Raw genomic sequence first — 144,179 nt, 5'->3', positions numbered from 1 at the left:
ATTTTCTTACCTTGCAATACTTGTACTGAAGCACCTTGATAATCAGAGCCGGCCATAGGCATAGGCAAACTAGGCAATTGCCTATGGCATTTGATATGCCTAGGGGCATCAGCAGCTTCTGCTGATTAAAGTGATATGCGACATGCCTATATTCTGTGTGTAGCCTTTCATATGCAGATACAGCCACAGTCTCACACAGTATATAGGCATGCTGCATATCATTTTAATCAGCAGAAGCTGCTTGTGCATCCTAGCAACACAGCAATGTAAATAAGATGCATTTTCATTAAGAAAATGTGCCCAACGTTAGCACTGAGGCAAGATTTATGAGGACACATCTGTATCCAAGCAGAGGCAGAGGTCACAGTGTTAGTGGCAGTGTGAGTGCTGTGTGCATGTGAGTGGGTTGGTTGTGCAGTAGTGTTCGGAATATGTGTAAGGAGCATTATGTGTGTCATGTAAAAAATGCATTAATAATGTGCAGCAAATGTGTAGGGGGCACTATGTGTGTCATTATGTGTATAAGGGCATTAATAATGTGCAGCATATGTGTAAGGGACATGTGTAAAAGGGCATTAATAAAGGTTGTCATAATGTGTAAGGCACATTATGTTTATAAGGACATTAATAATGTGTCTCATATGTGAAAGGGGCATTACTGTGTGACATTATGTGTATAAGGTGCTCTACTGTGTGGCATTGCGTATAGAAAGGGCACTACTGTGTCGTCTAATGTGAATAAAGAGCAATAGGGTGTGGTGTAATGTGAACAATGAGCAATTCAGTGTGATGTAATGTGAATAAGGGGCTCTACTGTGAGGAGTAACGTAAAGTGATACTACTGTGGGATGTAATATGAATTATGGACACTATCGCATGATCAAATTTGAATAAAGTTGCAGTACTGTGTGGCGTAAGTGGAATTGGGGTTACTATTGTGTGGCCATGCCCCTTGCCAGCAAAAACACACCCCTTTTTGGGCAGTGTGTCAAATGTGCAAACTGTTCCTATTTAAAATATAGGGGGTACAAACACCAAAATAAGGACTGCTATGGATGAGGGGTGGTGGTGCTGGGAAAGAGGTGCAAGGTCAGAGGCAGAACCAGCGGTGGTGCTAGGGGGCAGCAGCCAAAATCTTGCCTAGGGCATCATATTGGTTAGGGCCGGCTCTGTTGATAATAGCCTTGCAGGTTTCAGGTATTGTGATACCCACGTTGGGGTACCCCTGCTGCATACTAATGCATCCCTAAATGGCAGCCAGCAAGACTATTTATCTGTCCCTGTAAGGGTTAATTCCTTTTCCCCCTGCGTTGCCTAGCAACGCCTGGCTGGGGGATCTGCGCGGGAAGCTGGGAAGCCTTTGGATTGGGAGAAAGAAGAGCAGGAGAACGGAGAGGAGGAGCTCACCGGGAGGAGAATAGAAAAGACCAGTTGGTTGGAGCTGGGCCGCCGTGTGTAGCATAGATAGGGAGAAGAGCCATGGCGCAGGTGGAGAAGGTGTGACCACCGCGTCTGGATGGAAGCCTCCAGCCTCCGTCGGGAATACCAGTGAGTAGAGCGGGGACGGTGCCCGGAGGAGGGATGTCACACTGACCGCCAGGTGACCAAGGACGAGCTGCAGCTGGCCGCACTGTGCAGAGGAGATGCGTGGCTGAGTGCGGAGTGTGAAGCGCTGGAGGGAGCCGCCGCATATACAGAGAGGGAACTGGGAACTGCCTGTCAGCTCCAGGAGAATATCGCCAGCCGCAGCGCTGAGGGGAGCCCTGAGCCACCTTACACCCGGAGCCTGGAGCCGTGGGCCGCTGCTTACCTGCCCAAGATTAGGGGTAAGCCTCAGGGGATATTCAACAGGACATGCAACGGGATAGTAAATCCATACCTCCCAACTTTGAAGGGGGAGGTAGAGGGTCCCTTGAAGGCGAAGCCACGCGCGGCCCGAAAAGGGGGCATGGCTTGCCGTGGAAGGGGCATGTCATCTGCAGAGTGGGCGTGGCCAAACACCACGTACCCGTTTTCGGCATTTTGGGGGCGTGCCCAGCGCTACCCGAGCAGCTTGGCAGCCCCCTGCTCCCCTCCCAGCATTGAATAGATGCCGTGCACATGCGCACGGCATCTATTCAGTGATCACCAGCTGCTTTGCAAAGCAGGGGTGATCAGAGCCTCCCCCAACTGCCCCAGTTATCACCGTTATTTATTGTTGCTGTGTTATATTGCAATTAGCCCACCCTGCACACCTTTCCATAGATATTTACCTGGTGTCTGCTGACACTTTCGCAGGAAAACACCATTACCGTGCAGGCGTTGTCAAATTCAAGAAACTGATAGTACATGAAGACCACCGTGCAGGGACTGAATATTGGGGCAGGTGTATTAACCTGGAGACGGGATAAGGAAGTGATAAACCAGTGATATGTGCAAGGTGATAAAGGCACCAGCCAATCAGCTCCAATATGTAAATTAACAGTTAGGATCTAATTGGCTGGTGCCTTTATCACCTTGCACCTATCACTGGTTTATCACTTCCTTATGCCGTCTCCAGGTTACTACACCTGCCCCATTATTACTTGGCACATAGCGCCACCCTATGGACAGTCTAAATATTGTACAAATTTAGTGCAGGAACAATTCTTGCCTTACATTCCTCAAAGTCGGTAGTTGTGCCGTAGTGGTTGATGTTGTTTGGGATAAATTTGCTGAACCATCTCTGTGCCTTTTTAAGTTCGCAAATTGTGACTGTCATGTGATGACAAATTGTGATGACGTCATCGCGCACCGCACAGCATAGTGGCACGGACACTAGGGGTCATAATTGACCTCTAGTGTCTATGCTGTTCTATGGGAGAGACGTAATAACGTCTCTCCCATAGATCGAGGAGAGCAGAAGAGCGGCGCCGGCGGAGGAGGTCTGCAGCGGTCTGGATCAGGAACGGGGATAGATTAGTAAGTAAACTTTATTTAATTTTATTTTTTCTTTCAGCGGCGCTACAGGGAGCACAAATGGGGGTGTAACTGACCACGCCCCCATCTGAAGCCACGGCCCTATACTTTGCCCGGGGCGCCACAAGGGCAAGAACCAGCCCTGTGCATAGGGTATGTGTTAAATTCTTACCACAATTGACCGTACAGCGGTGACTAATTGCCTCCTACCAAATAAAAGTGTTGTCACCAGCATTTTGTACTATTCTTTGTCTGCAGGCCCTCTTTGGGGTGTCCATTCTTCTGTCACAGGCTCCAACGGAAGAAGTCATGAGAGATCTGAAAGCAGCAAGCGTCGTCTGGAGAAAGCAGGTACTCCTCCACTCCCACACAGGGGTACTATTACAGTATGATGTGTCCCAAAGCTTGCGCAGAAATACGGGTCCGAAACTTTAGCTCCGCAAACGACTGTGCAGTAGCAAGGAACTGCAGGGTAGCCACGAGCCTCTCCTCAGCAGGGATAGGCACCCGCAATTTGGTATCCCACTTCTGTATGAGGGGGGTCACCAGACGCAGCAACTCCAGGAAGGTGTCATCATCCATGCGCAGGAAGTTTCTGTAATCATCCGGGTTGTTGTCCCTGATCTCATCCAGGAGGGGCATGTAGGAGCGAGTAGGCCGTTTAAGCAGCCACTCCTTTGTCCAGCAAGATCTCTCTTTCCGTCTTTGCTGGGCCCTCTCCCTGTCTCCCTTCACCTTCAGCACAGAGTAGCACATGAGAGCCTGATAGCGAGTAGAATCCATCTCTACACACATACAGCAGTATAGAAACACTTTGCAATGCAAGCAGAACAAAGCAGCGCACTGTAGCTAGCAATGTGGAACGAGCAGCAGGTTAAACCAAACTTCTCTAGTCACAGAGCAAACAGAAGCGCACAGAGTAATGGTGCCCATACACTTGTGCAATGCCCCGCGACGTGACATCGCGGGGCATCGCACCGGCAGTTCAGGTGCGATGAAATCGCACCTGAACTGCCAAAGTGATTACCATGCGATCATGCGATAGATTGCATGGTAATCACGTAATGGGCACGTCACTCCTGGCGGGTGCCCATCGCAGTGCGATATATAGCATGTGTTTTTAAAAACACATGCGATCGCACTGCGATTCAATAAATATTAAGTGCAGCACATAAAATCTTGAGATGCGAGATTCGACCGGCGTGCCCGCGCATTGCGTCAAAAGGTACCTAAAATGTGCATACAATCCCCCGATTTCTCTCACAGATCCAGTCAAATCGAAGGCTAGTACCGATAATCTCACAAGTGTATGGGCACCATTAGAATGGCTGCCTGTTTATATATCCCCCAGATAGCCCAGCCCTCTATTTACATTTTTAAAGATCTTACAGATAAATCTGGTGTGCTTTGGTCAGCATGCGATGCGCTCGCATTCGGTCATCTGATGCCACACGATTTCTGGTCGTAAGGGGCATGCGATAAATAGCAGGATTGTATACGCATCCAATGCACAAAAAAAGCACTTTCGATGTGATTTATCTCAAGGTGAGCTTCAAAGGAAATCGGGGCCGATATTGCGTCGAAAGCAATCGCACAAGTGTATGGGCACCATTAACCTTATTAGGAAGCTTTTATTGTCTGAGTATTCTTGTACTATATGTAGCTCGGGTGTAGTATGGTATGCCGGCGGCCGGGCTCCGGGCGACCAGCATACCGGTGCCAGGAGCCCGACCACCGGCATACCGACAGCGTGGCGAGCGCAAAGGAGCTTGCCACGCTGCGCTCGCCACGCTGCGGGCTACGCGCGCCACGCTATTTATTCTCTCTCCAGGGGGGTCGTGGACCCCCACGAGGGAGAATATCTGTCGGTATGCCGGGTGTCGGGATTCCGGCGCCAGTATACTGTGCGCCGGGATCCCGGCATTCGGCATACAGAAGACCACCCATGTAGCTCTCCAGCCACCCCACCCTGTGGACAATATGTAGCCCCACACACACTCCTCCTGCCTCCCTTGAATATTTAGGGTCTCAATTATCTTTAATTGAAAGTCAATTTAAATTATCTTAGCATTTTCCACAACAACTTACTTAAACAAAGAGTAATTGAAATGTATCACCAATCACCCTACTATGTATTAAGATAACAAACATTTATCAAACGGCAATTAACTTGCATAGATTCTTTACATTATTTTTATATTTGTTGTGTTCACCGATGTAAATTAGCCTTAGACTTTTGTTACTGACCCACTACCTCTCAGCTTTCAGTACAATCCTTAGTCAATTATGCAATGTGAACATGTGGTCCCAAGAGTACGAAAACATGGGAATGCTAGAAGGAAGATTGCCACAGTCTAGAGTAAAGATTTTCTTGGAATAACACGGACTGTGTCATTGACTGCGAATAGCTTTGCCTTGACATAATGTGGAGTTACACGTCCCCTGTGATAACTGTTGGCTCGGCATGAAAGGGGATAATACTACACATCTTGATGGAGAACAGAATTCATAGGTCTGTCTCTGTGTGCTGGGAAAATATATCAACTCAATGGTCGAACAACCTACAGTTATATGAACAACAGGTATAGAATAATTCTCAGTCATTAGTGCAGAAGCGAATGGGAATCTTATAGACTGCTTTCTGTAAGCTGTTAAGAAGATCGGCACTGATCTCTTACTGAGCTGCGCGAAACGTTGACAACATATATATTACGAGTTGACTTTTAGAAGCTGGCTCATATCTGTATGTAGGATCGAGTGATTATTCAAATTTTCCGGAGCAGCAAAAATGTGTATCAAGCTGCAAATCTCATTTTGTGACTGTGTTTGAGATATTACTTACTGAATATAGGGAAAGCACAGAAAAGTGCCTCCCTGTGCACTGATATGCAAAAGTGAGGTCATTTGCTGTTCATTTAAATATTCTTCAATGTGAGGTACAGTACTATGTGTTCAGGTTGTGTGTGGTACTGCGCCCCCGCCAATAAAATTTTTTATTACTCTCTGTCTTCAGTGCTGTAGAAGACCACCCAAAATTTCAGGGCTGAACCAACGCAGAGACTCTATTTATAGGCAGTGGCGTAACTAGGGGTCCGCAGCCACTGCGAGCGCTTGGAGGCGCGCAGGGCTGCGGGGCACAGCGCTCGCCTCTCTTGTGTGTCCCTCCTGGGTCTCCGGCGGCAGCGGCGTGTCTGTTTAATGAAGTGCCCGTTCGTGAGCCAATCAAAGCTCACGAACGGGCACTTCATTAAACAGACACGGCGCTGCCGCCGGAGACCCAGGAGGGACACACAGGAGAGGCGCGCGCTGTGCCCTCCGTGTCCCTCCTTCACAAAACTCACACCACAGCAGCGGGGGAGTCCGGAGGGGAGGTATGGGGGTGTACCTGGCACTGGGGGAGCATATTTGGCACTGGGGGAAGCATATCTGGCACTGGGGGGGCATATTTGGCACTTGGGGGGGCATATTTTGCACTGGGGGAGCATAATTGGCACTGGGGGGCATATTTGGCACTGGGGGGTATATGTGTACCTGGCACTGGGGGGGGCATAGTTGGCACTGGGGGTATATGTGTACCTGGAACTGGGGGGGGGGGCATAGTTGGCACTGGGGGTATATGTGTACCTGGCACTGGGGGGAGGCATAAATGGCACTGGGGGCATATGTGTACCTGGCACTGTGGGGGAATATCTGGCACTGGAAGCACAGCCCTAGCAACAAGCATTACCCCCTGGTTACTAGCACAACACCCAGCTCATGAAATCCCTGGCAACAAGCATTACCCCCTAGCAACGAGCATGACACCCAGTGCATGAAACCCCTGGCAACGAATATTACCACCTGGCAACAAGCTTGAAATCCAGCACATGATACCTCTGGCAACAAGCATAACACCTACCGCATGAAACCCCTGGCAACGAGCATGACACCCTGAGCATGAAAACCCCTGGCGCTGTGCATGGAACCAAGAGCATGAAACCCCTGGCAACGAGCAGGTAATTTAAAAGTAATTAGAAGCCTTACTGTAGGACTTAATGTGTAATGGGCATTGCAGTGTGTGGCATAATGTATCACGGACATTGCGGTGTGTGTCATAATGAATCACGGACATTGTGGTGTGTGTCATAATGTGTTACAGGCATTACGGTATGTGGTATACTATATCACGGGCATTGTGGTATGTGGTATAATGTCTCAGGGTCATTGCAGTGTGTGGCATAACGTATCACAGATATTGCGGTGTGTGTCATAATCTGTCACAGGAATTGTATGTGCTATAATGTATCAGGGGCATTGCAGTGTGTAGCATATTGTGTCATGGGCATTATTGTGTGTGGCATAATGTCTAAGGGCCATTGCAGTATGTGGCATAATGTATACTGGGCATCACTATACGGAGGAAAAATGACAATCTAAGGGGCATGAATCAGGATTCTTTTTTTCCCATGGTGGCCAACGTCTGGGCTTGCAGGTTGCAAAACTGGGGTATAAGGTAGTCTTTTCCTGCAATGCCACGTCCCTTTATGCACAGCCACGCCCATTTCAGCAAGACCACGCCCCCTTTCTGTTTCGCACACCGAAGGAGCGTGCAGATTCACCACTTTGCTAGTCCCAATTATGGGGGGAGGGGCGACAGAGAATTTTTTGGCATGGGGGAGAAAAATTTCTAGTTACGCTACTGTTTATAGTAGAGATGTGCACCGGAAATTTTTCGGGTTTTGTGTTTTGGTGTTGGATTCGGTTCCACGGCCGTGTTTTGGATTCGGACGCGTTATGGCAAACCTCCCTGAAATTTTGTCAAATTCGGGTGTGTTTTGGATTCGGGTGTTTTTTTTTCAAAACCCCCTCAAAAACAGCTTAAATCATAGAATTTGGGGGTAATTTTGATCCCATAGTATTATTAATCTCAATAACCATAATTTCCACTCATTTCCAGTCTATTCTAAACACCTCACAATATTATTTTTAGTCCTAAAATTTGCACCGAGGTCGCTGGATGACTAAGCTAAGCGACCCAAATGGGCGGCACAAACACCTGGCCCATCTAGGAGTGGCACTGCAGTGTCAGACAGGATGGCACTTAAAAAAATTAGCCCCAAACATCACATGATGCAGAGATTAAAAAAAAAAATGGTGCAAGATGGAATTGTCCTTGGGCCCTCCAACCCACCCTTATGTTGTATAAACAGGACATGCACACTTTAACAAACCCATCATTTCAGCCACAGGGTCTGCCACACGACTGTGGCTGAAATGACTGGTTGGTTTGGGCCCCCACCAAAAAAGAAGCAATCAATCTCTCCTTGAACAAACTGGCTCTACATAGGCAAGATGTCCACCTCCTCCTCATCGTCCGATTCATCACCCCTTTCACTGTGTACATCCCCCTCCTAACAGAGTATTAATTCGTCCCCACTGGAATCCACCATCTCAGGTCCCTGTGTACTTTCTGGAGGCAATTGCTGGTGAATGTCTCCACGGAGGAATTGATTATAATTCATTTTGATGAACATCATCTTCAACACATTTTCTGGAAGTAACCTCGTACGCCGATTGCTGACAAGGTGAGCGGCTGCACTAAACACTCTTTCGGAGTACACACTGGAGGCGGGGGGGCAACTTATGTAAAAAAAAGCCAGTTTGTGCAAGGGCCTCCAAATTGCCTCTTTTTCCTGCCAGTATACGTACGGACTGTCTGACGTGCTTATTTGGATGCGGTCACTCATATAATCCTCCACCATTCTTTCAATGGTGACAGAATCATATGCAGTGACAGTAGACGACATGTCATTAAATCGTTGGCAGGTCCTTCAGTCCGGACCAGATGTCAGCACTCGCTCCAGACTGCCCTGCATCACCGCCAGTGGGTGGGCTCGGAATTCTTATCCTTTTCCTCGCAGCCCCAGTTGCGGGAGAATGTGAAGGAGGAGCTGTTGACGGGTCACGTTCCGCTTGACTTGACAAGTGTCTCACCAGCAGGTCTTTGAACATGTGCAGACTGGCGTCTGCCGGAAAGAGAGATACAACATAGGCTTTAAACCTAGGATCGAGCACGGTGGCCAAAATGTAGTGCTCTGATTTCAACAGATTGACCACCCGTGAATCCTGGTTAAGCGAATTAAGGGCTCCATCCACAAGTCCCACATGCCTAGCGGAATTGCTCCGTTTTAGCTCCTCCTTCAATCTCTCCAGCTGCTTCTGCAAAAGCCTGATGAGGGGAATGACCTGACTCAGGCTGGCAGTGTCTGAACTGACTTCATATGTGGCAAGTTCAAAGGGTTGCAGAACCTTGCACAATATTGAAATCATTCTCCACTGCGCTTGAGTCAGGTGCATTCCCCCTCCTTTGCCTATATCGTAGGCAGATGTATAGGCTTGAGAGGCCTTTTACTGCTCCTCCATCCTCTGAAGCATGTAGAGGGTTGAATTCCACCTCGTTACCACCTCTTGCTTCAGGTGATGGTGCTCCAGTCTTCGGCACACGGTGGCTGAATGCCGAAAGTGGCCCGCAATTTTTTTGGACACCGACAGCATCTCTTGCACGCCCCTGTCATTTTTTTTTAAATTCTGCACCACCAAATTCAATGTATGTGCAAAACATGGGACATGCTGGAATTTTCCCACATGTAATGCACGCACAATATTGGTGGCGTTGTCCGATGTCACAAATCCCCAGGAGAGTCCAATTGGGGTAAGCCATTCTGCGATGATGTTCCTCAGTTTCCGTAAGAGGTTGTCAGATGTGTGCCTCTTATGGAAAGCGGTTATACAAAGTGTAGCCTGCCTAGGAATGAGTTGGCGTTTGCGAGATGCTGCTACTGGTGCCGCCGCCGCTGCTGTTCTTGCTACTGGGGGAGACAATACATCTACCCAGTGGGCTGTCACAGTCATATAGTCCTGAGTCTGCCCTGCTCCACTTGCCCACATGTCCGTGGTTAAGTGGATATTGGGTACAACTGCATTTTTTAGGACACTAGTGACTCCTTTTCTGACGTCTGTGTACATTCTCTGTATCGCCTGCCTAGAGAAGTGGAACCTAGATGGTATTTGGTACCGGGGACACAGTACATCAAGCAATTCTCTAATTCTCTGTGAATTAACGGTGGATACCGGACACACGTTTAAACCAACACAGTGTTAGGCGCCGGGGTCCGCTCGTCGGTGCGGCCCGGCGCCTAGCAACCAGGGACGCCGTGCGCGTACAGCCGCCGGCTCCCTGGCAACGCTGGACGCCGGGCGCACGGAGCCGCTCAGACCCTAGCAGCGGGGACGCCACGTTCGGGCCGCGTTCCCCGTTGCTGGGTCTTTTCTAATTTGTATTAATGGTGTGCTGGCCGTGCAGCATGCAAGCTGCACGGCATTACTTGTGATTACCCAGTCTGGCTCCTGATTGGGGAGCTCACAGTTATAAGCACCCTTTGGACTTCTCACAGACGCCGGTGATAGCTTCCTGTTTGCCTGTGTCAGTTACAGAGAGTTTCCAGTCCTGCTCAATCCGGTTGTTCCTGTCCTCAGTGATCCTGTACTCGGAAGTTTGTCATCTATTCCTGGAGTCTGACCGAGCACCTTTAACATCCTGTGGTGTTCGTGAGTCGCGGCATAGCCGTGTGTTGCGGCTTGACCGCTTACTGTTTATTATCTTGTATCTTTGTGTTCTGGAGCTTTTGCGGAGGATTCCGCTCTCCCTGGTCCACTCTGGTGTCCAGCGGTGCTGGATAGGAGTGACGGATCAGTGGATTTTTGGTTGTCCTTTTCCCTGGCGGCTAGTCCGCACATACTTCTTTGGTTAAGTTAGTTAGCTTGTAACCCCTGGCCTGGTTGCTTAGTCAGAGGGCCCCTTGTTATCACCCTGTCTCGGATTTCCCTTTGTCTTCCATTAAGACCTGAGGGGGCATCGGGGTTGGGCAGACATAATCCGCCCTTCGAACGCGGCTGCCATGGGCTCAAGCAACCATAGTCTCGCAGGGGATTTCTGATAACACGGGCGAGACAACGGAGTTAGGGCGCCAGGGGTTACTAGGCTCTCCTGCTCCCACAACCAGTATATCTTTCCTGTACTCAGACCTCTGCCATAAGATCTCCTCTGGTCTGGAGTACGGGAATCATAACATTATCACCGGCCAGACTAAAATTTAAAATTAACAGGAGTTAATTTTTCCCTTGTTCAGTTGGGAGATTTGTCGGCCTCATGAATCCCACCGGTGTCGGGCCAAATCCTGGCCAGCTTCTAGTTAGCCAGATTCAAGAACTTACTCAGATGGTTCAGGATCTGTCCCTTCGGGTGAGGTCACAGGAAGATCTGTTACGGACTTCCCCAAGGGTCATTCCTGAACCAAAAATGCATCTGCCTGACCGTTTTTCTGGGGATAGAAAACAGTTTTTTAATTTTAAAGAGTCTTGTAAACTTTATTTTCGTTTGAGACCAGTCTCCTCAGGTACGGAGGCTCAGCGGGTTGGAATTATTATTTCTCTGCTTCAGGGGGATCCTCAGACCTGGGCTTTTGGTTTAAAGACAGTCTCCTTCAGTATCCCGCTCCTGAGACTCTCGATAAACTCATGGAGCTCTCTATTAAGATTGATCGTCGGCTCAGAGAGCGGAGGGCTGAAAAAGGAGCATCTGTCGGGTCAACTCCTTGTGTTTTTTCCATCCCTGTAGACATAGAGGAGCCTATGCAGATAGGTCTCTCCAAACTGTCTCCTGAAGAAAGAACCAGAAGGCAAAATTCTGGTCTTTGTTTATACTGTGGAGGTAAGGGACATTTTGCCCGTAGTTGTCCGAACAAGTCGGGAAACGTCTCGACCAAGTGAATTGTGAGGGGGTTCACTTTGGTCTGCAGCTTATCTCCTCAAATAATTCACTGTTAGTCCCAGCTAAAGTTTCCTTTGGCAGCCTCTGTTCCTCGGTCTCTGTTTTTGTGGACAGTGGAGCTGCAGGGAACTTTATGGATTTAACATGGGCCAAGACCTTAGGTATTCCTCAGTTAGCCTTGGGTAGGTGTATCACCATGCATGGTTTAGATGGGAGTCCCTTGTCCAATGGGGTTATTTCTCTCTGTACACCTCCTGTTCTACTCTCGGTAGGAGCTCTGCATTCTGAAAAAATTGAGTTTTTCCTCACCCATTGCCCAGCAGTTCCAGTGGTTCTGGGTCACCCTTGGCTGGCCTTTCATAATCCCATCATTGATTGGCAGTCGGGGGAGATCTCACAATGGGGTACCATCTGTAATAAAGAATGTATTACGCTTCCCATCAGAATAGCTGCTGCCATTCCCGCACCCATTCCTGTGGAATACCAGGATTTTGTTGATGTTTTTTCCAAGGGCAATGCGGATATTCTGCCTCCCCATAGACCTTATGATTGTGCTATTGAGCTAATTCCTGGTGCCACTTTGCCTAAGGGAAGGTTATATGCATTGTCCGGACCTGAAACCGTGGCCATGAATGAGTATGTTAAAGAAAGCCTAGGGAAAGGATTTATCAGGCCATCTAAATCCCCTTTAAGTGCAGGCTTCTTTTTCGTAGAGAAGAAGGATGGTTCACTCAGACCCTGCATTGACTTTAGAGCCTTGAATAAAATCTCAGTAAAAAATACTTACCCTCTGCCACTGATCTCTGTCCTCTTTGATCAGCTACGTTCGGCTGTGATTTTTTCTAAGATTGACCTGAGAGGAGCATATAACCTCATCAGAATCAAGTCAGGGGATGAGTGGAAAACGGCATTCAGTACTCAGTCAGGCCACTATGAGTATCTGGTTATGCCATTCGGCCTGTCTAACGCTCCGGCAGTTTTCCAGGATATCATTAACGATGTGCTCAGTGAATTTCTTGGAAAATTCGTTGTAGTCTACTTAGACGATATTTTGATTTATTCTGACTCGGTAGAACAACATGTTACCCAGGTGCGTCAGGTTCTAAAAAAATTACGTGAAAATCACCTATATGCCAAGCTGGAGAAGTGTGAATTTCATGTCACGGAGGTATCCTTTTTAGGATACATTATTTCCCCTCGGGGATTCCGTATGGAACCAAAAAAGCTCCAAGCCATCCTCAGTTGGGCGCAACCCACCAACTTAAAAGCAATTCAGCGCTTTTTAGGGTTTGCGAACTACTATAGAAGATTTATTCACTCTTTCTCTGACCTAGTTGCTCCCATTGTGGCACTGACTAAAAAGGGAGCAGATCCTACCAATTGGTCACGTGAAGCTGAGTTATCTTTTCAGGCCTTGAAACAAGCCTTTGTCTCAGCCCCTGTCCTCAGACACCCCAACCCAGAATTGCCTTTCATTGTTGAGGTTGATGCCTCAGAGGTTGGAGTAGGGGCTATCCTGTCTCAGAAGGATCCGGATTCCCTTGAATTACATCCTTGTGCCTTTATGTCCAGGAAATTCTCTTCTGCTGAATCCAACTACGATGTTGGTAACCGGGAATTGCTGGCTATTAAATGGGCTTTCGAGGAGTGGAGGCATTGGCTTGAGGGAGCGACTCATATCATTTCAGTTTTGACTGATCACAAAAATCTTCAATACATTGAATCAGCTAAACGACTGAATGCCCGGCAGGCTCGTTGGGCTTTATTTTTTACTCGTTTCAAATTCATTATCACCTTCAGGCCAGGTTCCAAGAATACCAAGGCAGATGCCCTGTCACGCAGTTTTCTTCCAGTTCAAGACAACAGTCCTGTTACTCCCATACTTCCGTCTTCAGTCATTCGGGCAGGCCTCACACAGGATTTATTTACCCAGTTAAAGCTGCTTCAACATCAAGCTCCTGGAAATACTCCTGCTGGTCGTCTTTTTGTCCCTGAGTTTTTGAGAGCAACTGTTTTGACGGAGTTTCATGATAGCAAAGTTGCCGGGCATCCGGGAATCGCTAAGACTTTGGAATTAGTCTCCCGCTCAGTATGGTGGCCTGGTCTTTCCAAAGACATTAAAGAGTTTGTTTTTTCGTGTCAGGTCTGTGCACAGCATAAAGTTCCCCGTTCTTTGCCTATCGGTCAGCTTATGCCCTTGAATGTTCCTCTTAGGCCATGGTCTCATATCTCCATGGATTTTGTGGTGGACCTCCCTCTGTCAGCCGGATGCCGAGTCATATGGGTGGTAGTGGACCGTTTTAGCAAAATGGCCCATTTCATTGCTCTTCCCCGATTGCCATCTGCCCAGGGATTGGCAGTCTTGTTCCTCCGCCATGTTTTCAGACTCCATGGGTTACCCACTGATATTGTTTCTGATCGGGGTCCACAATTCATTGCACAGTTTTGGAAATCTTTTTGTGTCTCATTGAAGATGAAATTATCTTTAACGTTAGGCTACCATCCCCAATCCAACGGGCAGACTGAGCGAGTTAATCAATCACTAAAACAATATTTGCGTTTGTACTCGGCCAAACTCCAAAATGACTGGTCTGAGTTTCTTCCATTGGCGGAGTTCGCTTACAATAATGCCTGTCATTCCTCCACCAATGTGTCTCCATTTTTTGCAGTTTTTGGTTTTCACCCCAGAGCTAATTCCTTTTTTCAACATTCCTCTGTCTCCTCACTGACCTTGACCTCTCATCTTAGGCTCATTTGGAGAAAAGTGCACCTGGCTCTCAGAAAAGCGGCATTTCAGGAAAAGAGATTTTCTGACAGGCTCCGGCGGCCGTGCACTTTTAAAGTAGGAGATAGGGTATGGTTGTCGACTCGCAACATTAAACTTCGACAAACCTCAGCCAGATTGGGTCCTAAATTTATTGGACCATTTCACATTATCAAAAAAGTCAATCCAGTTGCCTTCCGGTTACGTTTACCAAAAACTTTACGGATCGGAAATACTTTCCATTGCTCTTTGCTGAAACCATTTGTCTCGTCCAGTAGATTTCCTCGTAAGATATCTCAGGGGAGATCACCAATAGATGTACAGGGTCAGCAGGAGTTCTTGGTGGAGAAAGTTCTCGATTCCAAGTTGTCCCGGGGTCGGCTTTATTTTTTGGTGCATTGGAGAGGTTATGGTCCAGAAGAAAGGTCTTGGGTCCTGGATAAGGATCTCCATGCCCCGAGGCTCAAGAGGGCATTTTTTCGAGAATTTCCCCAGAAACCTGGCTTTAGGGGTTCCTTGACCCCTCCTCAAGGGGGGGGTACTGTTAGGCACCGGGGTCCGCTCGTCGGTGCGGCCCGGCGCCTAGCAACCAGGGACGCCGTGCGCGTACAGCCGCCGGCTCCCTGGCAACGCTGGACGCCGGGCGCACGGAGCCGCTCAGACCCTAGCAGCGGGGACGCCACGTTCGGGCCGCGTTCCCCGTTGCTGGGTCTTTTCTAATTTGTATTAATGGTGTGCTGGCCGTGCAGCATGCAAGCTGCACGGCATTACTTGTGATTACCCAGTCTGGCTCCTGATTGGGGAGCTCACAGTTATAAGCACCCTTTGGACTTCTCACAGACGCCGGTGATAGCTTCCTGTTTGCCTGTGTCAGTTACAGAGAGTTTCCAGTCCTGCTCAATCCGGTTGTTCCTGTCCTCAGTGATCCTGTACTCGGAAGTTTGTCATCTATTCCTGGAGTCTGACCGAGCACCTTTAACATCCTGTGGTGTTCGTGAGTCGCGGCATAGCCGTGTGTTGCGGCTTGACCGCTTACTGTTTATTATTTTGTATCTTTGTGTTCTGGAGCTTTTGCGGAGGATTCCGCTCTCCCTGGTCCACTCTGGTGTCCAGCGGTGCTGGATAGGAGTGACGGATCAGTGGATTTTTGGTTGTCCTTTTCCCTGGCGGCTAGTCCGCACATACTTCTTTGGTTAAGTTAGTTAGCTTGTAACCCCTGGCCTGGTTGCTTAGTCAGAGGGCCCCTTGTTATCACCCTGTCTCGGATTTCCCTTTGTCTTCCATTAAGACCTGAGGGGGCATCGGGGTTGGGCAGACATAATCCGCCCTTCGAACGCGGCTGCCATGGGCTCAAGCAACCATAGTCTCGCAGGGGATTTCTGATAACACGGGCGAGACAACGGAGTTAGGGCGCCAGGGGTTACTAGGCTCTCCTGCTCCCACAACCAGTATATCTTTCCTGTACTCAGACCTCTGCCATAAGATCTCCTCTGGTCTGGAGTACGGGAATCATAACACACAGCTGCCAAGACCTGAGTTATCCCCTTTGCAACAGGATGACTGCTGTGATATTCCATCTTCCTCGCAAAGGACTGTTGGACAGTCAATTGCTCACTGGAAGTAGTACAAGTGGTCTTCCGACTTCCCCTCTGGGATGATGATCGACTCCCAGCAGCAACAACAGCAGCGCTAGCAGCAGTAGGCGTTACACTCAAGGATCCATCGGAGGAATCCCAGTTAGGAGAGGACTCGTCAGACTTGCCAGTGACATGGCCTGCAGAACTATTGGCGTTCCTGTCTAAGGAGGAAATTGACACTGAGGGAGTTGGTGTTGTGGTTTGCAGGAGCTTGGGTACAAGAGGAAAGGATTTAGTTGTCAGTGGACTGCTTCCGCTGTCACCCAAAGTTTTTGAACTTGTAAATGACTTCTGATGAATGCGCTCCAGGTGACGTATAAGGGAGGATGTTCCTAGGTGGTTAACGTCCTTACCCCTACTTATTACAGCTTGACAAAGGCAACACACGGCTTGACACCTGTTGTCTGCATTTCTGTTAAAATAATTCCACACCTAAGAGGTGATTTTTTTTTGTAATTTGACCAGGCATGTCAATGGCCATGTTCATCCCACGGACAACAGGTGTCTCCCCGGGTGCCTGACTTAAACAAACCACCTCACCATCAGAATCCTCCTTGTCAATTTCCTCTTCAGCGCCAGCAACACCCATATTCTCATCCTGGTGTACTTCAACACTGACATCTTCAATTTGACTATCAGGAACTGGACTGTGGGTGCTCCTTACAGTACTTGCAGGGGATGTGCAAATGGTGGAAGGCGCCACCTCTTCCCGTCCAGTGTTGGGAAGGTCAGGCATCGCAACCAATACAATTGGACTCTCCTTTGGGATTTGTGATTTAGAAGAACGCACAGTTCTTTGCTGTGCTTTTGCCATCTTAACTCTTTTCAGTTTTCTAGCGGAAGGATGAGTGCTTCCATCCTCATGTGAAGCTGAACCACTAGCCATGAACATAGGCCAGGGCATCAGCTGTTCCTTGCCACTCCGTGTCGTAAATGGCACATTGGCACGTTTACACTTCTCCACAGACGCTTTTAATTTAGATTTTTGGGTCATTTTGGGTCATTTTACATGCTCTCTACTATGACATTGGGCATCGGCCTTGGCAGACGACGTTGATGGCATTTCATCATCTCCGCCATGACTAGTGGCAGCAGCTTCAGCACGAGGTGGAAGTGGATCTTGATCTTTCCCTATTTTACCCTCCACATTTTTGTTCTCCATTTTTTAATGTGTGGAATTATATGGCAGTAATATATCAATAGCAATGGCCAACTGTACTGTACTATATATGTATACTGCTGGTCACCAAAATGCTGCACTGTCCTACTTGTCGAAGTCAGAAAATATTACAGTACACACATTACGTACAAACACCACATAGATGGCCTCCGTGTGCGTACTTATTCGGCCGTGCGTGCACATATTAGCAATTTGTGTATGGTCGCTCCCGCGGTCCTGCGCATTAGAGCGTGGTATGAGTAATTACAGTGGAATTTGTACTCGCATGGAAAAGCCACAAAGACATATCATATATCTAATCCATATATTGCATAAATCACACACTGTCTGCTTTCTCTTCCAATAGCATGAAGATGGGTCACCCATAAATTATACTCCCAGAGACTCAAATACAATGGCCTTATTTACACAAAGCTTTGAAATTCTATGAAGAAGGCAAACACCTTTGTTTACTCCTATTGTTCTAGGGTAGGCCAGTTTCTGTCGAAGACAATAAAATACTGGATTGTCATTGTCTTATCTAAGGACGGGGCAAACAAGAAAGACAATATCCAGAAACCTAGCTTGGCTGAGGAGAAACTCAATTAGCAATAGCTAACAAACTTACAAACCAGACATTTAGAAATCTGAGGTAATAACATTCATAGTCTAAACTCTTGGAGATTATATATATATATGTTCCAAAACCCCAGCACTCACACAGTCCGTTGAGGGATAATCTTGCACTTGTGCCCTCCACAGGCAGGCTGGCCTAACATATGTAGCGCAATGAGAGGCGGCACTCGGAGACTTTCAAATAAAAAAATGTGTATTAATGGTGGTACATCAACGTTTTGGGGACCCCCGTCCCCTTCTTCATGATAACCAAACATAACAAGTGACAGTGTTTAAATAGATCACACTCACCCCCCATCGCGTTGTCCCTCTGCAGACGCCGCTGGCCACGCTGCTCTGGCTTCCTGTCTGGCGTCCCGGCGCACATCCTGTAACGCGGTACTGCCGTCTTGGTTGCCAGGCGGGTGGTCATGATGACGCCCCCATCGCGTTGTCCCTCTGCAGATGCCGCTGGCCACGCTGCTCCGGCTTCCTGTCTGGCATCCCGGCGCACATCCTGTGTCGCGGTACTGCTGTCTTGGTTGCCAGGCGGGTGGTCATGACGACGCTGTAAACAATCAGACTACGGGTTAGCATGAAGAAAACCATATCGTGTAAAAAACATATCGTGTAAAAAACAGTGCCCTCAATGTTACATAGTCAATCTCTATCACACTTGATTAAAGTGAACAGCCTAAACATTTAAGTATGTGACTATTAAGTGTAAAACATACAAGTATAAATAGAAAACCATAAAATACTTGCTTACTCCTTTACTATAAGAACCACTGGCTGATCGCCCTTTCCCGTCAGAAGTGCATTTCTGATGGCCTGCCTATGTTGGGCCATCCTAGTTTTGAATTGGCACTCTGTCTTTCCTACATAAAGCCTGCCACAGGGGCAAATTATCACATAGACCACAAATTTTGTGGTACAAGTGAGGGGCCACCTAATGGGGAATTTCTTCCCTGAATAGGAGTGTGAGATAAAGTCAGCAGGTGACATATGCGAACACGTTGTACACCCGGTACACTTAAAGCAACCGTTCTTTCTTGTCATAAAATTTTTGGGGGTATTTTTTAACTTGGCCATATCAGTTTTTACTAAACTACTCTTAACACTTCTCCCCCTCGCATAGCTTGGTAAAATGCGTTTGTGTTTAAACATTTGTAATTCAGGATCTGTGGAAACAATCGGCCACAAAGACTTCATACTTTTTTTCATGGATTCGCTTTTCACATCAAACTCGCTAACCCATGAGATTACATTGGTCATGTCCTTCCCAGTGCGGGACCTGCGCAAATCCTCCCGTTTGTGGCCTAATGCTTTTTTCCTGGCTATCCTTAACAATTTCTGTGGGTAACCTCTCTCACTTAGTCTCAGTTCCATTTCGTAAAATTGTCGGATCAGTTCCTGTTCTTCATCACAGGTCCTACACACTCTCAGAAATTGTGAGTATGGTAGTCCTGTGATGGTGGCTGTGGGATGGAAGCTTTCATGTCTAAGCACCGTGTTTCGGTCTGTTGGCTTTTTATAAACACTGGTATGAACTATCCCCTCCCTTAGTCTGATACAGATAACCAGGAAGCAGATCTCATCTTTGTTGTAATTCATGGTGAAGTTAACGGGACTATTAGATGAATTATGTTCATCTATTAATTCCTCCAAATCCTGTATTGCCCCCCGCCAAAATATCAGTAGGTCGTCTATGTATCTATAGTACAAAAACAACTTCCGGGGTGTCTCCGGACTCGCAAAGAACAATGTGCGCTCGATCTCCCACATAACTGCATTAGCGAACGAGGGTGCCACTGAGGAACCCATGGCACACCCCGTTCGCTGCCTATAAAATTTATTGTCAAACATGAAGAAGTTGTGCGTAAGAGTATACTCTAACAATTCTAAGAAAAAAATCTATGTATAGGCCACATTGCCCGTGACAAGCTGTCTAACAGCCTGCAAACCCATTTTGTGGGGTATGCACGTGTAGAGGCTCGTCACGTCAATTGTGGCCAAGGTGGTATCAGGCGGAACGACCCCCAAAGACAAAAACTTATGTAACAAGGTACTTGAGTCTTTAAGATGGGTAAATGTGGCTTGTATACATGGTTGTAAGTATGTTTCCAGATAAATCGCCACTGGTTCACACAGAGACCCCCGGGCTGAGATGATAGGTCTACCCGGGGGCCTCCGTGTGTCCTTGTGTATTTTGGGGATCGTGTAAAATATGGGCACAATAGGGTGGTCAGGTGTTAATTTTTCTAAAACTTCCACGGTAATAATCTCCTCCTCCCTGGCCCGCTGCAGAATTGACTTAAGCTCTTTTTCATATTCAGGTGTAGGATCTTTGGTCAGTATACTGTAAGTGTCCTTGTTATTGAGTAATCGGTAACATTCATCTGTGTATTCAGTAATCCCCTGGATGACAATGGATCTGCGTTACGGATTACGATGTCCTTCCTCTGATTTAGGGCTTCATACCAGTCTTTATAAAAAGCCAACAGACCGAAACACGGTGCTTAGACATGACAGCTTCCATCCCGCAGCCACCATCACAGGACTACCATACTCACAATTTCTGAGAGTGTGCAGGACCTGTGATGAAGAACAGGAACTGATCCGACAATTAGACGAAATGGAACTGAGACTAAGTGAGAGAGGTTACCCACAGAAATTGTTACGGATAGCCAGGAAAAAAGCATTAGGCCACAAACGGGAGGATTTGCTCAGGCCCCGCACTGGGAAGGACATGACCAATGTAATCCCATGGGTTAGCGAGTTTGATGTGAAAAGCGAATCCATGAAAAAAAAGTATGAAGTCTTTGTGGCCGATTGTTTCCACAGATCCTGAATTACAAATGTTTAAACACAAACGCATTTTACCAAGCTATGCGAGGGGGAGAAGTCTTAAGAGTATTTTAGTAAAAACTGATATGGCCAAGTTCAAAAATACCCCCAAAAATTTTATGACAAGAAAGAACGGCTGCTTTAAGTGTACCAGGTGTACAACGTGTTCGCATATGTCACCTGCTGACTTTATCTCACACTCCTATTCAGGGAAGAAATTCCCCATTAGGTGGCCCCTCACTTGTACCACAAAATTTGTGGTCTATGTGATAATTTGCCCCTGTGGCAGGCTTTACGTAGGAAAGACAGAGTGCCAATTCAAAACTAGGATGGCCCAACATAGGCAGGCCATCAGAAATGCACTTCTGATGGGAAAGGGCGATCAGCCAGTGGCCCGCAATCTCCTGGAAGCCAAACACACTATGGCCACTTTAAAACATCGGATCATAGATCACGTCCCGGAATCACCGAGGGGGGGCAACAGGGGAAAAACAACTGTTACAGCTGGAGTCCAGATGGATCCACAAATTGAACACCCTTAGACCAGGATGTTTCAATGATAATTTGGGGTTGATAAACTTCCTATAGTGATCCTCTAAAGATAGAGGAGGGTAAGAAAAAGTTTGGTTATATCACTTTTTTGAGGGAGCAATTGTTCAAACCCTGCATAGATAATTAAGTAATAGGCTAAATAGGTGGCCAGGTATGAACAGAATTGAAAGGGTAAATATAAGAGCTTAGACGTAACGTATTATTAAATAAAGAGATTATGATCAAAGCTACAGAATAATAAATGGCGACGATTGAGTATGGAGCCAGGTTATAATTTCATTATTTTTTGGAGGTGGCAGGATCAAATTATGCTAATGGGCTCTGATATAATATGGCAGAGCATGGGGTGATCACCAGTCAGCAGCAATTAAGAGTCAATGGTCACAGAAATAATATAAACAATACATTTTAGAACCCTTGCACAGATTTTGTTTTTATAGTAAAGGAGTAAGCAAGTATTTTATGGTTTTCTATTTATACTTGTATGTTTTACACTTAATAGTCACATACTGAAATGTTTTAGGCTGTTCACTTTAATCAAGTGTGATAGAGATTGACTATGTAACATTGAGGGCACTGTTTTTTACACAATATGTTTTCTACACGATATGGTTTTCTTCATGCTAACCTGTAGTCTGATTGTTTACAGCATCGTCATGACCACCCGCCTGGCAACCAAGACGGCAGTACCGCGTCACAGGATGTGCGCCGGGACGCCAGACAGGAAGCCGGAGCAGCGTGGCCAGCGGCGTCTGCAGAGGGACAACGCGATGGGGGCGTCGTCATGACCACCCGCCTGGCAACCAAGACGGCAGTACCGCGTCACATGATGTGCGCCGGGATGCCAGACAGGAAGCCGGAGCAGCGTGGCCAGCAGCGCCTACAGAGGGACAACGCGATGGGGGGTGAGTGTGATCTATTTAAACACTGTCACTTGTTATGTTTGGTTATCCTGAAGAAGGGGACGGGGGTCCCCGAAACGTTGATGTACCACCACTAATACACATTTTTTTATTTGAAAGTCTCCGAGTGCCGCCTCTCATTGCGCTACATATGTCATATGATTCCTAACAAATTGTAATAGCAGGAGTATGTGTGTATGTATATGTGTATGTATATGAGTATATATATATGTGTGTATATATATATATATATATATGTGTGTATTTGGATATATGTGGATATATGTATATCTTGAGGATGGAAATAGATAATCATAGCATGTAAGGGATCATATTGTTCAGAGTCACGTAAATATTAATCTGGTGGGAATAAGAATATTATCATATATTACAACATTAAGTTATTAATAATACCAGATTTATGTATGATTAATGTGATGGGTTTAACTGGTCATGGGGCGGGAACTCAGATGCAAACAACAGAAATCACATCTCAAGTCTTAGCCATCGACCACCTCGTGAGCTGACCAATGATCCCCGGTGCACAGGATATGTACCACCCCAGAACTAATGGAAGAAGAGCACACAGTGTCTATTGTATTATGATTTGATCCACTGTATAAAGAGCCAGCTGCATGCCAGGTCACTATGACAGACTCTGAAGGTCATCTACCCTGATGACTGAGGACCAGACTGGGAAGCGCAGGCGAAACTAAACACGTATGTACCATTGACTGTAGCCATTATTCTATTGTATTGTATTGTTATTGTAACCCCCTTTCAGTAATTATATGTTGGTGTGTCGGAACCCAGCATTTTAAATACAATCTGGTGTCGTGTTTCCTTTCCCTGCTAAGGTTTAAAGTGTATTTACAGCCACTCGGGATGCTGCATTGTGCTAACAGCGTATAGGCCTGTGTATGAAAACTGTGTAGTCACTACGCCCTTTAGGCGTACGTACGCAGAGTGCATACACTGTGCGACCTTGTGTACAAAAGGTTTGTAAATAATATAAAGGTGAAAGGTTAATTACTGCAGCTGCAGCGGCTCAATATTAAAGTGTATCAAGTGTGTTTAAGGTATATGCTTTTTAGTCCTGTAAGTAAACCAGCATTTACCATAGGGGGCCTCGTCCGGTTTTCACATGCTCACAGCCTAACAGGTCATAGCAGACTTAATCTATCAGCAAAGGGCGGAAAGTTATCCTACGTAAAAAAAAAATTATTTACAGAAAAACAAAGCGTATTTGAGTTAGTGAAAGCAGGAGTGAGTGGGTTGAACCCTGGAATTTGGGATCCCGTCGTTTGGTACACCAAGTGAGTGGAGGCTTGGCAGCGTGAGGCGGCTGACTCACGTTAGTATAGGATTTGGAATAAGTAAGTCGTGAGGAGACTTACACAGGAGCATGGTAGGGAATTGTGAATTGTGAACTTTGTGACCCATATAGTTTTTTGATATGCTCCAGCTGAGGTTTCGCAGCTTGTGATTCGATTCCAGTGGTCGTAGGTCGGATAGGTAACAAGTACCTATACGCTGTGCGATTGGACCGCGCGTTTGTGGGTGCAATATATAGTGCAACTTGATACCCTTTTTACAAGCTTTTGCGTAAAATTGCGGTATCATTAGCGCCGTGTAGAGCATACGCAAGCGTGATTTGTGTATAAAGTGCATAGGGAGTTTTCGCAGGTCTCTCTCAGGAAAATCTTCAACGACAGATATTTTACTGGAAAGGGTAAGTTACTCCTAAAAACTTCCAGTAAATATAGGTCAATTAGGGGCCCTAAATTTGGTACATCACCTTCGCTATCGACAGTGTATGGTAGTACCGGCCAACGTCGCCTTATATTGAGTATTTTGGTGTTTGTGGGAAAAGGCCCACAATTATGAGAGCCAGTTTCTCAACTAAGGGATGTTTGGTAGCCAGGGTTCAGGTTGAAGAGCCGCGGCCCAAGGAGTCAGCGAGGTTTATTATGTGTGGAAAATATGGTCCACACACTGAAGTTTATTGTGACGAATGGGTACGTATGACTGACGATAGGGTATCATTCCCTAGGGTGGGCAGCTTTGAACCAGAGGTACTGCAGAATGTAGGCAGTAAAATATGTCTGCTTAAATCCAGAAAACAAAGGATTAGACATAACGATTGTTTAAAACTGTGGCAACAAGAGGGGGAGATGCAAAGGGAACAAACTCACAAAGCAGGTTTCAAACCTAGCAGGAATGAGGACACAAACACACCATTATCGACACAGGTCGAGAGGGAAGAGATGGCTACAGTCAATGGTATATCTATGAATGATAATAGAATGCAAGGGAAATTTATTAACCCTAATTTTTGCAAGATGTATCCTGTTTTGAAGTCTTTTCAAGGTTATAGGTCACAGGAAGATGAAGGACCCAGCCAAATCGCAGCTCTCATTCAGGCAGTCGCCTTGCAGGAAACTCAGGTGGGGCCTGTCCATCCAGTTAGAGCAGTAACAGTATTCCCCACTGAAAGAACTAGTGAAGTCACAGCTACCGGTAAGTGTGAGACAGGTCATTGCACAGAGACAACAACACCTTACAGCAAACAGATTAGGAACGGAATGGTAGGATTACATCCTGTCTTGGAAATAGTAACTCCTAATGGGGGAACCGATAGTCAGGGAGTAATCCTCACCAGGAATAATGCAATTTATTGCCTGTGGTCCAGAGCTGAGCTGCGGTCAATCATTTCAGAATTCCCGGATCCCCGGAAGCATTTAGCCAGATGTCAGAAGTGTATCAGGGATCTGGGTAATGCTCATGAACCAGCTAACAAAGATTTTTGAAAGCGTGCCTACCCCCTAATATTGACACCCAAAAATGTATCACTGATTGTAGATTAGAGTCGGATAGTCCTATGACTGATGGAAACAATCAGGAGAATGTGGAACGAATTAACAGGCAACTAGAGTTGTATTTCCCCACTACTGTTAAGTGGAGAAGAATTTTCTCCATAAAACAGAGGGAAAATGAAATGGCATCTGATTATTTCCATCGGGCTCTGCAAATAATGGAGAGATACATTGAGGTATCAGATATGGGGAACGATGCGAATTACAGGGAAGTTGCTGTCTCTGTGCTAATGGACGGACTCAATAAGACAGTAAGGGACAGGGAACAAACATCTTTGCCTAATTGGAGAGGGGCCACAGTAGCTTGTCTTAGAGAGTGCGCAATTGAACACCACAAGAATATTGCTAGGCGCAGAAAACAATAGGAGGAGAAGCTGATGACAATAAGTCTACAGGCTCTTGCAGCAAAGCCTCTTCAGCAAAAACCCCAGACCCCTGGTGGTACATCACGAACAAGAATATGTTACATTTGTAGAAATAAAGGACATTTTGCCAAAGATTGTAAGAGTAATAGAACACATAGTCAATATAGACCCCTAGACAGAGAAAACAAGCCACATTATTAAACACATAGACGGGATCAAGGGACATATAGTAAGGAATCACGAGCCATATAGAAAACACAGATTCGGTTAATGGGAAGAACGGAATAAATGCAACTTTACCCTTTTGACAAAACTTGCTTGGGTTAAGATGAGGCCTCTAAACTTTTGCTTCTTTCTCTAGCAGAAATGGCCCCTGATTAACTTAACAGGAGTTTTGTTAGAGATGGTATACATATAGCGTGCTCCCGCCCAGGAAGCACAAAGTATGTTGGATACCCACGAAGACTAATGTTGCATTTCACGGTTCTAGATTCATGTCCATCACAGGTAGAGGAAATTATCTCACAAATACCGGGTTCCCTATGAAGTTAGGATGGACAGACACTGGATTGATGGCTGGGATAGTCCCAGTAGAGATATGACACATAGAATTTTTTTGGGTATAGACAGTAGAGAATCACTTCCCCATAGTGCCCAATCCAGTTGTCAAATTTTATAAAATCCTCTTTGCCTCTACAAACTTATCTGTTACTAACCTCTATGTGATTTTTTCTTCAAAGTTTCCTCCTCATCTCTTACGTTCACCGACAGGAGGGTACAATACATGGACCCAAGATTGAAAGCAGATGGTACACGTTACACAGAGCGCCACATGGGCCAACAAGGAAAATAGATGTAAAGAATACTCAGCGATACATCCCTTTTGTATGTGTAGAATAGTTCTTTCCAAGGGTTAGATTTATTCTACTCCCGTACAATCAGCATATAGGGAGAAAACAGATAATACAACATGTGTGGTACAGTATTTTTTAATCACACATAAAAACACACAATTTGTGCAAATAGCAATAAAGGACTTCAAACAGATACGTCCTGAGTGCTGTGGAAAATATGGACAGGCTGTAAAATTACCAGAAAACTATGAGAACCGGTGGAAAACAGTTCTCAATAAAAGCTCTTTAATATATCACCAGTAGGTCCTTCCGGGTAGGCAATCTGGGATAAGTTCCTGGCAATGGTCAAGTCCTCCACTTCTCCCAAGCAAAACTCCAGGGTGCACTGTTCCAACAAGAGCCAACGCGTTTAAACCCTGTACTTAGGGTCTTTATCAAGGCAATGAATGGAAATGTCTCTCTCCCATCCCTCCTTATAAGGGTGATTGTGTCCAATCCTGATATTCCATAAACGGACCTCTTCCGTTCGGCCAATCTAAAGCATTGATCTTACATTTAGTCCAGAGAACGTCCCCCTTACATATGTAGATCCCGCCTATTCTCCGTGACCGTCTCCGGCATCCCGCGATGTCACTTCCGCTCCTTAGCGGAAGTACGTCATCGGCGCCGTTCCCATGGAAACATAAACATTGAAGCGGCGTCGTTTCTATGGTTCCCCTGTTATGGTAAAACGTGTCATCGGCGCTGTCACCCGGGAGACCAGGACGCCGTCATTGGTTTCTACCTCCGGCGTTTCCCGTGTCCCCGTGATTGGACTCCGTCAGAGGGGTTGTCCCTCAGAGTTGTAACCATGGTAGCCACTTCATTGAATCAAGTATATTTCTTCCTAAAAATACAAAACAAACATAAATATCCAAATATCTTTGGGCCCAGTATAAATTACCCTTCACTTCATAATCTATAAATGCAGATACATAAATACAAGGTATATATATATATATATATATATATATATATATGTATAAAAAGGAGGAGATATGCATAAAAATTATATGAAAAGCTAAAATACTACAAAACGAAGACATCATAAAACATGGAAAACACCGGCCTCTCGTATACTTATTTATAAAAACCATTTCAACTCAAAGTCATTATTTAGGCCATGGGGGTGCAATGTATTAAAATCATAGATATATTGCATTTCACACTTGGCTAATAGGGAAGCTATATCCCTCTGTCTTGAATTTCCTTTCACCAAACGTAAACCTGCAAATCTCATAATATCTTTTGTGGAGCTGCCATGGCATTTTTTAATATGATTGGACAAAGTGTGCGTTTCCAACCCTTTACGAATGTTGCGGCAATGTTCTACAATTCTAATTTTTAATGCCCGGGATGTACGTCCGATATAAAATAAGTGACACGTACATTCGATAAAATATACCACATTGTTCATGTTACATGTAATAAAAAATCTATTAATTTAAAAGACTTCACATTTATTACTGTTTTCCAATTTTTTTGAACCATCACTCTTAATTTCTCTACACCCCAAACATATGCCACAACGATGAAATCCAGGTGAAAGAAAATTCAAGACAGAGGGATATAGCTTCCCTATTAGCCAAGTGTGAAATGCAATATATCTATGATTTTAATACATTGCACCCCCATGGCCTAAATAATGACTTTGAGTTGAAATGGTTTTTATAAATCAGTATACCGAGAGGCCGGTGCTTTCCATGTTTTATGATGTCTTCGTTTTGTAGTAATTTAGCTTTTCATATAATTTTTATGCATATCTCCTCCTTTTTATACATATAAATATATGCACCCCCCTTCCAAAAAAGCCATTGCATCTATACCGCTCTCAAGGCTACATACAATTAAGTACTTACCGCTGTCTCTTTACCCCAGTCGTAGGGGACACAAGGTGGGACAGCTGATGGTTTTATCTAACACTTGCACCACGTCGGAAAGCTTACGACGGATCAAACCAGAAGCTTACCTGATGACATGTCATTTGGACGCCTAATGATTCCTCTAGGAGAAAGATTACACTTCTCTGAAGATGAGAGCATGGCCGTCCTATTCTCGGAGAGACTGGTCGAATCAGGGGGAGCTCCAACATTGGTGGAAATATATGACGTTCTATTTAAAATGAAGAAAAAAGAAATAGAATTCCTTATGCATGGAGTGACACTCTCGGAGTACTACAGAGAGAAAAAGATCCCGAGGGGATTCCGGGTGAAGAATATGCCTACGATAGGCAGATTTAACCATGAGTTCTGTAGAAGATGGGTCGCTGTTCTAAATAACTGTTCATTTGACCTCATGACATTGGTCATTGAGGAATCAGCAAGAGAATTAAAAGTTATTAGAGAAAAAATTGGGGATTTTGAGCGTACTCATACAGAAAATCTACGGAAGGATGACACCAATAACTGGCTGGAAAAATTGGAACAACAAGTAGCAAAATTCAAGACTGAGTTGGTGACTTTCAAGAAAAATAAATTTGAGAAGGTTAACAGGGATTATGCAGAATGTAATGTATATCCGTGGCTGTCTGGTACCAAGGGAAAAAGGAACAAATCTTATAGGTCACGTAGACCCTTTCAGAGAACCAACAGGGATGAAGCGACTACTAGTGACTCCAACTCTTCTGCTGGAGATTCAGGAAGAGCGAGAGGACCCAGAGAAAATATCCACGGTAAACCCCCTTTAGGGGTCAAAACCCGCGCGGGTCGCGGAAAAAGCACAGACCGATCAGAAGGGGCGGACAGTGCTACAGAAAAAAAGAGCCGTGGACGTCCCAAGAAAACGACCTAGTGTTTAACATTACAGAGAAAGTTCTTACAACTTCAGAGTTAAAAGTCTTGAACAGGGGTTTGTCATTCGTTCCGACGAATAAATTTAAAGGATTCGAGTGGAAAATCGATCAAGCCTATCTTAATAGACAACTCAAACTGAGGGAATTCTTTAAGGATGAACCCAGAAGATCTTCTACAGTGGATCAAGTAAGCAACAAATTCAAAAATAAATCAAAATTTGAACCATTTTCAAACAATACCTATATCTCCAGTTTTATGAAGGTCCTAGATACCCAAGTTATGATGGAATCGAAAAAGAACAACAACATTTTCCCTAATTTAGGCCAAGATGAATTTAAAGCCTTGGAATCTCTGAGAAAGGACGATAACATCATGATCTTGCCAGCTGACAAGGGAGGTGGCATAGTGGTGTGGGGCATTGAAGATTATAAAAAGGAAGTGTATACACAACTTTCGAATGAGATGGTCTATAAAAGATTGACTAATGATCCGACACAAGTATATAAGAAAGAACTCGAGTTGGTCATTAAAAAGGCTGTAGAGGATAACATATTGACACAGGAGACAGCTGAATTCTTGATTATTTCACAACCACGAGTACCGCTCCTGTACTGTCTCCCTAAGATCCACAAAAATATGTTGAATCCTCCGGGGAGACCGATCATTTCGGCAAGAGAATCCTTATACAGCAATGTATCTAAATATTTGGATTACCATTTGCAGCCTTGTGTAAAAGTAGAGCAATCATATTTACAAGATACGACATCTCTACTGATTAAACTAGGAGACCTTGGAGAGATTCCATCAAATACATGGCTCTGTTCATTGGACATTTCAAGTCTATATACGAGCATCCCACATCAGGAGGGGATACAGGCCACGATAGATCTGATTCAAGATAATGTCAAATACTCGGGTCCTCCAGTTGAATTATTCAGTAAACTATTGGAACTCACATTAACCAGAATTTTTTTCATATTTAATGGACGGTTCTATCTACAACTAACAGGTTGTGCTATGGGGTCCCCTGTGGCCCCTGCATTCGCCAATTCATACATGTTTGCAGTGGAAAGAAAAATGTTTCTGACATCAACTATGGCTTCAAAAATCTCGTTTTACATGAGATACATAGACGACGTGCTCCTGTTTTGGACTGGCGAACAGGAGGAATTCTCCAACTTTATGGAGAATGTCAACCTTCAAGACAGTCCTATTAAATTTACGTATGAGATGAGTCAAACATCAATCCACTACCTAGATGTACTTATTTCATTGGAGAAAAACAAACTACGTACTGCTATCTACACGAAACCTACAGATCGAAATACACTACTAGCTGCACAAAGCCACCACCCTCCGTCTCTGAAGAGAGGTTTACCCTTCTCGCAATTTTTTAGGGTAAAAAGAATAACCAGTGATCCCACAGAGTGTGAATTAAAAATGGATCACATGGAGAAAAAGTTTAAAGCAAGAGGTTATTCTTCTAATGTATTAGCTAACGAGAGGGACCATGTAAGTAGGTTAACTAGAGAAGAAACACTCACTAGAAAATCTCCAATTGAAAAAGAAGATAGAATACACTGGGTGCATACGTATAATACGGCAGACAAGAGTATTAAACACAGAATACAACAGAAAAGTAGGAAAGTGTCTCAAGTGGCGCAATGCAGCTATGGCACCTGATGGTTCAAAATAAATGTCACCACATTTATAACAAGAATAAATACACAGAATGGTGAACCTTCCCAGTACACACAGCGCAAATAAAGGGAAAAGATTACGTTCCTGGTTGGTTGTGTCGGCTCAGATGTCTCTGTCTGGCTTTCCAAGTATGTAGAATCCAACTCGTGAGTATAAAACAGAAAAAAATGAAAGAACAACCAATGTGTAGTATTTCACAATAAAAAAGTCTCTTTAAGTAAATAGATTTTAGATGTCCAGATCCAGCGTACCCCACTCACTCAGTGATAAGTGGATACAAGCATATAAAGGTATCTTTATGCCATCAAATGGTGTGTCAATTCACCCCTGAAGTGCATTGAGAAGACCGATAGGGGAAATAGAAAGCATCAACTTTATAGAGCGTACCCGAAAACTCACAGGGCAAAGAGGGTTGTAACACATATAAAGGTATCTTTTAAATGCGTTATTCCAGTAGAATACAGCATACCCCAACTCACTCCTGAAGATGCAAAGCAAATCCTATCAAGGTATCTTTGATCTTGATGGGTTTTTCTTCATATGTTCAATCATATATCCTCACAGTTCCACCATAGAAATAAAACAAGAGGAGGAAAAACCCAATGTGTAGTATGTAGAAATTTATATTATACTCTAAATTAAATCTCCTTTTTTTAGATGTTTAATATAGGAGACACAATTTAAGCTCAACTTACACTATATAAAGTAGTAATTTGAGCAAATGTATATAGCCTGATTATATGGTAGTGTAAACCAGGGTAGCGTACCCCAACACTCACGGGAACACCACCAGTCACAAGCACATCAAGGTATCTTTTTTTTTTTTTTTTTTTTTTTTTTTTTTTCCTTTAAAGGTATATAAAAATTATCACAGATGGCGTACCAGCACTCACACGTATAGATCATGCGCCGCTCCTATCAAGGTATCTTTATGCAGTTTGTCAGATAATTTCATTCCAAGTCGTGAGTTTTTTTTCCCAAGAAAAGGTAAAAATTTATTGAATCCCCAAACTCCACAGAGGAGTGAGTGAAATGTACAATTGATAAAACACAAAAAGAAAGTCCCAGAAAAATATTTAAAAAAATAAAAATGAAAAAACGGAAGTGAAAAAAATAAAAACTAAGTCCACATGGATACAGTTAAAAATGGTTACTCACACTCCTTGTAGTATAATCAACGCGTTTCGGTCTAATAGACCTTTATCAAGATAAACTGGAGTGTCTAGGAGTGAGATATTTATGCTACAGGTAACCAATGGGAGTCTACCAGAAGTGACATCATCATGTTTACAATTATATGAAGACGCATTCATTAGTGCGACATTTAGCCACTGGATGGTTACATATAAATTTTACAAGTGAATAAAATGTCTTTACATCAGTTATTTACAAAATACATAGATTAACCTGTACAGGAAAAACCGCTAAAAACCAAGCTAAACCGGAAATTCCGGTACCCCGGGAGAGATGGGAAATGTAGTTTATCCCTTGTGGATAACGTCTGTGCTGTTTGTTTCCGGCCGCCGAAACCGGAAGTGCAGCGGCGTCAGCATAGCCCGCGGTATTCTGGGAAATGTAGTTTGGAGACATGTGTAGTTCCGGCCGCCGGAACCGGAAGCGCGGCGACGTCAGCATAGTCCGCGGTTCTCTGGGAAATGTAGTTTGGAGGCATGTAAATAAATCTTCTCCTGTTCCCGAACCCGGAAGTGCGTCTCAAAACGGCAAAGTGGATGTCAAATTGAAGCGTCATGGGAGATGTAGTTTTAAAAGGGATTTTAATGCACTAAAACATGATCCGTACTGGGAATTATAAAAAATAAAATCAGTATTCATTACATATAAATTCAGCCACAATTGACAATACATACTGAAAATGTTACAATCTACATTTTGATATTGAACAACCGAAGAAATGACATATATTGGTAAAAAGAATAAAGATGTATATCAGAAAAAAATGACATAAAACGTTTTGACATTAAGCAACCGAAAAAATGACATGTATCGTTAAAGATGTTATTGGATCATAATGATGTTATTATAAAAACCATTTGAGTTCAAAGTCACAATTAAGACCATTTGGACTCAGGGTATTATAATTATAAATACAATTCATTTCGGATCTAGCCAAGGTGCATACTGTGTCTTTATTTCTTAAAGACCCCTTTATGTGCTTTATACCAAAAAAACCCGTAACATCCGAAACCGAACAATTATGTACATTTTTAAAGTGCAAAGATAATGAATGGGTGTCTAGACCCTTCTTTATATTTCTTATGTGTTCCCCTATTCGTATTTCTCACTCCTAGACACTCCAGTTTATCTTGATAAAGGTCTATTAGACCGAAACGCGTTGATTATACTACAAGGAGTGTGAGTAACCATTTTTAACTGTATCCATGTGGACTTAGTTTTTATTTTTTTCACTTCCGTTTTTTCATTTTTATTTTTTTAAATATTTTTCTGGGACTTTCTTTTTGTGTTTTATCAATTGTACATTTCACTCACTCCTCTGTGGAGTTTGGGGATTCAATAAATTTTTACCTTTTCTTGGAAAAAAAACTCACGACTTGGAATGAAATTATCTGACAAACTGCATAAAGATACCTTGATAGGAGCGGCGCATGATCTATACGTGTGAGTGCTGGTACGCCATCTGTGATAATTTTTATATACCTTTAAAGGAAAAAAAAAAAAAAAAAAAAAAAAAAAAAAGATACCTTGATGTGCTTGTGACTGGTGGTGTTCCCGTGAGTGTTGGGGTACGCTACCCTGGTTTACACTACCATATAATCAGGCTATATACATTTGCTCAAATTACTACTTTATATAGTGTAAGTTGAGCTTAAATTGTGTCTCCTATATTAAACATCTAAAAAAAGGAGATTTAATTTAGAGTATAATATAAATTTCTACATACTACACATTGGGTTTTTCCTCCTCTTGTTTTATTTCTATGGTGGAACTGTGAGGATATATGATTGAACATATGAAGAAAAACCCATCAAGATCAAAGATACCTTGATAGGATTTGCTTTGCATCTTCAGGAGTGAGTTGGGGTATGCTGTATTCTACTGGAATAACGCATTTAAAAGATACCTTTATATGTGTTACAACCCTCTTTGCCCTGTGAGTTTTCGGGTACGCTCTATAAAGTTGATGCTTTCTATTTCCCCTATCGGTCTTCTCAATGCACTTCAGGGGTGAATTGACACACCATTTGATGGCATAAAGATACCTTTATATGCTTGTATCCACTTATCACTGAGTGAGTGGGGTACGCTGGATCTGGACATCTAAAATCTATTTACTTAAAGAGACTTTTTTATTGTGAAATACTACACATTGGTTGTTCTTTCATTTTTTTCTGTTTTATACTCACGAGTTGGATTCTACATACTTGGAAAGCCAGACAGAGACATCTGAGCCGACACAACCAACCAGGAACGTAATCTTTTCCCTTTATTTGCGCTGTGTGTACTAAGAGTATTAAACAAACTTCCCAGTCATTATGGCCAATTATCCAACAAGATAAGGAACTGAAAATGTTGAAACACACTAGCATCATGTCATGTTACAAAAGAGGTCGTAACATCCGGGATTGGCTAGTACGTACAGACATATCCAAAAGGACCGCCTATAATGTACAAAAAAGACCAAATGGTTGTTACAGATGTGTGGGATGTACAACCTGCAGTTTTATGATTGCTTCTAAATACATTATGCATCCACATAATGGACAGAAATTTCAAATTCATCATCCTCTCACATGTCTCAGTACCTACGTAATCTATGCTATAAAATGTCCCTGCGGCCTGTATTACATAGGCAAGACTATTAGAACATTCAGAGAGAGAATTGCCCAGCACTGCTCCGCAATCAGAGCAGCTATTTCAGGAAAGGACAATGACCAACTGGTAGCAAGACACTTTGCCCAGGAGAAACGCAATTTATCAACGCTGAGATATGTGATCATCGATCATGTTCCGGACGATCTCCCTGGTGGAGATAGAGGGAAACGGTTGTTGTGTCTCGAAGCACAGTGGATATTTAAACTGGACACTGTCAAACCTGGTGGCCTTAATGAGCATTTAACATTTAGCTCTTTCCTTTAAATTAATATACCATTTAGTCCTATATGTCATTTGATTGGTAGTTGATAATATGAAACTTAGTATCCATAGATTTGGAATCAGTAATATAACATGTTTTTACAAATATGGTTTCATACTAGGGATTCCGGATTGTGCTGCAACTATATGTTTTTTATAACACTTATATGTAGTTTGTTCTTCATTTTCTTTAGTGCATCCCACTTCCTATGTATTCTGGTTGCCATGCCAACGCCCCGACAAGCAGCAGACAACACTTTCCGGAAAGGTAGGCGGTGACGACACCGAGGATTTTGACTAGGGGAGTGAAGTTTCGGCCCCCGTATACATCATTTCCTGGTGTTTGGTTGCTAAGCTACATGCCGCCGGTGAGTGGGAGGATGCGGCGTGACGTCACTGAAACGCTTGCGGCGATGTTCGCCGGAAGTGACGTACAGCGGAAGTGCGGGCGGCCCAGGATCAGGAATGGGAGATGCACGTGTAAAGATGATCTTTTGGAGGGTATTTAGGTAAGAACACTGTGAATGTTTTGTTGTATGTTTGTCGCTTGAAAAAGGAGTAAAATCCGAAACGTCGCATTGCCATCCGTGGTGTCTGCTTCCTCATTTATACAAGACCGCTGAGTGCCTCTCATTTCGTTCTCTACATCTTCTCTGGAGCTGAGCACCGCGGCAGTTGATTTCAGGAAAGTGGAGTGCCAGTCATTTGCCTGTATATATATATATATATATATATATATATATATATATTGTGACAAGAACACTGGGATAGTGTTTGAGGGCAGGTATGTTTGTCCCAGGTTCTTGTCTTACATGTATTAGAAAAATGAAAACTTCTAGGAATATGTTTTGTTTTGTTAGAACCTTTTCAGTTTGTTGGAAAAGCTGGGTAAGGGCCCTGAAAGAGAGATGGGGCAAGTTCCAGACATTGGGCCCAGTTCGGGTCTTTGGCCTCACAGAAGGCTAATCAGGCTTTCAGCTGTGTAAGAGTGTTATAGAGCTGCTGGCCTGATTAGGGTGTGCAGACTGCCTGGGAAGACTGCAGGATCTCTGTGAGAGAAACACGCTTCCTGATACAAGTGAGCTATACAGTGTTTGCTGGAGAACTCTGTGTTTTTTGTTTTAGTGATAGTTAGGAACATCTTGTGTTTAGTTAGTGCCGGACAGGCAAGGTATTTTCTTTTGCTGTTTGTTTTATTTTCTGTATAATAAAACTGGCTGGGGCCAGTTGTACCGGAAACTGGACTTGTGTGGTTCCTCAGCTGCTCAGGCTGCCATTTATCCCAGGAAACGGCACCTTGTACCCTTACAGTGTTACAATACATATATATATATATATATATATATATATATACATATACACCTTGTTCTATATCTCTTGTATTTATGTATCTGCATTCATAGATTATGAAGTGAAGGGTAATTTATACTGGCACCAAAGATATTTGGATATTTATGTTTGTTTTATATTTTTAGGAAGAAATATACTTGATTCAATGAAGTGGCTACCATGGTTACAACTCTGAGGGACAACCCCTCTGACAGAGTCCAATCATGGGGACACGGGAAACGCCGGAGGTAGAAACCAATGACGGCGTCCTGGTCTCCCGGGTGACATCGCCGATGACACGTTTTACCATAACAGGGGAACCATAGAAACGACGTCGCGGCCGGGAAAGCCGCTTCAATGTTTATGTTTCCATGGGAACAGCGCCGATGACGTACTTCCGCTGAGGAGCGGAAGTGACGTCGCGGGATGCCGGAGACGGTCACGGAGAATAGGCGGGATCTACATATGTAAGGGGGACGTTCTCTGGACTAAATGTAAGATCAATGCTTTAGATTGGCCGAACGGAAGAGGTCCGTTTATGGAATATCAGGATTGGACACAATCACCCTTATAAGGAGGGATGGGAGAGAGACATTTCCATTCATTGCCTTGATAAAGACCCTAAGTACAGGGTTTAAACGCGTTGGCTCTTGTTGGAACAGTGCACCCTGGAGTTTTGCTTGGGAGAAGTGGAGGACTTGACCATTGCCAGGAACTTATCCCAGATTGCCTACCCGGGAGGACCTACTGGTGATATATTAAAGAGCTTTTATTGAGAACTGTTTTCCACCGGTTCTCATAGTTTTCTGGTAATTTTACAGCCTGTCCATATTTTCCACAGCACTCAGGACGTATCTGTTTGAAGTCCTTTATTGCTATTTGCACAAATTGTGTGTTTTTATGTGTGATTAAAAAATACTGTACCACACATGTTGTATTATCTGTTTTCTCCCTATATGCTGATTGTACGGGAGTAGAAGAAATCTAACCCTTGGAAAGAACTATTCTACACATACAAAAGGGATGTATCACTGAGTATTCTTTACATCTATTTTCCTTGTTGGCCCATGTGGCGCTCTGTGTAACGTGTACCATCTGCTTTCATTCTTTTGTCCATATCAAGTGTATTGGAGAGACACTTACCATTGGTATTCTGTTTATTGAGCAGCCTATTTTGCGCAGATTGTCTGAACATCACTTAGAGTTTTTCTAGATACAATACATGGACCCGATTACAGTTCAAACGTCACATGCCTACTCGGTCCGTCAGAGTTCTGCCCAAAATCCAGCATATCTCACCAGCACAAGGACACCAGTATTTACGCAGTGTGTCTGGTCATGCACAAAGGGTGGAGAATGAGAAAACTGGTGAAGGGAGACTGTGTACAGACACCGATATGCATGATGGTGTGACAGCCTGTTGGTGAATACCAAACCTGACATTTCCAAACCTGACATTTTCTTTTTGTATTTACTATTTTTTCCCCTCTCTCCTCTCATCCAGAGACGGTTTACTTCACACAACTGATAACACACAACAGTTAAAACACATTCAAAATTTGTGTTCCCTATAGGAAAAGGCAGTCTGGAGGGCAAAGGGGTATGGCCAGGAGTCCTCAGGACTTTGGACAGGTGGACACTGTAAGCCAGTAGCCCCCAGAGCATATCTTCCAAGTCTAGCTGAGGTGGCACACGGTCTGACTCAGCAAGGCAAAGAGGGTATGTGCAAGCTGGTAAGAGCCTACTGGTGTGCACCAGGATTCTCTTCTCATACAGGTAAGAGAGACATGTTTTACTTGCTTGAGGAAGAATATTGGTAAGACAATACCAACAGAGCCATCCCATATCCCTCCGACAGATGGACCTTTTCAGGTAATACAAATTGACTTCATACAGTTACCACCCTGTAGGAATTTGGAATATGTGTTAGTTTGTATTGATGTATTTTCCAATTGGGTAGAAGCGTTCCCTGCTGCCAAAAATACTGCTACGTTCACTGCAAAGAAAATTGTGCAGGAATTTGTGTGTAGATATGGTATCCCTAGAGTAATTGAAAGTGATAGGGGTACCCACTTTACAGGTGAAGTCTTTCAGGTCATGTGCAAACTGATGGGAATTAATAGCAAGCTGCATACTCTGTACCGGCCACAGGCGAGTGCAAAGGTAGAGAGAGTGAACAGCACTATTAAGAACAAGCTGAGCAATTGAATGGCTGAAACTGGATTGTTGTGGCCAGAAGCTTTGCAAAGAGTGTTGTACAGCATCAGAGCCACTCCCAGATCTCCACTTAACTTATCACCCTTTGAAATTCTTTTTGGTCGACAACCTCATGCAATGATAGACCCCCAGGATGATTTGAAATGTAATAATGAAGTGACTGTGAAATATTTGGTTGGGATGAGCCAGCAGCTGAGAAATCAACAAAGAAATTTAAAGCTGGTGATTCCTGACCTACCGAACAGTAATTGTCTTGACATTGAGCCTTGGGATTATGTGATGATTCAACATTTCTTATGCTCAGGTTGCCTCATAGACAGGTGGGAAAGACCATACCAAGTCTTGTTAACCAGCACGACAGCACTAAAGGTTGCCGAAAGAGAGACTTGGGTCCACTCGTCCCACTGCAAGAAGGTCGCTGACCCTGAGAGAACTCGTGACAAAGTAGTTTGGTAACTGTGTGTTCAAAGTGAACTGTGTGTTCAAGAGCAAGACAAAGAGACACTAGAGTGTTTGTTCCGGGAAAGTTGAGAGACAGGACTGTTGAAAGGCATCTGAGCACAGAGAGCAACAAGATCTAGGACGGTTGTTGCACCCTTTTCTTTTTTTCACCTCCCCCTGCATTTTCCTTTCTTTTCTCCTTCTTATTTTCCTTCTTTCCCCTAACGAAATGGATCTATCGCAAGAGACTGCGTTTCGGGTTCTACTAGTAATTCTGTTTTTGATCAGGACAATTTGTTTTGGTGAGGGTCCCAGAGAGGTCGAGCAGGGATCAGGAATGGGTTCTGATGGCGAGTACGAATTTGTAGGATCTCAGGAGCAGCACATCACTCGAGTAAAGGCTGGTATCAGTAAGCGTTCTGGTAGTCATGGAGCTCGGAGGCACTGTGAAGAGTTATTGTCTGATGAATATTGTATTTGTAGGAATTGTGAGAATATAGTCGAGGATGGGTACATCCAGAGATGTCCGTCCAACCTTAATATCGACATGGACCGCCATCCGTTGAGTGATTACTACTCACTAGTGGGTAAGGTCTTAAACCAGACAGAATGCTGGGTGTGCTCACAGGTACCTCAAGGTCAGAGTAAGTCAGGATTAGTACCATACCCTTTAGCAATAGATGAGATACTCGAATTACGGGGTGGGAGACTGGTGGACAAGAAATTCAATATCTCTAGGCCCCCTAGTTTGAAGCTCCACCAGTATCATGTAGACAGGTCCTTATTGTGTTTTAATATTTCCAATTACCGAAAACCAGGAAATTGGGAAATGACGTGGAATAATCAGACAATGACCTTTTCACACAGAGCTGATAGGATACCCATAGACTCTGAATTTGTACGCCAAATAGCCAACAGTGGGAGGTATTTTCGATATAGGTATACCCATGGAAGCAAGACCAAGTGGGTTGGAAAAGTATCTTCAGGGTATTGTGCTCATATCATCCAGCCTGATACTTGTACTGAGCAGATGGAAGAACTAGGGATTGGTTTCTTTACTTGGAAAGTTTGCAATATGGTGATGTTACATTTTGTCCCCTATGTTCTCCCAGATGATGCCTATTTCATATGTGGGAGGAAAGCGTACAAGTGGCTTGCCCCGAGCTCAGAGGGATTGTGTTATATTGGGAGAGTACAACCAGAGGTCATGACCATAACCCATGATAAAATGAAAGACATTCACCGCAGTGCTCAGGCTCCTTATACTCATACTCACTATGAACACATCATCAAGAGACACCTCATAGATAGGGTAGAGCACGCAGCCTCTGATTTGATCCACGAATCCACTGGGATTCAGTTCCTTCTTGCATTAGACATCACCCGTACTGCCATAGGAACTATAAATTATAAGTATATCCATGCGCTAGCAAACTTGATAGATAATATCACTGAGATGTATGATGACACCTTCAGGTATACAGGAAGGGAGTTACAAGCCTACAAGAAGGAACTGATCCAGCACAGGATGGTCCTTAATTATGTCACAGCTGTGACGGGTGGGTACTGTGTTACTCTGGCAACTCAATATGGTGTGAAGTGCTGTACATATATTATGAACAGCACTGACGACTCAACAGAGATCATCGATCAGAAGATAGACGAGATCTTGCAGTTTAAGTGGGAGTTCAGGAGGAAGCACAACCTTACCTTAGTGACTGTGAGTAATGAACTGACCGGCTGGGTCTCATGGTTGATCCCACGCAAATGGTTCTCAGGTTTAGGAGTGTGGGCTCAAAATGTCATTATGAGTGTGGGGAAGTTTCTCCTTTGTATCCTGGGAGTCATTATAATTATTGGTTTGATATTTAGGTGTGTTCAAATTTTAACGCGGCACAAGCGCAGCACAAATTTGATGAGTCTAAGGAGCGAGGGCGCTGTTATAGCAGCAGATTTAATTTATGATCCATCCATAGAGACAGTGTTATGATAACGATTGCAAATGAATTTCATGGTCTGTTTCTTTCACCCGTTTTTCTTTTTCTCCCCCTCTGCCCAGATACATCCAACCGTAAAAGACGTCAGCCCTACCCAAAATGTTTATGTGAATGTATTTTTATATATGTGTCTTACCTTCATCTCTTCAACCTCCAGTTAATGGCACACACAGTCGACAGGTGATATCCACATATACTAGCACTTACATATGTTCCCCCTCCATGTATCATCAACTAAATGTTCACACCATTTGTTGAAACAAGAAGCCGAAAAGAGCTCGGTAGTGTTTGTTGGCCCATTTACAGACCCTTAATATGGGATGAGAAGGATTTAATGTATACTTCGCAATACCTCAAAGTTTATTTAAAACATATATGGCACGATGATACATGCCCCTCAGACATTGATTCATACATACATGCTTTTTTACTATCTCACTAGGCTATACCTTTTCCCACCTACAACGCTCCCTGATCATCCAAGCTTTTGTATATATTGTATAAGTAATATATTTTTTCCTGTTTATTGATTAGTTAGTGGCAGTTATTGATGACTGCCAAATGGTGGACTGTCGAAGTCAGAAAATATTACAGTACACACATTACGTACAAACACGACATAGATGGCCTCCGTGTGCGTACTTAATCAGCCATGCATGCACATATTCGCAATTTGCGTATGGTCGCTCCCGCGGTCCTGCGCATTAGAGCGTGGTATGAGTAATGACAGTGGAATTTGTACTCGCATGGAAAAGCCACAAAGACATATCATATATCTAATCCATATATTGCATAAATCACCCACTGTCTGCTTTCTCTTCTAATAGCATGAAGATGGGTCACCTATAAATTATACTCCCAGAGACTCAAATACAATGGCCTTATTTACACAAAGCTTTGAAATTCTATGAAGAAGGCAAACACCTTTGTTTACTCCTATTGTTCTAGGGTAGGCCAGTTTCTGTCGAAGACAATAAAATACTGGATTGTCATTGTCTTATCTAAGGATGGGGCAAACAAGAAAGACAATATCCAGGAACCTAGCTTGGCTGAGGAGAAGCTCAATTAGCAACAGCTAACAAAATTACAAACCAGACATTTAGAAATCTGAGGTAATAACATTCATAGTCTAAACTCTTGGAGATATATATTTTTGTGTATATATATATATATACATATAGCAAATGCTGGCTCTCTGGGATGGATTGCTGCTCCTCTCCTCTATGCATTAAGAACAGGCGGCACTCCACAGATTTTGGTAAATAAGAAGTGTATTGAAAATAAATCAAGCGTTTTTGTCAAGGTGCTACGCTGAGTACTGTAAAACATAAACCAACAAACATTACAGTTGTCTTTCCTTACCTTTTAAAGGGTATGTGAATAAGACTGCCTCCCCTCCATGCCGGCATCCACCTGGGGCCAACAGCCGTGTCCCGCGGCACTTCCGGTTGGACGCAGTGGGCATGATGACGTTCACCGCTGCATCCTCTCTGGTTGGTCCGCACGTACCAGCTCTCCGTTGCCAGGGGCACCGTTACTGTGGAGATAGGAAAACAGAAGCTATTACAGTACAGTGAATATACAATGGAGCAACCTAGCTCCGTGATCGGTAATCTAATCAAATGAATACCTATACAGTGCTAATAGAGATTACCACCACCTATTAAAAACAACATGGAAATGCACCATATCAACTCTTCTATGTTTTAAATGGAGTCAGATGTTACTTTCTGACTGAATATATAACAGCACAAGGATGTCTAAAGTCCGAGGACTGCCCAATTACTCTGAAATTACTGCTGGGCACAGGCGGCCTGATGTATCCACGGGTACTTACAGTTTATATAGATGAATAAATATAACTCTACTACGGGGGTAAATGCTTCTAAATACGGCTATTCTATTACTACTATATCACTAGCCCCCCCTTTTTTTCTTTATTCATAGGTATACATTCCACTGTATTTGTTCGTTCAGTCCATTTGGGGTCAAAGTGTCCAATTCATGGATCCACTTGGTCTCCTTTTGTGACAAGATCTTCGCTCTGTCCCCCCCTCTCGTCATTCTAGGCACGTGATCAATAATGGTATATTTGAGTTGGCTTAACTGATGGTTAGCCTGCTTGAAATGTCTCACCACCGGCTGATCCTTGCCCTTTCCTTCCAAGGTGGCTCTAATCGCCGAGCGATGCAGGGCCATCCTTTCCCGAAAAGTCCTAGTGGTCTGACCCACATAGATCAATCCACATGGGCTGATATGGTTATGTAAAATAATTGAAGAACAATTAAGTTTTTTTGGTAGATTTATTGCATTGTGAAGTTCACAGGGCTTACGATAAAAGAATATTATGAACTGCACATTGACACGTTGATTTTATCTTATATACTTTCATCATAGCATTACATGATCTAATCAAATTAACAAGCCAATCATATACATAGACCAATTACATTTCAAATATCAGAATATATTATAATTTATAAACTCCCCTTATGGGGGATTTCCAATTAATTAGCTCAGCATCTTGTGATTATGACTGTTACATTAAAAATATACTTTTACCTTCAACATACTTTCGACTTCCCTTTTCTATAGGATACTAGCTAACCACAGTCTATGAAATACTGTAAAGCTAGACTAACTTTCTTAATTGCTACTAAAATCAAAGTTTATGCAAACATATAAGAATCTCATTTAAAGCAACAGGTTTTTTTTAAGCAATAGACAAACTGACATCCAGCTTCCTTTTTGTGTATTCACTTATCTATATCATTCCTCTCTCTGCCAATATACTTGGCACTCTAATACACAAATCAGAAGGTTCAATTTCACAATTTCTAATGAGGGTTAGGTAGACGCACAACATAGGAAAAAGGTAGGTTCACGGGGATGGGCCTGGCGCCAATGCTTACCGCACGGGACAGGAATTCCTGTTCTTTTTATAGGAACCTTCTGGTGTTGGCTAAGAGGGTGTTGACACAGTTAGGTGAAACTCGCTTGTATTTTATGTCTAACATACTCATCCTGATTAATTTTTACCCTGTTATTCAGTTCATAAGTAAAATTAACAAGCTGTGTACTTTCCCTACCTGCCTGATTTTCCTTTAAAGCCTGGTATATGGGCTCAGCTTCCTGGAGTTGTAAACTTTCATAAGATTTGCTCATGTCAGCATATACCACCGGTCTTTCCTGCTGCCCCTGACTTGTTCCCTGAGTCACCTGTTTTAGTGGAACCTTATCATCTACCACCACAATGGTTATTTTATGGTGCACTTTCAACCTTTTAAATCCTTTACCACATTGTACACAGACTACTGGTTCACACTTGATGGTAAGATATATGATTCCTACAATCAGTGCAGCAAACACAATGCACTGCAATACTCCAGAAAAAAGCTTTGCAATACTTTTTTCTAGCCATCCAAGTGGATCCCAACCTTCACTAGCACCTAACCTTCTTATTTTTTCTTGCAACTTTTCCACCTTGCTCCTATTTTGTAAAGCCACTTTTTTTACTTGAGCCAGCTCTTCCACTGTCTGATTGATTGAAACTACCAATTCCCCTACCATCTGATCTAGTACCGTTAAGGTTTGGGACACAACTTTTTCCACCAAATAGATAGTGGACAGAGGAAACAAAGTTCCAGCCGTACGTTTAGCATTAGAAAATCTGAAAGATACATATCCTTTTTTTACTTTTTTTTTACTGAGATGTCTTAAATATGTTAGGTTACTTGGCACCAAGTTATGCTTTATAGGAATACTGAGGAGAGTACACATTGTTCTTTAGCACCTAATGGAATCCATGAGTATGCCCATTTTCCACAAACCCAATACATACCCTTAGGCAGAGGCATCCCAAAAGTTTTGGTATAAATGAGCCTTATGTATATTATAAAGTACCCTGTGTTATTACCATTGGCATTTTTACATGTGCTGTTATCAAGTGTACACCTTTCTCTGTAGTTGGTATAAAGTATTGTTAGGTGTTAATGCCCCATTTGCATCTATGGAATGCCAACAGGTTTTGAGATTCTTGAGGGAGCATTTACCGGACATTTTTACTACAAATGTGGCTCCAGTATAGTTAGTGTACCCTAGGTTTGGGCTTTTTACCTGTAATATTTTTTCCTTGTACACATATGGGTGGGACTTTTTATTAACACTTAAGCAGAATTCAGGTTTTCCTTTGGCTGCAGATACCTGCAGAGCGGGCGCATACAGCAAGCCTGCGTCTAAGACATTCAAATATGGGAAGTCTTCTATATTCTGTACTTTAGGTGTCTTATTGGCACAACTTCGACTACCATTCTTTCGCTTATGGCAGGACCAATTTCTGTCTATTATGTCAGCTGTGCTTATGTAATGAGCCAGGAGGGGTATACCTGCATCTACACTGATGGGTAGGTGGGTACAAATTCAACATTTGCTTGTGTTGAGAGCCTTTGCAATTTTACTGTGCATTGCTATCATGGAATTACCTGTAAATTCTCCTCCATAATTATTCTTTTGTAAGGCCCTACACACACGTGTCTTGAATAACGCTTCATTGTAAGATGTTACATTACCTGTTTGACTGGTCACATTGTTAACAGACCCTGGAATGTATATACAACACTCAAGCACAATGAGTATGATTGTAATCAGACATGCCCATGAGAGAATGCACCCCCATAGTTCACGGTCTGGCCTTTGGCCTATTAGCATCATCCTGTTTAGCATTGTTTTTGTTGTTCTTTGATTTTTACAGTACTCTTCTAGGAGTTATGTACCCTCCACAGAGATACTGCGTTGGCAAGTGGCTCAAGGGATTATTATGCCCGAACCACTTACTTGCTGGTTTTACTGGTGAAGTGCAGAGGAGTCTTGGAGAATATCTTTCACATGTGCTGTCTCAGGAGGCGTGACTTTTTTGCAGTGGGTGGAGTGGATTAACGAAGTCTTTTTCTTTATCTTAACAGCAGTTGGGGTTGTCAACAAGACTTGGTAAGGTTTTTCCCACCGGTCTGTTAGCGAGCCCGATCTCAGGAAATTTTTGACCATCACCTCATTACCAGGATGTAGATTATGACAAGCACCTTCCACAGGGATTGGTTGTGTGCTGGTCACAGTAGCTTGGATCTTCTTTAGCTGGTTGCTTAATGAAATAAGATAGTTTACAGTTAAATCATTTGTTTTACTGAGTTCATATGCGGGTGCAATAGCAACATTGGGCAATTTTTCAAACAGTATTTCATACGGAGAAATGTTCGACTCCCCCCTTGGTGTTGTTCTGATTGAGTGCAACACTAATGGCAAAGTTTTTGGCCACTGCAAGCTGGTTTCTTTACATATTTTGGCCAGCTTATTTTTAATAGTTCCGTTGCAATGTTCAATTTTGCTGCTGGTTGGCACATCTTTTTAAACACTAGTCCCATAAAATGTATGCCTTGGTTAGATGATATCACATATGCTATACCATATCACATATGGTATACCTATAAATTCCTGTACCAATTTCTGTGCTGGACTTGATGCTCTACCTAGCCACTGAACCTGTCTACACAAACCAATATATGCTAAAACATCCTAACCTTTGGAAGCTGAATGACATCAATTTGTATAACTTGGAAAGGACCAGTTGTCTGGGGAAGATGTGAAGGTATAGTTTTAACTGTTCTTCCAGCATTCCTTTGCAAGATGATGCAAGAAGCACAGTATTTGGTTGCAACTGATGCAAAACAAGGTGCATTCCAGTAAGTCTGAATCAGACTAATTATGGCCATCTTACCTGCATGGGTTAGTCCATGGGACATCTGTGCCAATGCTGGCAAGAGTGATTTTGGGGCAACAGTTTTACCTTCAGAGCTGTGCCACAAGCCTTCATTGCATTTTCCCTCTTTAGTTCTTTCCTGTAAATAACAAGCTTTTTGCATTTTGATTAATGTTTGTTCATTTAGTATACATATATCTTTAGTAAACATGTAAACATTTTTATTACAATTTATTTTCGTGCTGCTACCTTGGCAGTTATTATTAGCTTAGTCAGGGTATGTTAAGCAAGCACGAGGGGTTACACTTTTTTTTCCCCATTTCTCTTTCTGAAACCCATCAGTTTCATTAACCATTTGTAAAGTAGCAGACTTCAAAATATTACATTTGACCAGGGTAATGGTGGTAGAAATAATGAGGACCAGTTTCCATTCTGGTAAGCGTGCCACAGTGTCATGCCGAGTTTTCTGACAAGTTAGTAGAGCTGCTATTATTATTATTTTGCTTTGCAGGGATTTCTGTTAGCATGGTTTGCTATACAATATGAGGTGAAATTACATTATATGCCTTAATTAAAAACTAATATATTTTATATTTTCTGGAACTGTCCTGCCCAGCACGGTCTGCAGGTCAAATTAACAACGTATTATCTGCAGTTGGTTTCTACAGAATTAACAAACAATTTTAGCTCGACAGCGCAAGTATCCAGTTGATTAGACTGGACACCTGCCTGTTTCACGCTGAAACGGTCTATGTCTAGGGGTGGTACCTTTCTGTTGCCCACCCAGCCATATTACCAGTGACTTCAGCAACTTTAACTTGTTTCTAACTTTATTGAACACCAAGTTATCTTCATGGTGTACTGCTAAGGTTGTTAAATTCTCTGGGACTTGTGTGCGCCACAGTAGATCATTAATGGTCAACCAATTTTTGATATGCGATCTAAGACCCTCAACAAAAGCAATGGTCAACATTGTAAAAGGTTTTTTGTGATCAAATATCTTTTTTATTTGTTCATAATTTTGTACTTCTGGTTTGAACCTTACCCAATAATCTCTGGTATGTTTTTTCTGTAGGTTTCTGAGAAACATCTTTTCTTACTCTATTTGTATCCTGTGTGTTTGAAATGGATGTTTTCTCACCCTTCTTCTTTAGTGAGTGCCTTTAATTTTTCAGTTGTTAATAAACCAGTAAACAATTGTACCATATTACTATGTGTAAATGAATGTGTCTTATACAGCCGTACTAGCTTGATTAACTTACTTTGGCTTTCTCCTATAATGGTTAAATTTTTTTAGGGTCCAGGGCACATGGATTGACCATAACTTGCCCTCATCAGTAGTTACTACTCTTAGTGGAGCACGTAAAAGTGTTTGTTGCTGTGCTACCTTACTTCATGTAATTCCAGTTGCAGTCATGTTATTTGGGTGTATCAAGAAACAGAGGGATATTCAAGGCTTGAAAATCATTTTCCTCCAGGAAATTTTTCATTGCTTCCATCCCCGCCTCATGTGGGATGATGGTATAGAGGCTTTTGACGTCCATGGTACACAGTATTGTGTTCCGGGGGACTTCTCTCAGTTCCTTTAAAATAAGTAGGAGATGTGTAGTGTCCTTCAAATATGTACTTTGAGTCGAGACCAGAGGCTGTAAAAGAAAATCCAAGTACTGAGAGACCGGTTGTGTTAGGGACCCGCGGGCTGATATAATAGGCCTGCCCGGGGGATTGGCACTGTCTTTATGGACCTTTGGGACTGTGTAGAAAATTGGTGTAATAGGGTGTTGCTGTGTTAGCGCTTTGTGTACTTTCTGATCCAATAGGCCATTGGACATTGCTTCCTTTAGAAGAGCGTCTAATTTCTTCTTGTATTGGACTGTGGGATCCCCCCTCAATTTTCTGTATGTTCCTGCATCACTGAGCTGGCTATCTATTTCTTCAATGTATCTTGACTTGTCCTGAATTACTATTGCCCCGCCTTTATCCGCGGGGCGTATTACTATATCCGAGTATCCTGATAGATCTTTGATGGCTTTCTCCTCCTCCTTGGTAATATTGCTGTATATTCGGGGCTGGGCTCCCACAAATTTTTGTATGGAATCATCCAGCAATCTAGTAAAGGTTTTCACTGAACATGCTGATGTTTGTGGGTCAAAAGTAGACTTTGAGGATTTAGCCAGAAACGGATTCGTTACTCTATTGGGTTGATGTTGGAAGTATTCTTTCAGCCTCAGAGATCTAGAGAAAAGGTATTCCTCCACCTTCCACTTAAATGAATCATGGCGATTAGTGGGTATAAATGAGAGGCCTTTATTCAAAACCCCCTCCTCTATCTTCGTAAGTGTTCTTTGGGATAGATTGAATATTAGTTTTTCTTCCTGGACGCTGCTTTTGGCGGTTTTGCGGAGCCTTTCATTTTGTCCCCCTCTTCTGGTCGGGTGGCTCCTGGTTGTCCCACTTTTTTTTCTTGTGGTTACCCCTAAGGGGCAGAACCTGGGGCTTGTATATCATCTGAATTCATGATGTTAAAGTCACTAGCACTATTTGAGGATGCTGGATTCCTCCGTTCTCTAGCTCTTCTTTCTCTCCATGGGGCCCGTCTTCTATAGCCACCGCTCTGATCACTCTCTATGCCATGCATCCACCTATACACCCTGCTTTCTTCATAGTCCATATTCACCGTCTGGAGCTTCTTCTTCTTAAAACTGATCAACTCACTTTTATATTTCTTAATGTGTATCTCCAATTTCTCCCAGGTTGCTTGATACTTGCTATCCTCTAGCATTTCACGATTCAAATCTGTGTACTCTTGAATCTTAGTTCTAAACTTTTTCAGCTCTTTACCAGCTTCCTCCGTGACCAGCAGCATAAGGTCCATGCTACATTTGTTTAGGATGGAAATCCATCTATAGCAGAACTCTGGGTTGTTCCGTCCTATGGTTGGGCTATTCCTAACCCGAAACCCCCTGGGGATATGCTTTGCTCTATAGTAGTCAGAAAGAGATGTACCATGGAGTAGGTAATCTACTTCCTTCTTTTTCAAACGTAGCAAATTGTGGTAGATTTCCTCTACTGTGATGTTATCCTGACTGGTAAGTTCGTCTTCTGTAAACAGGATTTTTCCTGCTTCTTCCTGTGTGTATCCAAATAAATCAACCAAGGCTGCCGCCATATCCATGGCTGTATATTGTGGGAGGTTAGCTTCCTCCTCAAGGATCCCTATGCCTCCTGGTTGTTATGGTACATATCCTGGTAACGTGAATGTGGTTTTTTCAAATAGTTCAAGTATTAATGCTATTAAAGAAGGGTTGATATGGTGCATTTCCATGTTGTTTTTAATAGGTGGTGGTAATCTCTATTAGCACTGTATAGGTATTCATTTGATTAGATTACCGATCACGGAGCTAGGTTGCTCCATTGTATATTCACTGTACTGTAATAGCTTCTGTTTTTCTATATCCATAGTTACGGTGCCCCTGGCAACGGAGAGCTGGTGCGTGCGGGCCAACCAGAGAGGACGCAGCGGTGAACGTCATCACGCCCACTGCGTCCAACCGGAAGTGCCGCAGGACACGGCTCCCGGCCCCAGGTAGACGCCGGCATGGAGGGGAGGCAGTCTTATTCACATACCCTTTAAAAGGTAAGGAAAGACAACTGTAATGTTTGTTGGTTTTTGTTTTACACTACTCAGCATAGCACATTGACAAAAACGCCCAGGAGGCGTTGAAACGTTGGTGTCCACTATGCTTGTTATTGCTTGATTTATTTTCAATACACTTCTTATTTACCAAAATCCGTGGAGTGCCACCTGCTCCTTGATGCATAGAGGAGAGGAGCAGCAATCCATCCCAGAGAGCCAGCATTTGCTATAGTATGGAAGGAGGGCATCATGGTGGTTGAGAACAGGACAGTGAGTGCCATTATAAACATATATATATAAACATAATTCCCAAGTGCGCTATATAGGAACGTCTTTACGGTAATTCTTCCAATGTTGTTTCCATAGGTGTAAGTTGGATATTGGAGAAAGTTTGTGACCGGGAACCTGTAACAGACACCCCTCACCAAATGGTCACCCAAACAAGAGGCCCAAGGCCAATTAATAAAAGATTATTTTAATAACATTCATTTGAACAAATGCAATTTTTACATAGTTCATCATGTAAGGAGTATACAGATAGTAAATATAAATGTCAGTAAAAAAGACAACCACTGCGTTTGTTGAATAATTTAAACTCTAGATACTCCCTCACCTTTTTAAGGTGTGAGCTCACAAGGGAGTATCTTCACAAACTAAGTAGGAAACTTCTGACTGACATGTCCAACGCGTTTCGTCTTATCGACTTCATCAGGGGTAACTTGTTTGGGGATAAAATTTATGAAAAAATTATTTTCAAAGGACTGATGTCCAGAATTTATGAAGAATGGTATATAGATGGTATGATAAATTGAAAAAGTAAGGTGAGTACCTACCAAATATAGATGACAGGTTTACTTGTCATAAGTGAGTTTAAATGTAGAAAATCACAACCTAAAATTGTGGCTAGAGTATATATTTAATAGATGTGTTTAACCTACTTGATTCATTCTTACTTGAGTAGCTATAAAGTGCAGTGATTAATTCTAAAGATATAGGAGCGGCGTCTGCAGAGGGACAACGCGATGGGAGGTGAGTGTGATCTATTTAAACATTGTCACTTGTTATGTTTGGTTATCCTGAAGAAGGGGATGGGGGTCCCTGAAACGTTGATGTACCACCACTAATACACATTTTGTTATTTGAAAGTCTCCGAGTGCCGCCTCTCATTGCGCTATATATATATATATATATATATATGATTCCTAACAAATTGTAATAGCAGCAGTATGTGTGTATGTATATGTGTATGTATATATGTATATATATATATATATATATATGTGTGTGTGTGTATATGGATATATGTATATCTTGAGGATGGATATAGATAATCATATCATGTAAGGGATCATATTGTTCAGAGTCACGTAAATATTAATCTGGTGGGAATAAGAATATTATCATATATTACAACACTAAGTTATTAATAATACCAGGTTTATGTATGATTAATGTGATGGGTTTAATTGGTCATGGGGCGGGAACTCAGATGCAAACAACAGAAATCACATCTCAAGTCTTAGCCATTGCCCACCTCTTGAGCTGACCAATGATCCCCGGTGCACCGGATATGTCTCACCCCCGAACCAATGGAAGAAGAGCACACAGTGTCTATTGTATTATGTTTTGATCCACTGTATAAAGAGCCAGCTGCATGCCAGGTCACTATGACAGACTCTGAAGGTCATCTACCCTGATGACTGAGGACCAGACTGGGAAGCGCAGGCGAAACTAAACACGTATGTACCATTGACTGTAGCCATTATTCTATTGTATTGTATTGTTATTGTAACCCCCTTTCAGTAATTATATGATGGTGTGTCAAAACCCGGCATTTTAAATACAATCTGGTGTCGTGTTTCCTTTCCCTGCTAAGGTTTTTTTAAATTGCGTATTTTTTTATTGAAAGTTTTAAATGAACATCCCAAAAAGAATAATATGAAATAAAAAAATAAAAATAAAAAAAGTATACATATAAAACAAACAATACCAGCAGGTATAGTAAAGTATGCAGGATGCAATTAGAAGTATGGTCAGACAGGAGACACAGAATACAATTTCAGTAGACGTCTAATAGTACAGGATATACAATACGCCCCACATTATAGCAATAAGCAGTAAGAGTAAGAGCCCACAGGCGCCATGTGAGCTCACACATTGAGGATAAAATGTTAAAATACAATAAAAAAAGACTGACCCATGAGGCGTAGAAAAATACAAAAGTATTGGCACTGCAAACTATAGATAAAACACCTGCCTGAGTATACAGGAAAAAAAAAAGATAAGAAATAATTAAAATCCTAAGACCTCTGCTGCTCATAGAGATAAAACAAAAATCCCTACAATACAGAACAAAAAACAAAACCCAGCAAAACAAACCACCTCAAACCCCCCCACCCTGTATAGCCTATCCCCAACCTAGGTATACCTTGATCCCCAACCCCCCACCCCCACCCCCCATTAAACTACGTGACCTAACTGTCTAACACCCCCCTCCCTCCCTTCCCTAATACCAGGATAAATGAAAAAAATAAGTGACTGGGGCAAATAAAAAAAAAGAAGAAATATGGCCGAACAGTAAATAGAGTAGATCTCCCTCATATGAGAATAAAAAATTAAAATAAAAAATGAATATGCAAATATGGAGATATGATAAGCGACCCGGAAATATAAGGAATAGTGCTGGTAGCACCCTACAGATACAACAGTATATAAGGATATGTAACCCTTAAATAAGCGATGGTCAAATAAAACATCTTCGAACCATCAAATAACAAAATTATATCAATGGTAAGACATACAAAAAACCAGAATAGAACATAGCATTTAAGAAAGTATCAACAATAAAATAGAACACAGCCAAGGACCCGGTAACCAGTGAGGTATTATACAGACTTGGAAAGAAAGAAAATCAGTCCAGAGGATAAGCCCACTCTGGAATCAAGTCATTTAGCGGTACACGAACAGTAGTCAGGAAGGTAGTGGAGTCATCAACCATCCTGCACAGCATTAGCCAGATAGATAAGAGGATAGGATACAGTTCCACTGTAAATGTAGAATGGAGAACCATCCCTCTCCCAAACATCACAATTAACTGCGAAATGATACAATACCGTTCTCCCCCATTATCAAGGAGGTCACACTGCGGACCCTCAAAGAAAATTGCAATGGAGGTCCATACAGTCACCAACGATGAGACGGAGGCAGTCACCGACATCCCACGCTCCATCACCCACTGCAAATAACGGTGAATATGCGCAGGAAGAATCCGCAACTCCCCCATTTTGTTCACAATGCGTTCGTCGGAGGAACCTCCAGCATTAAGCATCGACTGTAGTGGAGCGGCAGGCCCCACAGATACAAGCTCCCCCAAAGGTTCCGAGGGTAGCAGCACCGGCAGGCAGGTGGACCCCGCAGGAGAACCAGTTACTGCAACAGTCTCTACTCCAAACATATTAAGAACCCTTTGCTCGGATTCCGCGATAGCCTTCAGGATGATTGAGACTGAATGTCCAGAAGTATGAACAGGATTAAACATGGCTGCAGGGGGAAGAAGCAATATACTGTAGGAGCAAGAGGAAGATCCACTGGTAGAAAGGGAGCAGAGTTATACACACAGGAGCTCGGCTCATCCAAAGAACGCAGGTGTGTGAGTCCAGCAAATGTGTTTTAGAGGTGAGAGGGAGCCAGGCATACAGTGCTCCTCCCTGTACTACGGTTATAGTTAAAGCTCTGTCCCAAATTCACAGGGAGTGTTGTCTCTGTAATACTATGTGCTCAGTAATATCCGCACCAGGGGAGAAGGGGACAGGCAGTGGAATGTGTGCTGTGTATAATACAAGCTCACCAGCCCTGAGCACACTGGCCCCAGCAGCTGAGTGAGGGCAGAGCTTCAGCAGGAGCAACAGCCACACTGAGAGCAGAGTCTGCCTCAGGATCCAGTCACAGACTTCACCAGCCAGTAAGTTAGTACTCTTGGCACAGAGGATCCCCAAATTCACACTGCAGGAGCAGAGCGGGGTACTGCACTCTTGCAGAAATTTTCAGCCACAGAACACCAGGGAAACAGGAGATAGATCAGGATATTAGCAGGAGCTCTGGCAGGAAGCTGACTACACCATGCTGTGTCAAGCCACGCCCCCCCCCCTGCTAAGGTTTAAAGTGTATTTACAGCCACTCGGGCTGCTGCATTGTGCTAACAGCGTATAGGCCTGTGTACGAAAACTGTGTAGTCACTACGCCCTTTATGCATACGTTCGCAGAGTGCGTACACTGTGCGACCTTCTGTACGTAAGGTTTGTGAATAATATAAAGGTGAAAGGTTAATTACTGCGGCCGCAGCGGCTCAATATTAAAGTGTATCAAGTGTTTTTAAGGTATATGCTTTTTAGTCCTGTAAGTAAACCAGCATTTACATACTACATACTGCTCACAATAGTGCAGCACAGAGAAAGTATACTTGACACAGAGCTGCAAGATACAGCAATGGCCTACTGTACTGTACTATATATGTATACTGCTGGTCACCAAAATGCTGTACTGTCCTACTATATACTGCTCACAATAATGCAGCACAGAGATAGTACACTTGACACAGAGCTGCAAGATACAGCAATGGCCTACTGTACTGTACTACTATAATTATATACTGGTGGTCCCCACAATGCAGCACACTGAGCACAGATATTTGCAGCACACTGATCACAGATATGGAGCATTTTCAGGCAGAGAACGTAGATATTTGCAGCACACTGAGCACAGATATTTGCAGCACACTGAGCACAGATATTTGCAGCACACTGAGCACAGATATTTGCAGCACACTGAGCACAGATACGGAGCTTTTCAGGGAGAGAACGCAGCCACGTCCTCTCCGTTCAATCTCCAATGCATGAGTGAAAATGGCGGCGACGCGCAGCTCTTTATATAGAATACGAATCTCGTGAGAATCCGACAGCGGGATGATGACGATCGGGCGCGTTCTGGTTAACCGAGCAAGGCGGGAAGATCCGAGGCTGCCTCGGAAACCATGTAAAATAGGTGAAGTTCGGGGGGGTTCGGTTCTCGACGAACCGAATCCGCTCATCTCTAGTTTATAGGGGTGCATCAGTATGTACCCCAGCAGTCACCTGCAATCCCACTGATTTGTTTAGAGCTTTCCCCCTCTCATCCACATGCACTTTGCGCTGTAGGCACAGAAATGGCGGTGATATATAGGTTAATAGGGGAAGACCATTCCTTGATTCAGTAATCTCCAAGTACGGAAATGTCTGATCTGATTATCAGTGACATACTAGATTTAGTGTAGTGTCGGAGTGATACTTATGAATATGCCGTTAGTATTTAACATTACTTACCTCTCCGGCAAGTTCCAGCGACGCCCTACTTCTCTGCAGCATCCTCCACTCTGCTGCTGGCAGCCTAATGCAATGGTTTTCTGTGTCATGGACATGCGCTATGACCTGTCTGCCCATGTGCATTACACTTTCACCGCACAGCTACAACAGTGGCAAGGCTAGGCAAGGACATATTATTTAAAGTCTAGGAGGAATTATTGTAGGTCTCCTCCAGACTATAATAAGGTTTCCTGTTTCCTGCACTGTCAGGAGTATGGAACTTTGGGGGTAATTCCGAGTTGATCGCAGCAGCAAATAAGTTAGCAGTTGGGCAAAACCATGTGCACTGCAGGGAGGCAGATTTAACATGTGCAGAGAGAGTTAGATTTGGGTGTGGTGTGTTCAATCTGCAATCTAAATTGCAGTGTAAAAATAAAACAGCCAGTATTTACCCTGCACAGAAACAAAAAAAACCCCACCCAAATCTAACTCTCTCTGCACATGTTATATCTGCCTCCCCTGCAGTGCACATGGGGGGTAATTCCAAGTTGATCGCAGCAGGAATTTTGTTAGCAGTTGGGCAAAACCATGGGGGTCCTTCCGAGTTGTTCGCTCGCAAGCTGCTTTTAGCAGCTTTGCACACGCTAAGCCGCCGCCTACTGGGAGTGAATCTTAGCTTATCAAAATTGCGAACGAAAGATTAGCAGAATTGCGAATAGACACTTCTTAGCAGTTTCTGAGTAGCTCCACACTTACTCGGCATCTGCGATCAGTTCAGTGCTTGTCGTTCCTGGTTTGACGTCACAAACACACCCAGCGTTCGCCCAGACACTCCTCCGTTTCTCCAGCCACTCCCGCGTTTTTCCCAGAAACGGTAGCGTTTTTTCACACACACCTATAAAACGGCCAGTTTCCGCCCAGAAACACCCACTTCCTGTCAATCACATTACGATCACCAGAACGAAGAAAAAACCTCGTAATGCCGTGAGTAAAAAACCTAACTGCATAGCAAATTTACTGCGGACATTGCGCATGCGCATTAGCGACTAATCGCTCCGTTGCGAGAAAAAAATAGCGAGCGAACAACTCGGAATGACCCCCCATGTGCACTGCAGGAGGGGCAGATATAACGTACAGAGAGAGTAAGGGGCCCTACTCACTGGCCGACCCGCCGCCGAGCTGCCCGACGGCGGATACGGCCGACGAGCGACCCGGCGGCGGGGGGGCAGTGACGGGGGGAGTGAAGTTTCTTCACCCCCCCCCGTCACGCGGCTGCATTGAAGTGCAGGCAAATATGGACGAGATCGTCCATATTGGCCTGCATGCACAGCCGACGGGAGACCAGCGATGAACGAGCGCGGGGCCGCGCATCGTTCATCGCTGGAGTCTCCACACTGAAAGATATGAACGAGTTCTCGTTCATTTATGAACGAGATCGTTCATATCTTTCTAAAAATCGGCAAGTGTGTAGGGCCTATTAGATTTGGGTGGGGTGTGTTCAAACTGAAATCTAAATTGCAGTGTAAAAATAAAGCAGCCAGTATTTACCCCGCACAGAAACAAAATAACTCACCCAAATGTAACTCTCACTGCAAATGTTATATCTGCCCACCTCTACAGTGCACATGGGGGGTAATTCCAAGTTGATCGCAGCAGGATTTTTGATAGCAATTGGGCAAAACCATGTGCACTGCAGGGGAGGCAGATATAACATGTGCAGAAAGAGTTAGATTTGGGTGGGTTATTTTATTTCTGTGCAGGGTAAATACTGGCTGCTTTATTTTTACACTGCAAATTAGATTGCAGATTGAACACACCCCACCCAAATCTAACTCTCTCTGCACATGTTATATCTGCCCCCCCCTGCAGTGCACATGGTTTTGCCCAATTGCTAACAAAAATCCTGCTGCGATCAACTTGGAATTACCCCCATGGTTTTGCCCAATTGCTAACAAACCTGCTGCTGCGATCAACTCAGAAATACCGCCATGGTTTTGCCCAACTGCTAACAAAGGGGGTAATTCCAAGTTGATTGCAGCAGGAAATTTTTTAGCAGTTGGGCAAAACCATGTGCACTGCAGGGGAGGCAGATTTAACATGTGCAGAGAGAGTTAGATTTGGGTGTGGTGTGTTCAATCTGCAATCTAATTTGCAGTGTAAAAATAAAGCAGCCAGTATTTACCCTGCACAGAAACAAAATAACCCACCCAAATCTAACTCTTTCTGCACATGTTATATCTGCCTCCCCTGCAGTGCACATGGTTTTGCCCAACTGCTAAAAAATTTCCTGCTGCGATCAACTTGGAATTACCCCCTTTGAACCCACTGAAATGATGAAGGAGCCATTAGGCTATATAAAGGCACAGGAAAATACACCATGGATACCATATTATACAGTTAAAAACCAGGACACCCTTGTGACCGGAACTTTAGGTTATATAAATGAAAGATTTACTATGTTTCTGCAGAAACTGCCATTAAATTACCAGATTTGCAAACCACGGAAACCACAGAAACGTGTTAAAAGGAGAGAGAGCACATGATGCATACTAGTAAATAAAGAAAGTGTTTAATGAAAACAGTGTAACAACAATAACAATATATAATAACTTAGAAATGCAGTGGGCGTCTGTTCAGCCGCTATTATATGACTCTGGGAGAGGAGAGGAGCCTATGAGTGCAGTTGGTACCTTACTCCCAGTAACCCCTTCTGATTGATAAACTTCATGGTCAGAGGAGAATTACACGAAGATGCCTGTTTCTGGAGTAATTGTGTTCTGAATGAAGCCCTGCGTAACCTTGGCTCTATGAAGCAGGGGCTCATTTTAGAAAGAGAGCCATTTAAAAATAAATGTAACTTTACTGGTCCAATAAAACATTTTCTGCTGTTTTTGATTAATTAGCATAGTAGCCCATGATAGTAAAGAAACATCAAAGCTTTATTTTTGTCAAATGCCATATTTGTATGTTGCATCTTGCGTCCAGAGGGCCTAATTCAAGTTGGATGGCAGCTCGCGGGTGCATGTGCAGCGCCCGTCCTGCGCATGCGTCCGCACTTTCTGCGGGGGGTGGCACAGAAGATGCTATCTCCTCTGCCTGTCAATCAGGCAGAGGCAGTCGAGTGGCGGGCAACGCTCCGTTTCCAAGGAGGAGCCGGAGCATTGCGGGGGCGGTGCGGCGCGTATGGGGGCGGAGGCGGCCGAACAGAGGCGTGTCAGGGATGTGATCATGGTGGCTCCGTGATGTCACACACAGCCGCCGCGATCAAAAACGTGGCAGCGGGACGTTGCTGTACCCGCAGGAGCCATACTCTGTTTATGCTAACAAGCAGAAGTTGCAATATGATCGCAATTTCTGCCCGTTGAAGTGGCAGGAGGCGGCGGTCAGCATGCTGGGCGGACTACAGCATGCTAGGAAAAGGTTAGCAAATTCTGCTAATTAGCAGAATTTGCTATTCTTACTGAATCAGGCCCATAGTTCCAGTAAGCATTACTCCACTAAAAACCATTCCTCAGTGGTAATGCAGTCAGTCCTTTTGTGCAGTGCAAGTTAGGCAACTAAACAGAAAATAAATATGCCCAGGCTCGGTTATACCCATATTGTACGCTAGGTGATACATCGCTCTTCACACCGTCGTAAGGGGCTACGCCCCCTTAACCCGTGCACGCCCTTGTGTATTATGTGGAGTATTACCTCCAATCATAATTGTGTGAGTGGTTAAATATTGCATGGACCAAGGGCGTGAGATGGTTAAGAGGTCATAGCCCCTTGAAATGGTGTAAATAGCGCATGCATGGCCTGATGAATCACCTAGTAGGTGCTGTGGTTGGTGGAGTGGCGGGGGAGATGCGGATGGGGGAGGGGGTCTGGGGGTGTCGCGAGTGGGGGAGCGGCGTTTGCGTCGGTGCTGCGGGTGGGGGAGGAGCTGGTATGGTGGTGCCATGGTTGGGGGAGGGGCGGGTGCATGGATGCCGCGGGAGGGGGTCCAAAGCCACCGCGGGTGGAGGAGTGGTTGCGGGGGTGCGTTGGTGGGTGAGAGGTGGGTGCGGTGGTGCTGCGGGTGGGGGAGGGAGTCCGGAGCAACCGTGGGTGGTGGAGGTGTCACGGATGGGGACCAGAGGTATTGCGAGTGGGGGAGGGGCGGGTAATTCTTCTCCTCCTGGAAGCAGCTAAGTTGCTGTCCTCCATTTGGCAGTGGATATCCCGGAGACTCGCACAGCAGCCAGTCACTATTGTTAGTGCCGGTGTCCCAACGCTCCACATTACAGGGAAGATGCACTCAATAAACTACAGCTCCCAGCAGCCCTAAGGGCCTGAATGCTTCGGTGCTAAGGGCTGCTGGGAGCTGTAGTTTATTTAGTGCGTCTACTTCCCTGTAATGCGGCCCAATAGTGACTGGCTGGCAGAAATCACTGACTTGCTGAATCAATGTAAAAGGTGAGAGTGCTGTGCAGTGTCAGTGACACAGCACAGCACAGCACTGCCACCTTTTATATTGATTCAGCGTCCAGACATTACCTTCCGCGATATCACACACTTCATCCGTTACATTAGCCATCTCAGGGCTTACAGGCCGGCAGCCCCGGTGCTGTGTTGTGGAGTCAGGGCCTCTGGGGATCTGGGTGCGGCTGTGGTGGGGAGGCACTTCTGTGACATCACGCGCAGGGAGGGCTATGAAAGCCTGCGGCGCTTTCATACACATCTATGCCAGTGGCCGCAGCAGCTTTTGTTCCACCTGTGCTGCTGCTAGGGAGTGGGGATTGTTGATGCCGGAGGGGGCAGGCGGACTGGCAGCAAGATATTGGCCCTCATTCCGAGTCGTTCGCTCGGTATTTTTCATCGCATCGCAGTGAAATTCCGCTTAGTACGCATGCGCAATATTCGCACTGCGACTGCGCCAAGTAATTTTACAATGGAGATAGTATTTTTACTCACGGCTTTTTCATCGCTCCGGCGATCGTAATGTGATTGACAGGAAATGGGTGTTACTGGGCGGAAACAGGCCGTTTTATGGGCGTGCGGGAAAAAACGCTACCGTTTCCGGAAAAAACGCAGGAGTGGCCGGGGAAACGGGGGAGTGTCTGGGCGAACGCTGGGTGTGTTTGTGACGTCAAACCAGGAACGACAAGCACTGAACTGATCGCAGATGCCGAGTAAGTCTGAAGCTACTCTGAAACTGCTAAGTAGTTTGTAATCGCAATATTGCGAATACATCGGTCGCAATTTTAAGAAGCTAAGATACACTCCCAGTAGGCGTAGGCTTAGCGTGAGCAACTCTGCTAAAATCGCCTTGCGACCGATCAACTCGGAATGAGGGCCCTAGTACGCTGCAGTAAAAGGATTTTTTTCCCTATCCTCAACGCAGAGACTTGCTGAAGATGCAGTGGCATACCCTCCAACTGTACCTGTTTGGCAGGTACAGTACCTTTTTTTTATGGTCTGTAGCGATTTTTAGCTCTCCAAACTTCCATTGAAAGTATAGGAAGAGGGGCGTGGCCACACCACTGTACCCGTGATCACGCCCCCTTTTCAAATTTGTACCAAATTTTATGTGTAAACTGTTGGAGGGTATGTTGCTGCAGATGCAGTGGGCCTATTTTGGGGTGTGGACGTGGAGCTGCAGCTCCATCAGCCCCATTGTTAATCCTGCTCTGGTAACACACAGTAGCCAAAGGGCAGAGCCTCCCATTGGATGTAACCTGTGTGGGAGGGCGTTTCTCGCCCAATCAGCTGTGGACTGGGTGTGATAGACCTGCTGCTAACCCAATGAGTGCTCCTAGCCACGCCCAGCGTTATACTCACAGTCACAGATGGGACCAGCTGCATGGTAGTATTAATACCATATATGTATACAAAATGTTTGAGTTGGGGTAGCAGCGGCTGATTGTCCTGGGATAGGAGAGGGGTGGGGGTTGGGTTTAGCGGTGGCTGATGGTCCAGGGGGAGTGGGAGGTGTTAGCAGTGGCCGAGGATCTGTTGGGTGGGGGTGTTAGCGGCGACAGCCAAGCCCTTTAATTCACATATTTTAAGTAAGCAGATCACACTTCCCATTGTTGTAATGGGAAACGCGATTTGTTTGAAATCTAAGGGGAAGTGTGAAAAAATACCGGGGGAGCCCTGTGATAACAAGGCCAGGGCTATAAATAGGTGTGTGCAGAGGGGGGTTGGGGGGAGGGTGGTATGGGGGATGGGGGGTTGGCGGCAATTGTCAGTTATCTGTTTTAATTACTTCAACTTGCAGCTTTCCTCCTTTTTTGAAGCCCAGCACCTCCTGACCTCCCCTCTCTCCTACTCTGACCCCTTCTGTCGCTAATACCTATACAACATTCATGAACTCAACTTGAGTTTTCTTTGTTATTCAGTCACACTGTCCTTTATTACATTTCAAGATGCTGACATACCCCAGATTCAAACCCATTGCCTGTGACATTGCAGACAGACAATCTATTCATTGAGCTATCTGCCCTTGCATAGAATGTTAGATAATTCTGACATAGATAATTCTAACTATTTGAAGCTAAATTTGTACTTTCTGAAAAAATGATCAGCATTGCAGCTGACCAGATCTATGTAGTATGTGGCAGCAAGAGACTGGATGTGTGGCTGCACACTACATAGATCTGCTCAATTGCTATGCTGATTTTTTTATTTTTTTACATAGTACCAGTAGCTTCATATAGGGGGACTGTAATAGGGTGTGAGAATCAGAAAGTGAGAGATCCTGATTTTTTAAAGTGGCAAATCATTTACATGGCAAAACCAGGTTGATTTATAGGGACAGAGTTTTCTCGCAATATATAAAGAAATCACATGCATAACATAGAAAGTTAAGAGTCAATCAAGTGTATAAGACTTCAGATTGAAATAACAATGTGTCAAAATTAGAAAACAATGGAAAGTATTGGAGACAGTAGAACAAACACAGGTCGAACATATACAGGGGGAGAAAGGGTAAAAGGAGGAAGGGGATTCGGGTCTCACCAAAGGAAAAGGGTAAATATACGAGGGAATGGGTTGCCACTCTGGGAGCATTAATGCCAGTGGCAAAGGGATGTCTAGAAGGTACCTAGAGGTTCAGCTGTTGTGGGGGTAGGCTGGACTGCTTATAACAGGTGTATTCTTTGTATTCCAACCACAAAAGTCAGGTCCCACAGAATTCAAAATATGTCGGCCATGAAAATGAGAATATTCTCCATGTATATGAAATACTGGATTCAAAGAAACCAGTCTTTAAGGGAAGGGGGATGAGAGGATTTAAAAAACCCTGCACTAATGGCACTAGCTACATTACTCAGGTGGCACAGGGGTGACTTTTATAAAAAAAAATTAACTGGGATTTTCGAGTGGGAAAGAAGCCAGGGAAAAAGCCAAAGAACAGGGTCAATAGAAACATCTTCACCAGGAATTTGTTTAGTGGGAGCAATGGCATCACTCCATAACGGTGAGATGAAGTGACAGTCCCAGGTACCAGTGGAGCTGTGGCAACTCCAGCAGGTGGCAAGTGTTCAGGGAAACACTTTGTGAAGAAGTGAGGGTATCATTGGGACAAAATCTTATATTGTGTTTCAGTGGCCCTCAATCCGAGTTGTTCGCTCGCTAACTGCTTTTAGCAGCATTGCAAACGCTAGGCCGCTGCCCTCTGAGAGTGTATCTTAGCTTAGCAGAATACAGAACGAAAGATTAGCAGAACTGCTACTAAATAATTCCTTGCAGTTTCTGAGTAGCTCCAGACCTACTCCTAGATTGTGATCACCTCAGTCCATTTAGTTCCTGGTTTGACGTCACAAACACGCCCTGCGTTCGGCCAGCCACTCCCCCGTTTTTTCCAGCCACTCCTGCGTTTTTACCTGGCACGCCTGCGTTTTTTAGCACACTCCCTGAAAACGGCCAGTTTCTGCCCAGAAACACCCACTTCCTGTCAATCACTCTACGATCACTCAAGCGATGAGAAAACGTTGCTCGCGCTTGTGTAAATCACCAAAGTTTTGTGTTAAATTACTTAACGCATGCACGTTGCATACCATGCACATGCACATTTTCCACCTAATCGCTCCGTTGCGAAAAACAACAACGAGCGAACAACTCGGAATGACCCCCTATAGCTGTTATGCAAGTGGAGCTATAGTAAATTTTGGAACATTCTTTGCTTGTCTTTCTCAGACATGGGCCAATATTTACTAAGAATTCGAGTTTGTCCGATTTGTGTTTTTTTTTCTTAGTCCCAATCCGGGAATTCACTAAGCACCAATCTCGGCAGTGTTTGCACTATTCGTAATGGTTTGATTTGCAAAGTTCCGAAATACGAATGAATAGACCATTGGTCAAACGCGGCTGTTATTTCATACAATACGGGAATTCACTATTCATTCGTATTTGGGTGTTAGTTTCTGAGTGCTCAATTGCGGTCGTATTTTTTTGCGAATCGGTAAAAAAAGCGGCAAAAAAATAGACCTGCTTTTTTCAATCGTGTTTACATGTGTTGCAACTCAAAAATCAATCACACCTGAATTAGGATGCCTATAAAAGGATGTTAGGCCCATTTAAATACACCTACACTCAGAAATGGCAGCAGGACTGTGGGCCAGTGATCTTTTGTGTGCTGTGGGATTCCTCAGACTCAGACATCAGCCTGTAAGAACCCAGGGCCAAGAAACTGAACATGGTCAGCAGGTTGTACAGGTTCCGCAGAGGCTGCGCAGGCCTCGTTTTTTTAGGGGGCGTTTAAACTTGAACGCATTGTTCGATGATAAGGTCATACAGATGTTCCGTCTAAATCATAACAACATTTTCCGTCTGTATGACCTTGTCAAACTGTGCCTAGACCCTGAGACAGCACGCTCTCACTCTGTCTCAGGCCTGCACAAACTCCTAGCTGTGTTGCACTTTCTGGCTACTGGCAGCTTTCAGGCTGTGTCTGGGGATGTCATAGGAATCTCACAGCCCTCATTTTCCAGAATCTTAACACAGGTGATGTATACCTAACTACCTCTTCTGTTTTTTGTTTGTTTTAATTTCTCGGTGGCCAGTTCTGTCCTAAAATCTCATATTTATTGTTCTTTAAAATATACACACAGGTGTTGGCTGTTTTGCAGCCCCACATCGAGGCCTCAATCTGCTTCCCTACCCAGGAGTCTCAGTGGCATGCCGTCAGGGTAGATTTCTATGAGCTGGCTGGCATGCCCAATGTGCTTGGAGCCATAGATTGCACTCACATTCACCTGAGACCACCTAGGGGCAGGCAGCACATATATACTAATCGCCATTTCGAACACTCCACAAATGTGCAGGTGGTTTGTGATGCAAATCTCAAAATAATGAGTGTTGTTGCTGGTTACCCTGGGGGCTGCCATGACTCCTTCATACTCAGTCAGTCATCCCTCTTTGATAAGTTTGAGGACAGACAAATGCCAGATGGATGGCTGCTGGGTATGTAATTTGATATGTGTAGGCCTGCGTATACTTTGTCCAAATACAGGTGCAGATGTATTAACCTGTAGAAGGCATAAGGAAGTGAGAAACCAGTGATATGTGCAAGGTGATAAAGGCACCAGCCAATCAGCTCCAATATGTAAATGAACATTTAGGAACAGATTGTCTGCTGCCTTTATTACCTTGCACATATCACTGGTTTATCACTTTTTTATGCCTTCTCCAGATTAATAAATCTGCCCCACAGTGTGTTACTTATGTGTTGCTGTATCTTAACTTGAATCACGTTACCATATCTGTCTTTTAGGTGATGGAGGATATGGCTGTTTCTCTTGGCTTCTAACTCCATTGTCCCGACCTGATACCCCTGCTGAACACAATTACAATCATGCACATAAGTCCACGCGGAATGTGATAGAAAGATGTTTTGGTGTGCTGAAATCTAGGTTTCGGTGTCTGGATAAGTCTGGTGGCCTTTTGTTGTATAGTCCCTCCAAGGTGACTCAAATTGTGTTCTGCTGCTGCTTTCTTCATAACATGTGTTTGCAACAACATCTGCCACATGAGGAGGAGGAGGAGGAGGAGGAGGAAGAAAGCAGCCAGCAAGCAGAGGAATTAGAGACATCTGGTGATACTTGGAGTACAGATGTAGGGAGGCAGGTTAGGCAAGAGCTCATCACTCGCTATTTCTAAGGTAAGTTTGGTTTGCTTATTTCATTTGTTGTGTAATCATAAATAGATGTTTTGCCATTTTTTTTAGGCAAAACCATTACTCAGAATGTGTCTGTCTCCTTGACACATACAAACATACCCTCGCTTTATGCAAAACAAATGTCGCATGTGTATTGTGTGTATTTTAAAACTCAAAACAACAGATTATGAGTGGCATGCATTAAGTCTGGATAAGTGATCGTAAACTTGCAGTGCTAATTTATTACAAGCACACATAATCCATTTAGTATTTTACTTTATCATTGTGTGTAACGTCCTAATGCATAGGTTCACAAACTCGGCCCTCAGGACCACACACACAGTGCATGTTTTTCACGTAACCCAGTAGAAGCACAGGTGTATGAATTACTCACAGACATAAAGGTTCACAGGTGGAGCTAATTATGTCACTTGTGATTCTGTGAGTAGACCTGCAAAACATGCACTGTGTGGGGTCCTGAGGGCCGAGTTTGAGAACCTGTGTTCCAAAAAAACACTCCTCAACATGTAATATGTTAGCCTTGAGGAATACATGTGTCCCTATGTGTGATGCTCCATCATATTTAAGGGACACAAACTTACTGTAATCAAAAATAATTTATTTCCTAATGTTTGCTGCAGTAAACTTGCTGATGTGTAAGTAAATACACAGTTTGCCACATATATACATTATTATACACATTCTTTGTTTTTTGGTAAAAAAGTTCTTATTTGTTGGTTTCTGCATCATGTGTAATAACATTCTTACTAATTTTTAACACACACAAACATGTCCCAACAATAATGACATTCATTTTGTCAATGTTTTTTAAAAAAATTCAATGCCAACATATTAAAAGCTTTTTACGCAACTCAATTGTGTTCTTCTTGTAATGTTGTATAGAGAAGAAAGGTAAAATAGTTATCAATAACATTGTAATTTGGATTGTCTGCAGGATATGAGAATGATTGGAATCTAGAAAGAGTAATGATTAGAAAAAAATCAAGTGGTCTGGTTACTTCCTGCTAACATGTATGTGGCTGCCTGGCAATGATTGTGTGTGCAGGAGAGGAGAATGATTGGAATCTAGAAAGAGTAATTATTAGAAAAAAATCAAGTGGTCTGGTTACTTCCTGCTAGCATGTTTGTGGCTGCCTGGCAATGATTGTGTGTGCAGGAGAGGAGAATGATTGGAATCTAGAAAGAGTAATGATTAGAAAAAAATCAAGTGGTCTGGTTACTTCCTGCTAAAGACATTCTGCCTGGCTGCCAATTATTGTGTCTGCAGGAAAAGAGAATTATTGGAATCTAGAAAGAGTAATGATTAGAAAAAAATCAAGTGGTCAGTTTACTTCCTGCTAACATGTATGTGCGGCTCCATCAACATTTCCCTCCTCCAATACCCCAAAAAAATGGTAAAGAATAAATGTGCGTACAAATTTTATGTTGTTGTTTGTACAGGTTGAGTATCCCATATCCAAATATTCCGAAATACGGACTATTCCGAAATACGGACTTTTTTGAGTGAGAGTGAGATAGTGAAACCTTTGTTTTCTGATGGCTCAATGTACACAAACTTTGTTTAATACACAAAGTTATTAAAAATATTGTATTAAATGACCTTCAGGCTGTGTGTGTATAAGGTGTATATGAAACATAAATGAATTGTGTGAATGCACACACACTTTGTTTAATGCACAAAGTTATAAAAAATATTAGCTAAAATGACCTTCAGGCTGTGTGTATAAGGTGCATATGTAACATAAATGCATTCTGTGCTTAGATTTAGGTCCCATCACCATGATATCTCATTATGGTATGCAATTATTCCAAAATACGGAAAAATCCCATATCCAAAATATCTCTGGTCCCAAGCATTTTGGATAAGGGAGACTCAACCTGTACCACTTATAATTAATGATGTTGTATAAATTGTCAAGGAGCTAAGTGTTATATATATTTTGCCAAACATACACTTACTAACTAATTAGAGTTACTTATCAGAAATGTCTAATTTGTTTTTTTTTCACGTTTTTTTGGGTGGCTGCTTGTCCTGCCCTTTGCCTTTAGCACTGTCATGTTGTCGTGCTCTGGTGGAGCGTCTTGGTGGTGATGAGACTGGCGTGATATTTGGAGTAGTCGTACCAGAACTGCTGCTTGTTTGCTGTTGGTGCATGGATCTGAGTGTTTCATTCGGGTTAGTGAGGGTGGCATTGAGTTCAAGTGTACAATTCGGAATAAACTTTCATTAATCTTTTGATTGTTTTGAAAAATGTTCATATAACTTTGCTGTTGTCTGTGCTGTTCTTCCATTAGTCTGTGCTGTTCTTCCATTATGCGCTGTAAATTGCCCATGACCTGTGTAATGTCTGTACGCATGAGTTCCATGGTATTGCCAATTCTGGTTGTTTGTTCATTTTGTCTACTCAGATTTCTTGATATTCTTCTGAGGTGACATGGTAGGCTTGCAAACATTTGTGTCTGCCTACGCAGGCAATCTTCATTAGTGGCCTGCTGTCTAGCCCAAATGGTCCAAAACACCTGATCAGGGCCTTGTGTTACTGGTGTTGTTGGGCTGTGTTGTGGTGGTGGTGTGCTTTGCTGTGGTGGGGGCTCATTCCTTGGCTTAATGGCTGCATTTCTAAGATGTTTGTCTCCTCCATGTCACTGTGTTGCTGTTGTTGCGGAGGGATGCTGTTCCCAGGACTCAAAGCTGAAATGTTAAACAAATCTCCATTAGCTATCCATATGTTTGAGAAATGTAAATAAATCACTACACATGGAACACATGTCATTCACTGTTGCTTTCAAATATTCTGCCTAGCAACATCATCACTCATAACTTAAATACATACATATGCCTGTTTGTGGCAAATGTGTCTGGTTACTTAATTGTGAAAGCAAACACTTTAGTTTTATTGTAGCTCACACATACTTCACCATAAAAACACATTGGAATCCATAATGTGTTACCTTATAGCTTTGATCAAACAAACATAGTAATGTTTTTATATGTATTTTGCAATGTTACCTCAAACACACGTGTGAAATTTGGAAAAACAACCTTACTTTTTTCTAAAAAAAAAACATGCTTTTTTGTTGCAGCATCTTACACACAATGTGATACTGTATGGCTCATGTGGACATACATATCTTTACTGGATGTGGACAAGGCCATTTAGCTTGGATTCCATTTCAGGTTTTACTTACTGCGGTAAGTGTCTAAGTTTTTGATGTGTTTTGACTTAATGCGGTTAAGAAAAAGTTGGATTACGTTCTGAAATTGTTTACATTTATTTCAGTTTGATACTCACAATCAAGATGAGGGGAGTGTGGATGACGTCTTGGAGGTGTGTCCAAAATTTGGAGTGGGGGGACAGAACATACGGATGATAATCTTCGTGGCAGGGTAGCCTGCTGTGGTTGGCCCTGGACATACGACCTTGCTTTCTTTTCGGCCACAGGTTTTTTGTGGTGATGTCTTACAGAAGTCCCACTTCTGCTGCTCCATACTTCTTTTGATGGACCTATTAATGAAAGTGCAATTTTGTTATGGCCATTCATTTACAAACATACCCTATACTACAATGGACACTTTACCTGCTTCCGCAGCGTCATCATCATCAGATGTGATAGGAGTTACTGGCCGACGAGTAGTACTGCTTTTTTCAAACACTCTATAAAAAAAAAAAAAATATTCATGCTATTGTTGATACATCCACCCATTATGCTTATAAACATTTATTCTTTAAGAAATGCTTGCTTTATTTTTTAATAAAAACATAAGGACTGGAAACAGAAAATACAATACATAAAACAATAAACATTGTCCAATAGACATATGCACTATGGAAAAATCAACACAGGAAAACATGTACAGGACACTGACATAGGCCACAAGTAAAAAAAAACAACATTACCAACCAAAAACACACACATCTTAATTTTGTATTGAAAAGAAAAATATTACAGATGCAATATATAAATTGCTCTGTGATGTGGCACTCCAAACACACATTACCACTATATGAGCCAAACCAAAATGTATAAATATATTAAAAATTACACTGCAGTGTGGTGTCACGGTACAAATACAAACTAAAAATTATCAAAGAAATAGTGGTATTTTGTTAAAAAATATTACATTATCTAATAATGACATTACACATGTAAGTGGTTTCCAAACCACTTTCCACTACTCCAGCCTCTAACATGACAACCACTGTTTTTAAAACATTGCACATGGATCACATAAATATAAAACATAGTCACAATTATAAAAAAAAAGGCCCAAAAGGAAAACATTATTGCAGGACAATTCAGAGACACACCAAGTCCAAACTACACATGCAAAATATCTTTCATAAAAACACATGACATACAGTTAAGTAAGATGCTACATTGGCTTTTGTATAAAACATTAACCAAAACAATGTATTTGCTGACACACACTTGAAGATGGGAGTAATATGCAACGTCACATGACACACATTTAAAAATAAAAAAAATAAGGTCATAGAATGTAAATGCAAATACACATGCTCACCATTCTTCCTGGGCCTATCGGAATCCCGGACATGGGTTGCAGAGACTACTTCAGAAGGTATGACACTCCACATGGGCTCCTCATACTCCAGATATCTTGCAATATAGGGCTGCCCACCACCGTTTTTTCGAGCCGACTTTGCCTCCTTGGCCATTTTGGACTTGACACGTCGCTTTATGTCATAGTACCGTTTGTGGCACGTGTCCTCCGTCCGCTTGACCACCCCCTCACTATTGACAGCAGCAACAACTTTCGCCCACAACACCGTCTTCCTCCGTGTTGGCACCTTGGCGGACTCAGGGCCAAATAGCTGCCTCTGATACTTCATCAGCTCACAAATCGCTACCAACACTCCTCACCACACCACAAATTCACCTACCTCCACAGCACAACCTCCCTCCTCCTCACCACTAACTAAACCCACGAGGTGCGGACGGTTTGGGGCGTATTTATATGGTTGCGCACAGACACTCCCACCATCTGAAACACAACCAATCACGAACGGGGATGAAAAACGATAGTGAAAGTGAAAATGCGGCCGCGGGAAAAAAAAAACCCTGCCGCGTTTAACTTAGAAAAAAAAACAGGAAAAAAAACAAAATCACGAACGCAAACGACAATGACGGCCGTAAATGTGCCAAAAATAAACGACTGGCATCGACATCGGAAAACACGAAAACCATAAAGTCGACTGCTTCGTAACTTTGCGTATATGGATTCAAAAAGTTGCATGAAAATGCACCCGATACAAAACGAGTTTAAACACTACACAAACCGAGTCAAACACTAATATTAGTAAATATTGCCCATAGAGATATTTCTCTAGCATAGGGAGAAGGGGAGGCAAGATGATTGTCTATTATAAGTTCACACAAAGCAGAAATTGGTATGAGTGGGTGTTTCGGTGGATACACACAAGCTCTGAAATAATTGTGAGTTCCCTTTTAACCAAGGTCAGTTCATTAGAAGTAGATATAAAATGTCCAAGCATTTGGTATTTCCAGAAGTTTGAATATGGGACATTCAACTTCTCCTGAATGTCAGATAGTTGGTGGACCCCTGATGAAGGCACCAGCTGTCCAGCCCTAAAGGTACCTGCCCTTGTCCAAACCCCAATGTGTATTGTGCCAGATCCAGGGGAAAGTTTTAGGTTTGCAAAGAAGAAAGTGGGTGGGCCAAACGTGTAGAAAATATAAATGAGGTGTCCCATTGATTTCCAATAAGAAAGAGTAGAGGTAATGGTAGGAAGGCTGAGTTGGAAAGGTTGTAATTAAAAGGAAATATGTTATTCTATATTGACCCATTGTTTTGTGTATCTGGTTCAAAATGGTGTGCTAGATTAGAAATATAATATCTGACAATTGAAGGCCGACTATACGATTCAGTTAAAACAACACATCTTACCTGACCTGTAGAGACTTCACAGCTCAGAAAAACTGTATGTATCAAACCTTATATAGCTTGATACCAGGAGCTGTCGATGTGTATTGGTAATTTCTGAAGAACGTACAGTAGTGTGTTCATTTTTACAACATTCCCCACCAATATAGACATTTCAGTTGCCATTGCTTATCATTCAGCAAAGTGTTTAAAACTAATCTCCACAAAATGGTGGCCTGAGATTGAGGATTTGTGGACAGTTTATATGTGTTTAATCTTGTAACTAAGCATTAATCTGAGAATGCTTTTGATTCTTTAAGCAAAAGATGAGTTATAGGCATCTATCCATAATTACGCATTTGTGTGACTCCCATACTTGCTGTGCCTGAAAGAAAAATGATTAGCCCTTTTCATGGTGGTGAGGACTGAAATGTGTTTGGTTGGTGGGGGTCCCTGGATAGCTTGGTGCATTAGATAGTGGTGGGTGCCCAAAAATGACATCGAATGCTGATTTTCCACAGATGTGAGCCCAGAGTTTAGGTAAGGCTGTATGGAGAGGTGGGGATTATGATGACAGCGGCGATTGTTGATGCAAACACAGGTCCAGATATCAAGCTCAGGACTCGAGCCAACAGACAAGAGTTCTGGTGAGTGAGGAGGTGTAGAAGTCCACGATCTGGGGGTCATTTGTGGTTTGCAGGTGCAGTTGGAGTAAATAGCATTTAGCTGTGGTGGTCCCAGGGCATGAGGAGACAGGGAGCCCCCGGTTATATGAAATGAGAAGTCAGAACTCTCGGGTACACATTAGATATAAATAGATCTCTTTGTAATTTAAGAGCCGATCATGCATTAAAATTACAATATCTCTGCTTCGGGTCAATAGCAGGTCAGAGAAGTCACAATCATGATTCTTTCAGTTATATGTAATCTTAGAAATAATGTAATTGTTTTACTTTCCTGTAACAAAATCCCAAATGTTTGCTTAGGATAAAAAGAAAAGAGGATGGCTTAAGGGAGAAATTTGTTACAATTACATTATTTAAGGAAAGGGGCTTATTGGCCAGTTTCAGGCAAATCTCTCTCTCTCTCTCTCTCTCTCTCTCTCTCTCTCTCTCTGAGTCCTTGCAGTCTGACTGTGTCACAATAAAAATATAATGAAAAGGCACAAGTCATTCAAAAAATTAAAACCCTGAAAAATGTTTGCACTATCAAGCAAAATAAAGTATTTCGACAGCTATAGATAGGTAATCTCACGGACTGGGACTGTATTATGTAAAGTGGTCACAGGAGACATACAGATTGTTTTCATTTAATTCATGAGTAAGGGTGGGCCTCCCTATCTACGTTCTGCCTCATTTTATTAAGTTTCATGATGTATGATCTCAGCTGGTAAGTGTTCTGTGTGTGAGAGAAGGAGACAGGAAAATTAACTCAGCTACGCAAATTTAGAGTACTCAAGGATTTGTTTCTCCTGTTTTTGGTAATGGAGGGATATGATGGGAGCGAACAAAACATTTACATTTCTCCTTTAACCCCTTAATGGAGAACAATCACTTTTTTGCTATATGTTAGTTAAATTTGCACTACCAGCAATGCGCCCCAATTTCTAGCCAGAGCCTGGGAGCCGCTAAATGCAGATTTTCCATGGATTCACCAAATCCCACTATTATGTTATTAAACTGTTGTCATGACTGTGGTTTTTGTGAACCCGGTGAAGGTGAAGTCTGTGCGGGCAACTGGAGGACTATGTGAATATTAGGCTGGTCTGTAGGAATCAGTGAGAAGAAGGAGCAATCCCTGACCGAGGATCGAACCCGGGCCTCGGCAGAGGAAGCTGTATCCTGCCCACTGGATCACCAGGGACTTTGATAGCAGGATGATGAATGTATAGGTGAGACTGTACTGAATATAGTGTCACAGGAGTAGGTGCTTATGTACTCAAGGTTACTGGCGATATAGTAAGATGGACTGGTTACTGGTGAGACTGAGAACCGGGATGGTTAACGGTGAGACTGGGATGCAACTGTAATCCGGTCTGGTACCGGATATAACTGGAAACGCAATTGAAAGTAGAACGATGACTGTGGCTGTCACTTTAGGACGAAGCTGAAGAACACTGCGGCTGTGACTTTAAGATAAGACGGTAGAATACTGCAGCTGTGGTTTTAAGTTGAGACTGTGGAATACTGCCACTGTTGACACTATGGAATACTGCAACTGTGCCTTTAAGATGAAACTGTAGAAATACTGGATATCAATGGTAACACAAATGTAATCCAAACTGGGTAGCAAAGGAACAGAGTTTTTACAGGAACTGAAGTACAAGGGCTACCTTTAGGGAGCTCAGCTTCAAAGCTCACACAGAGCTGTGTATGACACAAGGAACTGGCAGAGTTTCCAACTCAGTCTCCTGACTTATACTTCCTGGTCCTTGGTGATTGGTGAGCAGTGTCAGGTGATTCAGAGAGTCTCAGGCTGGCACAGGATTGGACAGCTCTGGGTCAGGTGACCAGTCACTGTCATGTGAGTACTAGGCTGTGATGTGGAGTGAGGCCTAGCAGGCCAAGAGAACACTGAAGCCTGAACTTCTGCAAACAAACAGAGGATGCTGGCTTTTAGGCCTAAACTTCAAATTGCTGAATTCAGACTCATACAAAAAATCATTCACCACAGGTGGGGCTCGTTAACTATTACCTTCAAGGCAGAGAACTCAGGACTCAGGAAACTCATGGTATTGGCAAGCTGTTTATCCCAGTGAGCAGAAAGATGCAGGATCCAGGACAGAGATGGCAGAGGTACGTCACCAAATATAAAAACTACAGTCAGGATCATGACAACTGTGAAAACAATAATGCTTATCAACTTTAAATGTCGACTTGCATTGGTCCTCCCACTCATGCCAACCATGCTTTTGGGTTGACGATAACAGGAATGGTGTAGCTTTTTAGAAGCCTTGCCTCTGGCTGGGTGAAGGGACCCCCGAGCTTTAAAATAAAACAAACTTTTTAACAAGCCTGAAAATACCAGAAACAAGTGTAAGACACTCAATGGGCCTCATTTACTAGAGATGGTGCATTTCAGGAGCGTTCCTTGGTGCAGAAAAGTACATAGCCATCGTCTACAAAAGGACAGAGACGGGTACAGAAAGAGTGAGCAGCAGCTAGCACCAGCATTGTGCCTTTTATGACAGAGTATTACAGGGGCAACCATAGTGTGTGCATACCTGGGACGTGCGGTGAGCTAAATAGCTCAGGAGGCACTGGCCAGCACCAGAGCCAGAGTTAAATGTAATATATGAGCCAAAGAATACATCTGGACATTATACACAGGTGCAGCAGTATAAACTCCTGGAAATTTGGTGAGTTTTGATCAGAGATGTGCAGAAAAGTAAGCCAGGTGAGGCACTGCCTCGCCTGCCATAGACTTTTTGCTCCAGAGTTTTAGCTATAAAAAATATTAGAATACTACAAAGAAGATATTTCAAACATATTCTTTGTGTTTTTCATATATTTTATACAGCCAAAACTCTGGCACAAACGTTAGTATGACAGGAAAGGCTCTGCCTCACCTGCCTCACCCCACTGCACATCACTGCATACCTCCCAGCTATCCCGATTTTCACAGGACACACACGTTTTTCGGGCACTGTCCTGCTGTCCCACCCGCGGACTGCAATGTCCCCGTTGTGGGGGGAGTTGGGAAGCCACTAGCTGCTCTGCTAAGTAGAACAGTGGTGATTAGATGTTGTGCACGTGCACACAGCATCAATTCACGACAAAGAGGGACAGGGGCATGCCAAGAGCTCCCAAAAAGCTGGGTATGCTCTCACAGTGCCAAAAAATGTGAGGTGTGGCTTGCGATTGTGGCATTCCCGTGAAGCCATGTCCCCTTTTGCTGAGGCCACGCCCCCTTTTCGGAATCCTGTGCTGCCTTTAAAAACGAGTTTTATGGTAAGAACTTACCCTTGTTAAAACTCTTTCTGCGAGGTACACTGGGCTCCACAAGTCTGGACAATTGGGTGTAGAATAGGATCTTGATCCGAGGCACCAACAGGCTCAAAGCTTTGACTGTTCCCAGAATGCATAGCGCCGTCTCCTATATCACCCCGCCTCCCAGCACAGGAGCTCAGTTTATTTACCAGCCCAATGCAGTAGCAGGAAAAGAGACGACAACGGTTAGTAGCCACATACACCACACTCTCACGACAAGAGAAGTGTCAGCGGATAATGCCATATCAACCCAAAGAAGCTAAGTGCGTCAGGGTGGGCGCCTTGTGGAGCCCAGTGTACCTCGCAGAAAGAGTTTTAACAAGGGTAAGTTCTTACCATAAAACTCATTTTCTGCTGCGGGGTACACTGGGCTCCACAAGTCTGGACAATGGGGATGTCCTAAAGCAGTTCCTTATGGGAGGGGACGCACTGTAGCGGGCACAAGAACCCGGCGTCCAAAGGAAGCATCCTGGGAAGCGGCAGTATCGAAGGCATAGAACCTTATGAACGTGTTCCCGGAGGACCACGTAGCCGCCTTGCACAATTATTCAAGGGTCGCACCATGTTGGGCCGCCCAGAAGGTCCAACAGACCGAGTAGAATGGGCTGTAATGTGAACAGGAGCTGACAGACCAGCCTTCACATAAGCATGCGCAATCACCATTCTAATCCACCTGGCCAGGGTCTGCTTGTGAGCAGGCATGCCACGTTTGTGAAATCCAAACAAAACAAAGAGAGAATCAGACTTTCGAATAGAAGCAGTTCTCTTCACATAGATATGGAGAGCCCGTACCACATCCAAAGACCGCTCTTTGGGAGACAAATCAGGAGAGACAAAAGCTGGAACCACAATCTCCTGATTAAGGTGGAACGAAGAAACCACCTTAGGTAAATATCCGGGACGAGTCCAAAGAACCGGCCGGTCACGGTGAAAAATCAGATATGGGGAACTACAAGACAAGGCACCCAAATCCGACACTCTTCTAGCAGAGGCAATAGCCAGCAAGAACACCACCTTAAGGGAAAGCCACTTAAGGTCAGCTGAACCAAGAGGTTCAAATGGAGGCTCCTGCAACGCCTCCAAAACCACCGACAAGTACCAAGCAGCCACAGGCGGGACATAGGGAGGTTGGATACGCAACACACCCTGAGTGAAAGTATGAACATCAGGTAAAGTCGCAATTTTTCTCTGAAACCACACCGACAAAGCAGAAATATGAACCTTGAGGGAGGCCAGACGCAGGCCTAAATCTAGGCCCTGCTGTAGAAAAGCCAAAAGTTTGGCTGTACTAAACTTGGAAGCGTCATAATGGTTAGATGCGCACCAAACAAGTAGGAATGCCAGACCCAATGGTAAATCCGAGCAGAGGCCGGTTTCTGGGCCCGCAACATAGTTTTAATGACCTCTTCAGAAAAAACCCTTAGCTCTTAAGACGGAAGCTTCAAGAGCCACGCCGTCAAAGACAGCCGGGCTAGGTCCTGGTAGACACAGGGGCCCTGAACGAGGAGGTCTGGGCGTTGTGGAAGTAGAAGTGGACGCTCTGACGATAGGCCTTGCAGGTCTGAGAATCAGTGCAGTCTGGGCCATGCTGGAGCTATGAGAAGCAGATTTCCTTTTTCTTGCTTGAACTTCCGAATTACCCTGGGCAGGAGTGGCACCGGAGGGAACACATACAGCAGCCGAAACCTCCACGGCACTGCCAGCGCATACACGAATGCTGCTTGAGGATCCCTTGTCCTTGCTCCGAAGACTGGAACCTTGTGATTGTGTCGAGACGCCATCAGATCCACATCTGGAAGACCCCACCTTTCCACGAGTTGAAACACTTCTGGATGGAGGCCCCACTCGCCGGCATGCACGTCCTGACGACTGAGAAAGTCCGCTTCCCAATTCAGGACTCCCGGAATAAATATTTCTGATATTACCGGTTGATGGCGTTCTGCCCAACGTTGAATCCGTGAGGCTTCCTTCATTGCCAAACGGCTTCGAGTGCCGCCTTGATGATTTATGTAAGCCACTGTGGTGGCGTTGTCCGAATGTACTTGAACAGGACGGTTCTGAATCAAATGCTGGGCTAGGTTCAACGCACTGAAGACCGCCCGCAATTCCAGAATGTTGATCGAGAGGAGAGATTCCTCCTTGGTCCACCGACCCTGCAAGGAGTGCTGCTCCAGCACCGCACTCCAACCTCTTAGACTGGCATCTGTCATCACCATGACCCAGTTGGATATCCAGAAGGGATGGCCTCTGTACAATTGTCGGTCCTGGAGCCACCAGAGCAGCGACAAACGGACCTCCGGAGTCAAAGAGATCATTTGAGACCTGATCCGGTGAGGCAGGCCGTCCCACTTGGCTAGAATCAGCTTCTGGAGGGGACGAGAATGGAATTGAGCATACTCCACCATGTCGAATGCTGATACCATGAGGCCCAGCATCTGCATTGCCGAATGTATCGACACTTGCGGACGAGAAAGGAAGCAACGAATCCTGTCCTGAAGTTTCAGGACTTTCTCCTGAGACAAGGACAACCTCTGGTTGTGAGTGTCCAACAGCGCTCCCAGATGCACCATGCTCTGAGCAGGGACCAGGGAGGATTTCTTCCAGTTGATGAGCCACCCGTGGGCTTGTAGAAACCGGACCGTCATATCCAGATGATGCAGGAGAAGATCTGGGGAATTTGCCAGGATTAACAAGTCGTCCAGATACGGCAGTATCCTGACCCCTTGACGGCGGAGTACCACCGTCAGCACCGTCATAACTTTGGTGAAGACTCGCGGAGCCGTTGTTAAACCAAAAGGTAACGCCCGAAACTGGTAATGGAGGTTGCCAATAGCGAACCTCAGGTATTGCTGATGTGACACTGCTATAGGAATATGCAGGTAAGCATCCTGTATGTCCAGGGAGACCATGTAGTCCCCAGGTTCCAAGGCCTGAACTATAGAGCGAAGGGTTTCCATAAGGAACTTGGAAACCTTCACAAACTTGTTCAGTGCCTTGAGGTTGAGAATGGGCTGGGAGGACCCATTCGGTTTCGGGACTAGAAACAGCGGAGAATAGTACCCCTGGCCCCTCTGAGCAAGAGGCACCTGTATACGACTCCTGTATCCAGGAGGGTCTGTACCACCGAATGCAGAGTGTCTGCCTTTGTCTGGTCCGACAGGACATCTGTCTGGCAAAATCGATGAGGGGGTCGGTTTTTGAAGGCTATGGCATAACCTCGAGTGACGACTTCCCGTACCCAGGCATCTGAAGTGGTCTTCAACCATTCCTGGGTATACCCTAGAAGCCGGCCCCCCACCCTGGGATCCCCCAGGGGGAGATCCGCCCCGTCATGCGGCAGGCTTATCGGTCTTGGCTGCTGGCTGACGGGCAGCCCAGGCTCTTTTGGGCTTCGGCTTACCAGGTTTGGAAGTGCGGGCTTGCTTATGGTACGCCTGACCTTTTGCTTTACCTGAAGGAAAAAAGGGGCGAAAGGACGTGCCTTTGGCCTTCGACACAGAAGGAGCTGTATTAGGCAGACAGGCAGTTTTGGCAGTAGCCAAGTCAGCCACTATCTTATTTAAGTCCTCCCCAAACAGAATATCCCCCTTGAAAGGGAGTCCCTCCAGGGTTTTTCTAGAGTCCAGATCCAGAGACCAGGATCTCAGCCACAATATCCTGCGAGCCAGGACAGACGTAGTAGAGGCCTTGGCTGCTAGGATACCGGCATCAGAAGCCGCCTCTTTAATATAGCGAGAAGCTGTGACAATACATGACAAGCATTGTCTAGAATGGTCAGAGGAGATTTCAGCTTCTAACTCCAAGGCCCATGCTTCAATAGCCTCTGCCGCCCATGTAGCTGCAATAGTGGGCCTTTGTGCAGCACCCGTGGGGGTGTAAATCGCTTTTAGACAACCCTCGACACGTTTATCCGTAGGCTCTTTTAGAGACGTGACGGTAGTGACAGGTAGAGCTGAGGAAACCACCATCCTAGTAGCCACATGTGAGTCTACTGGAGGAGGCGTTTCCCAATTCTTAGACAGCTCTGGCGCGAGGGGATAGCGAGCCAGCATCTTCTTTTGAGGCACAAACTTCGTACCCGGGCTTTGCCAGGGTTCCTGACGTATATCCACTAGGTGGTCAGAGTGAGGTAAAACTTGTTTAATCACCTTCTGACGCTTGAACCTATCTGGTTTTTTAGGAGGAACGGATGGCTCGGGATCATCCGTAATCTGCAGAATTAACTTAATAGCCTCCAAAAGATCAGGAACATCCACATGTGAACTACCCTCCCCATCAGCCGTATCTGAGTCAGAACCTGTGGGGTCAGTGTATGTGCTGTCTTCATCAGACGAGGTGTCAGTGACAGCAGTAGATTGTTAGGAGACGAGCGCTCGCTTAGAGGACCTCTTGGACTTAGGCGAGCGATGGTCAGACTTTTTAGTAGTCAGGGACTGGTTCAACTTCTTTAATTGAGCAGATAAATCATCCGCCCACGGCGGGTTAGCTACAGGGACCACATACGGTTGTACCGGCATTGGGGGTCCCATAGGGGGTGTTAGTTTATGAACTAGCGTATGCAGAAGCGTGGAAAAAGCGTCCCACGGAGGGTCAGTATGTGCCTCCGTTGCCACAGTCCCACTGGGGGGCAAGGAGCCCCCAGAACCAGAACCCACAGCTGCTATATTCTCCCCATATGTGCCTGTGGCTTCAGCAACACCAGCAGTGTGTTCCACCCCAGAACCGTTACCCTCAAAAGCAGACATGATATAACTTGCAGTATGAGGTAACACAGTACAATTATTAGCAGCACTATATCCCTAAACCCAAACCCCTGCGCAGTGTAGTCAGCACCAGCAGAGATAAAGGAGAGATATGGTGACTAAATCACAGAGAAAAATACGTAATACAGTATATCTTTGTGAAAATCCTATATTAATAACACCTGACGCACCAAGCCCCCTCAGGTTATAGAATATAGAGATAGCAAGTTGAGTGAAAGACACGAGATGGACACCACTCAGCTATCAATGCACACACACATAGTCACAGTTTGTACAATGCAGAGGTTATTACAGACAATAATACTGCACTGGACTAGCTTACACAGCTATATAGTCAATAGATATAACACTACACAGTAAGAAACTGGATGTATATCACAGGGTAATTGTACTATAAACCCCTGACTAAATGCACTCTTTCTTACTAACACTGACTAAAAAGGCAGGTAGAATACTTAAGTGTCATGTAAAGGCACAGCGCTGACAACCAGGCGGCTTTACATAGGTGGATTTGCCCAAGCAGTCCCAGGAACAGTGAACTGAGGAGTAATGGTGCCGCAGACACTGACAGGGAGTGAGGAAAAGACAGAGATGCAGCTCCAGGGCGGGAACACTTTCCGGAAACGGCGCCCTGGGGGAGGGGCTTCAGGTCTAAGCCTTATCCCCCTTGCTGGCAAAACCACCAGGTACTGTGGGCGATATTAAAATCGGTTTTAAGAGAAAACCTGACCTGCGCCCATGCCCTGGTGATCTAGTGGGATCACCTGTATCCACAGTGTCCACCACCAGCGCGCACGGCCCGCCTCCTACTGACCGTGCCGGATCGCGATAAAGACCGGGTCCCGCGAGCGGGACCCACTTACCACCTCCCGAAGCGCGGCCACGCGATCCTGGAGAGCCCCAGCCATGTGTGTCTAACATGAAGAAAACCGGAGCCTCCGCTGTAGGTTCCCCGGCAACCAGGGATCGGGAGTGTACAGCGCCGCTGGGGAGAGCTGGAGCTGCAGCAGTGAATGTCACAAGACATTTACCACCGCTGCTGCCCTTGAAGTCTTCACTTTTTACCTCATAAAAAGCTTTTCTCAGGGCTGCTTGGAGCAGCCCCTCTCAGTGGCAAACGCAGGATTTAGCAAGGGGGGTTTCCGTGGGTGTGTATGTATATGTGCATGTATGTGTAATATATATATATACGCAGTGGTCGAAGTGGAATTTTGAAGTGGGGGTATGCAAAAGTCAAGGACGTAATTATGCGCGCCCAAGGCGCGCTCCAGAAAGGGGGAGTGGTCACCCAAAAAGGGGCATGGTCACCCAAAAGGGTGCGTGTCCAGTGTAGTAGAACCCCTTATACTATCTAGTACTGGTGCCCCTTTCACCTTATAGCACACGGTACGAGCCAAAACTCACATTGTAGCACACTGAATGAGCCAAAATTCACATTATAGCAAACGGTACGAGCCGAAACTCACATTGTAGCACACTAAATGAGCCGAAATTCACATTGTAGCACACTGAATGAGCCGAAATTCACATTGTAGCACACTGAATGAGCCGAAATTCACATTGTAGCACAATGAATGAGACGAAATTCACACTGTAGCACACTGAATGAGCCGAAACTCACATTATAGCACACTGAATGAGCTGAAATTGTGACAGCAGGGACGGCCAGAGTGACGACAGGGAGAGAGAGTGACAACAGTAAGAGAGTGACGATAGTGACGACAGGTAGAGAGAGTGACGACAGGGAGAGAGAGTGACGACAGGGAGAGAGAGTGATGACGGAGAGAGAGTGACGATAGTGACGACAGGGAGAGAGAGTGACGACAGGGAGAGAGAGTGACGACAGTGACGACAGGGAGAGAGAGTGACGACAGTGACGACAGGGAGATAGAGTGATCACGGAGAGAGAGTGACGGCAGTGACGACAGGGAGAGAGTGACGACAGTGACGACAGGGAGAGAGAGTGACAACAGGGTTAGAGAGTGACGACAGTGACGACAGGGAGAGAGAGTGACGACAGGGTGAGAGAGTGACAAGAGGGAGAGAGAGTGACGACAGTGATGACAGGGAGAGAGAGTGACGACATGGAGAGAGAGTGATGACGGAGAGAGAGTGACGATAGTGACGACAGGGAGAGAGAGTGACGACAGGGAGAGAGAGTGATGACGGAGAGAGAGTGACGATAGTGACGACAGGGAGAGAGAGTGACGACAGGGAGAGAGAGTGACGACAGTGACGACAGTGACGACAGGGAGAGAGAGTGACGACAGTGACGACAGGGAGAGAGAGTGATGACGGAGAGAGAGTGACGGCAGTGACGACAGGGAGAGAGTGACGACAGTGACGACAGGGAGAGAGAGTGACGACAGGGTGAGAGAGTGACGACAGGGTGAGAGAGTGACAAGAGGGAGAGAGAGTGACGACAGGGAGAGAGAGGGACGACAGGGAGAGAGAGTGACGACAGTGACGACAGGGAGAGAGAGTGACGACAGTGATGACAGGGAGAGAGAGTGACGACAGGGTGAGAGAGTGACGACAGGGTGAGAGAGTGACGACAGTGACGACAGGGAGAGAGAGTGACGACAGTGACGACAGGGAGAGAGAGTGATGACGGAGAGAGAGTGACGGCAGTGACGACAGGGAGAGAGTGACGACAGTGACGACAGGGAGAGAGAGTGACGACAGGGTGAGAGAGTGACGACAGGGAGAGAGAGTGACGACAGGGTGAGAGAGTGACGACAGGGTGAGAGAGTGACAAGAGGGAGAGAGAGTGACGACAGGGAGAGAGAGGGACGACAGGGAGAGAGAGTGACGACAGTGACGACAGGGAGAGAGAGTGACGACAGTGACGACAGGGAGAGAGAGTGACGACAGTGATGACAGGGAGAGAGAGTGACGACAGGGAGAAAGAGTGATGACAGGGAGAGAGGTGACAGCAGGGGAACATTACCTCATTTGTTGCTGGTGGCTGGCAGCGGTGAGCTGCTGGCGGCGGCGGGAGGCTGGCGGCGAGCAGCGTGCGGTGAACGGCGGCCAGCTGGCGGTGAGCGGCATGCGGCGGCGCGTGGCTGTGAGCTAATACAGCGCTCTACACAGCCGCCGGCCGCCGCGCAGGGACGTGGAGCACAATGTGCAGCAGGATCGCCACTTATATATATACACACATACATACATGTGTGTATATATATATATATATATATACACACACATACATACATACATACATACATACATATATACCACATTTAAATATATACATACACAAACGCACACATATACACAAGTACACATCCATACATACTGTACATACACCAGTGCACAAACACACAGGCATGCTGTACATACAAACATACAAATACACACACAAACACTGGCTGCAAAAACTTACATGATACACCAGGGCCTGGGAGCAGAAGGACGGCAGAGTGAGGACAGAGCGGAGGGAGCTGCTGATGCTGAGCATGCGCAGCCAGCAGCTCCCCCGGCACATTCTGCAAGCAGAGAGCTCCACAGCTCTCCCTTGCTGCTGCAGCTCTACGGTCGCGATCGCGGTAGCGGCTTTTTTTGAGACGGAGACAAAGCTGTCTCCGTCTCAAAATAGAAATCTCAGCTCATCAGGGGGGGTTTCCAGGTACTCGGAAACCCCCCCTGCGTGCGCCACTGCCTCTGTTAAGTGCCTGCTTACTGCAGCACCAACTGGCAAACTGAGCTCCTGTGCTGGGAGGCGGGGTGATATAGGAGGCGGCGCTGTGCATTCTGGGAACAGTCAAAGCTTTGAGCCTGTTGGTGCCTCGGATCAAGATCCTACTCTACACCCCATTGTCCAGACTTGTGGAGCCCAGTGTACCCCACAGCAGAAATGTTGGTGTCATTTCTAAAGAACGTACAGTAGCGTGTTCATTTTTACAACATTCCCCACCAATATTGACATTCAGTTGCCATTGCTAAACATTACCTTATCATTCAACAAATTGTTTAAAGATAATCTTTTCTCCACAAATTGTGGCCTGAGATTGAGGATTTGTGGACAGTTTATACAGTATGTGTTCTTGTAACTAAGCATTAATCTGAGAATCCTTTTGTTTCTTTAAGTAAAACCTGAGTTATAGTCATCTATCCATAGTTACGCATTTGTGACTCCCATACTTGCTGTGCCTGAAAGAAATATTGTTAGCTCTTCTCATGGTGGTGAGCACTGACTGCAGTGTCCCTTCTGTGGGGGGAGTTGGAAAGCCACCTGCTAAGTAGAGCAGTGGTGATTAGATGTTGTGCACATGCGCACAGCATCAATTCACAAGAGAGAGGACAGGGCCATTCCAGGAGCTCCCGTAGGGCTGGGCATGCCCCTACAGTGCCAGAAAATGGGAGGTGTGGGTTGCGTTTGTGGCATTCCCATGAGGCCATGCACCCTTTAGCTGAGGCCACACCCACCTTTTTGGATTCCTGTGCAGCCTTTAAAATGAGTGTGTGTTGTATGTGGTTTTTTCGTCTGACATAGGGGCAGATTCACACACTGCTGTGACTGTCTTTTGCTGTAGCTACATTTGCGACTATATGCTGCAGCCATGCATCTGAATGTGCAAGGAAGGACTGAGACACCCACTTGTTGCCATTGGACATATCATCGTGTCAGTTTGTATCACTGATATCACCTGGTCATAATTCTCTACCAATAGTTTCCACAGTCCCCATACTTTAGTGTGGGGACATAGAAATGATGTCATTCTTTAAGGTGCGAAAAAAAACATATTTTTTTTTTCAATTACTGTATATACAGTTCCTGAATGTGTTCATAAGCTGCAATTTATAGCTTGTGTAGGAGAGAGAGCTTTTCAGTTCCCTCCCCGCTGTGTCCTCCCTCCCTGCGTCTCTCAGCTCCACCTTCAGTCTGTCCCTCCTACCTGTACTCGGACCAGTTCTCTTTAATATCTTTGTTGGTGACATTGCAAATGGTATTGAAGGGAAAGTATGCCTTTTTGCATATGATACAAAGATATGCAACAGGGTAGACACACCAGGAGGGGTAAAACAAATGATTGATGACCTAGCTAGACTTGAAAAATGGTCAAGAACGTGGCAACTACAGTTTAATGCTAAAAAATGCAAAATCATGCACTTGGGTCTCAAAAACCCAAAGGCTAAATATAGTATCAAGGGTACTATAATGGAAACTACTGAGGAAGAAAGGGATTTAGTAATCACTATTTCAAGTGACCTAAAGGCAGGAAAGCAATGCAACAGAGCAATGAGAAAGGCAAGTCACATGCTTGGTTGCATAGGAAGAAGAATCAGTAGCAGGAAAAGAGAAGTAATAATGCCACTGTATAGGTCTTTGGTTCGGCCTCATCTGGAATACTGTGTCCAGTTCTGGAGACCATATCTCCAGAAGGATATAAATACATTAGAGAGTGTACAAAGAAGGGCAACTAAAATGGTGCATGGCCTACATCACAAAACGTACCCGGAAAGGCTAAAAGATCTTAACATGTATAGTATGGAGGAGAGAAGGGAAAGGGGAGACATGATAGAAACTTTCAAATATATCTAGGGTCTTAACAAAGTTCAGGAGGGAAACATTCTTCAAAGGAAGAGAAATATTAGAACTCGAGGACATACACTGAAACTGGAGGGGGGGGGGAGGTTCAGGGGAAATTTAAGGAAAAATTACTTCACAGAAAGGGTAGTGGATAAGTGGAATAGTCTCCCATCAGAGGTGGTAGAGGCGAAGACTGTAGAGCAATTTAAACATGCTTGGGATAGGCATATGAATATCCTTACAAAGAATTAAGGTTCAAAAAGGGTTGAGATTACCTAAAGAATAAAAAAAAAGGGGCAGACTAGATGGGCCAAGTGGTTCTTATCTGCCGTCAAATTCTATGTTTCTATGTTTCTACCCACACCACGGCACATGTCACTGCACTGCATCACTGGATCATCACCAGTGATGATCATCACAGGGCCGCAACTAGGGGGGTGAGGAGCATGTGCCCAGGGTGGTGGACTTGAAGGGGCATGATGAGTCGAAAGCATGCCGTGTTGGGGGTAGGCTTGTGACAGGGCTCCATGCCTGCACCACTGGACTAATCGGCAGGGTACAGGCATAGAGGGACTGTAATCACCCTGCAGAATAATTCCCCCCTCCCCCCATATCTGTGCTACACACGTGACGTCATGATGGGAGTTCAGTGTGTGAGGTGCCTGCTGCCACCACTGCCTTAAGGAGGAGTAAGGAGAAGATACAGGTAAGTAGTGGTGGGGGCGGGGTAACACAGACACAGGCTGCTGCTGCAGAGATATAGGGGGGATAAATAGGCTGCTGCAGTTATACGGGAAGGGGGGACACACACAGACTGCTGGAGAGACATCAGGAAAGGGAGGGAGGCACAGGCTGCTGCAGAGACACCAGGGGAAGATAATGTGGGGGCGTTTCCAAATTACTGCCTTGCCCTGGGTGCAGGGGCGTAAGTTCATCCCAGTCGACCGGAGGCAAGTTCGAGTTAGGTGCGCCCCCTTCCCCCCTTAAAAAAATGACAAAACAAATTTGGTGTGTGTGTATATATATATATATATATATATATATATATATCAGGGGCGTGCAGTCAGGGGACGCAGTGACTCCCCTGTCATTAGTGATTAAAATAATACTGTGTCATAAGTATCTTCTTTATATTACTCTAATCATTTTAATTAATTAAATTAGTTTGGGAGGCACTGATAGCAATGGGAATGGGGATAAAGCAGGAGGTGGGGCAGTGGGCTCTTCCTCCTCTCAGGTCTCAGCAGCACCGGCGCCTGCTGCACTCTCCCGCCAGAGGCTCTGCATAGGACCCAGATGAGAGGGGCTAGGAGGGAAGGGACTGGCAGTATTGTGGACAGGGAGGTAGCTCACCCCCACAACTGAGACAAGAGGTGTTATGTGTAACTGGCACTACAGGACGCATTACGTGTAACTGCCACTATACTGGGGCATTATGTGTAACTGGCACTATGCTGGGGGCATTACGTGTAACTGCCACTATACTGGGGTAATTACGTGTAACTGGCACTATACTGGGGGCATTACATGTAACTGGCACTATACTGGGGCATTACGTGTAATTGGCACTATACTGGGGGCATTACGTGTAATTGGCACTATACTGGGGGCATTACGTGTAAGGAGTACTACTGTGGGCATTATGTGTAAGGTTTCTAATTGTGTGTATAGGGGGTAATAAAATGGTATATGTATTTAGGAGGACACTTTTGGCGTGGCTAGGTGATCCGGTGCCTAACCAAGCCGAGGCAATGTAGAGATGCTCACATTCATGCAAATGTATATAGATAGTGCTCTGAGCCGGTCTATAGGGAATGAAGCCCACAGGGACTTGGCAGGGATCCAGCTACTGTATGCTGTATGACAACGGCCGGTGGGTCAGAGTCATGGTCAGACTCACAAGGTTCAGCCATCTGCAGCATGCACAGTCAGCATTCACTGGTGGATACCATCTCACTGTCCAGCATCACATGCTGCAGCGCAGGCTGAGCAGTACCAGATGGGAGCCACCCTTTCCCCTATTGCAGGTGTTAGTAGAGCTCCTGGGACAGAGCTGATTAGCTCTGCAGTAGCATAAGCAGGTGCCCTTTCAGGGCTTGGAGCCAGGAGGCAGGCGTCTCCATTGTCTCTGGGAGTTCTGCCCCTGCCTGGGTGATATGATGCGATTAGTAATGAGACACTGCAACTGTCAGAGAAAGTCTCACACTTCAGAAAATCTGACTCCATTGAAAGAGCAGCTTTTTAGAAGTGATAATTGAGTTAAAGAGCAATAAATACCTCTGAAATGTTCAGCAAACTTGCTGCGAGTTCAATACATAATTATCACAGAACATATTGTTTTCATGATGAATAGGCCTTATAGAGTTATGTACAGTGAAAACATTATAGTATGCTAATACTGTGTTCGAAATTCCTTTTAAAGAAGACATGAAGAAAAAGACATTATTATCCTTCATTTATATGGCGCCACAAGGTTTCCGCAGCGCCCAATTACAGAGTACATAAACAAATCATCAAAACAGGAAAACAGCAACTTACAGTTGACGACAATATAGGACAAGTACAAGGTAAATAAACATAGTTACATCAGCAGATGACACTGGAATAAGTATCAGGTGGCAGAAGACTGCTGGATTTGGGGCCTAATTCTGAGTTGATCGCAGCAGCAAGTTTGTTAGCAATTGGGCAAAACCATGAGCACTGCAGGGGGGACAGATATAACATGTGCAGAGAGAGTTAGATTTGGGTGCGGTGTATTCAAACTGAAATCTAAATTGCAGTGTGTAAATAAAGTAGCCAGTATTTACCCTGCACAGAAACAAAATAACTCACCCAAATCTAACTCTCTCTGCACATGTTATATCTGTCCCCCCTGCAGTGCACATGGTTTTGCCCAATTGCTAACAAACTTGCTGCTGCGATCAACTCAGAATTAGGCCCTTTGTGCAGTTGAAGATTATTAAAGTAAGAAAAAGGATGAGCACATGAGGGAAGAGACATAGGGGGTCATTCCGAGTTGTTCGCTCGTTGCCGATTTTCGCAATGGAGCGATTAAGGTGGAAATGCACATGCGCATGGTATGCAGTGCGCATGCGTAAGTACTTTAGCTCAAAACTTAGTAGATTTACTCACGTCCGAACGAAGAACTTCCATCGTTGAAGTGATCGGAGTGTGATTGACAGGAAGTGGGTGTTTCTGGGCGGAAACTGACCGTTTTCTGGGAGTATGCGGAAAAACGCAGGCGTGCGAGGATAAAATGCGGGAGTGTCTGGAGAAACGGGGGAGTGGCTGGCCGAACGCTGGGTGTGTTTGTGACGTCAAACCAGGAACGAAACGGGCTGAGCTGATCGCAATGGCAGAGTAAGTCTGGAGCTACTCAGAAACTGCTAAGAATTTTCTATTCGCAATTCTGCTAATCTTTCGTTCGCAATTCTGCTAAGCTAAGATACACTCCCAGAGGGTGGCGGCCTAGCGTGTGCAATGCTGCTAAAATCTACTAGCGAGCGAACAACTCGGAATGAGGGCCATAGTGTTTACATTAGTGATGAGCGGGTTCGGTTTCTCGGAAACCGACCCCCCCCCCGAACTTCACGCTTTTTACACGGGTCCGAGGCAGACTCGGATCTTCCCGCCTTGCTCGGCTAACCCGAGCGCGCCCGAACGTCATCATCCCGCTGTCGGATTCTCGCAAGGCTCGGATTCTATCGCGAGACTCGGATTCTATATAAGGAGCCGCGCGTCGCCGCCATTTTCACACGTGCATTGAGATTGATAGGGAGAGGACGTGGCTGGCGTCCTCTCCGTTTAGAATAGAAATAGATAGAGAGTGAGAGTGAGACACTTGATTTACTGGAGCTTAGGAGTACTCAGAGAGAGCAGAGTTTACTAGTGACTGACCAGTGACCACCAGTGCAGTTTTATTATTATTTAATATAATCCGTTCTCTGCCTGAAAAAAAAACGATACACAGTGACACAGTATACCATATCTGTGCTCAGCCTCAGTGTGCTGCTTCATCTATGTATATCTGACTGTGCTGAGTGCTCACTGCTCACACAGCTTAATTGTGGGGGAGACTGGGGAGCAGTTATAGCAGGAGTACATTAACAGTGCACACTTTTGCTGCCAGAGTGCCACTGCCAGTGTGACTGACCAGTGACCACTGACCACCAGTATATTGTGATTGTCTGCCTGAAAAAGTTAAACACTCGTCGTGCGGTGTTTTTATTCTATAAACGCATTCTGCTTAGAGATGAGCGGGTTCGGTTTCTTTGAATCCGAACCCGCACGAACTTCACTTTTTTTTTCACGGGTCCGAGCGACTCGGATCTTCCCGCCTTGCTCGGTTAACCCGAGCGCGCCCGAACATCATCATGACGCTGTCGGATTCTCGCGAGACTCGGATTCTATATAAGGAGCCGCGCGTCGCCGCCATTTTCACACGTGCATTGAGATTGATAGGGAGAGGACGTGGCTGGCGTCCTCTCCATTTAGATTAGATTTAGAAGAGAGAGAGAGAGAGAGATTGCTGTGATACTGTAGATTAGAAGAGAGTGCAGACAGAGTTTAGTGACTGACGACCACAGTGACCAGTGACCACCAGAGACAGTGCAGTTGTTTGTTTTATTTAATATATCCGTTCTCTGCCTGAAAAAAACGATACACAGTCACACAGTGACTCAGTCTGTGTGCACTGCTCAGCCCAGTGTGCTGCACATCAATGTATTGTATATAAAGCTTATAATTGTGGGGGAGACTGGGGAGCACTGCAGGTTGTTATAGCAGGAGCCAGGAGTACATGATAAATAATATTATATTAAAATTAAACAGTGCACACTTTTGCTGCAGGAGTGCCACTGCCAGTGTGACTAGTGGTGACCAGTGCCTGACCACCAGTATATTAGTAGTATTGTATACTATCTCTTTATAAACCAGTCTATATTAGCAGCAGACACAGTACAGTGCGGTAGTTCACGGCTGTGGCTACCTCTGTGTCGGCACTCGGCAGGCAGTCCGTCCATCCATAATTGTATTATAATATATACCACCTAACCGTGGTTTTTTTTTCATTCTTTATACCGTCGTCATACTAGTTGTTACGAGTATACTACTATCTCTTTATCAACCAGTGTACAGTGCGGTAGTTCACGGCTGTGGCTACCTCTGTGTCGGCACTCGGCAGGCAGTCCGTCCAACCATAATTGTATTATATACCACCTAACCGTGGTTTTTTTTTCATTCTTTATACCGTCGTCATACTAGTTGTTACGAGTATACTACTATCTCTTTATCAACCAGTGTACAGTGCGGTAGTTCACGGCTGTGGCTACCTCTGTGTCGGCACTCGGCAGGCAGTCCGTCCAACCATAATTGTATTATAATATATACCACCTAACCGTGGTTTTTTTTTCATTCTTTATACCGTCGTCATACTAGTTGTTACGAGTATACTACTATCTCTTTATCAACCAGTGTACAGTGCGGTAGTTCACGGCTGTGGCTACCTCTGTGTCGGCACTCGGCAGGCAGTCCGTCCAACCATAATTGTATTATAATATATACCACCTAACCGTGGTTTTTTTTTCATTCTTTATACCGTCGTCATACTAGTTGTTACGAGTATACTACTATCTCTTTATCAACCAGTGTACAGTGCGGTAGTTCACGGCTGTGGCTACCTCTGTGTCGGCACTCGGCAGGCAGTCCGTCCAACCATAATTGTATTATATACCACCTAACCGTGTTTTTTTTTTCATTCTTTATACCGTCGTCATACTAGTTGTTACGAGTATACTACTATCTCTTTATCAACCAGTGTACAGTGCGGTAGTTCACGGCTGTGGCTACCTCTGTGTCGGCACTCGGCAGGCAGTCCGTCCAACCATAATTGTATTATAATATATACCACCTAACCGTGGTTTTTTTTTCATTCTTTATACCGTCGTCATACTAGTTGTTACGAGTATACTACTATCTCTTTATCAACCAGTGTACAGTGCGGTAGTTCACGGCTGTGGCTACCTCTGTGTCGGCACTCGGCAGGCAGTCCGTCCAACCATAATTGTATTATAATATATACCACCTAACCGTGGTTTTTTTTTCATTCTTTATACCGTCGTCATACTAGTTGTTACGAGTATACTACTATCTCTTTATCAACCAGTGTACAGTGCGGTAGTTCACGGCTGTGGCTACCTCTGTGTCGGCACTCGGCAGGCAGTCCGTCCAACCATAATTGTATTATATACCACCTAACCGTGGTTTTTTTTTCATTCTTTATACCGTCGTCATACTAGTTGTTACGAGTATACTACTATCTCTTTATCAACCAGTGTACAGTGCGGTAGTTCACGGCTGTGGCTACCTCTGTGTCGGCACTCGGCAGGCAGTCCGTCCAACCATAATTGTATTATAATATATACCACCTAACCGTGTTTTTTTTTTCATTCTTTATACCGTCGTCATACTAGTTGTTACGAGTATACTACTATCTCTTTATCAACCAGTGTACAGTGCGGTAGTTCACGGCTGTGGCTACCTCTGTGTCGGCACTCGGCAGGCAGTCCGTCCATCCATAATTGTATTATAATATATACCACCTAACCGTGGTTTTTTTTTCATTCTTTATACCGTCGTCATACTAGTTGTTACGAGTATACTACTATCTCTTTATCAACCAGTGTACAGTGCGGTAGTTCACGGCTGTGGCTACCTCTGTGTCGGCACTCGGCAGGCAGTCCGTCCAACCATAATTGTATTATAATATATACCACCTAACCGTGGTTTTTTTTTCATTCTTTATACCGTCGTCATACTAGTTGTTACGAGTATACTACTATCTCTTTATCAACCAGTGTACAGTGCGGTAGTTCACGGCTGTGGCTACCTCTGTGTCGGCACTCGGCAGGCAGTCCGTCCAACCATAATTGTATTATAATATATACCACCTAACCGTGGTTTTTTTTTCATTCTTTATACCGTCGTCATACTAGTTGTTACGAGTATACTACTATCTCTTTATCAACCAGTGTACAGTGCGGTAGTTCACGGCTGTGGCTACCTCTGTGTCGGCACTCGGCAGGCAGTCCGTCCATCCATAATTGTATTATATACCACCTAACCGTGGTTTTTTTATACCACCTAACCGTGGCAGTCCGTCCATAATTGTATACTAGTATCCAATCCATCCATCTCCATTGTTTACCTGAGGTGCCTTTTAGTTCTGCCTATAAAATATGGAGAACAAAAAAGTTGAGGTTCCAAAATTAGGGAAAGATCAAGATCCACTTCCACCTCGTGCTGAAGCTGCTGCCACTAGTCATGGCCGAGACGATGAAATGCCAGCAACGTCGTCTGCCAAGGCCGATGCCCAATGTCATAGTACAGAGCATGTCAAATCCAAAACACCAAATATCAGAAAAAAAAGGACTCCAAAACCTAAAATAAAATTGTCGGAGGAGAAGCGTAAACTTGCCAATATGCCATTTACCACACGGAGTGGCAAGGAACGGCTGAGGCCCTGGCCTATGTTCATGGCTAGTGGTTCAGCTTCACATGAGGATGGAAGCACTCAGCCTCTCGCTAGAAAACTGAAAAGACTCAAGCTGGCAAAAGCACCGCAAAGAACTGTGCGTTCTTTGAAATCCCAAATCCACAAGGAGAGTCCAATTGTGTCGGTTGCGATGCCTGACCTTCCCAACACTGGACGTGAAGAGCATGCGCCTTCCACCATTTGCACGCCCCCTGCAAGTGCTGGAAGGAGCACCCGCAGTCCAGTTCCTGATAGTCAGATTGAAGATGTCAGTGTTGAAGTACACCAGGATGAGGAGGATATGGGTGTTGCTGGCGCTGGGGAGGAAATTGACCAGGAGGATTCTGATGGTGAGGTGGTTTGTTTAAGTCAGGCACCCGGGGAGACACCTGTTGTCCGTGGGAGGAATATGGCCGTTGACATGCCAGGTGAAAATACCAAAAAAATCAGCTCTTCGGTGTGGAGGTATTTCACCAGAAATGCGGACAACAGGTGTCAAGCCGTGTGTTCCCTTTGTCAAGCTGTAATAAGTAGGGGTAAGGACGTTAACCACCTCGGAACATCCTCCCTTATACGTCACCTGCAGCGCATTCATAATAAGTCAGTGACAAGTTCAAAAACTTTGGGTGACAGCGGAAGCAGTCCACTGACCAGTAAATCCCTTCCTCTTGTAACCAAGCTCACGCAAACCACCCCACCAACTCCCTCAGTGTCAATTTCCTCCTTCCCCAGGAATGCCAATAGTCCTGCAGGCCATGTCACTGGCAAGTCTGACGAGTCCTCTCCTGCCTGGGATTCCTCCGATGCATCCTTGCGTGTAACGCCTACTGCTGCTGGCGCTGCTGTTGTTGCCGCTGGGAGTCGATGGTCATCCCAGAGGGGAAGTCGTAAGCCCACTTGTACTACTTCCAGTAAGCAATTGACTGTTCAACAGTCCTTTGCGAGGAAGATGAAATATCACAGCAGTCATCCTACTGCAAAGCGGATAACTGAGGCCTTGGCATCCTGGGTGGTGAGAAACGTGGTTCCGGTATCCATCATTACTGCAGAGCCAACTAGAGACTTGTTGGAGGTACTGTGTCCCCGGTACCAAATACCATCTAGGTTCCATTTCTCTAGGCAGGCGATACCGAAAATGTACACAGACCTCAGAAAAAGAGTCACCAGTGTCCTAAAAAATGCAGCTGTACCCAATGTCCACTTAACCACGGACATGTGGACAAGTGGAGCAGGGCAGGGTCAGGACTATATGACTGTGACAGCCCACTGGGTAGATGTATGGACTCCCGCCGCAAGAACAGCAGCGGCGGCACCAGTAGCAGCATCTCGCAAACGCCAACTCTTTCCTAGGCAGGCTACGCTTTGTATCACCGCTTTCCAGAATACGCACACAGCTGAAAACCTCTTACGGCAACTGAGGAAGATCATCGCGGAATGGCTTACCCCAATTGGACTCTCCTGTGGATTTGTGGCATCGGACAACGCCAGCAATATTGTGTGTGCATTAAATCTGGGCCAATTCCAGCACGTCCCATGTTTTGCACATACCTTGAATTTGGTGGTGCAGAATTTTTTAAAAAACGACAGGGGCGTGCAAGAGATGCTGTCGGTGGCCAGAAGAATTGCGGGACACTTTCGGCGTACAGGCACCACGTACAGAAAACTGGAGCACCACCAAAAACTACTGAACCTGCCCTGCCATCATCTGAAGCAAGAAGTGGTAACGAGGTGGAATTCAACCCTCTATATGCTTCAGAGGTTGGAGGAGCAGCAAAAGGCCATTCAAGCCTATACAATTGAGCACGATATAGTAGGTGGAATGCACCTGTCTCAAGTGCAGTGGAGAATGATTTCAACGTTGTGCAAGGTTCTGATGCCCTTTGAACTTGCCACACGTGAAGTCAGTTCAGACACTGCCAGCCTGAGTCAGGTCATTCCCCTCATCAGGCTTTTGCAGAAGAAGCTGGAGGCATTGAAGGAGGAGCTAACACGGAGCGATTCCGCTAGGCATGTGGGACTTGTGGATGCAGCCCTTAATTCGCTTAACAAGGATTCACGGGTGGTCAATCTGTTGAAATCAGAGCACTACATTTTGGCCACCGTGCTCGATCCTAGATTTAAAGCCTACCTTGGATCTCTCTTTCCGGCAGACACAGGTCTGCTGGGGTTGAAAGACCTGCTGGTGACAAAATTGTCAAGTCAAGCGGAACGCGACCTGTCAACATCTCCTCCTTCACATTCTCCCGCAACTGGGGGTGCGAGGAAAAGGCTCAGAATTCCGAGCCCACCCGCTGGCGGTGATGCAGGGCAGTCTGGAGCGACTGCTGATGCTGACATCTGGTCCGGACTGAAGGACCTGACAACGATTACGGACATGTCGTCTACTGTCACTGCATATGATTCTCTCAACATTGATAGAATGGTGGAGGATTATATGAGTGACCGCATCCAAGTAGGCACGTCACACAGTCCGTACTTATACTGGCAGGAAAAAGAGGCAATTTGGAGGCCCTTGCACAAACTGGCTTTATTCTACCTAAGTTGCCCTCCCACAAGTGTGTACTCCGAAAGAGTGTTTAGTGCCGCCGCTCACCTTGTCAGCAATCGGCGTACGAGGTTACATCCAGAAAATGTGGAGAAGATGATGTTCATTAAAATGAATTATAATCAATTCCTCCGCGGAGACATTGACCAGCAGCAATTGCCTCCACAAAGTACACAGGGAGCTGAGATGGTGGATTCCAGTGGGGACGAATTGATAATCTGTGAGGAGGGGGATGTACACGGTGATATATCAGAGGGTGAAGATGAGGTGGACATCTTGCCTCTGTAGAGCCAGTTTGTGCAAGGAGAGATTAATTGCTTCTTTTTTGGGGGGGGTCCAAACCAACCCGTCATATCAGTCACAGTCGTGTGGCAGACCCTGTCACTGAAATGATGGGTTGGTTAAAGTGTGCATGTCCTGTTTTGTTTATACAACATAAGGGTGGGTGGGAGGGCCCAAGGATAATTCCATCTTGCACCTCTTTTTTCTTTTCTTTTTCTTTGCATCATGTGCTGATTGGGGAGGGTTTTTTGGAAGGGACATCCTGCGTGACACTGCAGTGCCACTCCTAGATGGGCCCAGTGTTTGTGTCGGCCACTAGGGTCGCTAATCTTACTCACACAGCTACCTCATTGCGCCTCTTTTTTTCTTTGCGTCATGTGCTGTTTGGGGAGGGTTTTTTGGAAGGGACATCCTGCGTGACACTGCAGTGCCACTCCTAGATGTGCCCGGTGTTTGTGTCGGCCACTAGGGTCGCTAATCTTACTCACACAGCTACCTCATTGCGCCTCTTTTTTTCTTTGCGTCATGTGCTGTTTGGGGAGGGTTTTTTGGAAGGGACATCCTGCGTGACACTGCAGTGCCACTCCTAGATGTGCCCGGTGTTTGTGTCGGCCACTAGGGTCGCTAATCTTACTCACACAGTCAGCTACCTCATTGCGCCTCTTTTTTTCTTTGCGTCATGTGCTGTTTGGGGAGGGTTTTTTGGAAGGGCCATCCTGCGTGACACTGCAGTGCCACTCCTAGATGGGCCCGGTGTTTGTGTCGGCCACTAGGGTCGCTAATCTTACTCACACAGCTACCTCATTGCGCCTCTTTTTTTCTTTGCGTCATGTGCTGTTTGGGGAGGGTTTTTTGGAAGGGACATCCTGCGTGACACTGCAGTGCCACTCCTAGATGGGCCCGGTGTTTGTGTCGGCCACTAGGGTCGCTTATCTTACTCACACAGCGACCTCGGTGCAAATTTTAGGACTAAAAATAATATTGTGAGGTGTGAGGTATTCAGAATAGACTGAAAATGAGTGTAAATTATGGTTTTTGAGGTTAATAATACTTTGGGATCAAAATGACCCCCAAATTCTATGATTTAAGCTGTTTTTTAGTGTTTTTGGAAAAAAACACCCGAATCCAAAACACACCCGAATCCGACAAAAATAATTCGGTGAGGTTTTGCCAAAACGCGTTCGAACCCAAAACACGGCCGCGGAACCGAACCCAAAACCAAAACACAAAACCCGAAAAATTTCAGGCGCTCATCTCTAATTCTGCTGACAGTGTCCAGCAGGTCCGTCATTATATAATATATACCTGTCCTGCAGTAGTGATATATATATATTTTTTATATTGTTATCATCCAGTCTATATTAGCAGCAGATGCAGTACGGTAGTCCACGGCTGTAGCTACCTCTGTGTCGGCAGTCGCTCGTCCATCCATAATTGTATACCACCTACCTGTTGTGTTTTTTTTTTCTATCTTCTTGATACTAGTAGCTTACTTTAGAAGTCTGCAGTGCTGACAGTGTCCAGCAGGTCCGTCATTATATAATATATACCTGTCTGGCTGCAGTAGTGATATATATATATATATTTTTTATATCATTATCATCCAGTCTATATTAGCAGCAGACGCAGTACGGTAGTCCACGGCTGTAGCTACCTCTGTGTCGGCAGTCGCTCGTCCATCCATAATTGTATACCACCTACCTGTGGTGGTTTTTTTTTTTTCTATCTTCTTGATACTAGTAGCTTACTTTAGGAGTCTGCAGTGCTGACAGTGTCCAGCAGGTCCGTCATTATATAATATATACCTGTCCGGCTGCAGTAGTGATATATATATATTTTTTATATCATTATCATCCAGTCTATATTAGCAGCAGACGCAGTACGGTAGTCCACGGCTGTAGCTACCTCTGTGTCGGCAGTCGCTCGTCCATCCATAATTGTATACCACCTACCTGTGGTGTTTTTCTTTCTTTCTATCTTCTTGATACTAGTAGCTTACTTTAGGAGTCTGCAGTGCTGACAGTGTCCAGCACGTCCGTCATTATATAATATATACCTGTCCGGCTGCAGTAGTGATATATATATATTTTTTATATCATTATCATCCAGTCTATATTAGCAGCAGACGCAGTACGGTAGTCCACGGCTGTAGCTACCTCTGTGTCGGCAGTCGCTCGTCCATCCATAATTGTATACCACCTACCTGTGGTGTTTTTTTTTTCTATCTTCTTGATACTAGTAGCTTACTTTAGGAGTCTGCAGTGCTGACAGTGTCCAGCAGGTCCGTCATTATATAATATATACCTGTCCGGCTGCAGTAGTGATATATATATATTTTTTATATCATTATCATCCAGTCTATATTAGCAGCAGACGCAGTACGGTAGTCCACGGCTGTAGCTACCTCTGTGTCAGCAGTCGCTCGTCCATCCATAATTGTATACCACCTACCTGTGGTGTTTTTTTTTCTTCTATCTTCTTGATACTAGTAGCTTACTTTAGGAGTCTGCAGTGCTGACAGTGTCCAGCAGGTCCGTCATTATATAATATATACCTGTCCGGCTGCAGTAGTGATATATATATATTTTTTATATCATTATCATCCAGTCTATATTAGCAGCAGACGCAGTACGGTAGTCCACGGCTGTAGCTACCTCTGTGTCGGCAGTCGCTCGTCCATCCATAATTGTATACCACCTACCTGTGGTGGGTTTTTTTTTTCTATCTTCTTGATACTAGTAGCTTACTTTAGGAGTCTGCAGTGTTGACAGTGTCCAGCAGGTCCGTCATTATATAACATATACCTGTCCGGCTGCAGTAGTGATATATATATTTTTTATATCATTATCATCCAGTCTATATTAGCAGCAGACGCAGTACGGTAGTCCACGGCTGTAGCTACCTCTGTGTCGGCAGTCGCTCGTCCATCCATAATTGTATACCACCTACCTGTGGTGTTTTTTTTTTCTATCTTCTTGATACTAGTAGCTTACTTTAGGAGTCTGCAGTGCTGACAGTGTCCAGCAGGTCCGTCATTATATAATATATACCTGTCCGGCTGCAGTAGTGATATATATATATTTTTTATATCATTATCATCCAGTCTATATTAGCAGCAGACGCAGTACGGTAGTCCACGGCTGTAGCTACCTCTGTGTCGGCAGTCGCTCGTCCATCCATAAGTATACTAGTATCCATCCATCTCCATTGTTTACCTCAGGTGCCTTTTAGTTGTGCCTATTAAAATATGGAGAACAAAAATGTTGAGGTTCCAAAAATAGGGAAAGATCAAGATCGACTTCCACCTCGTGCTGAAGCTGCTGCCACTAGTCATGGCCGAGACGATGAAATGCCATCAACGTCGTCTGCCAAGGCCAATGCCCAATGTCATAGTACAGAGCATGTAAAATCCAAAACACCAAATATCAGTAAAAAAAGGACTCAAAAATCTAAAATAAAATTGTCGGAGGAGAAGCGTAAACTTGCCAATATGCCATTTACCACACGGAGTGGCAAGGAACGGCTGAGGCCCTGGCCTATGTTCATGGCTAGTGGTTCAGCTTCACATGAGGATGGAAGCACTCAGCCTCTCGCTAGAAAAATGAAAAGACTCAAGCTGGCAAAAGCACAGCAAAGAACTGTGCGTTCTTCGAAATCACAAATCCACAAGGAGAGTCCAATTGTGTCGTTTGCGATGCCTGACCTTTCCAACACTGGACGTGAAGAGCATGCGCCTTCCACCATTTGCACGCCCCCTGCAAGTGCTGGAAGGAGCACCCGCAGTCCAGTTCCTGATAGTCAGATTGAAGATGTCAGTGTTGAAGTACACCAGGATGAGGAGGATATGGGTGTTGCTGGCGCTGGGGAGGAAATTGACCAGGAGGATTCTGATGGTGAGGTGGTTTGTTTAAGTCAGGCACCCGGGGAGACACCTGTTGTCCGTGGGAGGAATAGGGCCATTGACATGCCTGGTGAAAATACCAAAAAAATCAGCTCTTCGGTGTGGAAGTATTTCAACAGAAATGCGGACAACATTTGTCAAGCCGTGTGTTGCCTTTGTCAAGCTGTAATAAGTAGGGGTAAGGACGTTAACCACCTCGGAACATCCTCCCTTATACGTCACCTGCAGCGCATTCATCATAAGTCAGTGACAAGTTCAAAAACTTTGGGCGACAGCGGAAGCAGTCCACTGACCAGTAAATCCCTTCCTCTTGTAACCAAGCTCACGCAAACCACCCCACCAACTCCCTCAGTGTCAATTTCCTCCTTCCCCAGGAATGCCAATAGTCCTGCAGGCCATGTCACTAGCAATTCTGACGAGTCCTCTCCTGCCTGGGATTTCTCCGATGCATCCTTGCGTGTAATGCCTACTGCTGCTGGCGCTGCTGGGAGTCGATGGTCATCCCAGAGGGGAAGTCGTAAGACCACTTTTACTACTTCCACCAAGCAATTGACTGTCCAACAGTCCTTTGCGAGGAAGATGAAATATCACAGCAGTCATCCTGCTGCAAAGCGGATAACTGAGGCCTTGGCATCCTAGGCGGTGAGAAACGTGGTTCCGGTATCCATCATTACTGCAGAGCCAACTAGAGACTTGTTGGAGGTACTGTGTCCCCGGTACCAAATACCATCTAGGTTCCATTTCTCTAGGCAGGCGATACCGAAAATGTACACAGACCTCAGAAAAAGACTCACCAGTGTCCTAAAAAATGCAGTTGTACCCAATGTCCACTTAACCACGGACATGTGGACAAGTGGAGCAGGGCAGGCTCAGGACTATATGACTGTGACAGCCCACTGGGTAGATGTATGGACTCCCGCCGCAAGAACAGCAGCGGCGGCACCAGTAGCAGCATCTCGCAAACGCCAACTCTTTCCTAGGCAGGCTACGCTTTGTATCACCGCTTTCCAGAATACGCATACAGCTGAAAACCTCTTACGGCAACTGAGGAAGATCATCGCGGAATGGCTTACCCCAATTGGACTCTCCTGTGGATTTGTGGCATCGGACAACGCCAGCAATATTGCGTGTGCATTAAATCTGGGCAAATTCCAGCACGTCCCATGTTTTGCACATACCTTGAATTTGGTGGTGCAGAATTATTTAAAAAACGAGAGGGGCGTGCAAGAGATGCTGTCGGTGGCCAGAAGAATTGCGGGACACTTTCTGCGTACAGGCACCACGTACAGAAGACTGGAGCACCACCAAAAACGCCTGAACCTGCCCTGCCATCATCTGAAGCAAGAAGTGGTAACGAGGTGGAATTCAACCCTCTATATGCTTCAGAGGTTGGAGGAGCAGCAAAAGGCCATTCAAGCCTATACAACTGAGCACGATATAGGAGGTGGAATGCACCTGTCTCAAGCGCAGTGGAGAATGATTTCAACGTTGTGCAAGGTTCTGCAACCTTTTGAACTTGCCACACGTGAAGTCAGTTCAGACACTGCCAGCCTGAGTCAGGTCATTCCCCTCATCAGGCTTTTGCAGAAGAAGCTGGAGACATTGAAGGAGGAGCTAACACAGAGCGATTCCGCTAGGCATGTGGGACTTGTGGATGGAGCCCTTAATTCGCTTAACAAGGATTCACGGGTGGTCAATCTGTTGAAATCAGAGCACTACATTTTGGCCACCGTGCTCGATCCTAGATTTAAAACCTACCTTGGATCTCTCTTTCCGGCAGACACAAGTCTGCTGGGGTTCAAAGAACTGCTGGTGACAAAATTGTCAAGTCAAGCGGAACGCGACCTGTCAACATCTCCTCCTTCACATTCTCCCGCAACTGGGGGTGCGAGGAAAAGGCTCAGAATTCCGAGCCCACCCGCTGGCGGTGATGCAGGGCAGTCTGGAGCGACTGCTGATGCTGACATCTGGTCCGGACTGAAGGACCTGACAACGATTACGGACATGTCGTCTACTGTCACTGCATATGATTCTCTCCCCATTGAAAGAATGGTGGAGGATTATATGAGTGACCGCATCCAAGTAGGCACGTCAGACAGTCCGTACTTATACTGGCAGGAAAAAGAGGCAATTTGGAGGCCCTTGCACAAACTGGCTTTATTCTACCTAAGTTGCCCTCCCACAAGTGTGTACTCCGAAAGAGTGTTTAGTGCCGCCGCTCACCTTGTCAGCAATCGGCGTACGAGGTTACATCCAGAAAATGTGGAGAAGATGATGTTCATTAAAATGAATTATAATCAATTCCTCCGTGGAGACATTCACCAGCAGCAATTGCCTCCACAAAGTACACAGGGAGCTGAGATGGTGGATTCCAGTGGGGACGAATTGATAATCTGTGAGGAGGGGGATGTACACGGTGATATATCGGAGGATGATGATGAGGTGGACATCTTGCCTCTGTAGAGCCAGTTTGTGCAAGGAGAGATTAATTGCTTCTTTTTTGGTGGGGGTCCAAACCAACCCGTCATTTCAGTCACAGTCGTGTGGCAGACCCTGTCACTGAAATGATGGGTTGGTTAAAGTGTGCATGTCCTGTTTATACAACATAAGGGTGGGTGGGAGGGCCCAAGGACAATTCCATCTTGCACCTCTTTTTTCTTTCATTTTTCTTTGCGTCATGTGCTGTTTGGGGAGTAGTTTTTGGAAGGGCCATCCTGCGTGACACTGCAGTGCCACTCCTAGATGGGCCAGGTGTTTGTGTCGGCCACTTGGGTCGCTTATCTTAGTCACACAGCTACCTCATTGCGCATCTTTTTTTTCTTCTTTGCGTCATGTGCTGTTTGGGGAGTAGTTTTTTGAAGGGCCATCCTGCGTGACACTGCAGTGCCACTCCTAAATGGGCCAGGTGTTTGTGTCGGCCACTTGGGTCGCTTATCTTAGTCACACAGCTACCTCATTGCGCCTCTTTTTTCTTTGCGTCAAGTGCTGTTTGGGGGGTGTTTTATGGAAGGGCCATCCTGCGTGACACTGCAGTGCCACTCCTAGATGGGCCAGGTGTTTGTGTCGGCCACTTGGGTCGCTTATCTTAGTCACACAGCTACCTCATTGCGCCTCTTTTTTTCTTTGCATCATGTGCTGTTTGGGGGGTGTTTTTTGGAAGGGCCATCCTGCGTGACACTGCAGTGCCACTCCTAGATGGGCCAGGTGTTTGTGTCGGCCACTAGGGTCGCTTAGCTTACTCACACAGCTACCTCATTGCGCCTCTTTTTTTTCTTCTTTGCGTCATGTGCTGTTTGGGGAGTAGTTTTTTGAAGGGCCATCCTGCGTGACACTGCAGTGCCACTCCTAGATGGGCCAGGTGTTTGTGTCGGCCACTTGGGTCGCTGAGCTTAGTCATCCAGCGACCTCGGTGCAAATTTTAGGTCTAAAAATAATATTGTGAGGTGTGAGGTGTTCAGAATAGACTGAAAATGAGTGGAAATTATGGTTATTGAGGTTAATAATACTTTGGGATCAAAATGACCCCCAAATTCTATGATTTAAGCTGTTTTTTAGTGTTTTTTGAAAAAAACACCCGAATCCAAAACACACCCGAATCCGACAAAAAAAATTCGGTGAGGTTTTGCCAAAACGCGTTCGAACCCAAAACACGGCCGCGGAACCGAACCCAAAACCAAAACACAAAACCCGAAAAATTTCCGGTGCTCATCACTAGTTTACATTCACCCTTCTGCAATAAAGAACATTTAAGGCTAAAGCCAAGTTTTGTTTCGTTTTATAGCAGTGGCGGCTCCAAAGGCGGGGCTGCAGCACAGTCCCAAATTCAAATAGGAGAGCCACACCTACTTCCAGTGAGTCCCAATCGGCGGAGCCACACCTACTGCCAGTGAGTCCCATCCGGCGGAGCCACACCTACTGCCAGTGAGTCCCCCGGCGAGGTTTAGCATAATTTGGGGTGGCAGTTGGTGTGATTCTCCTGTTTGAATATTGGGCCAAGCTGCAGCCGCACCTTTGGAGCCGCCACAGTTTTTTTTCTTGCCAAGCATCCCTGTGAACCAGTTAACAGTTCTTTGTCATCACTGTAAAAGACTCATCTTCCCAACATTAAAAAGCAAAACCATTTTAAACACAAACTCTAACACAGGTGGACATAATACAAACAAACTAATCACTGCTTGAATCCCACACCTGCAAGTGATACAATGCTGGAGGGAGTGAAAGTGGTTGTAAAAATTGGGTGAAGGCTACTGTCATATATTGTGTGGGATTGATTGTGGGGACTATCATGTGGGATTGGTTTAGAGAAGTGTGCTGAGCTGTTTATCACTCATTCTGTTCAATAAACCACTGTTAGTTTCCATCTACCACCATGCCTGAGTGATCTAGAACCCTGGGGCAGATGTATTAACCTGGAGACGGCATAAGGAAGTGATAAACCAGTGATATGTGCAAGGTGATAAAGGCACCAGCCAATCAGCCCCAATATGTAAATTAACAGTTAGGATCTGATTGGCTGGTGCCTTTATCACCTTGCACATATCACCGGTTTATCTCTTCCTTATGCCTACTCCAGGTTAATACATCTGCCCCCCTGTATGTTCACAATAGGATTTGTATGTTTGTTTTCGGCAAGTGAAACAAGCATACGGAGCATTTCCTACCAAACGGTCTTGCCAAGTGAATAAGATTACTGAAATAATAACAAAGGCTGTTGACCCTATGCATCTTTTGCTTTGTACAGTACCTGCTCTTGTTCGCCCGTGAGAACTCGAAATAAAGAATTATATTTTAAAAAAAAGCTGCTGACCAAGAAAAATATGGCAGAATCCCTTACACTTCCTGCTTTTCAAACGTAGTGTGATTTATAGACATATCCAGAGCTATAAAAGTTTATTTCATATATAAATGCCAAACTTGTATAACATATGTTTCAAGTGAATATGAACATTTCCTTTGAAAGCATAGGGGGATTCCCCGCAGCCAATGAAAACACTGTACTTGCCCCCTATCTTCCTTAGTAGTCTCTACAACTTCTAAATACTTCCAGATTTATGAAATTGTCCGATCATTGCCCCTGTCCTTTCACTTTGGATGACTGTAGAAAACGTTTAACTTCATGCAGTGTATGTGGCCTAAATATGAGAAATGAGTGGTCATATCTGAGTGTACCTTGACATAATTGGTTAGGTGTACTTTCCACCAACCAGGGGTGTGTGCAGTCTCCGTGAGGTCCCCCTCCATTAGTGATCCCTTCAATACTTCGGCACCGTGTGCACTACTTAACAAGTGAGCAGAGAGTGCTGGAAAGGGATCCTATGGACCTCTCTCATGGTACTTCTTGTCATATGCAGCTCACAGGCTACAACAGGCTAATTGGGCCAAGCTTGGTAAATGTAGCTAAAAAGCGAGTAAAAATGGGAGACTGCAGCAGATATCTCCAATATCTGCTGTGGTCCCCAGGCAAGGGTGTAGCTACCATAGGTGTAGGGAGTGCAGCTGCTATGGTGCCCAGATCTGAGAGGGGAATATCTACAGTGCCTTGCTAAAGTATTCACCGCACTTTGCATTTTTCATGTTTTGTTGCCTCACAACCTGGCTTGTTTGAAGGTTTGCATCATTTCATTCACAGAACATGCCTACAACTTTGAAGATTTTTATTTATTTATTGTGAAGCAAACAACAAATAGGTCAAAATAACAGAAAACTTCAGCATACATAATTATTCATCCCCCTAAAGTCAGTACTTTGTAGAGCCACCTTTTGCGGCAATTACAGCTGCAAGTCGCTTTGGATAAGTCTCTATGTGCTTGCCACATCTTGCCACTGGGATTTTTGCCCATTTCCTAAAGCCAAAACTGCAACAGCTTCTTCATGTTGGATAGTTTCCACTTGTGAACAGCAATCTTCAAGTCTGACCACAGATTCTCAATTGGATTGAGATCTGGGCTTTGACTAGGCCATTCCAACACATTTAAATGTTTCCCCTTAAACCACTCGAGTGTTGCTTTAGCAGTAAGCTTCTGGTCATTGTCCTGCTGGAAGGTGAACCTCCATCCCAGTCTCAAATCACAGGCAGACTGAAACAGGTTTTGCTCAAGAATATCCCTATATTTTGCACCATGCATCTTTCCCTCAACTCGAAACAGTTTACCAATCCCTGCTGCTGAAAAACAGCCCCACAGCATGATGCTGCCACCACCATGTTTCACTGTGGGGATAGTGTTCTTGGGGTGATGGGATGTGTTGGGTTTGCGCCAGACATAGCGTTTTCCTTGGGGGCCGAAAAGTAAAATTTTAATCTCATCTGACCATAGCACCTTCCTCCATACATTTGGGGAGTTGTCCACATGCCTTTTGGCAAACTCAAAACGTGCCTTCTTATTTTTAACACTAAGTAATGGCTATTTTCTGGACACTCTTCTATAAAGCCCAGCTCTATGGAGTGTACGGCTTATTGTGGTCACATACGCAGATACACTAGTCTCTGCTTTGGAACTCTGCAGCTCCTTCAGGAAAAGAAAAGAGACCTTTCTTGCGCTTATAACAAGTGTCAGCCCCTCGTCCACACAAGAAACCTTCACCGTGGTTTCACTTACGACAACACCAAAAAAGAAAACGTGAGGCAAGATGGCGCCACTTGTCACTTCTAGAGACACAAAACAAATGCTTACACAGTAACAATTCCCACAATGGGAAAAACTGCAAGTGAGTCAACCTTCCATAAACTGGATGCTAGAAAGATAGTGAGAGAACACAGAACATAGGCCCTCATTCCGAGTTGTTCGCTCGCAAGGCGATTTTAGCAGTATTGCACACGCTAAGCCGCCGCCTACTGGGAGTGAATCTTAGCATCTTAAAATTGCGAACGATGTATTCGCAATATTGCGATTACACATCTCGTAGCAGTTTCAGAGTAGCTTCAGACTTACTCGGCATCTGCGATCAGTTCAGTGCTTATCGGAGGTCATTCCGAGTCGTTCGCTCTGAAAATTTCTTCGCATAGCAGCGTTTTTCCGCTTAGTGCGCATGCGCAATGTCCGCACTGCGACTGCGCCAAGTAAATTTGCTATGAAGTTTGGATTTTTACTCACGGCTTTTTCTTCGCTCAGGCGATCGTAGTGTGATTGACAGGAAATGGGTGTTACTGGGCGGAAACAGGCCGTTTTATGGGCATGTGGGAAAAAATGCTACCGTTTCCGGAAAAAACGCGGGAGTGGCTGGAGAAACGGAGGAGTGTCTGGGCGAACGCTGGGTGTGTTTGTGACGTCAAACCAGGAACGATAAGCACTGAACTGATCGCAGATGCCGAGTAAGTCTGAAGCTACTCTGAAACTGCTACGAGATGTGTAATCGCAATATTGCGAATACATCGTTCGCAATTTTAAGATGCTAAGATTCACTCCCAGTAGGCGGCGGCTTAGCGTGTGCAATACTGCTAAAATCGCCTTGCGAGCGAACAACTCGGAATGAGGGCCATCGTTCCTGGTTTGACGTCACAAACACACCCAGCGTTCGCCCAGACACTCCTCCGTTTCTCCAGCCACTCCCGCGTTTTTTCCGGAAACGGTAGCGTTTTTTCCCACACGCCCATAAAACGGCCTGTTTCCGCCCAGTAACACCCATTTCCTGTCAATCACACTACGATCGCCTGAGCGAAGAAAAAGCCGTGAATAAAAATCCAAACTTCATAGCAAATTTACTTGGCGCAGTCGCAGTGCGGACATTGCGCATGCGCACTAAGCGGAAAAACGCTGCGATGCGAAGAAATTTTCTGAGCGAACGACTCGAATGACCTCCATAGTGTATTCCAATTTGATTAATTGATATATCTTTATTGCTTCCCGGTCTCACTCACATGGCATAAATATTTAATCTGCATGTAGGAATCACAATCTTTGCATCAGGATGGTTCACCTTCGTAGATATGCACACAGCATAAAATCCAATAGGCACTTTAAAAAGAGATGCAAACAAAAATACAAACACAATGCGCTACCAACGGTGTAAATGCAGCCTGCCACTAACACAGAAACCTTCACCTAGATTCCAAAAAATACATATACAAAAGAAAAATGGAAAGCGGTGGGCGCAACACCATATAATCCTTACATGAAAGATCTGTAAACCAAAGGATTATCCTTAGTCCTATAGCAAAGGCTTAGTAGGTCTGAAGCAGTTTTCTCTGTGTTTCCTTTCAAGGTGTAATTTCTTATCTCGAAAAAAGGAGACAGATCATCGAACAGACCAGTATGACAAACAGACCACAGGTTTATTACACTAAGCACTCACAATGGTACAGATAAAACAAGCATATAACCACATGAAAGTGGATATGGGGGTGGCTGACATCTGGTCACAGGTTACCCTCCCAGGAGGCACTGGAAGCTCCGGATTCCACAGTACACCAGAAGAGAACGATTGTCCAGATAAGCGGCCGCCCTTTGCAAACAAAGGCCACTAGCTTTTTATCCAGATAAGCGGCCACCCTTTGCAAACAAAGGCCACTAGCTTCTTTTTTTCCAGATAAGCGGCCGCTTATCTGGAAAATAAGCTAGTGGCCTTTGTTTGCAAAGGGTGGCCGCTTATCTGGACAATCGTTCTCTTTTGGTGTACTGTGGAATCCGGAGCTTCCAGTGCCTCCTGGGAGGGTAACCTGTGACCAGATGTCAGCCACCCCCATATCCACTTTCATGTGGTTATTAGAGATGAGCGCCTGAAATTTTTCGGGTTTTGTGTTTTGGTTTTGGGTTCGGTTCCGCGGCCGTGTTTTGGGTTCGAACGCGTTTTGGCAAAACCTCACCGAATTTTTTTTGTCGGATTCGGGTGTGTTTTGGATTCGGGTGTTTTTTTCAAAAAACACTAAAAAACAGCTTAAATCATAGAATTTGGGGGTCATTTTGATCCCAAAGTATTATTAACCTCAAAAACCATAATTTACACTCATTTTCAGTCTATTCTGAATACCTCACACCTCACAATATTATTTTTAGTCCTAAAATTTGCACCGAGGTCGCTGTGTGAGTAAGATAAGCGACCCTAGTGGCCGACACAAACACCGGGCCCATCTAGGAGTGGCACTGCAGTGTCACGCAGGATGTCCCTTCCAAAAAACCCTCCCCAAACAGCACATGACGCAAAGAAAAAAAGAGGCGCAATGAGGTAGCTGTGTGAGTAAGATTAGCGACCCTAGTGGCCGACACAAACACCGGGCCCATCTAGGAGTGGCACTGCAGTGTCACGCAGGATGGCCCTTCCAAAAAACCCTCCCCAAACAGCACATGACGCAAAGAAAAAAAGAGGCGCAATGAGGTAGCTGTGTGAGTAAGATTAGCGACCCTAGTGGCCGACACAAACACCGGGCCCATCTAGGAGTGGCACTGCAGTGTCACGCAGGATGTCCCTTCCAAAAAACCCTCCCCAAACAGCACATGACGCAAAGAAAAAAAGAGGCGCAATGAGGTAGCTGACTGTGTGAGTAAGATTAGCGACCCTAGTGGCCGACACAAACACCGGGCCCATCTAGGAGTGGCACTGCAGTGTCACGCAGGATGGCCCTTCCAAAAAACCCTCCCCAAACAGCACATGACGCAAAGAAAAAAAGAGGCGCAATGAGGTAGCTGTGTGAGTAAGATTAGCGACCCTAGTGGCCGACACAAACACCGGGCCCATCTAGGAGTGGCACTGCAGTGTCACGCAGGATGTCCCTTCCAAAAAACCCTCCCCAAACAGCACATGGCGCAAAGAAAAAAAGAGGCGCAATGAGGTAGCTGACTGTGTGAGTAAGATTAGCGACCCTAGTGGCCGACACAAACACCGGGCCCATTTAGGAGTGGCACTGCAGTGTCACGCAGGATGTCCCTTCCAAAAAACCCTCCCCAATCAGCACATGATGCAAAGAAAAAGAAAAGAAAAAAGAGGTGCAAGATGGAATTGTCCTTGGGCCCTCCCACCCACCCTTATGTTGTATAAACAAAACAGGACATGCACACTTTAACCAACCCATCATTTCAGTGACAGGGTCTGCCACACGACTGTGACTGATATGACGGGTTGGTTTGGACCCCCCAAAAAAGAAGCAATTAATCTCTCCTTGCACAAACTGGCTCTACAGAGGCAAGATGTCCACCTCATCATCACCCTCCGATATATCACCGTGTACATCCCCCTCCTCACAGATTATCAATTCGTCCCCACTGGAATCCACCATCTCAGCTCCCTGTGTACTTTGTGGAGGCAATTGCTGCTGGTCAATGTCTCCGCGGAGGAATTGATTATAATTCATTTTAATGAACATCATCTTCTCCACATTTTCTGGATGTAACCTCGTACGCCGATTGCTGACAAGGTGAGCGGCGGCACTAAACACTCTTTCGGAGTACACACTTGTGGGAGGGCAACTTAGGTAGAATAAAGCCAGTTTGTGCAAGGGCCTCCAAATTGCCTCTTTTTCCTGCCAGTATAAGTACGGACTGTGTGACGTGCCTACTTGGATGCGGTCACTCATATAATCCTCCACCATTCTATCAATGTTGAGAGAATCATATGCAGTGACAGTAGACGACATGTCCGTAATCGTTGTCAGGTCCTTCAGTCCGGACCAGATGTCAGCATCAGCAGTCGCTCCAGACTGCCCTGCATCACCGCCAGCGGGTGGGCTCGGAATTCTGAGCCTTTTCCTCGCACCCCCAGTTGCGGGAGAATGTGAAGGAGGAGATGTTGACAGGTCGCGTTCCGCTTGACTTGACAATTTTGTCACCAGCAGGTCTTTCAACCCCAGCAGACTTGTGTCTGCCGGAAAGAGAGATCCAAGGTAGGCTTTAAATCTAGGATCGAGCACGGTGGCCAAAATGTAGTGCTCTGATTTCAACAGATTGACCACCCGTGAATCCTTGTTAAGCGAATTAAGGGCTCCATCCACAAGTCCCACATGCCTAGCGGAATCGCTCCGTGTTAGCTCCTCCTTCAATGTCTCCAGCTTCTTCTGCAAAAGCCTGATGAGGGGAATGACCTGACTCAGGCTGGCAGTGTCTGAACTGACTTCACGTGTGGCAAGTTCAAAGGGCATCAGAACCTTGCACAACGTTGAAATCATTCTCCACTGCGCTTGAGACAGGTGCATTCCACCTACTATATCGTGCTCAATTGTATAGGCTTGAATGGCCTTTTGCTGCTCCTCCAACCTCTGAAGCATATAGAGGGTTGAATTCCACCTCGTTACCACTTCTTGCTTCAGATGATGGCAGGGCAGGTTCAGTAGTTTTTGGTGGTGCTCCAGTCTTCTGTACGTGGTGCCTGTACGCCGAAAGTGTCCCGCAATTCTTCTGGCCACCGACAGCATCTCTTGCACGCCCCTGTCGTTTTTTAAAAAATTCTGCACCACCAAATTCAAGGTATGTGCAAAACATGGGACGTGCTGGAATTTGCCCATATTTAATGCACACACAATATTGCTGGCGTTGTCCGATGCCACAAATCCACAGGAGAGTCCAATTGGGGTAAGCCATTCCGCGATGATCTTCCTCAGTTGCCGTAAGAGGTTTTCAGCTGTGTGCGTATTCTGGAAAGCGGTGATACAAAGCGTAGCCTGCCTAGGAAAGAGTTGGCGTTTGCGAGATGCTGCTACTGGTGCCGCCGCTGCTGTTCTTGCGGCGGGAGTCCATACATCTACCCAGTGGGCTGTCACAGTCATATAGTCCTGACCCTGCCCTGCTCCACTTGTCCACATGTCCGTGGTTAAGTGGACATTGGGTACAACTGCATTTTTTAGGACACTGGTGAGTCTTTTTCTGAGGTCCGTGTACATTCTCGGTATCGCCTGCCTAGAGAAGTGGAACCTAGATGGTATTTGGTAACGGGGGCACACTGCCTCAATAAATTGTCTAGTTCCCTGTGAACTAACGGCGGATACCGGACGCACCTCTAACACCAACATAGTTGTCAAGGCCTCAGTTATCCGCTTTGCAGTAGGATGACTGCTGTGATATTTCATCTTCCTCGCAAAGGACTGTTGAACAGTCAATTGCTTACTGGAAGTAGTACAAGTGGGCTTACGACTTCCCCTCTGGGATGACCATCGACTCCCAGCGGCAACAACAGCAGCGCCAGCAGCAGTAGGCGTTACACGCAAGGATGCATCGGAGGAATCCCAGGCAGGAGAGGACTCGTCAGAATTGCCAGTGACATGGCCTGCAGGACTATTGGCATTCCTGGGGAAGGAGGAAATTGACACTGAGGGAGTTGGTGGGGTGGTTTGCGTGAGCTTGGTTACAAGAGGAAGGGATTTACTGGTCAGTGGACTGCTTCCGCTGTCACCCAAAGTTTTTGAACTTGTCACTGACTTATTATGAATGCGCTGCAGGTGACGTATAAGGGAGGATGTTCCGAGGTGGTTAACGTCCTTACCCCTACTTATTACAGCTTGACAAAGGGAACACACGGCTTGACACCTGTTGTCCGCATTTCTGGTGAAATACCTCCACACCGAAGAGCTGATTTTTTTGGTATTTTCACCTGGCATGTCAACGGCCATATTCCTCCCACGGACAACAGGTGTCTCCCCGGGTGCCTGACTTAAACAAACCACCTCACCATCAGAATCCTCCTGGTCAATTTCCTCCCCAGCGCCAGCAACACCCATATCCTCCTTATCCTGGTGTACTTCAACACTGACATCTTCAATCTGACTATCAGGAACTGGACTGCGGGTGCTCCTTCCAGCACTTGCAGGGGGCGTGCAAATGGTGGAAGGCGCATGCTCTTCACGTCCAGTGTTGGGAAGGTCAGGCATCGCAACCGACACAATTGGACTCTCCTTGTGGATTTGGGATTTCGAAGAATGCACAGTTCTTTGCTGTGCTGCTTTTGCCAGCTTGAGTCTTTTCATTTTTCTAGCGAGAGGCTGAGTGCTTCCATCCTCATGTGAAGCTGAACCACTAGCCATGAACATAGGCCAGGGCCTCAGCCGTTCCTTGCCACTCCGTGTGGTAAATGGCATATTGGCAAGTTTACGCTTCTCCTCCGACAATTTTATTTTAGGTTTTGGAGTCCTTTTTTTTCTGATATTTGGTGTTTTGGATTTGACATGCTCTGTACTATGACATTGGGCATCGGCCTTGGCAGACGACGTTGCTGGCATTTCATCGTCTCGGCCATGACTAGTGGCAGCAGCTTCAGCACGAGGTGGAAGTGGATCTTGATCTTTCCCTAATTTTGGAACCTCAACATTTTTGTTCTCCATATTTTAATAGGCACAACTAAAAGGCACCTCAGGTAAACAATGGAGATGGATACTAGTATACAATTATGGACTGCCTGCCGACTGCAGACACAGAGGTAGCCACAGCCGTGAACTACCGTACTGTACTGTGTCTGCAGCTAATATAGACTGGTTGATAAAGAGAAGATGTCTATGTAACTATGTATGTATAAAGAAGACTGAAAAAAATCCACGGTTAGGTGGTATACAATTATGGACGGACTGCCTGCCGAGTGCAGACACAGAGGTAGCCACAGCCGTGAACTACCGTACTGTACTGTGTCTGCAGCTAATATAGACTGGTTGATAAAGAGAAGATGTCTATGTAACTATGTATGTATAAAGAAGAATGAAAAAAATCCACGGTTAGGTGGTATACAATTATGGACGGACTGCCTGCCGAGTGCAGACACAGAGGTAGCCACAGCCGTGAACTACCGTACTGTACTGTGTCTGCAGCTAATATAGACTGGTTGATAAAGAGAAGATGTCTATGTAACTATGTATGTATAAAGAAGAATGAAAAAAAACCACGGTTAGGTGGTATACAATTATGGACGGACTGCCTGCCGAGTGCAGACACAGAGGTAGCCACAGCCGTGAACTACCGTACTGTACTGTGTCTGCAGCTAATATAGACTGGTTGATAAAGAGAAGATGTCTATGTAACTATGTATGTATAAAGAAGAATGAAAAAAAACCACGGTTAGGTGGTATACAATTATGGACGGACTGCCTGCCGAGTGCAGACACAGAGGTAGCCACAGCCGTGAACTACCGTACTGTACTGTGTCTGCAGCTAATATAGACTGGTTGATAAAGAGAAGATGTCTATGTAACTATGTATGTATAAAGAAGAATGAAAAAAATCCACGGTTAGGTGGTATTACAATTATGGACGGACTGCCTGCCGAGTGCAGAGACACAGAGGTAGCCACAGCCGTGAACTACCGTACTGTGTCTGCTGCGACTGGATGATAAATGATATAAAAAATATATATATATCACTACTGCAGCCGGACAGGTATATATTATATATTATATAATGACGGACCTGCTGGACACTGTCTGTCAGCAGAATGAGTTTTATTTTTATAGAATAAAAAAAAAAAAACACACAAGTGAAGTCACACGATGAGTGTTTAACTTTTTCGGGCAATCACAATATAGTATACTACTAACTATACTGGTGGTCAGTGTGGTCAGGTCACTGGTCAGTCACACTGGCAGTGGCACTCCTGCAGCAAAAGTGTGCACTGTTTAATTTTAATATAATATGTACTCCTGGCTCCTGCTATAACCTATAACTGGCACTGCAGTAGTGCTCCCCAGTCTCCCCCACAATTATAAGCTGTGTGAGCTGAGCAGTCAGACAGATATATAATATATATAGATGATGCAGCACACTGGCCTGAGCCTGAGCAGTGCACTGCACAGTGCACACAGATATGGTATGTGACTGACTGAGTCACTGTGTGTATCGCTTTTTTCAGGCAGAGAACGGATATATTAAATAAACTGCACTGTGTGTCTGGTGGTCACTCACTATATAATATATTATGTACTCCTGGCTCCTGCTATAACCTATAACTGGCACTGCAGTAGTGCTCCCCAGTCTCCCCCACAATTATAAGCTGTGTGAGCTGAGCAGTCAGACAGATATATATAATATTATATATAGATAATAGATGATGCAGCACACTGGCCTGAGCCTGAGCAGTGCACACAGATATGGTATGTGACTGACTGAGTCACTGTGTGTATCGCTTTTTTCAGGCAGAGAACGGATATATTAAATAAACTGCACTGTGTGTCTGGTGGTCACTCACTATATAATATATTATGTACTCCTGGCTCCTGCTATAACCTATAACTGGCACTGCAGTAGTGCTCCCCAGTCTCCCCCACAATTATAAGCTGTGTGAGCTGAGCAGTCAGACAGATATATATAATATTATATATAGATAATAGATGATGCAGCACACTGGCCTGAGCCTGAGCAGTGCACACAGATATGGTATGTGACTGAGTCACTGTGTGCTGTGTATCGCTTTTTTCAGGCAGAGAACGGATTATAAAGTAAACTGCACTGTCCTCACTAGTAAACTCTCTCCACTCAGTCTCTACACTTCTACAGTAACAGTACTCCTCCTAGTCAGCTCCAGTAAATCTCTCTCAGTCTCTTATAATCTAAATGGAGAGGACGCCAGCCACGTCCTCTCCCTATCAATCTCAATGCACGTGTGAAAATGGCGGCGACGCGCGGCTCCTTATATAGAATCCGAGTCTCGCGAGAATCCGACAGCGTCATGATGACGTTCGGGCGCGCTCGGGTAAACCGAGCAAGGCGGGAAGATCCGAGTCTGCTCGGACCCGTGAAAAAAACCATGAAGTTCTGGCGGGTTCGGATTCAGAGAAACCGAACCCGCTCATCTCTAGTGGTTATATGCTTGTTTTATCTGTACCATTGTGAGTGCTTAGTGTAATAAACCTGTGGTCTGTTTGTCATACTGGTCTGTTCGATGATCTGTCTCCTTTTTTCGAGATAAGAAATTACACCTTGAAAGGAAACACAGAGAAAACTGCTTCAGACCTACTAAGCCTTTGCTATAGGACTAAGGATAATCCTTTGGTTTACAGATCTTTCATGTAAGGATTATATGGTGTTGCGCCCACCGCTTTCCATTTTTCTTTTGTATACTTTAAAAAGAGATGGAAAATAGTGCAATACTGTCTGTGTATAGGATAAAAGATCTCCTATATAATAGCCCAGATCTGTGACTTTGTGCTTCATTTGCTAACGCTGGGCGCAGTCACAACACTGGGCGGAGTTAGTCAAATGAGTCACAGATCTGGGCAAATCTATAGGAGACTTGGAGCAGGAGCAGATGGTATGGGCATGGCACAAGCAGGGGTGCATACCTCCCAACTTTCTTCAGGTAGGAGGGACACACGCACAGCAAAAAGAGGGCATGGCCAACGGGAAAGGGGGCGTGGCTTCGCGGGTGGACCCGCGATCGCGAGCCACGCCCCTGTTTTCGTCAGTGAGGGGGCATGCCCAGCACTCTCTGAGCTGCTGGCATGCCCCCAGCGGCGGATTATGAGTCTGGGGGGCCCAGGGCACTTGAGACAGGAACCCTATCTAATTGCTGTGCCTGCTGTGGGTTTGGGGGGCGTGACCTAATTGCGCCCTCGAGGCCACGTCCCCTTATGCAAATTTCAGGATTTTTTTTTTTTATGGGATTTTTGCCCCTCAGCTAGGGATAAATCCAGAGGGGGTGGTTGCTCCCCCCTACACACCCACACAGGCAGAAGAAAGCAGGGAGGCTGCTGCCTGCCTGCAACACCACAGACCTGCCTACACGCAGCAGCGTGTGCTGACTATAGCACAATGCTGCTGCTGTTGCTGGCAGGACAGGGGAGCTTCAGAGCTGGGACAGAGCTACTCCAGCTGGGGGCCCCCCTAAAACTGTGAGGCCCGGGGTACATACCCCCTGGGCCCACCCTTAATCCGTACCCCCTGATGCCCCCTCTCCCTCAGTCTCCACTAAATAGACGCTGTGTGCATGCTAAACAGAACAGCGAGTACAGGAGCTTCCCAACTGCCCCCCTCCCCACCGCGGGACACTGTGGCCCGCGGGTGGGACAGTGGGACAGACCAAAAAAAATGGGACTGTCCCGCAAAAATCGGGACAGTTGGGAGGTATGCCATACGGGTGGTCTTCTGTATGCCGGCGGTCGGGCTCCCGGCGCTCAGTATACCGGCGCCGGGAGCCCGACAGCCGGCATACCGACACTTATTTTCCCTCGTGGGGGTCCACGACCCCCATAGAGGGAGAATAAAATAGTGTGGCGCGCTACGCGTGCCCGTAGCGTGGCGAGCGCAGCGAGCCTGCAAGGGGCTCATTTGCGCTCGCCACACTGTCGGTAAGCCGGCGGTCGGCCTCCCGGCGCCGGTATGCTGGTCGCCGGGAGCCCGACCGCCGGCCAGCCGTAGTGAACCCATGCCATACAGACAGACGGGCACCGGCTCACTGTGTACTTGACCCCCCACATCAGCATACTCAGCAGGGGCTCTCTGGTGCGGAGGAGCGTCACTTTCTGGCACACTCCACGCTTCTTAGCTGCTGTTTTGTGGGGCACCTGCCGCTGTGCAGGTTCCGTACTGCCTCTGTTATCTCCAGCCCCGGCAACCCCACCGCTAGCTGCAGCGCTGCAGCCGGCAGTGAGGTGCACCCAGCTCCTCACACTTTAGCCGGCGGGCAGCGCTGAAGAAGTCCGCGCTGCTTGCAGGCTCCCACCCCCTCCTCCCTCCAGCCGCACCGTCTCCTGGGGGCTAACCAGTCACTCCCAGTCTCCCCTTACCACAGTGCCCGGCAGCCGCAAGGTCCGCGCCGCGTGCATGCTTTGACCCCCTCCTCCCTCCAGCCGCAGCGTCTCCTGGGGGCTAACCAGTCACTCCCAGTCTCCCCTTACCACAGTGCCTGGCAGCCGCGAGGTCCGCGCCGCGTGCATGCTATGACCCCCTCCTCCCTCCAGCCGCAGCGTCTCCTGGGGGACTGAGGAGTGGGGGGAGGGATGCGGGCAGGCAGAGGAAGCAGGACTCCAGCCTGAGAGAGTCAGCCATGCCAAGTCTCCACCAGCAGCAGATCCCAACAGGTTGGAGTGGAACAGCAGCAGCCAGCAGCAGTGACTCCGGTAAGACACATCTGCCTGTCACCACTGTTTTGGCGCCCCCCCTCTTCGCGGTGAAAAAATGGCCGTGGCCATGCACCAGAAGGGGTGTGGCCATGCACCAGAAGGGGTGTGGCCACTGAAAATGGGGCGTGCCAACATGACTATCACCTACCCCCTGTGTCGCCTCTCAGCACTCTATCACCTACCCCTTGTGTCGTCTCTCAACACACCTTCATTCAATTTTTGCACAGTATGCATGCAGAGTCCCTTTTTTACACAGTGCCAGATACACAATTGCCCCACAGTGCCAGATACACAGTGCCCCACAGTGCCAGATACACAGTGCCCCACAGTGCCAGATACACAGTGACAGATACAGCGCCCCACAGTGCCAGATACATATTGCCCCACAGAGTCAGATACAATGCCCCACAGCGCCAGATACAATGCCCCACAGTGTCAGATCCACAGTGACAGATACAGTGCCCCACAGTGCCAGTTACAATGCTCCACTGTGCCAGATACATGCCCCACAGTGCCAGTTACATGCCCCACAGTGCCAATTAAATGCCCCACAGTGCCAGTTACATGCCCCACAGTGCCAGTTACATGCCCCACAGTGCCAGATACATTGCCCCACAGTGCCAGATACATGCCGCTTCCTTCCCATTCCCGTGGCTGTGCTATGTGAGGGGAGGAGAGCGCAGCGCAGAGCCTCTCCTCCCCCTCACGGCTCCAGGTCTCCGGCGGCGGCTATGTGGTGCCGGTTCGCTAGCCAATCAGAGCTCGTGGACCGGCAGCCAATCAGGAGCCGGTCCGCAAGCTCTGATTGGCTAACGCGGTGGTGAGGACATTGAGGGGAGGGAGAGACACTGCGCTCTCCTCCCCTCACATTGTGGCGTGACGTGGGCGAGTGGGGCATGATGCCCTGGCCGCCGGCGGCGCCCCCCTCTGCTGGGCCTGCCCCACTCGCCCTACCCTAGTTACGCCTCTGCCTTTGGTCTCTGTGCCGCCTCTCTAATTAATGCCCTCCTTGCCCGGTCTGTGAGTTTTGGAGGCCGGCCCTCTCTTGGCAGGTTTGTTGTGGTACCATGTTTTTTTCCATTTAAAGATGATGGATTTGATGGTGCTCTGGGGTATCATCAAAGATTTGGATATTTTGTTGGTCTTCATGGTGTGATGCCTCTTGCTTAGTGGTGTTGCAGTCTCTGGTTCCTTTCAGAAAAGATGTGTTTATACTGACAGATCATGTGACACTTAGATTGTACACAGGTTGACTTAATTTCACTAACTAGAACTTTTGAGGGGCTTCATAGCAAAGGGGATGAATACATATGCACATGCCAATTTTCAAATTTTTATTTATAAAAAAAAAATTTGTATATAATTTTTTCTCATTTCACTTCACCAACTTACACTATTTTGTGAAAATCCATCACATAAAATTCAGAGTAAAAAAAAAATGTAATTACAGGTTGTAATGTAACAAAATATGTAAAAAGCCAAGGGGTGTGAATACTTTAGCAAGGCACTGTAGGTATGCCTATTGTCCTGCTCATTGTAATGGGGTATAAAATGAACTGGAGGGCATAATAATTCTAAATAATATAAAATGGGGCACTGTAATGTGGCATAATATGAACTGTGGACACTGTATGTCATAATTTGAATTGTGGGTACTGTGTTGCATAATGTATACTGGCAGCCCTACAATGTGACACCCACAAATAATAATTGATAAATAGGCCCCCTGATCACATACAGGTGTACAAAAGTCACAATCCCCATTCTTCAGTGTACACTAGCAATGCAGTTGTGTCGCTTATAGGCCCTCATTCCGAGTCGTTCGCTCGGTAATTTTCTTCGCATCGCAGCGTTTTTCTGCTTAGTACGCATGCGCAATGTTCACACTGCGACTGCGCCAAGTAATTTTGCTATGAAGATAGTTTTTTTACTCACGGCTTTTTCTTCGCTCCGGCGATCGTAGTGTGATTGACAGGAAATGGGTGTTACTGGGCGGAAACACGGCGTTTTATGGGCGTGTGGATAAAAACGCTACCGTTTCCGGAAAAAACGCGGGAGTGGCTGGAGAAACGGAGGAGTGTCTGGGCGAACGCTGGGTGTGTTTATGACGTCAAACCAGGAACGACAAGCACTGAACTGATCGCAGATGCCGAGTAAGTCTGAAGCTACTCTGAAACTGCTAAGTAGTTTGTAATCGCAATATTGCGAATACATCGTTCGCAATTTTAAGAAGCTAAGATTCACTCCCAGTAGGCGGCGGCTTAGCGTGTGTAACTCTGCTAAAATCGCCTTGCGAGCGAACAACTCGGAATGAGGGCCATAGTTATTTAAATGATACAAATAAAATGCACACTTTGAGTGAAGAAGATGCTTGGTGCAACCTGGTACAATGCGAGGGGCTGGTACAATTCGATGCAACAGAAGCAACAGTAATAAAGGACACATCTGTACAACATTTAAAAAGAATAATTCATAGAGCACAGCGATAACGCTAATAAGTGTTTAAAAGTTATTGAGAAAGTAACTCCAGGGTTAAGTTACAAAGATAAACAAAGATAAAAAAAACAAGACATACAATTATGAGATGCACAGATTGACCTCAAGTAAATAAAAAGGAATAAAAAGTCAGATAACCTACATAATCTTACTGTGAGGTTTTATGTGATCTGAGTGGGGGAGACCACATGAGGCAGAAGAAGGGACCACTCCTATTCCAAAACTACTCCCTTGTAGAGTGAACACACAGTAGTGTGTGCTTCTGATCCTTATACTGTAGTTCCATAGCTGCACTCTACCTGTATCCCCTACCATTCTAGGTTGAGCAAGAGCTTTCATTGTTCTCATAAGGTCTGTGTAGAATAGATGCAAATTAGGTGTATCCAGGGAAAATATGTCATATCTTCCTCTTTCTCCAAGAAAATAGGATTTTAATACCTACCGGTAAATCCTTTTCTCTTAGTCCGTAGAGGATGCTGGGGTCACCATTAGAACCATGGGGTATAGACGGGATCCACAGGAGACATGGGCACTTTAAGACTCTGAATGGGCGTGAACTGGCTCCTCCCTCTATGCCCCTCCTCCAGACTCCAGTTATAGGAACTGTGCCCAGGGAGACAGACATTTCGAGGAAAGGATTTATTGTTAAACTAAGGTGAGATTCATACCAGCTCACACCTCAAGCATGCCGCACAATGTTGCATTCAAGCCAACGGCATGAACAATATCAGCAACAGGCTGATAATAAACGTAACTCAACATATGTGTAACCATAACTCTTAACTGCAGATACAGTACGCACTGGGACGGGCGCCCAGCATCTTCTACGGACTAAGAGATAAGGATTTACCGGTAGGTATTAAAATCCTATTTTCTCATACGTCCTAGAGGATGGTGGGGTCACCATTAGAACCATGGGGTTATACCAAAGCTCTAGAACGGGCGGGAGAGTGCGAATCTGAGCCGTTCTGGTGACATAAATCTTCAAAAGCTCTGACCACATCCAGAGATTTTGATTCAACGAAGGCGTCAGTAGCCACAGGTTGGTTTATGTGGAAAGAGGAAACCACCTTCGGTAAAAATTGCTGACGTGTCCTCAATTCAGCTCTATCTTCATGGAAGATCAAATAAGGGCTCTTGTGAGACAAGGCCGCTAACTCAGCCACCCGCCTTGCAGATGCCAAGGCCAACAGAATGACCACTTTCCAAGTGAGGAATTTCAACTCCACCTTCAGCAAAGGTTCAAACCAATGTGATTGAAGGAACTGCAACACCACATTAAGGTCCCAAGGTGCCACCGGAGGCACAAATGGAGGTTGGATGTGCAACACTCCTTTCACGAAAGTCTGAACTTCTGGAAGGGAGGCCAATTGTTTCTGAAAGAAAACCGATAAGGCTGAAATCTGTACCTTAATTGAGCCTAATTTTAGGCCCACATCCACACCTGCTTGTACAAAATGGAGAAAACGCCCCAGGCGAAACTCTTCCGTAGGAACCCCTTTGGCTTCACACCAAAAGATATATTTTCTCCAAATACAGTGGTAATGTTTAGCCGTTACCCCTTTTCTGGCCTGAATAAGTGTGGGAATGACTTCACTGGGAATACCCTTACGGGTAAGGATTCTGCGTTCAACCACCATGCCGTCAAACGCAGCCGCGGTAAGTCCTGATACACGCACGGCCCCTGTCGTAACAGGTCCTCGCGCAGAAGAAGAGTCCAGGGATCTTCTATGAGTAATTCCTGAAGATCTGGATACCAAGCCCTCCTTGGCCAGTCTGGTACAATGAAGATTGCCCGGATCTTTGTTCTTCTTATGATCTTTAGAACTTTCGGAATTAGAGGAAGAGGAGGGAATACATACACCGACTGAAACACCCACAGTGTCACCAGTGCATCCACTGCTATTGCTTGAGGGTCCCTTGACCTGGAACAATATCTCTGAAGCTTCTTGTTGAGACGAGATGCCATCATGTCTATTTGAGGAACTCCCCAACGACTTGTTATCTCTGCGAAGACTTCTTGGTGGAGGCCCCACTCTCCTGGATGGAGATCGTGTCTGCTGAGGAAGTCTGCTTCCCAGTTGTCCACTCCTGTAATGAATATCGCTGACAGAGTGCTTGTATGTTTTTTCGCCCAGCGGAAAATCCTTGTGGCTTCTGCCATTGCCGCTCTGCTTTTCGTTCCGCCCTGATGGTTTATGTACGCTATTGCTGTTACATTGTCCGACTGGATTAGTACCGGCAGATCTCGAAGAAGATGTTCTGCTTGTAGGAGGCCATTGTAAATGGCCCTTAACTCCAGAACATTTATGTGGAGACTTGACCATCTTCCTTGTAAGCTTTCTCCCAGTGTGACTGCCCCCCAGCCTCGGAGGCTTGCATCCGTGGTCACCAGGATCCTATCCTGTATCCCAAACCTGCGCCCCTCTAGGAGGTGAGAGCTGTGCAGCCACCACAGTAGCAATATCCTGGCCTTGGACGACAGGATTATTCTCTGGTGCATGTGTAGATGGGACCCGGACCACTTGTCCAACAGGTCCCACTGAAACACTTTGGCATGGAACCTGCCAAACTGAATGGCCTCGTAGGCCGCAACCATCTTCCCCAGCAACCTAATGCATTGATGGATTGACACTCTCGCTGGTTTCAGAATTTGTTTGACCAGACTCTGAAGTTCCAGCGCCTTTTCCACCTGAAGAAAAACTCTCTGTAGTTCTGTGTCCAATATCATTCCCAAAAATGACAACCGTGTCGTCGGAATCAACTGTGATTTTGGCAAATTTAGAAGCCAACCATGTTGCTGAAGAACTGTCATGGAGAGTGCAACATTTTGGACCAACTGGTCCCTGGATCTCGCTTTTATCAGGAGATCATCCAAGTATGGGATAATGGTGACTCCTTGTTTGAGAAGGAGAACCATCATCTCCGCCATCACTTTGGTGAAAATCCTCGGAGCCGTGGAAAGACCAAACGGCAATGTTTGAAATTGGTAATGACAATCCTGAATTGCAAATCTCAGGTAAGCCTGATGCGGAGGATAAATGGGAACATGTACGTAGGCATCTTTTATGTCCACCGACACCATATAATCCCCTTCCTCCAGACTGGAGATCACTGCTCGGAGAGACTCCATCTTGAATTTGAATCTTTTTAGGTAGAAATTCAGGGATTTCAGGTTTAGGATTGGTCTGACCGAGCCGTCCGGCTTTGGGACCACAAACAGGTTCGAATAAAACCCTTCTCCCTGTTGTGACTGGGGAACCTTGATGATAACCTGATTTAAACACAATTTTTGTATTGCGTTGCAAACTACCTCCCTGTCGGGAAGAGAAACTGGTAAGGCCGATTTGAAAAAACGGCGAGGGGGGGCGCCTTGAAACTCCAGCTTGTACCTTTGGGATACTATTTGTAATATCCAAGGGTCTAGGTTCAAACGAACCCACATCTGACTGAAGAGTTTCAGACGGGCCTCCACCGGTGCGGACTCCCGCATAGGAGTCCCAACATCATGCGGTGGAGGTGGCAGAAGCCTGGGAGGACTTCTGCTCCTTGGAGCCTGACAAGGCTGGAGATCTTTTACCTCTTCCCATTCCTCTAGTAGCAAGGAAGGAAGAACCCCGGCCCTTTCTGAATTTATTGGTCCGAAAGGACTGCATCTGATAATGGTGCATTTTCTTTTGTTGTGGAGGAACATAAGGTAAAAAGGATGACTTACCTGCGGTAGCCGTAGACACCAAATCATCAAGGCCGTCTCCAAATAAGGCCTTACCTTTATATGGTAAAGCTTCCATACTTTTCTTGGAGTCAGCATCAGCATTCCATTGGTGAATCCACAACGCACGCCTTGCTGAGACAGCCATGACATTGGCCTTTGATCCCAAAAGGCCAATATCCCTTGCAGCTTCCTTTAGATATGCTGCGGTGTCCCTGATATGACCTAGAGTCAAGAGAACGCTATCCCTATCTAGGGTATCTATATCAGATGACAAGTTATCTGCCCATTTTTTGATTGCACTACTCACCCACGCAGATGGTGACATAAATGGATTTCAATGTATTTTCCTGCCTACGATCTGCAGGATCCTTAAGGGCTGCCGTGAGAGCCACCTTTTTGGACAGGCGAGATAGAGCCTTGTCCACAATGGGGGGTGACTCACACTTTTTCCTATCCCCAGAAGGAAACGGGTACGCCACCGGAATCCGTTTGGGAATCTGAAACTTTTTGTCAGGACTTTCCCAAACCTTATCAAATAGAGCATTCAGTTCATGAGAGGGAGGGAACGTTATCTCAAGCTTCTTTCCCTTAAACATACAGACCCTTTTCTCAGGAACAGCAGGGTCCTCCGAGGTATATAATACGTCTTTTATCGCCACAATCATGTACTGAATGCTCTTTGTCAATTTTGGATCTAATCTGGCATCACTATAGTCGACACTGGAGTCAGAGTCCGTGTCGGTATATGTGTCTGCCAACTGAGCAAACAAACTTTTTTGTGACCCCGAAGGGGTCTGGACTTGTAACAACACATCCTCCACAGATTTCTTCCATTTCTGGTTCTGAGACTCAGATATCTAATCTCTTATTAATAAGAGCCACATTTGCATTCAACGCAGTCAACACATTTACCCAATCAGGATTCGGCGGTGCAGACAGGGTCACTCCCACAGCCATTTGTGTCCCTAATACAGTCTCCTCCTGGGAAGAGCACTCTGCCTCAGACATGCCGACACACGTGTATTCACCACTCACAACACACTGGGCATATAGGGGACAGACCCACCTAAAGTCTGATAGAGAGAGACACAGAGGGAGTTTGCCAGCCCACAACCCAGCACTTCACCAACGGTTCTGACCACACTACACAATGCCTCAGACCTGCAGCGCTTTTATAATACAGATATATTGCACCAAATTTACTGTGCAACCCCCCACCCCCCGTTTTTCACTCTGATACTAATGCAGCAGTGTGAGGAAGGACCAGCGTCTCTGCAGCCTGTTGTAGAGAAAATGGTGCTATTGTGAGCTGTGAGGGCCAAGCTCTGCCCCCGTAATGGCACGCTTCAGTCCCACTATTTTTAAATAAATATTTATACTGGCGGGGGTTAGGACAGTGCCCCGGGTACTATGTCCCCTATAGTCAGTCTCCATTGAGGTTTATATGCTGCCCAGGGTGCCACCCCCACCCCCCCGTGCCCTGCACCCTGTAGTGCCGCTGTGTAGTCGTAGCATGGCGCGCAGCGTGCGATCGCTGTGCGGTACCTCAGAAGCCGTCACTGAAGTCTTCTTTGCTTCTTCAACTCACCTGTCTTCTGACTTCTGGCTCTGCAAGGGGGGTGACGGCCGGCTCTGGGAACGAGCATTTAGGCGTACCTAGCGATCAGACCCTCAGGAGCTAATGGTGTCCTGTAGCCAAGAAGCAGATCCTTTAAACTCACTAGAAGTAGGTCTTACTTCCCTAAGTCCCACGAAGCAAGGAGACTGTTGCCAGCAGTCTCCCTGAAAATTAAAAACCTAACAAAAGTCTTTTCCCGAGAAACTCTGTAGAGCTCCTCAGTGTGCATTCAGTCTGCCTGGGCACAATTCTAAAACTGGTGTCTGGAGGAGGGGCATAGAGGGAGGAGCCAGTTCACGCCCATTCAAAGTCTTAAAGTGCCCATGTCTCCTGCGGATCCCGTCTATACCCCATGGTTCTAATGGTGACCCCAGCATCCTCTAGGACGTATGAGAAACATATTTTTACTACCCAGGAATTTGGTCATTGGACCTCAAAGGGCCATGCATTAACAGTTTATACCTTTTGGCAGGATATTGGATCCCCCATAGTAGTTTATGGCAGGCAAGGCTGAAAGAAAGACTAAAGCTGACACTCTCATAGCCTGCCTGTCTGTCCAAAGCTTGAGCAAGGCCCCTCCTACTGGGAAAAGCAAACATTATTTCCAAGCAAATTTTAACCTTCAGAAGATTCTTAGTTCACACCTCGCCACTTGGTCAGTAAGTAGGTTGCACAATGCAGATACAGTTTTGAGACTAGCAATTTGTAACCAGCAGACATTTATAGAATATACTGTACATTTTGGGAGCACTATAATAATTCACTTTATGGTCACGGCTGTGTTATTATTCATAGGACCATGATCACAGTTTACCCAAGGCACACAGAATGCATACTCAGGGTTGCCTACCCTCCTGCATTCAGCGGGAGGCTCCCGTTTCTAACATGAGACTCCCGCTGCCCCGCAAAAGCTCCCGGTCCTCCCGGTTTTTCATTCTACGCGCTGAAAGTGCGTACTGCGCATGCGTGAGTGGAAGTCATTATTTAAACGCCGGCCGCCGATACCCACAACCACGCGGTGGCTCTCATGTAAATAACATGATGACCACATCATGCACCACCCATGCAGGCCCCGCCTCCCGTCATTCTGGACTTACACATGTGCAGTCCGCATTCTCCTGACGTCGGTCGCGTTATGGATTGCTGTGGCCAGGAAGTGCCTGTACTTCAAGCTCCTCCCTGTATACTGTACACTGAGAGGAGGCGGGCTGGAGCTGACACCAGCAGCAGCTGGTCATGGGGTGAGAGAGCTGAGGCAGGGTTGCCTCAGGTGGATCAGGCACAGCAGCGATGGAGCCCAGCCGTGACCGGGGGAGGAGCAGAGAAGCCTTCACAGAAAAAAAGGTTAGAGGTGTAGGTGTGTGTGTTGGTCCGGCTGTGCACAGGAAGCTGAGGACTGGAGGCATGGGTAACTAAGTGCAGGACTCGGGCTGGGGAGTCAGGAACCAACAGAGCTGTGGAACTCCCACTTCCTCTCCTCTTACTTCACGCTGCTGCTGTCTTTCACTTCAAACTCCTACAACTCCGAGTCCTCTATGTTTTCATTTGCCCACTTGAAGCCCCACCTCCTCTCACTGCACAGCTGTCAGTCTGCAATGTGAGGCTGGAGCTCACTGAATAACACATGTAATGCTAGCCTGACTTGAGGAGGGGAGCTCATGGCATGTTCTGTGGTGCCCCCTCTCTGAGAGGTGTTTTCCCTCCTCCTATTGCTGTTACTTTCTGCTGGCAGTTTCTTTACTTTTTTCTTAGTTCTAAAAAAAAGATTGTAGGCAGAATCCCCATATGCACAGCAGCACAAGTCATCTGGAAACTGCCCTGGTTATTGGTCTGTTCAGCAGCTGTCTCCACTCCTGGGTGCCCGTCTCTGTGAGTCTGTGTCCCCACCCCATGAAAGCAGCACACAGAGTCACAGGCAGTACTCGAAGTGGGCTGGTATACACCGGTATGGCATACCGGCACTTCGAGCACTGACCGCTGAAGACCCCTGCCGCCGCTATCATTTCAAATTTAGCGCTATTCAAGCGCCAAATGGAACTCTCGACCCGGCAGCCATTAGGGAGCGTCCGCTCCTGATTGGCTGCCGGTCCGCATCAGATTTGGAATTATAGGCGGACTGGACGCAGGGGGAGGCACCAGAGTCGCACTGAAGGCCATCGCCGCCAACCACAGCCTACTCCTCTGTACCGCCACCATCGATGACGACCACAGCCTCCTCCTCACCGCCGCTGCAGCTGACCACAGCCTCCTCAGTACTGCAGCCGCCGATCACAGCCTCCTACTCCTCCGCACCACTGCCCATTAGGTAATCTTAACCTGCTGCCTTTCTCTCCCTACTGTATGTCCTTCCCGTACCTCTCTGTCACTGTCCCTGCTGTCACTTTCCCTCTCACTCTGTCACTCTCACTGTTCCTGCTGTCAATTTACCTGTCCCTCTGTCACTCTCCCTGTCCCTCTGTCATCTCTCTGTCCCTATTTCCCTGCTGTCATTCTCCATGTCCCTGCTGTCACTCTCCCTGTCCCTGTATTATGGCTCATACTGTGTGGCGTAATGTGAATTTTGGCTCATTCCGTGTGGCATAATGTGAATTTTGGCTCATTCCATGTGGTGTAATGTGAATTTTGGCTCATTCTGTGTGGTGTAATGTGAATTATGGCTCATTCCGTGTGATGTAATGTAAATTTTGGCTCATACTGTGTGGCGTAACGTGAAAGGGGCACCAGTACTAGATAGTATAAGGGGTCCTACTATTATGGGTATACGCGTGGTACAGTACACTTAAAGACATGCCCCCTTTTGAGAGGCCACACCTCCTTTTCCAAAGCAGCCTTCACTTTCCACACCCAGACATAAAATTTCCACTTCCACCACTGGTCACAGGAGAATAGGCAGCATGAGAGGCAGAAGAATTATCTTTGAAACGTTTAGTGCTACATGAAGAAAGGTAAATGTGCGGCTCTGGACCTCTTGGTAAGAAATACATTGTTAAAATAAAATTAATGCTACATTTGTATACAGTGTGGGGTTATAAAGAAAAAGGATTGCACTGGGAAGGTCCACCTCCAAATCAGGCCCAGTGTGTTCCAGAGCTCAACCACATCCATTTGTCTGATGTCTGAATCTCATGTCTGGAGATACACTCATACACAAACCCCCTCAGGCAGCATGCTGCACTTTGGGGTTCATTCCGACCTGCAATGAGCACACGCTTCGTTGCCGTCGCCGGGCAGCTGCCAGAACAAAGAAGAAAGCCATCGCTAGCACGATCGCAAGAAGATTGACAGGGAGGAGGCGTTCCGAGGCGTCTACTCACCATTTACCGGGCGTGGTGAGGCGAACCTAGGCGGATCCAGGCGTTTGGAGGGCGGATGTCTGACATCAATCCCGGGACCTTCGTTGCAGGATCCGTCGCACAAGGTAAGTAGGTCTGACCCTGGTCTTGTTTTGCAGGAAACTTTTTTAGCATAGCAGGGTTGCACAAGCGATCTCAGCCCTGCTATGCTAAAATACACTCCCCCATAGGCAGAGTCTAGTTGATCGCACGAGCAGCAAAAAGTTGCTATGTGCGATCAACTCGGAATGGCCCCATTAGTACTTAAGATTTCACCTGCCACTGCAGGACACACCCCTTAGTGGCACTAGATACGCCCATAGGTGGAGCTAGATACGCCCTTTGGGCGGAGCATAACACACCCTCTCATCGATGCGGCGCATTCTACTACCAGCTAAAATCTCCCTCAAACTAGTTTTCAAAAGTAGGCAAGTATGTGCATACTGTACAGTCATGACACATAAGGAATCACCGTAGACCATGGCTACACCACAATGATCATCACAGGGCCACAATTATGGGGGGCTGAGGGGATATGTGCACGGGGGCCAGATTTGAGGGGGCACGATGAGTCAGAAGCATTCTGCGCTGGGGGTAGGCTTGTGACCAGGCTCTTTACCTGCGCTGCTGGACTAATCAGCTGGGCGCAAGCAGAGAGGGACTGGGCTCATTCTGCACACAATGTTTTTCATCCATATCTGGCATCACACACGCTGAAAAACAGTGTGTGAGGAGCCTGCCACCACTGCTGCCTTACGGAGGAGAAAGGAGAACATCCAGGTAAGTGATGGTCTGTTTGTTTGGGCTAATCTCAAGAACCACTGGATTTTGATGCGGTTTTCACAATTGTATAGAGCATTTGTTAAGGAAAGTTTAAGTTTGCGAAACATTAAAATCTGTCCAGTGGTTCTCGAGATTAGCCCGAACAAACAGACACCAACTAGGGACTAGAGACACTATATAGAGAAGCAGAGCCAGCCCTAATCAATATGATGCCCTAGGCAAGATTTTGGCTGGTGCCCCCTAGCACCACCATTAGTTCCGCCTTTAACCCCACAACCCTTTCCCAGCACCATAACCCCCCCCCCCATAGCAGTCTTTTTTGTTTTTGTTTTCCTACACCTTGTAATTTAAATAAGAGCAGTGTGCACATTTGGCACACCCCAAAAAGGTATGCGTTTTTGCTGGCAAGAGGCATGCCCACCCAATAGTACCCCCAATACAAATTATGCCTCACAGTAGTGCAACTTTATTCACAATTTATCATGCGATAGTGTCCCTTATTTACATTACATCACACAGTAGAACCACTTTACTACTCACAGTAGTGCCCCGCATTCTCATATCATACTGAATTGCTCCTTATTCACATTACACCACACCATATTGCTCTTTATTCTTATTACACCACAACATATTGCTACTTATTCACATTACACCACACCATATTGCTCTTTATTCTCATTACACCACACCATATTGCTCCTTATTCACATTACACCACACCATATTGCTCCTTATTCACATTACACCACACCATATTGCTCTTTATTCACATTAGACCACACAGTAGTGCCCTTTCTATACGTTACACCACACAGTAGAGCATCTTATACACATAATGCCACACATTGGTAATGCATTTATACACATAATACCACACAGTAATGCCCCTTACACATATGACACACATTATTAATGTCCTTATAAACATAATGCACCTTACACATTATGCCAACCCTTATTAATGCCCTTATACACATAATTTCCCTTACACATATGCCGCACATTGTTAATGCCCTTATACACATAATGACACACATAATGGGGGTGATTCCGAGTTGTTCGCTATTCTTTTTGGTCGCACAACATATTCGCAAAATTGCGAATGCGTTGCACAATAGCGAATATCCGCCCCCAAAGAATTTTTGCTAATTCGTACGCAGTAGTACACAAAGTAGGCATATGCCAAAAGACATTGCACTAATGCGAACCCATCGCATTACCACAAACCTCATCGTAAAAATCCTAATTTATCGTAGATTTACACATTCTTCTTAAAATTGCACACTCTTTTGCTAAAAAACGCACAGCAATGTTTTTTTTTTAAGTTAAATTACACCTTTCAGTTCAAACTCAACAAGCCTTCCTCAATTACGTTTCCAATTAGTGTAATGACTGATAATGGTCATGACCAATTAAGTCTTCAAAAAATACCTGCAGAACACTTTGTAGGCATAATTGGCCATCAACATTTTTTTGCTTTGATTTAAAAGAAATAGATGTAAATGTGCCTGGGCTAATGCTATTTTTTTTTTTTTGGGTGTAGAGGTATAGTGTGTGAATAAATGTGTTTACATGTTTTTCAAATCAATAAGCTCCTAACTGTCAAAAATTATTTTGTTTTGGTGTAATTTTAAATACTAATCTTAAGTAAGATGTGTGAACTGTTTTACGTCACCAATTTCTGCACGCCAATCTGCTGTTCTTTTATAGCATTAATAAACACAACACCCGCTTAACTAGAACAACATTTTTTTTTTTTGTTAACGAAAAATATCTTTTTTGGTATAATATAAAAATGTAAAATACATTTTTAGAAAAATGATTCGAACAATTCTAAATCGGCCAGCACGGCCCTCAAATTGTTTTTAATCCTGGCCACAATTCCTGGCAAAGTTGTGGGATCTCCAACTGCAACATCTGAAATGAAGAGGCAAAATAAACATTACAAACTTACATTACCTATTATACAAGCAAGGCACACTTTAATGGCAAAGGGACTACATCATGGATGTTTGAATGTTAAAACAGTACTATACCAACACACAAGCATGCTCAGCAACAGTGCCGTAACTAGGTGTGTGCTGAGTGTGCCTGGCACACAGCGCACTTGCGGTGGGAGCGCATCTTGCGTTGTGTGCTCCCAATTGGCCGCTCTGGCAGATCTAGAGCTGTTCCACAGTGCAGGCGCTGTGGTGCGTGACTTTCTAATTACTATTCTCCCATGCGGCGTTTGTGATGTGCGCGGTTATGTTGACTCACACATGCAGTCACGCACATCCCGGTAACGGCCGGGATACAGAGGCAGGATGCAAAGTGTTAAGCAGGGCTGCACCCACAGACTTCACTGTATCGCGTAACATCCCCGCCTCCAGGCTGCAGCAACTATCTGGTCCCTCCCCCTCCTCGTTCTGCACCCGAGCCGTCCGTATTCACAGCCAACCAGACAGGCAGCAGCAGCACCACAGCAGCGGAGCTTGGGGGCAGAGGCCGCTTTTGCAGGGAAGCAGATCCCGACTCTAGTGCCGCCTCCTCCTCTCCCAAGACAGCTTTCATTATTATTTTTTATGAAAGGGGCGTGGTCACGGAGGTCCGTGGTTAGGCCCCGCCCCCGACTTTGCCTGGGCCTCGGTGGGTGTCTGTGTGGTTCAGCCCTGCCTGCTACCTCTGCAGGACCTGGAGGTAACATGAATGTATGTGTGTGTGTTTGGGGGGTGGGGGACTGTAGGGAACATGGCGTGTGTGTGGTGACTGTAGGGACATGCTGTGTGTGTGTGTGTGTGGTGACTGGGGGGGGGAACAGGCTGTGTGTGTGTGTGTGTGTGTGTGTGTGGTGACTGTAGGGACATGCTGTGTGTGTGTGTGGTGTGTGTGTGTGTGTGTGTGTTTGTGGTGACTGTAGGGACCATGCTGTGTGTGTGGTGACTGTAGAGACATGGTGTGTGTGTGTGTGTGTGTGTGTGCGGTGACTGGGGAGTAACAGGCTGTGTGTGTGTGGTCACAAATAAATTCAAAGAAAGAAAACAAGGGCAATAACTACCCTGTTAAATCGGGCGCTAATAAATTAATTCAAGAAAACACCTGATATAGAAAAATTGGTATAATAGCAGCTCCTACAGGGCAACTGGATGCCTTAATCAAAAGATGTATAGTTAATGTTCTATGGAAAACATTTAAGGAGCGCTGATATCAAATAGAAAATCATTTAATAATAAAAATGGTGGGAAAAAACTAGAGATGAGCGGGTTCGGTTTCTCTGAATCCGAACCCGCACGAACTTCATGTTTTTTTTCACGGGTCCGAGCGACTCGGATCTTCCCGCCTTGCTCGGTTAACCCGAGCGCGCCCGAACGTCATCATGACGCTGTCGGATTCTCGCGAGACTCGGATTCTATATAAGGAGCCGCGCGTCGCCGCCATTTTCACACGTGCATTGAGATTGATAGGGAGAGGACGTGGCTGGCGTCCTCTCCGTTTAGAATAGATTAGAGAGACACTTGATTTACTAATTTTGGGGAGCATTAGGAGTACTCAGTACAGTGCAGAGTTTTGCTGATAGTGACCACCAGTTTTATTTATAATCCGTTCTCTGCCTGAAAAAAGCGATACACAGCACACAGTGACTCAGTCACATACCATATCTGTGTGCACTGCTCAGGCTCAGGCCAGTGTGCTGCATCATCTATTATCTATATATAATATTATATATATCTGATTATCTGTCTGACTGCTCAGCTCACACAGCTTATAATTGTGGGGGAGACTGGGGAGCACTACTGCAGTGCCAGTTATAGGTTATAGCAGGAGCCAGGAGTACATAATATATTATATAGTGAGTGACCACCAGACACACAGTGCAGTTTATTTAATATATCCGTTCTCTGCCTGAAAAAAGCGATACACACAGTGACTCAGTCAGTCACATACCATATCTGTGTGCACTGCTCAGGCTCAGGCCAGTGTGCTGCATCATCTATATATATTATATATCTGTCTGACTGCTCAGCTCACACAGCTTATAATTGTGGGGGAGACTGGGGAGCACTACTGCAGTGCCAGTTATAGGTTATAGCAGGAGCCAGGAGTACATAATATTATATTAAAACAGTGCACACTTTTGCTGCAGGAGTGCCACTGCCAGTGTGACTAGTGACCAGTGACCTGACCACCAGTATATATAATATTAGTAGTATACTATCTCTTTATCAACCAGTCTATATTAGCAGCAGACACAGTACAGTGCGGTAGTTCACGGCTGTGGCTACCTCTGTGTCGGCACTCGGCAGCCCGTCCATAATTGTATATACCACCTAACCGTGGTTTTTTTTTCTTTCTTTATACATACATACTAGTTACGAGTATACTATCTCTTTATCAACCAGTCTATATTAGCAGCAGACACAGTACAGTGCGGTAGTTCACGGCTGTGGCTACCTCTGTGTCGGCACTCGGCAGCCCGTCCATAATTGTATATACCACCTAACCGTGGTTTTTTTTTCTTTCTTTATACATACATACTAGTTACGAGTATACTATCTCTTTATCAACCAGTCTATATATTAGCAGCAGACACAGTACAGTGCGGTAGTTCACGGCTGTGGCTACCTCTGTGTCGGCACTCGGCAGCCCGTCCATAATTGTATATACCACCTAACCGTGGTTTTTTTTTCTTTCTTTATACATACATACTAGTTACGAGTATACTATCTCTTTATCAACCAGTCTATATATTAGCAGCAGACACAGTACAGTGCGGTAGTTCACGGCTGTGGCTACCTCTGTGTCGGCACTCGGCAGCCCGTCCATAATTGTATATACCACCTAACCGTGGTTTTTTTTTCTTTCTTTATACATACATACTAGTTACGAGTATACTATCTCTTTATCAACCAGTCTATATATTAGCAGCAGACACAGTACAGTGCGGTAGTTCACGGCTGTGGCTACCTCTGTGTCGGCACTCGGCAGCCCGTCCATAATTGTATATACCACCTAACCGTGGTTTTTTTTTCTTTCTTTATACATACATACTAGTTACGAGTATACTATCTCTTTATCAACCAGTCTATATATTAGCAGCAGACACAGTACAGTGCGGTAGTTCACGGCTGTGGCTACCTCTGTGTCGGCACTCGGCAGCCCGTCCATAATTGTATATACCACCTAACCGTGGTTTTTTTTTCTTTCTTTATACATACATACTAGTTACGAGTATACTATCTCTTTATCAACCAGTCTATATATTAGCAGCAGACACAGTACAGTGCGGTAGTTCACGGCTGTGGCTACCTCTGTGTCGGCACTCGGCAGCCCGTCCATAATTGTATATACCACCTAACCGTGGTTTTTTTTTTCTTTCTTTATACATACATACTAGTTACGAGTATACTATCTCTTTATCAACCAGTCTGTATATTAGCAGCAGACACAGTACAGTGCGGTAGTTCACGGCTGTGGCTACCTCTGTGTCGGCACTCGGCAGCCCGTCCATAATTGTATACTAGTATCCAATCCATCCATCTCCATTGTTTACCTGAGGTGCCTTTTAGTTGTGCCTATTAAAATATGGAGAACAAAAATGTTGAGGTTCCAAAATTAGGGAAAGATCAAGATCCACTTCCACCTCGTGCTGAAGCTGCTGCCACTAGTCATGGCCGAGACGATGAAATGCCAGCAACGTCGTCTGCCAAGGCCGATGCCCAATGGCATAGTACAGAGCATGTCAAAAACCAAAACACCAAATATCAGTAAAAAAAGGACTCCAAAACCTAAAATAAAATTGTCGGAGGAGAAGCGTAAACTTGCCAATATGCCATTTACCACACGGAGTGGCAAGGAACGGCTGAGGCCCTGGCCTATGTTCATGGCTAGTGGTTCAGCTTCACATGAGGATGGAAGCACTCAGCCTCTCGCTAGAAAACTGAAAAGACTCAAGCTGGCAAAAGCACCGCAAAGAACTGTGCGTTCTTTGAAATCCCAAATCCACAAGGAGAGTCCAATTGTGTCGGTTGCGATGCCTGACCTTCCCAACACTGGACGTGAAGAGCATGCGCCTTCCACCATTTGCACGCCCCCTGCAAGTGCTGGAAGGAGCACCCGCAGTCCAGTTCCTGATAGTCAGATTGAAGATGTCAGTGTTGAAGTACACCAGGATGAGGAGGATATGGGTGTTGCTGGCGCTGGGGAGGAAATTGACCAGGAGGATTCTGATGGTGAGGTGGTTTGTTTAAGTCAGGCACCCGGGGAGACACCTGTTGTCCGTGGGAGGAATATGGCCGTTGACATGCCAGGTGAAAATACCAAAAAAATCAGCTCTTCGGTGTGGAGGTATTTCACCAGAAATGCGGACAACAGGTGTCAAGCCGTGTGTTCCCTTTGTCAAGCTGTAATAAGTAGGGGTAAGGACGTTAACCACCTCGGAACATCCTCCCTTATACGTCACCTGCAGCGCATTCATAATAAGTCAGTGACAAGTTCAAAAACTTTGGGTGACAGCGGAAGCAGTCCACTGACCAGTAAATCCCTTCCTCTTGTAACCAAGCTCACGCAAACCACCCCACCAACTCCCTCAGTGTCAATTTCCTCCTTCCCCAGGAATGCCAATAGTCCTGCAGGCCATGTCACTGGCAATTCTGACGAGTCCTCTCCTGCCTGGGATTCCTCCGATGCATCCTTGCGTGTAACGCCTACTGCTGCTGGCGCTGCTGTTGTTGCCGCTGGGAGTCGATGGTCATCCCAGAGGGGAAGTCGTAAGCCCACTTGTACTACTTCCAGTAAGCAATTGACTGTTCAACAGTCCTTTGCGAGGAAGATGAAATATCACAGCAGTCATCCTACTGCAAAGCGGATAACTGAGTCCTTGACAACTATGTTGGTGTTAGACGTGCGTCCGGTATCCGCCGTTAGTTCACAGGGAACTAGACAATTTATTGAGGCAGTGTGCCCCCGTTACCAAATACCATCTAGGTTCCACTTCTCTAGGCAGGCGATACCGAGAATGTACACGGACGTCAGAAAAAGACTCACCAGTGTCCTAAAAAATGCAGCTGTACCCAATGTCCACTTAACCACGGACATGTGGACAAGTGGAGCAGGGCAGGGTCAGGACTATATGACTGTGACAGCCCACTGGGTAGATGTATGGACTCCCGCCGCAAGAACAGCAGCGGCGGCACCAGTAGCAGCATCTCGCAAACGCCAACTCTTTCCTAGGCAGGCTACGCTTTGTATCACCGCTTTCCAGAATACGCACACAGCTGAAAGCCTCTTACGGCAACTGAGGAAGATCATCGCGGAATGGCTTACCCCAATTGGACTCTCCTGTGGATTTGTGGCATCGGACAACGCCAGCAATATTGTGTGTGCATTAAATATGGGCAAATTCCAGCACGTCCCATGTTTTGCACATACCTTGAATTTGGTGGTGCAGAATTTTTTAAAAAACGACAGGGGCGTGCAAGAGATGCTGTCGGTGGCCAGAAAAATTGCGGGACACTTTCGGCGTACAGGCACCACGTACAGAAGACTGGAGCACCACCAAAAACTACTGAACCTGCCCTGCCATCATCTGAAGCAAGAAGTGGTAACGAGGTGGAATTCAACCCTCTATATGCTTCAGAGGTTGGAGGAGCAGCAAAAGGCCATTCAAGCCTATACAATTGAGCACGATATAGTAGGTGGAATGCACCTGTCTCAAGTGCAGTGGAGAATGATTTCAACGTTGTGCAAGGTTCTGATGCCCTTTGAACTTGCCACACGTGAAGTCAGTTCAGACACTGCCAGCCTGAGTCAGGTCATTCCCCTCATCAGGCTTTTGCAGAAGAAGCTGGAGGCATTGAAGAAGGAGCTAAAAGGGAGCGATTCCGCTAGGCATGTGGGACTTGTGGATGGAGCCCTTAATTCGCTTAACAAGGATTCACGGGTGGTCAATCTGTTGAAATCAGAGCACTACATTTTGGCCACCGTGCTCGATCCTAGATTTAAAGCCTACCTTGGATCTCTCTTTCCGGCAGACACAGGTCTGCTGGGGTTGAAAGACCTGCTGGTGACAAAATTGTCAAGTCAAGCGGAACGCGACCTGTCAACATCTCCTCCTTCACATTCTCCCGCAACTGGGGGTGCGAGGAAAAGGCTCAGAATTCCGAGCCCACCCGCTGGCGGTGATGCAGGGCAGTCTGGAGCGACTGCTGATGCTGACATCTGGTCCGGACTGAAGGACCTGACAACGATTACGGACATGTCGTCTACTGTCACTGCATATGATTCTCTCAACATTGATAGAATGGTGGAGGATTATATGAGTGACCGCATCCAAGTAGGCACGTCACACAGTCCGTACTTATACTGGCAGGAAAAAGAGGCAATTTGGAGGCCCTTGCACAAACTGGCTTTATTCTACCTAAGTTGCCCTCCCACAAGTGTGTACTCCGAAAGAGTGTTTAGTGCCGCCGCTCACCTTGTCAGCAATCGGCGTACGAGGTTACATCCAGAAAATGTGGAGAAGATGATGTTCATTAAAATGAATTATAATCAATTCCTCCGCGGAGACATTGACCAGCAGCAATTGCCTCCACAAAGTACACAGGGAGCTGAGATGGTGGATTCCAGTGGGGACGAATTGATAATCTGTGAGGAGGGGGATGTACACGGTGATATATCGGAGGGTGAAGATGAGGTGGACATCTTGCCTCTGTAGAGCCAGTTTGTGCAAGGAGAGATTAATTGCTTCTTTTTTGGGGGGGGTCCAAACCAACCCGTCATATCAGTCACAGTCGTGTGGCAGACCCTGTCACTGAAATGATGGGTTGGTTAAAGTGTGCATGTCCTGTTTTGTTTATACAACATAAGGGTGGGTGGGAGGGCCCAAGGACAATTCCATCTTGCACCTCTTTTTTCTTTTCTTTTTCTGTGCATCATGTGCTGATTGGGGAGGGTTTTTTGGAAGGGACATCCTGCGTGACACTGCAGTGCCACTCCTAGATGGGCCTGGTGTTTGTGTCGGCCACTAGGGTCGCTAATCTTACTCACACAGTCAGCTACCTCATTGCGCCTCTTTTTTTCTTTGCGTCATGTGCTGTTTGGGGAGGGTTTTTTGGAAGGGACATCCTGCGTGACACTGCAGTGCCACTCCTAGATGGGCCCGGTGTTTGTGTCGGCCACTAGGGTCGCTAATCTTACTCACACAGCTACCTCATTGCGCCTCTTTTTTTCTTTGCGTCATGTGCTGTTTGGGGAGGGTTTTTTGGAAGGGACATCCTGCGTGACACTGCAGTGCCACTCCTAGATGGGCCCGGTGTTTGTGTCGGCCACTAGGGTCGCTAATCTTACTCTCACAGCTACCTCATTGCGCCTCTTTTTTTCTTTGCGTCATGTGCTGTTTGGGGAGGGTTTTTTGGAAGGGACATCCTGCGTGACACTGCAGTGCCACTCCTAGATGGGCCCGGTGTTTGTGTCGGCCACTAGGGTCGCTAATCTTACTCACACAGCTACCTCATTGCGCCTCTTTTTTTCTTTGCGTCATGTGCTGTTTGGGGAGGGTTTTTTGGAAGGGACATCCTGCGTGACACTGCAGTGCCACTCCTAGATGGGCCCGGTGTTTGTGTCGGCCACTAGGGTCGCTAATCTTACTCACACAGCTACCTCATTGCGCCTCTTTTTTTCTTTGCGTCATGTGCTGTTTGGGGAGGGTTTTTTGGAAGGGACATCCTGCGTGACACTGCAGTGCCACTCCTAGATGGGCCCGGTGTTTGTGTCGGCCACTAGGGTCGCTAATCTTACTCACACAGCTACCTCATTGCGCCTCTTTTTTTCTTTGCGTCATGTGCTGTTTGGGGAGGGTTTTTTGGAAGGGACATCCTGCGTGACACTGCAGTGCCACTCCTAGATGGGCCCGGTGTTTGTGTCGGCCACTAGGGTCGCTTATCTTACTCACACAGCGACCTCGGTGCAAATTTTAGGACTAAAAATAATATTGTGAGGTATTCAGAATAGACTGAAAATGAGTGTAAATTATGGTTTTTGAGGTTAATAATACTTTGGGATCAAAATGACCCCCAAATTCTATGATTTAAGCTGTTTTTTAGTGTTTTTTGAAAAAAAACACCCGAATCCAAAACACACCCGAATCCGACAAAAAAAATTCGGTGAGGTTTTGCCAAAACGCGTTCGAACCCAAAACACGGCCGCGGAACCGAACCCAAAACCAAAACACAAAACCCGAAAAATTTCAGGCGCTCATCTCTAGAAAAAACACTTAAGATGATTAGTTTGTAAATTAAAAACATAGGTAGTGCAAATGCATATACATATATAAATAATCACATTCACAGTAAAAATAAATTAACTGTAATCGGCTTGTACGCCAATTATATTAGTATTGCAGTCCACAATCATAAATTAGGCTGGTGGCATCCGTACTGATAGAGGGATACGTGAAATGTCTCCACAAGATATTTGAAATTTGTTAGTAGATTTAAGCAAAGGGGTTGTTATAATTGTAGTATGCTATTGCTCACCGTGTGTGTGGTGACTGTAGGGAACATGCTGTGTGTGGTAATCGGGGGTAACAGGCTGTGTGTATGTCAGTGGCGGATTTAAAGGGGTGAGGAAAGGGCGATGGCCCCCCCGACACCTGCCTCGCAGATTTGAGAAGCTAGGGTCCACTCCCGTACCTTACTTCCACCCGCCGCAACGCGTCGCAACCGTGACAGTGATTATCTGCAGCAGCACTGACTGCAAGTGTCAAATTCAGACCGCCAATGTGAGACCGTCTCCGCCCGCAGCCGCCGTTGAGAATCTGAGTGCAAGGTGCCGAGGCAGTGTGTCACTCATTGTCCGGCGTCCCTGTATATTACCTTGTCCCTGTGTCCTGTCCTCGAATCAGGGTGTAATGTTCCAGGGTCCTGGTGCTTGCTGCTGCTGCCGTGTGCTGGTGTATGTTTCGCATACGTCCTTCTCTCTGCCAGCCGCTGATGATGATGATGATAGGCCGGTGTCACCTGGTGCACCCGTCTCCCGCCGGTGTGCGACAAAAGCAGTCACTGCCAATTCCGTCTCCCTGTAGCAGTGGCGGCTGCAGCTGAGCGGATTGTATAGCAGCTTACAGCCCAGCCGCGAGCTGGCACCGCACACACTGTGGGGGAGCCCGTAGCGATCATCACACCCACAGCGGGCACATCATCTCTGGCCACCCACAACGCCTCATGGGAGCACACGCCGGTCTTGTCACTAGCAAAGTGTCGGGAAACTAACACGTATGGCCTGTGTGTGACAGCAGCCTGCATGAGGGACCAGACAAGGGGACAATGGGCATGGTGGAACATATGAACCTCTCCTTCCCATCCCAAACTCTCTCTGAAGGGTCACACTGACACTGCTGCTGGATTATTATATGCAATTACTGCTAGTCACAGACAGTGTCAGTGTGTCTGATCACCCACTACAGAGACTAGCCGGGGAGACCAGTCTGCTCAGCCTGATACCAGTACAGCTAGCGATCCTAGCTCAGGGTTGCCCTCCACCTTGCAGCTGAGCCCAGTACCAAGACGCCTCCCCAGGACACTGCTGCTGAGTTATTGCTACACACAGGTAAGGCACCGCTGTTATGACAGGTGTTCCTCACCGAAGAATAGAACAGAATAATGACAGTTCCCCAATATATTATATACCAAGCGGAGGACTGGAAGGGGGAGGAGAAATAAATAGGAAGAGGAGGAGTCAGGATTAATTTTTAAACTGCCCCACCTATAAGAAATGTCTAGATCCGCCCCTGGTGTATGTATAGTGATTGGAGACGACAGGTTGTGTGCGTGTATTGTCAGAATTCGTTTGGATCTCCCATTGTGAGAACATATTTGCAGGGACTGATGTTCACGGTATAATAGCAAGTTTATTAAAGCAATGTACAACTGTAAACAATAAATATAAAGCAGGAATAACTAGAGAACACAAAGAGAAAACTGAGGGGACATGGGATGCCAGGAGACTGTGAGTACATGAAAATGATGTAGACTGTGGTAGAGTATGCACGTACCAGGGTTGCAGGATTGCACTGTAGCTGGACTGCAGGATTGCACTGTAACAGGACTGCAGGATTGCACTGTAGCTGGATCACAGGATGGCACTGATGATTTGTAAACTTGTGAACGGTGACTAAAGGTGCTGATGAGTTAAGGAACTTGTGAATGATGATTGAAAACAGATGATTTGCAAAGTTGTAAGCGATGACTGAAGACGCTGATGATTCAAGGAACTTGAGAATAATGGTTAAAGACACTGGTGGTTTGCAGAGTAGTAAACGGTGACTGAAGACGCTGATGATTCCAGGAACTCGAGAATAACAATTAAAGACACTGGTGGTTTGCAGAGTAGTACACGGTGACTGGAGACACTGATGATTCTAGGAACTTGAAAATAATACTTAAAGACACTGATGCAGACACTGACTCCCAACACACTGATGACCGAGACACATTAAAGTCCAGAAGCTGCTTGAGAACGCTGGAAGCTGTGCAGCAGTTAACGCTGGAAGCACCGGAGACACTGGGGTAGACTGCGGAGAAACTCGCCGGGAACAAGAGCACTGGCAGTTCTTTGGTCGATTTAGCAGCAGAGACCAGCATGACCAGGACCAGGAGCTGTAACAATCTTGACTCAATGAACTGGCAACAGGGAGCCTGTGTGGCTGGCCTAAGTAGTGAGTTCAGGTGCTGCTCACAGCTGTGGTAACAGCTACTAATCAAGCTGCAGATACAGAGCAGAACGCTGAGCACCAGAGCAGAGAGCGCCACCCCAGGCATGGAGGAGAAACTACATGGATTGTGACAGTACCCCCTCCCTAAGGAGCGGATTCCAGACGCTTAACACATGTCAGAGTCTGAATCAAAAGGTAGAGGGCATATCAGGGTATCCTCATGCTGCCAAGGAAGTCCAACAGAGGCTTTCAACTTAGATTTTCCCTTTTTCTTCTTTCTCCTTTTTGTGGATTTCCCAGTAGAAACAGTAGACTGGAGCTGAAGAAAACCAACAGGTAAGCTGATTGCTGGCGTCTCTAATCTGGCAACAGGATTCTCGGATGAACCAAGATAGATAGGAACCTTAGATGACCCCGGCTGGGCAGGAACCTCAATTGGGACTGAAGACTGGTAAGACCATGAATTGAATTTCTTAATTACCATTTTACTGAAGGCCACAAGATTGAGAAGAACTGGGTCATTGGTCTCAATTAGTGGACTAGCCCAAGCCGCGGCTTCTCCTCTGAAGGTCAGGAATAAAAATTTAACTATGTTGGATGGAGTAATTCCGAGGGAAGGATCTGTCTCCATCATAGAAACATATCGATTAACTAGTGCAAAGTATTGCGTTAAATCTCCATCAAAGTAATCCAAAGATGGCGCGTTGGATGAATTCTGTGAAGTGGAAACTTGATTTTCTGGAAACACTGGAGATGGATCATCAGGACATTGAGGAGGGGACATACTTTCAGGAGACTGGTCAGAAATATATGATGATCCTAACCGAACTTTGACTAGAGACTTGTAGAGTACTTTTTGGATTTGGTCCTTCCCGGAAGTCCTGGGGGACTGGGCTGTACCCAAATCGTGAGCCAACAAGTTAGTAGTAAGATTGGAACCCAGGACTACAACAGTGTCTATGTGTCTAGATATAAGGCCTGTGTTGTGAGAAACGAGAGTGCTAGATTCTTCTTCTGAGATTGACATAATGCTCAAAGCCCCCTCGTCACGGGGCTGAACTAAGGCAAAAGCCCCCTCGTCACGGGGCTGAACTAAGGCAAAAGCCCCCTCTTCATGGGGCTGAACTAAGGCAGAAACCCCCTCTTCATGGGGCTGAACTAAGGCAGAAACCCCCTCTTCACGGGGCTGGGCTGAGGCAAGAGCCCCCTCTTCACGGGGCTGGGCTGAGGCAAGAGCCCCCTCTTCACGGGGCTGGGCTGAGGCAAGAGCCCCCTCTTCACGGGGCTGGGCTGAGGCAAGAGCCCCCTCTTCACGGGGCTGGGC

This window comes from Pseudophryne corroboree, chromosome 2 (assembly GCF_028390025.1).
Source record: "Pseudophryne corroboree isolate aPseCor3 chromosome 2, aPseCor3.hap2, whole genome shotgun sequence".
NCBI classification, from domain to species: domain Eukaryota; kingdom Metazoa; phylum Chordata; class Amphibia; order Anura; family Myobatrachidae; genus Pseudophryne; species Pseudophryne corroboree.
Note: the sequence above shows the minus strand (reverse complement) of the source record.